This window comes from Thermobia domestica, chromosome 5 (assembly GCF_964235325.1).
Source record: "Thermobia domestica chromosome 5, izTheDome1.hap1.1, whole genome shotgun sequence".
NCBI lineage: Eukaryota > Metazoa > Arthropoda > Insecta > Zygentoma > Lepismatidae > Thermobia > Thermobia domestica.
Window position 1 is genome coordinate 290,651,919 of NC_137458.1, and position 125,012 is coordinate 290,776,930.

Below are 125,012 nucleotides of genomic sequence, written 5' to 3' on the forward strand. Positions count from 1 at the left end.
GGGACTTACCGTAGTCGGGTCAAGACTTCACTTAGGATCTGGTACGTGCCCTATGAAATTATCCATGTTTCAGAATCTCGTGGTACTTCAGCAAAAAAATTGTTTTAGAGGTAGTTTGTGAGTATTTCAAATTATATGCCCGTAGAATAACTTCCTCCATAAAAATTGTTGTGTGAGTACCGCAGGATTCTGAAACATGTATTTTTGGATAGCGCACATTTTAGTTTCTCAGTGAAGTCTTGACCAACTACGGTAGGTCCAATAGTATTGGAGCTGTGGACCTTTTAAAGTTCATTTTTTTAAATGTTTTTGTAGCCTATAACTCCGAAATGACGAATTTCTGCATGCAGGTTGGTCTATATTTTGTTTTGTATATATTTTTATGTGTTTACTTTTTGCATCTAGGAAAAACTCACATGCAGCGGTGTCGCGAAAGTTTGAAACGTACTTTGGTGTCCCCCAAAGGAAAATAGGTTGAGAAACGCCTGGTTTAAGCTAAAGGAGACGATGATGATGAGAATGAATGAAATGGTGGAATGAGTAAAGTGGGAGGAAACGGGAGAATCCCGAGAAATCCCACGCACACGATGTTTGTCGATCACAAGGCTTAATTGGCGCGAGCTGGGATCAAACCATGGACACTCAGCACCAGATATAAACGCCCTACCACTTCGCCATCGCGACCGCCTTTTTGAGATTATTAATATTTTCATTATCCCCTGATGTGGGTATACCCTGTAATATGTCTTTTGAAAACCATAACACTTTTAAAGAACGTTTTTTGACAATTTTTTGGTAACGGAAGGATATGAGTGGTTACCTAAAGGTGTAGGTAATTTGAACTGTTGCCACTGTTACTAGCCGTTGAAAGTAAACCAGACCATAACAAGAGTTGCCGATGAAAGGATACAAGACAAAACTCTTCCAAAAGAAAAGAGAACAATGTCAGAACATTGTTAGAGACATCACTTTCCCGGCACCTTCTCGAGATGAGGAATTTCATGAAGAGGCTGCTCTGCGACACTATTTACTAAAGGATGTATGTCTGATGGTACAAAAATAAAACGAAATCTTAGCTCGAGAGTAGAAGTAATTAATCAATACTGATGGGCTTTTTCCCTCTGAAAGTATGACTGGAGGAAACACTGGACAAGGCAACCTCAACTCTTTTTCATGCAGAACCCTAGTTACACCAGGTGCTAGCAACCGCGTTATTATATCATATCAAGTATTTTTTAAAAAGTAAGTCTGGGAGCTAGTGAAAAATGTAGGCTATTAACGCATTAGAAAATCAATAACGTTTTAGAAAACTTGAGAAAGGGCTGTGAAGAATATATTATGTTAGAAAGACAAACGTCATGGTGATTGAAACAAAGCGGTCAGTGTCAAATATAGAAACCAGAGAGGAGAAAATAGAACAGGTAAGTAGTTTTCGATACCTGGGTGGTATTATTAGCAACGATATGAAGTGTGAACGTGAAATAAAAGCAAGGATAGGAATAGTGAAAGAAGCCTTTACAAGGAAGAAAAGTTAATTTTCTCGATCCTTGAATACAGAGTTGAGAAAAAGATTCATAAAATGCTTCGTCTAGAGTATTGTTCTGTATGGGTCAGAAACGCAAAAATGATTAAAAATGACTGGAAGCTTTCGAAATGTGAGTGTGGAGAAAAATGGAGAGAATTAGCTGGGTCGAGGGGGAAACGAAAAGGAGGGTGTTAGAAATGGCGGGAGAGAAAGAACTATTTAGACATTGTTAAGAAGAAGAAGAGAAGCTGGTTGGGGCATTAGCTAAGAAGGAGACGACAATTTCTAGACGATATCAAAACAGAAAAATCGTACGTGAAAACGAAGAGGCTAGCAGAAGACCGTGGAGCATGGAAGTTTCTCAGTTGCGGCAAGTGACCTACCGATAATGGCACAATACCTATGATTACACTGTTCAACAAATTTTGATCGAAAGTATGTAAATTCTTTGAAATTGCGATTTTTACTTCATTTAAGCATAATATGAAAGGAAATGATAATAGAAGAATTTTCTTAGCTGAGGTTGTGAAAAAAAACGCCCTTGTACAACAGTAGCTGTATATATACAAATGTATTAATATTTATAGAACATTTAAGCAAAATCCTTGTAAAAACCTACATTTCACTTTTTTTTTTATCTATTTCACTGTGATGTGATAAGCTGGGGAGTTAAGAAGTACCCTAATCTATATATAGCTTTCTATACCCTTGTACTTCCTTTTTCAAAATTGCGCAAATACCAGTTTCACAGCGATACAGAAAATAAAGTAACCGTGGTCAAGTTAAACATTAACAATTCCGTAATAAAAATCAGTATTAACATCAAAACATGAAAAATATGTACAAATACCTTTTTGTGCAAGAACTACACTGCAATGTAGACAAAAGTTTCAAGTGATCCCTTGTACAGGATTATGTTTATTTTATTTTGAGCGTCTCCGCTTGGCTTGCCTTTTTTAGGTTACATCTGGAGCATCCCTTGCAATAGTCCAACAGTAGTCGGCCAATATGTTAGAACTCCACTTTCCCTCATATCTCTTCTCCATGGCTGCAATATCTTGATGGAAACGCTCACCATGTTCGTCAATTACTGCTCCACAATCTTCGGGAAAGAAGTCTAGATATGAATGAAGAAAGTGGAGTTTCAGAGACATATTGCAACCAAGATTTTCGTAGCACAATAACAACTTTGCTACCAGTTGTTTGTAATTTGTTGCTCGGTGTCTTCCCAAGAACTGTGAACAAACACTCTTCAAGCTTTCCCACGCAGCTTTCTCCTCACCTTGGAGAATTTCGTCGAACTTGTGATCTTTGAATAGTTGCCTAATCTGTGGCCCTATGAAAACACCCTCTTTAACTTTGGCATCACTTAATCGAGGGAATTGTCCTCTTAGGTACTTATAGGCCTCATCCTCTTGGTTCATGCTCTTAACAAAACTTTTCATAAGACCTAATTTAATATGTAGAGGGGGAAGCAAAATTCGGTTACGATCTACCAGTGGTTCGTGCTGCACATTTTTCACTCCCGGCTGAAGAGTTTCTCTGGTACTCCAATCACTTTTGCGGTAATGAGATCCACGATCTCTACTGTCCCATTCACATATAAAGCAACAATACTTTGTATACCCTAACTGCATACCTAGCAACAGTGCTATTACTTTAAGGTCACCACAAATGAGCCACTGAAAATCGTAATATTTAATGGCTTGAAGTAAACGTTTCAAGTTTTCATAAGATTCCTTCATATGAATTGCGTAACCTACAGGAATTGAAGGAAGTTCATTTCCAATATGTAAAAGCACTGCCTTTAAACTCACCTTGGACGAATCTATAAAGAGCCTCTACTCCGTAGGTTCGTAATTAATTTTAAGTGCCCTCATGAGACCATTTACATCTGTACATGCCACAAGTGTGTCTTCCATAGTAAAAAATGAAGTGAACATCTTCTCCCTATTCCGATACACTGAAATATTTACTTTTTCCTGCAATAAATTCCATTGCTTTAAGCGTGACGCTAAAATTTCGGCTTTGCTTTTCGAGAGGTCCAAGTCTCTGATTAGATCACTTAGTTCCTCTTGAGTAAGTCTATGCGGTTCACATGGAGGTTCTTCTACAACAAACATAGGGTCCTTCGAAGTACTTGATTCAGGAGCTTCAACTTCTTGATCATCATCAGAAAAAAGATCGTATTCTTTAGGTGGGTCAGGAACAGGTAGTCCTTTTCCATGTGGAACAGGGCGCATTGCAGAAGGAATGTTAGGATAGATCAAGGCCCGCTTCTTCTTCGTGGAAATTCCCTTCTTGACGGAAGGAACCATACAAAAATAACAGTCTCTGATGTGGTCGCTTGGCTCCCTCCAAATCATGGGCACTGCAAAAGGCATTGAGCGCCCCTTCCCATTAATCCAATTTCTTAGATTGCTGGCACAAGTGTTACACACAATGTGGGGTGCCCAAGATTTATCTTGGTCTCCAATTTTACAACCAAAGTAATATTGATAGGCTTTTCTTATTAGTGGTGTTATAGTCTGCTTTTGTGAGGAAAATGTCACTTCCCCACACACGTAGCAGAAGCTATCCGCACTGTTTACACAATTTCGCGGCATTTTTGTTTATTGAAATCCTCAAAATGTCACTTGAAATAGTTCCGACAACTATTTAAAAATATACATTCAAAATACCAGTATTTTTGCGTACTTGTAGTTGTATTTTTATGTCCTGCACCACACAAGCGTCACACCCAAAACGCTGATAACTGCACTAAACCTGTCTTTTCTAACAATAGCAGAACACTACTGAGATAAGGAACACAATGAAACCAAGCGTTCATATAGTTTCTCCAGTGTTGCCGGATCAGTGTAACATTTTACCCCAAACGAAGCGAATATATTTTTAAAGCGTTATTATTAGATATGCCTGTAAAACGAAAAGTAGAGCTAATATTCGAAAATAACTTTCAAATTCGTGATCAGCACCACAAAATCAATAAGAATTAGCTGATTTTGTTCAATTTACATTTTCGTTGTTGAACAGTGTTATACTAACGCATTCATCAAAGTAAGCCATTTTACTTAAATTTGGTAAATTTTGGAGTTCACTTAATACATATTGGTTAGAAAATCGGTAAATTGGATAAATACAAGTTACCGATTTTCTCATTTTTACTCAATAAAGACACAAGGTGTCAAAACAGCATAAAGGACCACTTTTAAGGAACATTTTATTATTTTTTAGATATAAAAATGATCATAAATCATAAATTACTGAAATCGAATTCCAGCATACGTAAATAATCTCGTCAACATGATCAGACCTGCCCACTGTCTTTACTGTCCGGCACTTTCATATTGATAACTTTTATATACGTATATATATATATATATATATATATATATATATATATATATATATATATATATATATATATATATATATATATATATATATTAGGGTGGTTCTTAAAAACTAACTTTTAAAATTTAACTGAGACACCTTCTTATTTTGTTCTCCTATTTAGAAAAGATCCATAAAATTTTCAGATTTTAAAAAATGTATAGGGCTCGCTACCATGTTTTGAAATGTCAACATAATCGAGTTTTAAAAAAAAATGAAATTTCTATTAAAATTAGTAGCTGCAAGCCTTGATGCAGCAAAGTTAAGTGACAAAAAAGCAGCTGTTGTTTTGACTACTACACTAAAAAGTATGGGATGCGATCCTTCCGAGTATAATGTGAACAACACTTTTATTCGCCGCCTTAGAATCAAAAGCAGAGAAAACAGAGCACAAGACTCAACGAGTGAATTTTCAGCTAGTGTGCGTTTGCTCGTTTACTGGGACTGAAAACTTTTAGAAGATATTTCAGGTAGTGAAACGGTTAATAGATTAGCAATTATTGTTTCAGGAAACGGCATTGAGCAGTTACTAGCTGTTCCAAAACTTCAATCAGGAACAGGGGAAGCAATAGCGTGTGTGTTAAAGGAGTAGTTCGAGTTAAAAACAAGTTTAATGCAATAGAAAGAGTTTTAAAAAATAAGAGACACGAATTTTTTAAAATCTTGATAGGCCGTCTCGTTCAGCTTCTATAGGCGTTTGTTTTTGATGAATCGCAAATGCTGACGTCACTTGTGGGCTAGCGAGGAATTCAACACCCTTGGGGTAGCTGATAAACCTTTAATAGTGTAGTGGGTTTAATAGATTGTTTTGGGTTCATAAGCAGTCTTGCTTTGTGTTAAATTCTTGAGGGACGTTTTTGTTAGTTGTTTTTCCTACAACATTACTATTAAAAAATAGAGAAAACAGTGATTACGTAGTATTGGGCGAAGTACTATTCCTTCCAGACATGTTTTTGGGTGGGACACTGTCTCCCAGAGCTCTGAGAGTGCCCCTCGGAGGAGACCAAATTAATACGTCTATAATACAATAATAAATAGAATAGTACCGTGTGAATATAATAGGTGCCCCTCTGAATACTAAATGTGCCCCCGGGAACATTTTTCTGAAAGAAACATTGGTGCAAAGTGGAAAACCACGTGTTAGTATAGCGCCGTGAAGTGAGGTAGAAATGCCTAACGCGTGCTATTTTTCGGTTGTGATTCTTGTGCGATTAAGCTGAGAGACATAAAGTATCTTGTTTCAGGTTTGCAAGTCGTAAGAAATCACCAGATCGATATAAATCATGGCTCAACAAAATCAATAAAAAAAATTGTGCAAAATAAAAACACTCGTGTTTGTTCCAAACATTTGAAGAGTCATGTTTACTGAAAGAAAAGCTAATGTCAAGAGACTCATTTACACCCAAACTGAGAAAGAGTGCTGTTCCAAGTATATTATTGAAAGGTTTAGAATCCGAGCCATTGAACAAGCGCCGATCTATGTCCAGTTACCAACGTAAAAATATCGTACAAGACGCAATTGACGGTTGTTGTCAAGACGAGGTATTAGAGGGTAATAGCGACGATGTCACTCATGATTCTGAAGATACTGCTTTAGAAATAAACTATACAATGTAAATTAGTGACTGAAATATACCGGCTTGTAGAAGGAATCAGTGACGATGACTGTTCCTCATGACATTGATTCATCGTTTAATTTTTCTGTATCAAATAACAATGATGATGAAACGAGTGGCGATAGGTGTTCCTCGGAGAGCGGTGCAAATAAAACAAATTTAACCAGTAAAGTACTTTTCGCATTCTGGCAAACTTTACAGATGTTATTTCATTTTTGCCACATATGCTGCGCTCCTGTACATACCTTGAAGCACAAAATTATAGGATCATCATTAAATATTCTAACAAAATGTGAAAATGAGCATACTTATGTTTGGAAATCGGAACCATGATTAAAGAAAAGGTAGTTAGGTGTAGTAACAATCTCGCCAGCCATCTATTTAACTGGTATTGGTTTCGAAATTTTAGTTCCTTCTGTAAAACGCTGAACTTATGCTATGAAGGAAAAACAACGTTTCACAATATTATAAAAACTTTTGTGCAGCCCACCATTAAATATTATTATTTTCTACATGCAGGTCACATTTCTAAGTCTTTGCAATCAGTTCTGGAAAAGGAAATCGCACTTTAGAACGTGCCACCGCACCTCTCAGAAACGAAATGCTTGACACTGTGTGTGGAAGCCTGGTCTCGGAGCTTGACCACGGATGACATCATCACAATTTTTTTTTCCTCTGTTAACCCTTATCCGGGCAAGACATTTTTGTAACGTAAACGGGCAACCGGGGCCTGTGAGGCCCAGTATATATTTTAAGTGCAGAATACACAAAATCAATGCCTATTGTCACTTACTGTTTAGACTAGTCTAGAATGTACCGGTATATATTTTTGTCAAGTAGCGAAACTTCGTGTCACGCTTTTGTAAGCCAAGCAGAATAGCAAATCCGGTCCAGACATTTTTGTAACGTAAACGGGCAACCGGGGCCTGTCAGGCCCAGTATATATTCTAAGTCCAGAACACTCAAAATTCAATGTCTGTTGCCGCATACTGTTCCGACTAAAGGTTACAATAGTCACGTGTTCAATATATAATTATGTGACAATTTGATCTAATATTTGACAGGAATTTCACTAAAGTTATACGGGGCCTCCTAGGCCCGGTTGCCCGGTTACGTCAGGAAAAGATTTTCAAATTTAAAAAAAAAAAGCATTAGCTTTACCAACTCGATATGTTCATGATTTTAACTTCGACGAAAGATAGAAGAATTCAGTATTTTATGTCTTCGAAATATGTATGGTTATTGAGAAATTTTAGAAAAATGAAGCTACTGGGCCTGGGAGGCCCCGGTTGCCCGGATAAGGGTTAACTCGCTAACGACTGAACGTATCGCAATCAAACAAACACCATTCATTTTAGAATTTTCAACTCTACAAATAATTTGTAAAAAATGCATTTCTAAGTCGAACCGCTCCTTTAATGGAACATTGAATTCCTGGAGAGTTACAGACTAAGTGAAATGTGTGTGTTTTGATACAACATCAACAAATACTGGGTTACTTAGTGGAGCATGTGTCCTTCTAGAGCAAAAGATGAAAAAAGAAATGCTTTATTTGGTTTCCGACATCAGATCCTCGAAATTATACTTGGGAAATTTGTTAGTTGTTAGTAAGTCAGTTGGAGCTTCAACAGACTATCCCGCTGTTTAGATCAGTTCAAACTTTCCGAACAAGAAGGAACAGGAATTCGTAACATTTGCTCATTTGTTCTGAAAGTTTACGTTAACAGCTGGTTTCAAGCACCATCTGCTTGTACTGCCCCCAGAAATGAGTTGCAACTTTTGAGAAATTTAACGGAATATGAAGGTATCAATGAGGAAATTTCAAAGTGTGTAATGAAAAAGCTTCTCCGACATTTCTGGTTCCTATCACAAGAGCTTGTTGTGCTTGCTTTTTTAGATAACGATGTTCCTCAGGAAACTAAATAAAAACAAAAATGTTGGATGCTTTTAAAAAAAAAGAAGACAATGACGAACCATTGAAACGCGCATGAACTAATCTTCATATCATTCTTACAAAGGACTTGCAAGATTTTGTATCTAATAACACCATGAGGGTTTTCAAAATCCTGGATCTACCATCAGAATTTTTGCAAACAGATGTAACTGCCCGGAAAGACAACCAATCCTACAAGAAGAGCAAGGCAATAGCTAGTTCACTTAAAGTTATTAATGACGTAGATTACGAGGGGTTGCGCTGATGGAAGAGTACAGCAAACTTCACACAAAAGATGAAGAACAAAAGCAGTATTTATTATTGTTAGTTAAGCAATTTAGAAGCAAGTATCCGGACTCGAAGAAATCAACTTTGATATCTTAAGATGAAGTAAAACTAACTCGATGGCATGTGGAACCAGGAGGTTCAATGCCGCGTTCACAAAAGCTCTCCATTGACGTCTATCCTTAGCCAACTGGATCCAGTTTCAACTTTCTATTTCTATTTCTGCGAGATCCATCTTAATATTGTCCTCCCATCTGCACCTAGGTCTTCCTAATGGTAGTTTTCCGATTAGTCTTCCAATCAAGACTTTGAAAGCGTTTCTACTTTCTTCAATCCTGGCTACATGACCTGTCCACCTAAGCCTCCTAGACTTGATGACCCTAACAATGTTTGGTAAACCGTATAAATTATATAGTTCCTCGTTATGAAGTATCCGCTATTCCCCATTCCCATTCCTCTTGGGTCCGAATATTCGTCTCAGAATCTTGTTCTCAAATGCTTTCAGTCTATCTTCTTCCCTCAGACTAAACGACCATGTTTCGCAACCATACAGAACAACAGGCATGAATATAGTTTTATATATTTTAAGCTTCAAATTCCTCGACAGAATTCGCGATGACAAGAGATTTTGAACTGAATAATAACATACTTTTAGTCGACATTTAATTTCTTCGTGGATATGATTTTCATCTGTTGATTATAGATATTTGAAAGTATCCACTTTATCAAAAGTATTATTCGATATTTTAAAGCATACATCATTTGCCGTATTACGATCCCGACGAACTTCCATGTATTTAGTTTTCTCTGCATTAACTTCTAAACCGATGCTCCAGTAAGCGTTTAATAAGACATCCGCATTTCTTTCTATTGTTCTCCTATCATGCCATATTAAATTTACATCATCAGATACACCATAAGCTGGTTAACACTGTTCAACTCTAGGCCCTGGTTGCAATCTTTGATTTTCCTTATAGCGCATTCCAAGACAAAGTTGAATAATAATGGCAACAACACATCTCCTTGTTTCAGGCCATTCTCGACGTGAAAACTCGTGGACAAAAATTTCCCTGCCCGGGCTTTACTTTGGGATTTATTTAAACATATCTTAATTAATCTAATTAGCTTTTTCGGTATTCTAAATTCTGTAAGAATGTTGTGCAATGTTTCTCTCCTAACCGAGTTGTAAGCCTTTCTAAAATCAATAAATAATTGATGTACCGGGATATTGTTTTCCCACTTCTTTTCGAATATTTCGCGAGTGGTAAAAAGTTGGTCGATAGTTGATCGATTTCGTCTAAATCCGCACTAATAATCTCCAATAATTTCATCTGCATATGGGGTCAATGTTGCTAATACAATGTTTGAGAGGATTTTATAGGACGCTGAAAGAAGAGAAATGACTCAATAATTATTACACTCAGTTTTATCGCCTTTCTTGTGAATTGGAATAATGATTGATTCTTTCCACTCTTGTGGCAATTCTTCCTTGTTCTAGTTAAGGAGAATGAGTTTATGTATCTTGTTCCACAATTTTTCGCCTCCAGCTAAAATTAACTCAGCCAGAATTTCGTCTACACTCGGAGATTTGTGTTTGTTTAATTTCTTTATAGCAGTTTCTACTTCTATTCGGTTTTGTTCTGAAAAATACAGTTCTGCGGTGTGTATCTCCGTTTCTCCATGCACATTAGTTTTTGGCTGAGTGTTAAGCAATTCGTCAAAGAAATCTTTCCATTTATTTAAGATGCTATCTGTATCAATGAGAACTTTTCCGTCAGCTTCCTTTAATGTGTAAGCACGAGATTGATAGCCTCTCCCTTATAGTTGATCCTCATATACATGTCCCGAATGTTTCTATTTTTACTATTATCTTCAAGTTCCTTGATTTTAGCTTTCAAAAAATCGCGTTTCTTTGTTCTAAAAGTTTTGGAATTTCTCGCCTAATGTCTAAGAAATTTCATGTAGTTATTTCATTCGGATTTTGTAACCAACGTAATTTTTCCTGTTTTCTCTTTCCGCTACTTGAATGCATTCCTGGTCGAACCATGGTTTGTTCCTTCATATTTCCACGTGTAAATTTTATTTTGCTGAAATATAAAGGGTATATCTAATTTCAATCCAAGTATCCTCAACATTAATGCACTCCGAATCTTCTGAAATGGAGAATCTATTTGACATTTCAATTTGGTATTCCTGTCTTATCTAGCTCTCTTCTAATTTGTTTAAATTAAGTCTCTCCGTTTTCAGACATTAAATATTTCCTTTATTCAACGATAATCTCTCTCTTATTATCGCTGCTACCAGGTAGGGATCAGAGTCACAATCAGCTCCTCTAAACGACCGAACATCAAGTATGCTATATTGTCTTCTTCTATCTACTAAAACATAATCGATTTGGTTATGTGTTTTTTTCCATCTGGTGAGGTCCAAGTATATTTATGAAGGTCGCGGTGTGGAAATTTGTAATCTTCACGATAAGGTTTTTGGGTGTTGCAAAGTTCACGAGTCTAAAATCGTAGTCATTACTTTCCTTATGCAAACTTTTGTTCTTTCTAATCTTTTTGAAAATATCCCCTCGTACCACCTTCGCATTAAAACTCCCTAATAGAATTTTTATATGGTATCGCGGGAATTGGTCAAATATCCGTTCCCCTTCTTCGTAAAAACTGTCTTTTATATCGTCATCCTTATTTTCAGTTGGGGCATGTACATTTAAAACAATAATATTACACCACTGACCCTTAAGAGTAATAAAAGAAAGTCTACCAGTGACAAATTTAACCCGCTTAATTGCTGGTATTATTCGTTTGTGAACGAGAAACCCTGTTCCTAATTGACGATTTTTGTTTCCTTCCCCGTAAAAGAACGTAAAATTTCCGGAATTCACAGTTCCGTTTCCTTCTCACCTAACTTCCTGAACTCCTACTACGTCCATTCTGTATTTCTCTAACTCATTCATTACGGATTTAGACGTGCCTGCCCTATAAAGACTTTTAATATTCCATGTTCCAAATCTCATGTCCATTTTCTTTTGCTGAGGTCGTGCTAAGTTATCAGTCCTGGTCCAGGGCTTCTGTGAATGTTGCTGAACAAGTGCCTTTTTTTTTTTTTTTTTTTTTACAGGATTGTGTTGTTAGCCTCACCCAAACCCCCAAGCTGGAGAACCCCTCCCTGTTGTCTGTCCGCGACTGCTTATTCTGTAGCTATATTCGCAGCTAACCTCTATATCTATAGGCCTTCTCGATCCGCAATCTGAGGATGCGCCATGCCGTGGTGACAGGAACCCACATTACACGGACTCAATTGCCTATATGATTTTATATCTATCTAGAAGAGAAAGTGAAACATAGCCTACAATATGAAGACGGCATTTCGGTAGGAGATAGAATGATTAGGTGTATATGGTTTGCAGATGATACGGAGCTTGTTGCAGAACCTAAAAAGAAAATCAATAAGATGGTAGAAGACTTAAGGAAAGGCTGTGAGGAATATAGGATGAAAATAAATGTTAGAAAGACAAAAGCCATGGTGACTGGAACGAAGCGGTCGGTATCAAATATAGAAGTAGGAGGGGAGAAAATAGAACAGGTGACTAGTTGTCGATAACTGGCTAGTATTATTATTAATGATATGAAGTGTGAACGTGAAATAAAAACAAGGACAGAATAGCGAAAGAAGCCATTAGGAGGAAGAAGAAAAGTCTATTTTGTGGGACCTTGAATAAAGACTTGAGAAAAAGATTCATAAAATGCTTGGCGTGAAGTGTTGTACTATATGGATCAGAAACATTAACATTACATAAAAATGATGAAAAACGACTGTAAGCTTTCGAAATGTGGGTGTGGAGAAGAATGGAGAGAATTATCTGGGTCGAACGGAAAACGAATGCGAGGGTGTTAGAAATGTTGGGGGGAAAGAACAATTTTAGATATTATTAAGAAGAGGAAGAGAAATTGGTTGGGACGTTGGCTAAGAAGGAACTGTATCATGAGGGACGTGCTAGAGGGTATGGTGGCAGGAAAGAGAGGGGGGGCGAAGATGACTACAATTAATGGACTTTATCAAAATATAAAAATCGTACGTGAAGAGGAAGAGGTTAGCAGAAGACTGGGAAGCGTGGAAGTTTCTCAGTGGCGACAAGTGGTCTGCCAATAATACTAGAGCTGGTTTAACCAATGTGGAGGCCCGCGGCTAGAAAAAATATGTGGCCCTGCTGACTTTGCCTAATACATTTCTGTGAGAGTACAGTAGGATAGCTAAGGGAATATATTTCATATTTTTGATCATATTTTATTTTATGATGATGATTGTATCTTTATGATTCTTTTCAGATAGCTAGTTGAGATTTTGATCAGAGTGGAGGTCCCTGTCTAGCTGGAGGCCGGGGCAATATCCGCCCTGAGCCCCTCCCTTAATCCGGACCTGCATAATACGTATGATGATGATAATGATGATGCACTTGTTCCGTATATAATATTACCCCGATAAAACCTATCAGTGTTGAGAATAATATACACTGTATATTCTCAATAAAAGATACAATCTTTAACTTTACTGCCCCCTGGTAGCTAAAGGAGATACTTAGATCAAACCTACAAGTAAAAGATCTATCTATTAAAATGCTACAATACCAATTAAAAGCGGCTGAGCTCCAACCTATAACTTTGGCTTTCAAATCTTTTATTTACGGTTATGTGTGATTTCACGTTTAAGAGACAAACATAACATTTTGAGTATGTGTATACCTTCAATAAGTTAATTAAATACATCATTTTCATAAAGTTTATGTTTTAAAATTATTATTCAAATCCTTTGTATTTTAATAAGCCTTTCTAAAATCAACACGTGAATTGTGCTTCCATCATCCGAGTTCTTTTAAACTATTTGTTGTGGAGATTTATATGTTTGTGGTCAATCCTTTCGACAATGAGATATCGGAAATTACAGGCTCTAGAAAGATAACGTTTTCACTGATCGATTGCAAATTTCATGTAGATTGTCCAGTTCTAATTGAATATTTAAAAAACATGGTCACTATTTCTTTATTACATTTTTACCCGTACATTGAAAGTGTTGAAATTAAAAAAAAAAAAAAAAAAAACGCAAACATCACATCCTACGCATTATACATTCCAACACCACATTGTTGTATATAGGGGTTGTATATGTCTCAGGCGTTTGTGTCATGGCCAAATAATAATGGAAAAGGAAGGATAACCATTTCTCCAGTCTAAGATGAACCTTTATTTTTGGAGTGTTTTGCCCAATGAACACCATATATAAGTTGCTGACATTGTAATTAATTGTGTATGTAATGTATTTGCTTATTACATACTGCATGCAAGATGAAAGAAAACACTGGTCATATATGAATTAGAAACTCCAACCGGAAGTAGGCTCAAATCTTGCAAACGGTGCGAGATATTGGGAAAAAATAATCGAAAAAAGTCTCCCCTTTATGCTACCCCTTGGATTTTTAATCAATACGTATTTCACTTGTGTCTGTAAAAGGATATGTACAGATGTTGTGAGGAATGAGATTTATGCTCATATGCGAATGATGCGCTGTGTAGAGAACGCAGGTTAAGCTAGTTATTTTTAAGTTTAGTTTTAGATCCTACTATTAGACGTCCTTTAAGCTAAACAAGATGAATGAAAAATGAAAGTGAATTATTGGGAAAGAATTGGTGAAACGGAGGAAACGGAAGAACCCCTACAAAATCCACAGACACAATGTTGTCCATCACAAGCTCACATGGCAAGAGATCGAACCAGAGATTCCTAACACCATAGGATAGCGGTCTACCACCGACGTACCGTGAGGTATTTGAAAGATTAGAGAAAAACTAGTGCAACGAGAACTAGAAGCAAATGAAAACATCTCAAATTATTGTTCAACACAAAATTACACACTTTGGAACCTAGAACATTTACTCCAGTGGTAGTCACCCCATCACTGACTCAGCAGTCTCCTTTGCGAAAACAATGCTTTGTTATGATCATAAAAGTATAACCGTGGACAAAGTAGTAGAATATTCGTAATTGATTATGAATCTTCAGATATTTAGGTTGAATATCGTTACAGCAGATAAAATCAGTGCAACAGGTTTACTTACATACACTTCTTTCCACACTTATCATTACAATCTTATGTTAGAAAAGAGTCTCTAATTAAGGAACATGTTTCTCTGTGAGTGAGGGTCAACCAGCACAAGGAAACCCAACAGAACATTGCAGGTGGTGTTTGAGGTTACGTTTGTAGTAGTGTATTTAGGCCAATCTTCTCCCGCCGACTCCTTTCAGTTTTCAAAGCTCCAGTCTTCAATTCAGTCAGTGTGTCTGCAACCGGTTCACTATGAAGTCACTCCTTGTGGTGCTCTCCGTTCTCATAGCGCTCGCATCGGCTTCACCTACCGCCAAGGTAAGCGCATACGATTTTCACTTTTCCTTTAATAACATGCAAAAGCATTAGCAATAGGTCACTTGATAACGAAAGTTATGCCGAGAAAGTGCAAGATGACATAGTACGGGACTTCTTTTAGTGAGCGCCCCAGAAATTAAATACTTTCTAAGAAATGTTTGCTCAAATATTATTTATTCTTCTGGAAGTGCATACATGTATATCTTACAATAGAAATTATATTGAATTATGAATTAAATAAACTTACGAGTCTTCCCTGAGCTCAGACCCACTATTTGGAATTTTGGTAGGTAACTTAAAAACAATCCAAAATATGAAAAACATTGAAAGTGAGTATTTAGTATATATAAAATGGTATAAAATAAACCAGTAAGCGTTTTCGAACTTTCCCTTATAGAACAGAAATTTCGGTGCACACTTTATGAAGTCCAGGCTCGGTTCTACGATATATGCAACACGCGGCAAGTTTCGAGGAGCGGGAAAATCTGTCATAACTGTATTATCTATTATATAAAAGAGAACGCACAAATCCTTTGTTAGCTCATCACGCTAATACGGCTGAACCAATTTCTTTCATTTTTGGGGGGTTATTAGGATTTGGACCCTAGATGGTTTTTATCATATCACTTTAATTTTTAATTACCAGTGTCTTGAGATAATTGACCATTCAAGTGTCCATAACGTACAAATCCTTTGTTAGTTCATCATAGGTATAAAAATAAACGTATTTATATGCAACCCGCATGACCGTGTCACTCGGCGGGTTAACATAAATGACAGGCGATATAATGTTAACATTTACTGCAATCTACTATGGTTTTTATCATATCACTTGAAAGCGAAAAAGTAAAAATTATCTAAGTAACAAAGTTTATTGCGTTCCGGGGTGACCGCAGCGAAGCGGGGCGGGTTAACATAAATGACAGGCGATATAATGTTAACATTTACTGCAATCTTCTATGGTTTTTATCATATCACTTGAAAGCGAAAAAGTAAAAATTATCTAAGTAACAACGTTTATTGCGTTCCGGGGTGACCGCAGCGAAGCGGGGTGAACGCTGCTAGTTTAAAATAAATATTTATTGTTGGAAACAGACTTCATGATGATGGTAGTTAAATTTACGAAGCTGACTTTGCATTTGAATACAACATTTATAAATCATGTTCAGGTCGCATTAGTTTTAAAGTCACATGAACAGTACTAAAAAGCAAATGGATAAAACAAATCCCAGCATGAATTGCTTGATTGTTGTCAAATACAAGAACTCAATTCTCGAACAGTAGCGAACATCTGTTTCATTTAGTTAGTTATCACAGTTTTGATATGAAAACTAGTCTTGTCTTTGTCGCAAACAAGTTCCTTATCATTGAAGGTGGAAACAAGTTTTTTTTTTTTTAATGTTTTTAACAGATGTAGAAGGAAAATCAAGAAATATTGGTAAGAGAACTAGTTGCATTGGAATTGCAAATTGATATATTGAGATTTAAGCTCGATCGATATTAAATTCCATAAAAAGGATATCATCTTTCATCTGCAGATGTATTTGCTTCATCTTTTACTAATATATATATAATAGGTTATTATTTAAAAGGAGAAAAACATACCAACGAGATTGTATTTGTGATATTTAGGCTTCTGAGTGCAAGTGCACTTTTCCTCCCCTTCGTTGTTCATAATGGGGTAGCATACTTAAAATCGCGTGGCCTTTAAGATTTGTACTTTCTGGAGAAGGGGATGGCAAATGGTGTCATGGCATGGGGAGGCAAGTTGCCTAGGGCAGGTCTTGATGACGTCATAATTATTGGTCATCCAAATTTATATATTGTACAAAAACTCCTGAAAACAGTTCATGCAATAGCATTTTGCAGATACTACTTTTCCCTCACTTTCTGAATATTTGGTATTCTTCAGTATCTTATTCAGTAATATTTTTTTTTTTTTTTTTTTTTTAAGTGAGGGTGTGCTTAGGGAAAAGTCTTAACTTTCTGGGACATAGTGGCTCAATGTTAGAGCGATTACCTCTTGTATGAAGGGTTCGTCGTTCAGCGTCTTATGCAATGGGTGGGTCGTGGGGGATCGCACGCCTCCGAAATCCCGACTTTTCTATAAATTTAGTCAATTTCAGAAATTTTACATATAATTTATTCTCATATTGAATTCGGACCCACCAAATAAACTCCAGTGTACGTACCTTTGTTTCATGTCCAGTCGTGTGAATTTATGGTGGACCACATCATTTCTCTGGGTTTGCTGGGAAGATTCTTCTGTTTCCCTCCGCGCTCTAATTTCAGAAATTCAATTCATAGTTATTTAATTTCATTAATCACCTTTATTTATTCTTTGGCCTTTAGACTATTGTAATCGTGGAACAATTTAATTTTTGAAAACTAAATTTCTGGGGTACATTCCTCAAATAAATATGACCTCTAAGCTTTTAGTTGTATGATGGTGCGGTTAGCAATCGTTTCTCATCTGCGTTACTTCATATATATATATATATATATATATATATATATATATATATATATATATATATATATATATTTAAGGCTACAATTCCAGTATTCTGCAAATTGCTTCACGATGCTAAGTCAACACTGGAAATTTTTGTGGCCCACCTCCACCACAAATTGAACCCGAAACTACGCTAATTATTGGGTTATACAAAACCTCCTTGAACAATACCTGAGTCCAACGTCAGACGCCTAACTCCTCAAGGTAGCCCAATTGGTAAAAGCTTGCTCTAGGTTTTATGTATTCTGGTTAAATTTTATCATTGGTGGTTTAGGATCGCAAGATCCTCCAAGGAAGTTGCTCACACTTGATTGTTTCAATTGAGGATTAATGCGGCATCAGCAGATCGGCTATTTGTCCTTCAACTTTGAGCAAAATTAATCCTAAAATTTTCTGTAATGTAATCCTGGAATTTCAAGGTTAGGAATTGCTAATTCATGGGTTATCTTGAGTAGACGGCAGCTAAATGGAATAATCGTATTCTGCCAACTGTGGAGGAAAGACGTGTGTACAAAACTTCATTGTGATTACTTTTATTATGTTACTCGAACTATAAATGCAATATCTAACGAATTGGTCAAGTGTTAGGTAGAAGCGCGCCCTTAACAACACGTTAGCGGAAACACGCCCATTTTTAGTGTGTTAATTTATATACAAATATATTATGAATTGAGTTCAATACAGCCCTAAATAAGTTTGGATTCTAAAATAACGCTGATTTTCATGCTTATTTCTAGAACCTACCTTGAAATGCTAATATATTCATGAGCTTCTTCGTGGCTAAGCGGTTAGCATACCCACCTTTGGCGTGGGAGAACCGGATTCGATTCCTGGTGGGAGTTCATGTGGTTCGGATTCCATGTTAATCAGTAGGTCCTGTCTCATATAGCCTCGCTGCTGAAAAGAACGTTAAAATCAATTCAGCTCAAGCTAATATGTTCCTTTCGGACATTTTAAAAAATTCTTCTGCAGTAATTGAAAGAATAACCATTAACAATTGTTCTAGTGTCAATTTCTATAAACAGTATAATCCGATCTCCATCATCCGGTTCGATATTAGGAAATAAAAAATCAAAAAGAAAAGAAAAGAAACTTATTAATATGCAAACTGTATGTATTTGTTCGGTAAAATATAATTTCCTTGAAATTCCTACTTAAAACAACGTTAAAATTTATATTTAATTGAAATTTTCTATATATTGTTTTAATTTTTTGTAGTAAAAGTGAACTTCTCTAACAGCACAATATGTGATAGGCATGTGCCATTTAGGTATCCCAGCTACTTTTTAGGTACCCGACACTTAGCACATATAATATTCGTGTGCCAAGTATGTACTTAACTACCTGCAGTTTTAGGTACTTGCTACGCCTAATTGATATTTGTAACTATGTACCACAAATATAGCATTTATATACCTGGCTAAGTTTCGCACTCTAACAGTCATTTGTTTTTACGTCGTCACTTGGGCTGCTATGTACTTGTGTTGTTAGGGTTATTTTCAAGATGCATTAAGACTATCTTTTTTACTAACCAAAAGAGATTTTTTTTTTAAATCTCACAATATAAGACAACATTTTCTTCATGATTTCCTCAAACCATAGGCGGAGCCAGGATTTTGGTAATGTGGGTGCAGGCTAGGATGGGACAACACATCCTAACATTGTTGCCAGAATGCTCTGCACTATTGAGCCTTAAGATCTCAAAAATAATCCCTAAGTTTTACTCAAAGAAAAACACGGTATGATAGCAAGTAACTTATGAGAATAAGTAACTTGGAGAAACTACTCAAATATATCCAAACATTGGAAACAAAAATTATACAAAAAAAATATTGTAGGAAATCTGAAAATCGAAGTTAATGTGGGTGAAGCTGCACCCACTGCACCCACTGTGGCACCGCCTATGCCTCAGACGGTAATCTAGAAGGTGACACCTTGGGAGGCGGGGCATACAGAATCCAGACTATAGTCGGCATATCATGAGTATACTCTAAATTTTCAAAAATATATCAATAATATATTAAATTTTTTGTCACTCAAAAACTAGGAGGCCTATGCACCCAGGCTAGATCCGACACTGTATTTCCTTAATTATTTGGATTTCTGCATATCCAGATTTCATTCATAACTCATCATCCAGATAATTGGACTTTTATTGTATAAAATTAACTGTTATATCGTTTCAATAAGAGAAGGAAGTTTCACGTCCGTATGCTCAGTTGTGTAGCCTTTACTAATATAATTTGAGTTCGTTTCTAAAGGATAAAAAAAGGAAGATAGAACCGAGATATTCTTTGTAAAATTGAGTTTATATTCATTCTTTTTATTGCTTTCTGCCAGAGCTCAGTTTTATGATTCCTACCTTTCGAACCCAAGACTACACGTTGGGTGCTTCAAGTTATAGGAAACTTCTAAGATGATTAATAGGGATATGTATATGATTTTTTCTGTAATAACACCATATTAGCACTCTACATATATTTTTAATATTTGCAAACATAATATTTACTTTTATTTCTTATTTGATGTTAAGTGAAACAAAAAGCAAAGTAGTGCTCATACACATATACAAAGACGATATTGAGTTGAGCTAATCTTAGTTCCTGTGAGTTTAAGCATGAACTTCTCTTACATTCTTGTACAGCTCACAGATGACGAGAAGAACCCTAAAACAGGGGTAGCGGGGAAAGGTCAACGACACGGTCAAGTCCATTTTCGGTTTTTGAGGCGTGGTCTATACTTAGATGTCGTCTGCTACTCCGGGTAGTTATCTGTGTGCTATTCCGTGGTGTCATTTGAAACCCCCGTGCGAAAAGTGGGCGAGCCCATGCCTACGTCACACTACTTCTGCTAGGGTTCTTCTCGTCATCTGTGAGCTGTAGTTGAGCACATGAATTGAGTTAGCCTTCTTTAAAAAGTGCACTTTACGAAATTTTGGACTAATCAATTTTGGGGTTCCAGTTTTAATCGCTTTATTCCAGCTAGCAAGCAGATAAATAAAACAATCATATCATTTTTGTAAATATTGGTGACACTGAGAAAAGAAGATCATAATTTTTGAATGAGATTATTTCCTTTTTGTTATGATTTTTGGTTTGTTATGGTTTGTTATTTTGTTATGGGTTTAGAAGTAAATGCAGAGAAAACTAAATACATGGAAGTGCGTCGGGACCGTAATACGGCAAATTGTGGAGGCGTTAAAATATTAAATAATGCTTTTGATAAAGTGGATACTTTCAAATATTTAGGATCAATATTAACAGACGAAAATCATATTCACGAAGAAATTAAATGTCGACTAAAAGCTGGGAATTCGTGTTATTATTCAGTTCAAAATCTCTTGTTGTCGCGAATTCTGTCGAAGAATTTGAAGCTTAAAATATATAAAACGATAATCATGCCTGTTGTTCTGTATGGTTGTGAAACATGGTCGCTTACTCTGAGGGAAGAACATAGACTGAAAGTATTTGAGAACAGGATCCTGAGAAGAATATTCGGACCCAAGAGGAACGAGAATGGGGAATGGCGGAAGCTTCATAACGAGGAACTACATAGTCTATACGGTTTACCCAACATTGTTAGGGTCGTCAAGTCTAGGAGGCTTAGGTGGGCAGGTCATGTAGCTAGAATGGAAGAAAGTAGAAACGCTTTCAAAGTCTTGACTGGTAGACCCATAGGAAAACGACCATTAGGAAGACCTAGGCGCAGATGGGAGGACAATATTAAGATGGATCTCGCAGAGATAGGAATACAAAGTAGAAACTGGATGCAATTAGCTAAGGATAGAAGTCAGTGGAGAGCTTTTGTGAACGCGGCACTGAACTTCCGGGTTCCATAGGCCATAGAGTTAGTTAGTTAGTTATGATTTCTTTATGAGATCATTAAGAAATGTATTAAGTGAACCTGTAATCTTGTAATCGTAGGACTTTGAGACTTAAAAAAAAGTTTGAATACTACTTAATCGCTGTTCACAAGTCTGTTTTAGAATTGAGTAGCTTCACTTTATACGCGTATGAAGTCGATTTTCGTGACAAGTTCTAGAGAACTTCCAATACGATATCGCCAACAATACTTATGAGCGGGAGACACACCAACGTGGGATCACCGGGTCCGTACCACCTTCCCCCAAAATAAAGTCTTCACTCCACCTTTACTTCTTCTTTCCGTATAAAAACAATATGGTTTCATAATGTTTTCTAAGTATATAGGTGGCAGTACTTAAAAATTACTTATCATCTTTTCGGGTGTAGAATAACTAGTGGCGTATTTAGGATTTTGTTTCGGGGGTGGCTATGCACAACACCTGAAAAAGCAATTATATTTTTTTTTCTTTTTGTGTGCCGACAAATTTTAATGAAGTTGTACATATAACAAATTTGTTTCGGGGGGTCTTGAGCCCGATAGCCACCCCCTATTGCTATAAGACACTATTTATGTAGTGTTGAATAAGTGTTATTCAAGAAACTCCCCCCCCCCCAAATTTGAACACCTCCCAACAGAAATTTCTGGGTACGCACCTGCTTATAAGGACGGATAGAACAGAATTAATATTCCAAAAAAACTAACTGCAAAAAACATCTCAAGTTCTGTAGAACGTAAACATTTCTTCAGAGACACCAGAATATGCCCCGCTTAATTTTTCTTATCCTTGTCGTATAATATTCCATATAATTTTCCAAAAGGTACCTATAAGTACTGAAAATGAGCCTGAAGTAAGTTATTGGTTTTCTAATAGGACAAATGGAAAAATTCCATTTTAAGCATTAATATTAATATTACTACACTTTCTAATTTGTATCTACACAAAAATACGTGTCTTTATTAGCCTGTGTGAATGAATGTGTTAATGTGAGATGATAATTTCAAATCGATAGAAGTGTTTCACATTCCTCTCTCCCACGATAGTATTCATGGGAAAGATTTTTTCTTCTTTCTTCAAGATTTTGCAGAGAAAGAAACACCTCTCTCTACTCGTGATTAACAAATGCATTATAGCAGCGGATTTTAAATTTTGCACTGCCATACCACCAAAGCATATTAATTATCAATACCACCATAAGTCGTACGTACCATCAACATCTTTTTGCGTACCCCCAGTAATCCCCGTACAAAATGTTTAGAAACCATACACTAGACCAAAGCAATTTATGTAACCTACGATATTTACGGGGATTTTTAGGGGAATTAACGATGCTGTTCTATACTTTCGTTAACATCACTTTCTGACACTATAGTCCTATACGTAAGTAATTCATTTTCAGTAAGTCAAGGGTATATTAATTATTATTTTGAAATCTGAATTAAACTTTACAGTAAGGAACATTTTTCGGTTTGATCCATTAACTGTGAATGTATGACGTATATGATAAAAATTTCCAGACTTGACAACTTGATATGTCGTGTATGCGCACAAGACAAAATTCGAGACGTCTCGAAAATGTATCGTTAAAGTGGTTTTGTCTCGAAAAATTGTTTTGTTTCTATTGAAGGAGTTCTATCTCGTCTCGATTCTCGTAACGAAATTTCTGTCTTGTCTGGTTTCGATTCGTGCACAACCCTAATTAATAGCTTTCTCACTTATGAAGACGTGCAACGAGTGTCCTGGCAGCATAAGATTTCAGAGAGTTAATAAGCTTTCTAGACGTAATGTAATATATTAACTTAGTGGCTTTAAAATCTCTGGAGGTTCACCGCATAATGTGGGTTCCTCTCATCACAGCATGGCACGTCCTCAAGTTCCGGATCGAAGGTCCCTTAGTATAGAGGATAGTTGTAAATATACTGAATAAACAGTCTCAGATAGACGACAAGAAGTAGTCCTCCAGCTCGGGGGTTTGACGTAAGGCTAACAACCTCATCGAGTAAGAAACAAAAGGCACTTGTTCAGAAACGTTTACAGATGCCTTGAACCAGGACTGAAAATTTGGCACGACCCCAGCAAAGTAAAATGGACATATAGATATGATATTTGGAACATGCAATATTAGAATTTTTTATAGGGTAGGCGCATTAAAATCCATATCGAATGAATTAGAAAAATATAGTTGGACCTAGTAGGAGTTTAGGAAGTTAGATGGGAAGGAAAGGGAGTAGTGAAGTCTGGAAATTTTACGTTCTTTTACGGGGAAGGAAATAAAAATCATCAATTAGGAACAGTTTTTCGTTCACGATCGAGTACTATTGACAATTAAACGGAATATTTTCAAACCAATTATAGGGAATGAACGTCTGCATAAAAAATTACAACGGCGATAGACTCGTGAACTTTGCAACATCCAAAAACATTATCGTGAAGAGTACAAGATTTCCACATCGTAATGTTCATAAATATTGCATAATTTTTCGAATAATTATATTGTCCGAATATTTTTAAAATAATTATTCTAATAGCAATTAATTTTTCGAATATTCAAAGAATTCGTTGTTCGAAAATTCGAATATTAACAGTACTATTAGCGCCAATAATGATGAGGCTCAGGATAGACTGACCACATATTCACCCAACTTAACATCATCGACTGGTCGGCTTAGTTTAAGAGCCTGGTTGATTAGGTGAAATACCATGTAAAAATATTCAATAAATATGTTATGTAATTACCACGAAAACAATGTTCATGAATGAAGAATTTTGATGGGCACAAATCTGTCCTAATAGCATATTTGAAAAAATAATAATGAAAAGCTAACAAATTAAAGCAAGGAAAAAGTAATTAAATTGACGTCGGAGAAAATAACCATTAAAATTAACATTAATTTCAAAAACTAATTGGTAATACATAAAAATGACAATTTTCACTATTAGGTCATGCTAATTGGATTAAGTTGTGATAATTGATGCAAAGTTTATAGTAGGATAAAATCAAATTAATGGGAAAATTAATAGATTATTACGCAAAAGGTGCTGTTTTCAAACAAAACTCATAATTAATAACAACAAAATTAAAATGTCATAAACTTAAGAAAAATATCAATGAAATTATGTATTTTAAAATATATATATTTTGTAATATATTTTTCTGTGCCTGTTATTTCTCATGAGGAACATAACACGAGGGCGAGGGAGACAATATACAGGGTGGCGCCGGAAAACACAAAAATCTTAATCGACGTAAAATGCACTAATCTACACAGGAAAAAGCATATTTAGATTAATTATTGAGATGCATGTAGAGAGTATGCTAATAACAATGACATTAGCTATGAAATTTACATGTCAGTTTACTTCCTGATGATGACATCGGAAAGATGTGCCCCATCTCGGCATCCACATTAAGATACGAGTATGCGATCCGTTAAGACACGAGATCGGAAATTCGCTGGAATCCTTAGTTTATTCGCCTTAAGGAACGCCAGTGAGTCCTTCTTTAACAATCAGATTCAGTTCAACGATGTTTGCAGGACATAACTATATACTTTGCTTTCGAGATGTTTCCATAGATTGATCACAGAGAAATCGCACACACAGATTTTAGGGCATCTTGGAGACCGTAGAATGTCACAATTCTTATCAAATGCTTTCACAACAAACATACGTTCCGCACAACTTAAATGCTTCAGTATTACTAAATGGTAAAGTTTAGTCAGTGTTGTCTTATCAGTCCTAAACAAATGCCCATCATACAGTGTTGCTAAGTCTAGATTCAAAGTTTCCGGATTCCCTGCGCCACCCTATATATACACAGTATAAAAAGTTACTTAGGATGTCAATTGAACATGCTTTTTGAGAAAGAAACAATTAAAATTTTTTTAATCGTCACAATTTTTTAACAATTAAAATTTAACTAGTGTAAAATTTAATCCATTACATTAAAAATTAACAAAATATTTAACGGATCAGTTTAATCGTTATTTTTTTTTTAACGGATTAATTACAAGCCTGCTTAATAGCCATGATAAACTGCAAACATGCATTGGAACTTCGTCTATTTAAATGCCAATAAAATAATGGGAAAGGCATTTTAAGAGTCCTTGATAATTTGTTGAGTCAAGAGACTGACGGTGTCATTTATTTGCTTCGAGTCAACACTCCATCATCATTCTCACCACTTTCACACACAATAAATAAGGTTGTTAAGTAATGTCATCTTTAAGTATGAGTACGTACATACATTCTTTTACTTAAGAAAGAACGTTTTTGTCAATGGGAAAGAAAATAGCACGTTAATCACTACTAGAGATGTTAACAGCGTTGAATATAATATTATGCTCCATGCTTGATTTTAGCCCATTGATTTCTTTGGAGAATTATTGTTCTTTTTATCTTTGAATGAACTAAAATTTTAATGTTTTGGTTTTATTTATTTCTTCTTTACGAGTAAATCTATTTACATACCCCTTAATTCGTTAAAATTATGTATAATATTAATATTTAATAATTTAATTTAATTTAAGAAATATTAAATTTATCTAGTACTACCCTTTGGCTGGCTAGAGACTTCGCCCCAGATCCCCACGCATTTCATCGGGCTACGGCCTTTGGTTCCGTTCTTCGCACAGAAAGGACTTTATTTCATATCCCTAACATTTAGTTCAGCAACTAAAAATAATATCTCTTACTTTTCTCTTTTACTTAAATTTGATAAGCACTCTGTTTACAGTAGACGTTTCCTTATTCAACAAATATATTTGTATATACAAAGCAGTAAACTCAGTGACAGATAATTGTAATTTACTCCAATATATTAATTTCAATATACCAAAACGATCATTGCGTAAGAATTGAGTATTTAACATAACGAGATCTCATATTACGATCCACCAGGGGTCATTCATAGTTAGAGCTTGTAAAAATTTCAGTCATTGGGTTTCATCAGATTTGGATCTTGACTTCTCTTATCCTTTCTCTGTATATTTGCGTATTCTCAAAAATAATATTTTGAACAAACATTATGAATAGAATAACAATTAAGTAAGAAGTGTTATCTCTATGAATGTTGAACCTATACTGTAGAATATTCTTCATTTATATATATATATATATATATATATATATATATATATATATATATATATATATATACAGGGTGGGCCATTTTAATTAATCCACGGAAATATCTAAAAAATGATAAAACATAGAAGAAATGTTTGAAGTACACGTTATATATTGCTAAGGGGGAAAACCAATTCCGCCAAAAGTACCCCTCCTCGCCCCCCGTAAATGGGGGTAACGGGGGGTAACTTTGAAATGTCAAATGGGAACATGGGTCGAGTAATACCTCGTTCGAAAGGTCTTGGAAAACTAAGTAACGCTGTACCAAAAGATGTTTCATATTGTGCACCAGTTTCAAAATGGCCGCCATGGTATGGTTCGGAAACTCCAGTACCCGTAGTATGAAAACGATGGAAGGTAAATGAATGGAACAAAATTGAAATACGTAAATATCATAGGATGATCCCTGTGATCCCAGTGGCCTCCCTGAAGGGGTCTTGGGAGCTAACTTCAAAATTCCAAATAGTAACATGAGTCGGGTGGTACCTCGTTCGATAAATCTTGCAAAATCAAACATCTTGCAGGAGAAAACGATTGAGGTGAAATGGCAGTGTTCCCAAAAGGCCGCTAATAGTTACTCAAAATGTAACTGTGGCCATCCGCATTAACTCAGTGCACCAATTCTCTATCCATGAAGTCTGCCTTCCAAACAGCATTGGGTAGGTCAAGCGTACGCCCGAACCGTTGTCCGGTCGGACATTGAAATTTTGAAGTTAGCCCCCAAGACCCCTTCAGGGAGGCCACTGGGATCACAGGGATCATCCTATGATATTTACGTATTTCAATTTTGTTCCATTCATTTACATTCCATCGTTTTCATACTACGGGTACTGGAGTTTCCGAACCATATCATGGCGGCCATTTTGAAACTGGTGCACAATATGAAACATCTTTTGGTACAGCGTTACTTAGTTTTCCAAGACCTTTCGAACGAGGTATTACTCGACCCATGTTCCCATTTGACATTTCAAAGTTACCCCCCGTTACCCCCATTTCCGGGGGGCGAGGAGGGGTACTTTTGGCGGAATTGGTTTTCCCCCTTAGCAATATATAACGTGTACTTCAAACATTTCTTCTATGTTTTATCATTTTTCAGATATTTCCGTGGATTAATTAAAATGGCCCACCCTGTATATACATTAATATAATTTTGTTTTTATTATTTTACTTGTAGTTTTTCCTTCTTTACATGTATATTTTTCTTTCTTTCAATATATAGATATATATGTATTTCATATGTAATTATGTGTGTATACCTATGTTCCTCTGTAAATGGAGTTTGGCTCTGTAGAGGACTATTATAAATAAACAAATAAATATCTAATCTTAAGGGATTTCGTGATATAACCATCTTATTATAAGAATTGAAAACCCCATCTTTTTTTAAAAAAATCTTTTTCTGGGGGAAATATAAAGGAACGCTGGAACACGTGTGTAATCGTATAAAATGGAAAATTTTAAAAGCCAAATTTAATGTCTCTACTCATACGGGATTTCGAGATATGGCCATCTTTAACAATTGCGACTTCCCTTTTTCTTCCGTAGTAGGGACGGTTAAATACGTCTTTAATTGTTTGAAATGAAGAGTCTAAATTTCAAGTATTATGTGTGTAATCTTAACGGATTTCGAGATATGGTCATCGTGTTATAACAATTGTAGCCTCATCGTTTTTTCTTCCTTCCAAGAGAAATATCAAAGAATACTTAAGTTAAATACCCAAGTTTAAATCTCTGCTTTTCAGAGATTAGAAATACGAACATTTTACTGTAATAATTCCCACCTCTATTTCTCCGCTATCCTTTTTCGTCGAATTAAAAAAAAAAAAAAAAAAAAAAAACTTCGTTGCTGATACCTTACATCACAAATTCTATGCACTGTCCAAATTTCAGAACCATTTCTAGCTTAAGGGGAGAGACTACTAAAAATTATACAAAAAATTTTTCTTTTGCCATTTTTTCGCGAGTGAAAGGAGGTAATGAAATGTAACTTACCACAATAATAGATAATGTTATTCTACATCCGAAAATATCAATCAAAACTATTTTCAGTGTTGTCATTCATAGAAATTACAGTGTGGGCAGAGTATAAATTACCCAAAAATCTAGGTTAAGGCAGGGACTAGAAAAATTAACTCAACGTATTTGATAACTTATCATGTTGTCTTGGTTCCTTGTTAACTACTTTTTAAATAATATTTGTTTTTAATTTGTACTGTTTATTACACAATTATTTTATTTTGTACTGTTTATAAAAAAATACATACAAATATTATTTAAAAAGCATTTAACAAGAAACCCAGACAACATGATAAGTCATCAATTAGTGATGAGCTCATCTTTCTAGTCATTGCCTTAACCTAGACTTTTGGGTAATTCTTACTCTGGCTACACTGTAATTTCTATGGAAGACAACAATGATTTTTTTTTTTTCGATTCGTATTTTCGGATGTAGAATAACATTATCTATTATTGTGGTAAGTTACATTTCATTATCTCTTTTTCATTCACGAAACACGGGCAAAAGAAAACTGGTTAGGTTTTGTATCATTTTTAGTAGTCTGTCCCCTTAAGAAATTTAGCCTGTGCGTTGATCAGTCAGTCAGGACTTCTTCATTCATACTAATAGAGGTAATGCAATTCATTTTGAAAGAGAAGTAGATATTTAACTAAACTTGAAGAAGAAACCGCAGTTAATCAAAAACAGAAAAGTAATTTCCCATATAAACCAATGGGATAAGAAGCGAAGATATTGGTTATTCTGTTAACTCTTCATTGCATATAGTCATACAGGGTGATTCAAAAGTTTTTTTGCACCCTCATGAGTTGGAAATGACTGCAGGGATGAGGATGAAATCTACGCTATTGCTATTGAGGGTAAGGGCTGATAATATCTTGTATTTATTTGAGTGTTATACCTCAAAGTAATCCTAGACTACTTAGCTAGTATCTAAGATCCTAGTCTACAGATTCTTATTGACTGACTGATCAAGGCCTAGGCCAAACTGCTTAAACTAGAATCTTGGAATTTTGACTGGATACAGGATTTATGACAAGATATCACTTAGGAAAGATTTTTTTGGAAATTCAACGGGGAACGGGGACAAATAGAGGTGGCAATTATTATAGTAAAATGTCCATATCTCCGAATAGGATAGAGACATGAAATTTTGTATATGGAATCCCCATTTGAAATAATTAGACATGTGTTTTACTTTATATATATATATATATATATATATATATATATATATATATATATATATATATATATATATATATATATATATATATATATATATGGTGTTTCAAAACAATACCGACAACGTTTAGGAGGTGATCTCGGACACCAAGATAAGACAAAAAGTATAAACCAACCTGGGTGTAGAAATCTGTCATTTCGGAATTATAGGCTGCCGAAAACGTGAAAGAAACTTTAAAGATCCATAGCTCCAGTACTATGTGACCTATCGTGGGCGGGTCCAGACTTCACTGAGGAACTAGTATGTGCCCTATCCAAAAATACATGTTTCAGAATCCTACGGTACTTCCGCAACAGTTTTAGAAAGATATTTGGTGAGTTCCTCAAATTATATGCCCGTAGCCAAACTCCTTCTATAAAGCATTTTGCTTCTTTTAAATTTTATGTGACCCTTAAGAAGCCATCGTGTGCCTATGCGGGTACCCGTACTCCAGGTTGAATAATGCTGATCTAGCCTCATCAAATTAAAACACTTTCTGTCATATTATTGTACAGTCTTGTTAAATTGAACTTGGCCACCCACATCTTTCAAAAGACCTCTAACCTTATCCATAGATAGAATTAGGTAAAACAACGGTAAATTTTCTAGTTCTGATTGAGGCCTTTAGAACAAGCCAAAATTTTAAAGCCATCCTATGTGCCTGCAAAAATATGACCATTATAGTATAGGGGATGTAGGTAATCAGAATTTTATGAGCAAAACTATACATCTAAAACATTCAAAAAATTAAACAGAAGTTTTTAAATTATAATTTTATGTCCGTTGTGGATGCAGCAAAATTTTAAACATATTCATGAACTAAAAGAGAATAAATATTTATTGCAAGGTTTTAAATGTCTAAGTAACAGCAGTAGTGAAATTATTCTTATAGGACAAAAGGAGTTCCTTAAGATATACTGCACCTTATAATCAAAATGCTGAAACTTGGTGACTAATCCTTTTCACCATTTAAATCTTGACCAAATTCTAGTCACTTTTAGTCATGAATTTCAGGAAAGTCAAATGTTTAAGTTTGATTTTTAATTTAATTAATAGTATTGTAATTTGTAGAGCCACTATTTTAAAGCAATGTTTCAGTTAAAATGATACACTTCCTATGAACAAAATGAAATGCACGTCAGAAAACGTTTATACAAGTATTTACATATTATTTCGTATAATACATTGTTAATGGATTAAAAGTGAATTAACATAATGTAAGACGTGAATAAGAATTTATTACTATCTAATTTGTTTTCAAGATGAATATGGAAGACATCTCTTATGAGCAAGATTATTATTATTTTTATGTAGGATATCAGTGCACTTCCAATTGTTTCATTACGATTTAAGTTATCTTATGCGTGAGTCTGTACTTTTCTAGACAACATTTGTTGAAAATAGAATTGGATAGAAGGTAAGTTTACTCTAGTCTTAGCTAAGTTCAAGAGATGAGACAACTAAGTTGTACCCAGTTAAAAAAAAATAGTACAAAAGGAAACATATACTCAATTTTCTTAAGTGACCATAAATTTCGAGGACGCCATCTGAATTATTCTCTAAATCTCCAATTTGTGTCTAATGAATCAACGTGGAGGCCAAGAACAAACTAATAAAAGTCCTGCACATTTCTCACTACATTTATTTATTTGTATATTATTTCACTCTTTATGTCGTAATTTTAAAATTACCTTTGATTACTTCCTTCTTTCGCAAATGTTTATTTTTTTTTAGCTTTCTTTATGACGTGTTAGCTATATGAAAAAAGTTAATATTCCTTTGTAACAAATTGAACATCGAATTAGTAACGGCTCATAATATGGATAATGTACTGAAAATATTAATGAAGTATCATATAGCAAACGAGTAATTAAATAGTCAAATAGTTTATTGTTGTTCCTGCCAAGACGAATCAAATTGGAAATCTACATAAAAGAAGATTCTAATATATATATATATAACTTTCTAATATATACCGATAGAATAAACCACTAAAAGGAAGAAAATAATAAAAGATCCAAAAAGCAGAAAATAATAGTGCTAAAAAGCAGAAAATAATAAGTGTTAAAAATTGAAAATAATAAAAGTACTAAAAAGCAGAAATTAATAAAAGTGTTAAAAGCAGCAAATAGTGAAAGTGCTCAAAAAGCAGAAAATAAAAAAATCTAAAAGCAGAAAATAATAAAAAGTTCTAAAAGGCAGAAAATAGAGGAAAGGTGGGTGAAGCAGCTGTCCTAAAGATTTTTTAAAATTTTTTCAGTCCTATAGAAACATGCTAGGAAATAAGTAAAAGTTTTATAGTGTAATTCCTTCCTTGAGCTTTAAGATATATTTAAATAAACCCGTTTTGAAGAAGCTTTACGAAGTAATTATTCATAATTTTAAGCCATACAGAAAGTGGACACACTTCCCCACAATATCTGTTACTTATGGGATATCATTCGCGGCGCCATGATCCAGTGTGAGAATTAGTGACTACAATTGACTTGTTAATTTTGGGCCTTCAAGTGCATCTTTACATCCAATAGTCATGTATTAAGACTCCATCTAATCTGAAAGACTGGCAGAAGCTATTATTATAGCAGGTTACCTGCAGTCGTAAGAAAGTTAGCTAATACTGAATACAGAGAATTCAAATAGAAGCTACCAAAACCCTACCTTTCAAAATAGTCAAATGTATTTATTTGTTAACAGAACAAAATAGCTTAATAACTCCTATATTATTTCGATCAAGAATATAGATCTAAGTCTATATGAGCATAGCTAGCATCAGTGGCGGACCTAGCCCGGGTCCGGGGGCCTAGATCCCCCAGTTTTCAGAGTGACGAAAATAAGCTATCATTTATATACAGTATTTTTGAAACTTAATAGTAAACTCATGATATACTTATCATAGTCTGGGGTTTGGCAGGCCCTCCCAGTTTTTACCTTCTAGATCCGCCACTGGCTAGCATTGCATGCATATAATAAGTGAACCGCTGTTTTAATATTAAAATATTAAAACTAATTTATTACATAACTGAGCAATATTTGGATCAATTAGAAGCGTCGGACAAGTGGCCACAGGGACAGTGAGATAGTCACTTTACCCGCCTTTGCTTCTGACCACTTAACCCGATTGCATGCCATACTGAACATCTATTTTTTCGCTCTGAACAATAAAACTTAAACACTACTGAATAATTGAAAAATTATTAGGAAGCATTATACTTGATAATAAAAATTTTATATAGTCATCAAGTTCTGTATAGTTGGGAAAAAGTCATTGTTAAACTAATACTTGCCCTTTGACCAACAATAGGTGAAAACATCTTTTTCTTCACATAAAAACAACAACAATTGAGTCTGGCTTCTTTGTTGTCTAGAACTATCGCAATTGATTGGGTCTCCTTCGATAGGTGTCAGATATATAAAAGAGAGAAAAGTGCCGATGATCACTTTACTCGCCCTGGCCACTTTATACTCCCTTCCCTCTAATAAAAGTGCTAAAAAGCAGAAAATAATAAAAGTGCTAAATAACTAGAAAATGTAATAAAAGTGTTAAAAAGCAGAAAATAATTAAAGTGCTAAATAAGTAGAAAATGTAATAAAAGTGCTAAAAAGCAAAAAATAATAAAAGTGCTAAATAAGTAGAAAATGTAATAAAAGTGTTAAAAAGTAGAAAATACAATAAAAGTGCTAAAAAGCGGATAATAATAATAGTAATAATAATAATAATAATAATAATAATAATAATAATAATAATAATAATAATAATAATAATAATAATAATAATAATAATAATAATAATGAAGCGCTTAAAAGCGGAAAACAATTTATTACTAGTATCTATATATTTTTTTAAATCGTGGCAAACCGAACAAATTAATGTCTAACATAAAATTATTTCCATAGTATTCTTACGAGGCATTAATATATTTGACTTGGTACGACTAGTAAAAAGTTATAGATAATAATAATGAATTGTTTTCTGCTTTTAAGCATTTTATTATTATTATTTTCTGGTTTTGAGCACTTTCATACTATCTACCTTTTATGTTTTTTTAAAGTAGGTTCATGTATTTTTTAACTTTGTATTAACTACGTTTTAGTGTATTTTTGAAGCCGGTTTTTTATATTTTAAAAAGTTTTATTTTCTGCTTTTTAGTGCGTTTTTGGAGTTACTTCTTTCCCCTGTATTTCTTAAAATTAACTTAAGTAGTTTATTTAGAAACCTAAAAGTAGGACACTAAAATCTTACAAAATGAGTTTTCTAGAAAAATGGAAACATTTATGTGAACAAATGTGTGACAATTAGTTATCAAAATTATTGAAATAGTTTTTACTATAGATAGGAACCTTCCATGGGAATAGCTGATTACACTAGTGGAAAGCACATCAAGATAGCCTAAAAAGTAGTAAGACTTTTGCACACGAAATGGTGTTAGTGTCCCAACTGACAGGGGTGTCATACTACTTGCGACAGTCTTATGTGCGACAGGAACTGTTAACTGTCCTATGAGCGAGCGATTCGATCTGTTAACTAGCCTATGAGTCACCAATTCGTTCATACTAAGATAACGGAAGAAAATAAGGCTCCTTCTTTAAATTGTTTCACACTAGTGATTTAGAACCTAACAAAATGTACTATAAAAATTTATGTTCCTAAAGGTCTAATTTCTTCCAGCCGTTTCGCATTTACAAGGAAGATACAGGCATTTTAATTAACAATTAAAAAATTAAACTGGTAATTTAAAGAGTTTGTTTACCTTTTGGATTGTTTACGGTGCACAGTATTGTAATTGGTGGTATTGGTTGGGAATAGCCAATGAGATGTGAGGGATCTCAAAAGCTGTCTTTTATTATTAAAATGTTTTTTTCTCATTTTATTCATAGTCTTAGGAAGTCTAAAAAGTAGATAGTTGGCGAAACTTTACACGTTTAAGTTTTTTCCAAAATAAAGATATTGATTTGCTTAGTGAGTAATTAGATCAAGTACAGAAAGCAGAGCTTTCGAAGAAATTTGAGCATAACAATTGGATTTTCAATAATTAATTACATAGTAATATACTTTCATGGATATGTTCCTGTTGTCTCGTCTCGTTAAGTCATTTGATAGGTTTTATGTCAAATCTAACGCAAAATTAAGATAAGTTTTATTTGCACTAACAGTAGAGGGAAAAGATATTTGTCGAACACTTATCACCAGTACATTTTCCATAGCAAGGTTGTTCGAACGGTAATAACGCCAGAAGCAAACATGTTTTACAAGAAGGAATCATATAATCTTTCATCATCTCACTGTAAATGAATCGGTCGCTCATAGGACAGATAAAAGTTCCTGTCGTTAATTGGACTGTCGCTTCTAGGACTAATTCACTCACAAGGTATATGCGTCATTTAACAGTTGACAGTTGAAGCTAGTATTTGTACCAAAAAAATTATCGATTTCTTACAATCAGACGTAAGATATTGTGCCGTGAATATGAGTGAACTTTGCACAAAACTGAGCTATCTATATTTTACAGTTTTATTTCGACAAAGGTGCAAATGTTGTGCAGGACTGAAAAAGAAATTTGTGCTTGTTATAAGCAAGATACGTTACCAAAAGCAACAGCCAAAAGATGGTTCATTAAACGCTTTCATTCAGAAAATTTCGATTTCGAAGATACTTCTCGCAGTAGGCGAATATTGACAGAAAAAGTCGATGATGTTCTGATAAAAAAAAAAAAAAAACTGAGCAAGACCTACATGTAGGCAGTTATAATATCGCCAATGACTTTAAACATTCATCATCAAATAGTATTAAATTATTTCGGGAAAGCTTGTTGCAAAAAAGATTTAAACATCCTTGCTTACATGCAACCTACCTTACTTTGTTGATTGGTTACATCATATTTTAGGATATTTTTCCGTAGACGTTGCAGGATTTATTTGATTTGTTAATAATTAATAAATTAATAACCTTTTTTTAAATAGTTTATAGGTAAGAACTTTCTTTGGAAGTAGCTTTTTCGATTAGTGAAAACCGCATCGCAATATGACCAATAGTTCTCGATATAATCGCAAACAATCCTACATATACACATACATACATATAGATCAAGCTGAGAACCTTTCTTTTTTTGTGAGTTACTTAATAAAGACATAACTGATCTTGTTTGTGATCAAATCACAGTAAATGGCTGAACCAGTTGAGCTGAATTTTTAGATATATTTATCAACTATGTTGAACTGGGTTTTTATCATATCAATTTCATTGAAATGCATATCCCAAGGAGGGAGCGTGGGACATAATCTACGCGTTTCGGTTTAGTTGGGGCAGTCCCAGATTTACCTGATCTTTCCTCCTGCCTCAAAGGATATTTCAACAAGGAACAAGTGCATAATTAGGAGTATATTGTAAATTATCATAGGATGCCCCTATTTCTTTAGTCTAATTATGTGGAAGCCCTGCACTTTGACCAACCTGTATTTTAGCGTTATATTTTCACTAAAAATGCGTATCCTAAGAGAAAGGAAAGAGTGTTTAAATATTTCACAAAGAATAAAGATTGCATTGTTTGAAATTAAGTTTTGAACATAACACTTTTTAGGTCGATCTGGTTTTTTTTTGTCATTTCATTTAGATTCAAATACGCATCCTAAACGGGAAATGTTATTTCAAATATAGACTTCAAACATTTTCCGTACAGCTATTTTTCCTGTGGGAAGAAAAGTTGTGTAGGAAGAAAATACATGTATTTTTTTTTTTATCATAATGTTATTTTCTACACAAAAATTTGTTATACTTTACTGATCATTCAATGCCTTGTTCTCTATCTCGTTCCATTATTTTCCTCCGTTTTTCTTCTTTTTAAATTAACATTCTAGTTACTTAGTAAGTTAGTTAGTGAGGAGCTTAACCTTTCTTTCAGCACCGAGGCTACAGATTTACAGTTTAACGTTAAATGCGAAACACACGAGCTTACACAGGGAATCAAAGAAGTGACTACTACGCCATACGATCATCATATAGTCACAAAGTAGTATTAATTTTCTCCCTTCATCATAAAGTATGCATTCGTTCATCTTTTTTTTTATTTTCTCTTCACTTCTCGCTGGCCTAGTGACTAGCACCTTGTATAACAGTTTGAGCGAATTATGATGGTTCGAATTCCACCTTAAACTGTAGCTCCACGTTTCATGTAGGATTTACTATTTAGGATTTAGCTTTTTGCGCTTTCAGCATCTATGACATCTATGACCCGTCACGTTTGAGGGATGATGTCCCTCGACGAGCACACTATCCGAGGAAAAGGAAGGAAGCGGCGTGGGACCTATATGTTAGGTACCACACTGGCATTTGCCTGGTGGAAATGAGGAAAATCCAGGAAAACCTTACTCAGGATCGATGGTCTAAAAAAGATTATTATACTTTTCGACCGAGTGGCCCCATCGAGAATCGAACCCGGGACCGCTCGCATTCCATGTAATCTAGCTGCTGAAAAGGGGATTTAAACTGCAACTAACCAATATACTTTTCACTTTATAATTTGCATAGGTGTGCGCAAGGAGGACAGAGGACCAATTTTAAACAAATTAGAAACCTTTAAATAAAATCTGGAATAACTTTGGAAACGGGTTCTAGGGATGCGCACGAGACGAGTCAAGACAGGATTTTCATGACAAAATTCGAGTCGAGACACGGCTCTTCCAATAGAAAAATATACATTTTTCGAGTCGAGACATCACTTTTACAGCACATTTTCGAGACGAGACAGCCACAAATCTTGTCTCGTGCGCATCCCTAACGGGCTCCACCTAGAGTTTCCCATCAGACTAGAAGAGAGAGAATTTTTGACAAGAGAGAGTTTTTTCAATACTTAGGTAGAAACATACTCTCCTATCATTTTCACGAACTTTCGAGACAGTACACTGTAAACTCTAAAGTCACATCTCCCGCTATCAAACCGAGATTGAGTTCCAATCCTAATCTGGAAATGTGAGGACGCTTTGATAACCTTATATTCCGTCTCATATGATATTACTGCTACTTGTTTCCCTGCTCTTCCACTTTTCACATTAAAATAGCTATTTCCTCATATTCCTATTGTCTGTTCTTTGCCTATCCCAACATGTGGATATTATACCGTTTTATCTATTTTATGATCTCTTTCTTCTTTTCTTCCAAGATCTTTCACTTCACGTTTCAAAGCTTTTAGGCTCTTTGCTTTTCATTGCCTATAGTCATCCTTGAAATAACATTAAAGCAAAAGGAAATCTTTAGGTTAACTCCCACGCTTATACTCCGCAGTCTAGATGTAACGGATGGCTCCTGAAAAAAATGAAACTAAGTAAATGTTTATGGACTAACTGATGAGGTGAGAATGTGGATGGAAATACAAGAAGATAGAGAAAACTAACGATAACTGATGTTGTCTACCGCAAATTCACCTTAGTTAGGATCGAACTAAGGAATTCTCACACTAGTAATGAGTTGAGTTGATTTTGAGTTTAACGTCCCTTTCAGCAGCGAGGCTATATGAGACGTGGACCTACTGATTAACGTGGAATCCAAACCACATGAGCTCCCGTAGGGAATCGAACCGGGGTCTCCCACGCCAAAGGCGCGTACGCTAACTGCTTAGGCACGAAGGAGCTCACACACACTAGTAATGAGTGCTCTGTTACTATAAGGCACCATGCCACCATGTAATATGTGTCCGTTTTTTTTCTTTGTTTTTCGTTAGTTGTAGTCTTGAAGTTTAACATGCGGTTGCAGCATCAAGGCTATATGAAATAAGGACTTACAGTTTTATATGAGATCCGAACTGCATGAGCTATCACAAGGGGCGCACTCACGGGAAGATCCATTGGGTCCGGATCCCCTTCTCCAAAACTTGGTAACTCAACATATATTTGTACCGTTTCTTAATAAAACTATACTTGATGAACAGAGAAATGATTCATGTAAACTGAATATTTTGATCCTACACTTCATTTGTACTCTTTCTTCCCTTATAAAAATAATCTAGTTCTCTCATTTTTTTCTATGATTATAAATGGGGTTACTTAACAATTACTTATCGATTTTTTTTAGGTGTAGAATAACACCAGTCCAGTACTACATAGACGTGATGTCTTGCGGTATTGCACTCCCTCACCAAACTTTGCACCCTTCCCAAGAAAAAATCTGAGAGCGGACCTAGCTCTCACCAGGAATCGAACCCGTGTATTCCGCGCCAAAGACGCGTATCCTAGTCACATGGCCATGAAGGAGCTATAAATATGTGTTCGATGTTCTGTTGTCTTCTAGGAATCACTCATTATCTTCCATGCAAGTGATTAGGCCAACGATGGTTTCATCAGAGTCTTGTTAACTGTTGTTTCAAGACTCCCAAGAAATATTTTCAATAAGGCATGCCATATTCACAAAATTGTCATATTTGTCATTTTCCTCTCAAATAGTTCCCTACTTAAACAAAAGCTCCCTCGTGGATACACGGTTAGCATAAAAGCGTTTGGCGCAAGAGATGTGAAAATCGATTTCCGATAGGAGCTCATGTGGTTCAGATAAGAGATGGAGTGGGTCAGTAGGTTGTGGGTCAACAGGACGTGGCCTACTACAACCCACCACCAACCGTGACCCACTCTGACCCACAAATCCACTCTGATCCGTCGACACACCATGACCCACTACTACCCACCGATCCACTCTGCTCAGTACATTGTATACAGCATCTTCTAAACAGTGGTGAATTTGTCTACATTTTACTTTCAAGGCATCAATTTTTCTTCCTTTTTCGTTTGTTTCTATTTATTTACCTGCGATGAGTATATCTAAGTGATAAAAACAGAACTTCAAGCACTTTTGGGTACTAATATTTGTAATTGTATAATTAACACTTCTGACCAGAGTATATACACTTATTTATTGAAAACTAAAATACAGTGTAACGATTTCGACAACTTAACGTTATCGTAATCAGACACTAACTGAAAGAGATATCTTCAGAACATAGAAATTTATAGTCTTCTATGAAGTTATAAATTTCTGTGCACTGGAGATATCTCTTTCAGTTAGTGTCTGATGACGATAACCTCAAGTTGCTGAAACCGTTACACTATATTTTAGTTTTCAATAAATAAGTGTATATACTATGGTCAGAAGTGTTAATTATTTGTTTAGTGAGTTCCACACTCAGAAAAATCCGTTCCCCGGACAGCGGTATATTGCACAAATATACGGAATCTTCTTGCTTACTACAAAAATCAGTATGGAGCACATGTTATCCATATGCTATATACGCACTGTCGTTAGATGTTACATCATGCCCTTGCAGGATGTCTGATATCAACAGTTTTCCGTATATAACAGGCATATACTTACGTTACATTCTTCAGCTATATGAGATATACGTCCATTTGTATGTTAGATCCTGACCGCCTATATTGTTTCATACGGAAAATACGTATAAATGGAACACTTATACGGAAAGTATTATAAAAGTGCGTTTTCAGTTATATGTTCTCTGTACGTTGTCCAAAAACTACAGGAATTACGCATGTTACCTACCTTTTCAAGTAGATACGCCACCTACAATTTTTTTCTCAGTGCAGAGTCGTGTGGCTTTCGAGAGACAGTCAAATTTTACAGTTTTTTTCCCCTTTTACGTTGACCTACTTTACCTTGATTGATCTGAGACTTTCAAATTTCATCCTGTTTTCCACTGAAAAGTACCCGTAATTCAACAAGGAAATAATAAATATAATAATTGAGCTGAGCGAAGCGAAGCTCTTATACTCGGGTTAGCCGTTTGGTTGTCCGCGAACTCCTCCTAGACCGTTTGGCCGATCTCAACCAAACTTAGCACGCTGATAGAGTATGTCGTGCTGAGTGACAACATAGGTCGAAATCAAAAATCCGATGTACCATCGAGGAATAATCACCGAAAAATGCTTCCTCCTAGACCGTTTGGCCGATCTCAACCAAACTTAGCACGCTGATAGAGTATGTCGTGCTGAGTGAGAACATAGGTCGAAATCAAAAATCCGATGTACCATCGAGGAATAATCACCGAAAAACGCTTCCTGATTACGTAGTTTAAGCTCGCTCAGCTCATTTCATTGCAATCGGGTATATACATTGCATTCCTAGTTAAATTGAAATCCATCGTACTTTCACCCATGACAAACACTTTATCATTTTATATCGTAAAAGTCAGATCCACCGGTATTGTAACAGAGCGGTGCTTGAGTGATTGACCGTAGAAATTCAAACTTAGATTAGTGAAAATGTCACAGCCTTGCGTTATTACAAGTGTAAACTCTTTAGTCAGTGGAGAGGAGGACGTGGATCATGGTTCAGAGTTTATGACGCTGAGTTTCGGTGGGTGGTGGGTCAGAGTGGGTCAGAGTGGTTCATGGTGGGCCAGAGTGGGCTACGGTGGGTCATGGGTCCAGTGGGTGATGGTTCAGAGTGGGTCATCAGTCAAGTTTTCATTGACCCACACCATCTCTGGTTCGGATTCCACGTTAATCTGTAGGCCCACATGTCATACATATTACTCAGTGCTGAAAAGTACGCTAAACTGTAAATCATGGACGAACTTTCAGAAATATTTCTTCTTTCTGCAATGAATATGAATATGAACACAAGGTTGGATTCTGAAGAAGCCGTTTGTGTTACTAACATCTTATGAGAGCTATTTTCCTAATAGGCAGTAATACTGAGAGACAGCAAGGGAGACCAAACTTAAGTGCTTAGATAGTTAAAAAAAATAGGTAAAATAATAATATTCTGTCTGAAATCTAAAGGAAAAAAAATCCTCAGGCTCCCTTCTGAAACCAATGTTATAGTATGACTTAAATAGCAAAACCAGTTGTTAACGTTTTCCAGGTATGACTTACCAATGCAAATATGTTTCGGGAAGCACGTATGACGTCATTTTTCGATACTTGGGTAACAACGTTCTAAGAATTAAGAAATGGGGAATTCCTTGTGTGGCAGAATTACTTTTCTAAAAATAATCATATTATATGATTTTTCCTCTATATAGTACGTAACATCTTTTATTTTAAATTTAATTTTATTATTTTTTTACGAAGGATTATCCTAAGTGAATAATTATTAAAAACTAATAGACTGAGAATGTAAGAATAAGCGAGAAAACGCTGGAAAAATCTAGAACACAGTGTTATCCACTACAAACACACATAGCCTGACATCTACACTACAAAAAAAAAATTGTACTTTAAATTACCAAATATCAATATAAAGTCATTTACTTTTCATTTTGTAAGTTGATATACATTTCCTTAAATTAAATTACAAAATTTGCTGTTCTTTTTACAAATTTACAGTAAATTTATAAGAAAATATACGTATTTGTATTGATAAAAATGTAATTTTACTTTATAGGTGTAAATTGATTTACATAGAGGCTTGGCAAACAGATTGCCAACGTTTTTTTTTTTTTTTTTTTTTTTTAATTTACCTATGAAGCAGTCTACCATTGAACGAATGTGTTCCTATAATTGTAATGTTGATTTGAAGCAACACGATCAATCAAAATTTTACAATATTATTAGGATTTAACGGATTTTTTTTTCCAAGGTGGTAATATATCAATCCATAGATGATGTTGATCTGAAGGAAATGATATGGATGAATACAAATACTCATGGGCAGTTTTTCGAAAAAGTCGAAGAATCCAATACTTCTGTAAAACTTAAAAATTGATCCTATACAATACCCATATGACGTATTAACCCTTTTAGGATTTCCGCTTTTTAATGTAAATTTTAGACTCTCACTTAAACAGCTACTGTTTCCTTACTATTTATCGTATAATCATGGTTCATACCTCGTTTTTTATTTTTAGGATAAAGTATACTTTCCAACGGTACCGCTTGCTTGTCCGTATTTTACACCATAAATGAAAAAACCGGGAGATTTTTCGAAATAGATTTTTTTTCAAATTTTTGCGCCCCTCTGGTCCGGGTCTGGGTACACGTAGGAATCTAGTTCTTTTTTTTTTTTAAAAAAAAAAAAAACGTTGTCTTGTACATAATACATGTGCAAAATTTCAATCTTGTATCTTGAAACTAAGGTCGGGAGAAATTGTTGAAAATCTGAAGGTGACCCTTTTTTCATATATAGAGTCATGGTTTAAACGCCGTTTTCTTCAGTATAACGAGTCCTTTCCAACGGTACTATTCGTATGTCCGTATCATTCACCTGAACCGGAAAATTCGGGAATAACTAGTTTTTTTTTTCTGGAAAATCGCCCCCTTGGAACACTTGCGCTCCTTGGTCCCAGCCTTGGTTTCACGTAATAATCTCAAAAAATTTTGGGAAATACCCAAAGATACACACAATCCGTATGCAAAGTTTCAATCTATCTTGGAAACTACAGGCGTGAAAAATTTTTGAAATTTACTATAAGAAAAAAAATCACGCACCTCCGCTCCCAATTGGCACCGCCAAGTTGAACATCCGGTTCCAAAATGCATCTAATATGTTCTTTGGTCCATCGGCCAAAGACGTTACTACGCCATGGTATAAAAATATACCATAAATCCTAAAAGGGTTAAGGTGAAACATGCTGAAGTAGGCTTTCCTTTATGGCGTAGCAAAATGACTGTACACAGCATGATAAATTAAATGAGATACAGGTTGATGAGATGAGAGGTTGATTCATTTATATTGAGCCGAATTTAAATGTGCCACTCGCCTAGGAAAGGCCGTGCTTCCACCACCGATTGAGTTCGATTTCCAGACTACCTCTACAAACTATTGCCCGGCATAGGAGTTTCTATTGCAGAAGACTGCGTTGAAGCTAAATCATGAGTATTTTATTGAGAAAGGCATGGGCGCCGATCCTGGGGGGCCGAGGTGGCCCGGGCCCCCCAAAGCTCATGTGGGCCCCCCTTATTGTATTTAAGAATATTCAAGATTTGGCATAATTTGAATGCAATTTGTCTTAAAATCCTCATATATGCCCTCTACATCTGAATGGGCCCCCCAAATTTACAGAGAAATTGGCGCCCTTGGCGAAGGGTAGCCCGTGTGTTGTAGCCGAGCAATCTGAATCGTTAGACTGACAATCGTGAGGTTCACTCATGACAAACTCAATTCAGAGGTATAATCAAGTCCTTCTGAAGAGCATGAATGTTTTTAACTAACCTCAATGTTTCTGTATTATCTTCCTGTAGAGTCATGAAGCGTATAAAAACGAGTCGGAAAAGGTTAATAAAAGTGGCAAAGTGCTGACCTCTGGTAGAAGGGATCGTAAGTTCAATCCATGAGAGTTTCTTGTGTACATGAGTTTTCTCACGGTTCTCTCCTCCGACATTCTCATTCTACCAGCTCTGTCATTATCATTCACTTTTAATAATTATCCACTTCCTTCAGCCTAAGGACATGTACGTGTGACGTAAACATTAAAAAAAAAACATTTCACAGCAATATCCCCTTTTAAAAAGATATTTCAATTTTAAAATTTTATGATCTAAAGCTTGATTTTTTTTTATCTACCAAATAGTTACTGCTTAATCTATGATAGTTACATTTCCTTTTATTAATATTTAAGCGAAAATACAAAGCCTTTTAAACAAACCTGTGACTCTCTTCGAAATATTGCAACGAAAGTATTTGCCTTTACTACAATATGCAATATTTTAAATATACTATGACGATTATTTTAACCCTCAAATGTGGGAATAAATTGGGGAATGAAACAAAACAAATGAAATCTTTCTTTGAGTTTTACGTCCCATGGTTATGCCGGTTAGGCTGAAGGAGACGGTGATTATGAGAAATGAATGCAATGGTGGAATGAAGAAAGTGGGAGGAAACGGGAGAACCCCGAGAAAACCCACGCACACGGTGTTTGTCCACCACAAAGTTCACTTGGCGGGGGCTGGGATCGAACCCGGAACACCAGAGGTGAACGCTCTACGACTGAGCCACCGCGGCCCTCAAAACAAAACAAACTTGGTTATTGTTTCATGATACGATCTATTAAGAAAATATGTATTGTTTACAATAATATTATAATACATAACAGATAAACTGTAATAGTCGTTTTAAGTGCCATATTTAGGGTCCATTTCCGGCGGGAGCTAATGTAGTTCGGATTGCACACAAAGCTGTAAATCCACGTCTCATATAGTCTCGCGGCTGAAAGGGACGCTAAACTCAAAATCATATAAAAGAAAAGAAAAAGTAGGAAATTTTGGATTATTGACGCCTCCCACGAATGCAAATACTGAGAAGGGCCATGTCTCCTAAAGATTACTTGCGCACCCCAGGATACCATTACTTGCATATTTGAAACAAAACTCATCTCTGAACGCACACTCCAATGTTATACAGAAATCGGCGCCACTGTCGCCTCCAATTCAGATGAACTTATTTATAAAGTAGTAAACATTCTAAACGAAACATTTCTGGCACCTTACGTTTAAGAATACGAACCATAGACCAAATATAAGCCAGTAACATACGAACGTTCTTGTTTTGCTCTTTGTAAAACATATTGAAATCATAAATTACAAGTTTCTATATAATCACTTCATGGCCTAATTTTGAAATGTTTCAAGGTTACCACAGTATATTAGAACCGAGAACATCTTTGTTTAAGTTCAGTGAAAGTGTAAAGAGAGTGAATCCAGTAGGTCTAATCTCTTTTGAAGTGAGCTGGTCTGTGCATCATTAACACACACGTTGATATGAGCATATATGTACACGTGAGCACACGTGAATTGCCGGGAAATATTCCATGGATAGCACCTCAAGGGTACATGTCAAGGCCATTAAATATATATATATACTTTAGCTTTAACATGGATGAGAAAAAAATGGGAGTTGGCACATAAACGAAAGAGGGGGAGAAAAGTATAGGTTTTTTGTGTGAGTCAATATTGTTGTTAAAAACTCATGTCACGTCGACGGATGTTGTATGGTTGCATGCGGTTTGCTTCCAGGAATATATATCTATAGAAGTTATACATTTATTGTTACTGCTAATGGACATCATGCTCTTATAAGACTATCTTGCATTGTTTCAAGGTTTTCCTTGTTTCAACTACACGTTATGCGCTGTTCATTTTAATTGTTTTGTACAGTCGCTCTCCAAGATTCATATTACTACTGTATATGTTCCTTTGCTATATCTTCATATCAAACACATGAATTTGAATAGATCTTTTTTCTAAAGTAAAGCAACAAACATCTATCTATTAAAATGCTACAATGCAATTAAAAGCGCTTTTTTTTTTTTTTGGTAAGTGACTAGCCGTTCCGGCTAGAACCCTGTTAGAGGGTTATGCCCTCTCTTAGGGAACCGAAGTATGAGAACAGTAGATGTGCCTGACTTTGAGAGGGTCTCAGAGTTCTTTATTAAAGCTTGTTATAGCGATCAAAGACTTAAGGACCTGTGCGGGCCTTAAAATCAGGCAGGGAAAGGGTGGCAGAGCAATTACATGATGTATAAGATGCAACTTAGTTGTCATTATATAGGTTATATGCTGTGGAGATGAAGATGGTAGATGAGGCGAGGTGCATGATCACATCACAATACGGGGAAAAGTTAGTTGACGGATTAAGTTATCTTCTCGCCTAGGGGCTACTCTAGGCATTGAAGAAGACAGAGGGAGCCCATGTTAGTTGTGAATGGATTTATTGTGCAACATAGGATGGAAAGATGAGCGGAAGATGGTCATGAATTTGATAGTCAGCAAGTAACTCCAGGTCATGCATCAGGGCCACGGGTTATGCATCAGGAGGTAGTGTGTAGTTAAAAGCGCCCAAGCTCCAACCTATAATTTTGGTTTTCAAATCTTTCATTTACGGTTGTGTGAGATTTCACGTTTAACAGAAATAAACATTTTAAGTACGAGTACCTGAAACAAATCAGTTAACTAGATCTTTTTCATAAAGTTTATGATATAAAATTATTGTTCAAAGCCTTTGTATTTTAATAAGCCTTCTGTAAAACCAATGCACGTGAATTGTGCTTCCATCTTCCGAGTTATATTAAACTATATGTTGTGGACGTTTATATGTTTGTGGTCAATCCTTTCGACAACGAGATCTCGGAAACTACAGGATCTAGAAAGATGACGTTTTCACTGATCGATTGGAAATTTTGCGTAAATTGTCCAGTTCTAATTGAATATTTAAAAAACATGTCCATTATTTCTTTATTACATTTTTAGAGTACACTGGAAGCGTTGAAATTTTTTTTTAAAAAAAGCATCATATCCTACGCATTATACATTCCAATACCACAATGTTGTATATAGGGGTTGCATATGTCTCAGGTGTTCGTTTCACGGCCAAATAATAAATGAAAAAGGAACGATAACCATTTCTCCAGTCTAAGCAGTAAGACGAATCTTTATTTTTGGAGTGTTTTGCCCAATGAACTCCATATATAACTGCCATTATAATTAATTGTGTATGTAATGTATTTGCTTATTGCATACTGCATGCAAGAAGAAAGAAAACACTGGTCTTGCGTGAATTAGAAACTCCAACCGGAAGTAGGCTCAAATTTTGCAAACGGTGCGAGATATTGAGAAAAAAATAATCGATAAAATCTCTCCTTTATGATACGCCGTGCCGATTTTTTTTTAAAGACTTCTTTCACTTGTGTCTGTAAAGGGACATGCACAGATGTGAGAAATGATAAGGATATTTATGCTCATATGCGAATGATGCGCTGTGTAGAGAGCGCAGGTTCAGCTAGTAAATATAACAAAAAGTAAAATTATTTTCCATTACTGACAAACTTTCTGCCATAGTATTGTTTTTAAAGTAGAAGATGTCTAGCACCACATCTTGTCTATTGTAGAAGATGTGCACACCGTGTTTATCCACCACTAAACCTACTTGGAGCTAGGAATGCGCACGAGACAAGATTTCTGGTTGTCTCGTCTCGAAAATGTGCTGTAAAAGTGATATCTCGACTCGAAAAATGTATATTTCTCTATTGGAAGAGCCGTGTCTGGACTCGAATTTCGTCAGGGAATTCCTGTCTCGACTCATCTCGTGCGCATCCCTACTTGGCGCGAGCTGGAAACGAACCCGGGACCAACATGATTGCTCAGGTCTACGCACATTACTTTCAATCTGTTTATAGCAATGTCTCAGCAAAATATGACGTAGATAGTTTAATTTCTAACAAGACGGAATGCAGTAGCCTGTTGGACAACTTTCAACTTGAAGAAATACAACTTCAAGAAATTGAATTGGCTATAAAGACACTTAAACCAAAAGCGTCATGTGGACCTGATGGCATTCCTCTCTATGTTGTTAAAGGCTGTATTGATATATTCAAGTATCCACACCATACTTATTCAATATGTCCATAAGAACAGGCACTTTTCCGGACAAATGGAAAGAAAGTTTAGTGTGTCCACCCAGTGCCCAAGTCTGGAAATAAAAGCGAAATACAAAACTTCAGACCTATAGCTATATTATCTCCTTTTGCCAAAATTTTTGAGAGTATTTTATATGCACGAATTCTGAATCACTTTAAACCAGCTATATCCATACATCAACATGGTTTCTTACGCAATAGATCTACTGCAACAAACCTAGCAGTTCTAACAAATTTTATAGCAACGGAGTTAGACAAAGGCGGCCAGGTAGACGTTATTTATACCGACTTCAGTAAGGCATTCGATGTCGTGGATCATGATGTTTTAGTGGCGAAATTAGCAAGCCTAAACTTTACAAAGTCGGCAATTGAATATATTGTGTCATATTTATGCAATCGGAAACAATCTGTTCTATACAAGGGTCATATCACTGAAAAGTTTGCTACTCTGGGGTTCCTCAAGGATCTCATCTGGGTCCTCTGTTATTTCTCCTACTTATTAATGATATTCCGCTTTTTATTGAAAACTCTGAGATTCTCCTATTCGCTGATGATCTCAAACTATACTCTAGAATTAATTCAATTGTTGACTGCATACAACTACAACAAGACCTACAGCAAGTTCAGACATGGTGCGATGACAACAAATTAATACCAAATGTATCTAAGTGTAAATGCTAATTATCTAAGTGTAAATCCCTTTCTTTTACTAGGAAAAGAAATCCCATCGCCTTTGACTACACTGAAAGAAACCAATTTGTCTAGGCCAAGTACTGTTAAAGATTTAGGAGTTATTTTTGATCCTGAACTAAATATCAATCAACACATAAATATGATAACAAACAGCGCACAAAGAAACTTAGGTTTAATGTACAGAATAGGGCAAGACTTTTTCAGTGAGACAACGTTAGCAACACTTTATTTTACATATGTTAGATCAAAATTAGAATATTGTTCTACTATATGGATCCCCAATAATAAAAAATACTCTCAAGAAATAGAAAGCATTCAAACGAAATTCTTGAAAATGCTTACATACAAAAAAATAAAACGAGTTTTTATCCCAAATATTTTTCCTACAATGATCTAGTAAACAATTTTAATTTTCAATCTTTAGAAAAAAGATGGATGTTGGACTTGTTATTCTTATATAAGTTATTAAATAATAAGATTGATTGTATGGAGTTGGTCTCGAAAATATCACTGCGGATTCTCACTTGCAAAACCAGAGTAGAGAATACAGGTACATTTTATTGTGCGAAAGCCAGAAGCAATATATTATTTAAATCTCCTATATGGAGGCTGTGTACGTTATATAATGACATGGTAAATAAGCTTCATAAAGTGGATATATTTAGTTTATCAGAAAACAGGTTCCGATCATATGTGAAACAAGAAATTTTCTATAGAAATAATTAAGAATTTTATGTATGTAACATTTATTGTATGTACACAACACTATAATTGGGCAGAGGGGCGTTATTTAGGGGGGTCAGGAGGGAACAATTGCTCCCCTCTCAAGAGTTTGAGGAATACATATACTTTAATTGATTGTCTATTAATATACTAGTACAAGACGTGAAAGTCTTATGTCGGTGGTGCTTTTGCCCCCCTCAAGCGAACTCTGAAATGACGCCCCTGATTCGGCATTAAGCCTGTTGTATTGTATATTAAATAAATAAATAAAAATGATTATATCACTCTACCAGTGATCCACAGCGGCTCCAAATAAAGCACTGTTTACTCTAATATCAAAATGATATCTTGTATTACGTAGGCCTACTCCTGTTTTAGGAAGTTACACTATTTTGGGGTCACTTAAGTAAAGAGTTAAGAAAAGAGATTCATTAAATGTTTCGTGTGGAGTATTGTTCTCTATAGGTCAGAAACAGACAATATATACAAAAGTGAGAAAGAAAGAAGCTTTCGAAATGTGAGAATAACAGAGAAAATTAGCTGTGTTAACCAAATTATTTATTTATTTATTTATTTATTTATTTTAACATCCTATTCATGGCCAGATTTACCACTAGGATCATTAGGTACGGGTCTAGGGGAGCGAAATGTTTAGGAAAGAACGTTGGGCAAAAATTTAATATGCAAGACGAAACCAATTGTAAAAGTTAATTAATAATAATAAACATTATTAAAATCAGTATTCTCCAATTAGTAATAGTTCCAGCGAGTCTGCTACGGTACTTCAATCATTGATATTGAATTGGAGTGAAATTTCGTACTTGCAGTGGACAGTTGCATAGAGACAGCCTGTTGTGCTAGTGAGCGGCGCTCCTTTACATGTGTGGCTCATAATACCTCTCATCATGCCAAAATTCATTAAAATTTATGTAAAAATGTTTATCAAAAATATGCAAAGAATATATTTTCTTTCTTTTTTTTAAAAAAAAAAAAGATACTCTGTCGTGTTAAAATTTTGCACGTCGGGATGAAGAACTGCAATTATCTCTCGGCATAGCAATGATAAAACATTAAATCTGGATGAAGTTTGTTTTCCGCTCGACCCAGCTAATTTTTTCCATTCTTCTCCATACCCACATTTCAAAAGCTTTCAGTCGTGTTTCATCATTTTTGCGTAAAGGAGACAGATAAGTAGTGAAAATGAATTGTGCTTAGATTGTATGTGAGACTACGTGCATCAAAGGCACATGCGCTTGTCACTAGACCAGCGGGGTGGATCTGAGTCAATTTCAAGTTGCAGAAAGGCAATGTGTAAGTGGGTAAGAATAGTAAAAAAAAAAAAAAAAAAAAAATAACAATTTTAGATGTAGCTAAAAGAAAAAAGAGAAATCTGGTTGGGACATTGGTTGAGAAGAAACAGAGGGACGCGATAGAAGCTATGATGGAAGGAAAAAGAGGGAGGAGCAAAATATGCTACAGTGATGGAGATATTAAAACTGAAAATTGCTGTGTTACGACAAAGAGTTTTGCTGAGAACTTTGGTCCCTTGAAGCTAATGTCAGAGAAATAGTTCGGATATGAAGGACAGTAATCAAGGGTCTCCGATCTTGTAGGGACTAAGAGAGCCCACCTTCGCCCCAAATTTGCTTGAAACTCCCAGGATTTGGGTGTTTTTGCTTGGATATCTGACAACGAAAGATACATACCTGAACGCCCTCCCCCAAAGTTATACTTAAATATGCGTCACTGACTGTAATATTGGCGACACGGGTTGGTGCTCGGTGTTTAGTGATGAAATAAGTCTGTCCAAATGAGTTTTCTTGAATATCGATTGCTGTGTTGAATGTAGACTAACATTGTACATCATTCTATTTTTATCACACTATTGGACCACCCTATATTTTTATTACGCATACAAATAATTCCCTAGCATTTTTCTTGATCCAATTATCTTTAAAATGTTTCAACATTCATCTCATGAAATTAGTTTTATTACTATGGTACTGCATTATCACTCCCGTAAACATAATATTAGAAAGATAAAAAAAAAAAAAAAAACACGTGCTGACATCTATTGACGATTGGAACTTATTTACATTACACCGACACGGAATTAGTTGATAGCTTAATTTTCAAGTTTTAAAACTATTTAGTAATATACTGGTATAATTGACAACACTTATGTAACATTTGAGATTAAACCCATATACTTTTTGGTATTACGTACTCTTACAATAAGAAAAACATACAAAGTATAGTCATTATTTGCTTACAATACCCGGTTTGCGTGACAGAAATACAATAACTGCAATGTCTATTTGCTCTAAATTTTTAAGAGCGTTGAACCCAGGATAACTGAATACTTATAGAAGATATTGAAGAAGTGCAGTACATCCTTAGATATACTTTATTTTTAATATTTCATTATCTTTCACTTATAAGACAATATGCCTCTCCCCTCCATTCCATAATCTTTACATACAGTGGCATATCATGAGTTTTGTTGCGGATGGGACTAATTAATTGCACTATAAAGTAGCTTATAAAACAATTGCGTTGTTCTTAATCATAATATTTTATTGATTACATTCTTCAGAAAGCAAGCCTTCCCTTTGAATATACGCCTACTTTCTTCTAGACCACAACTGCTTAAAGCAATCAGAAAAGAAACTAAAATTTACTATAAACAATCGCCTGTTCATTGAGTAAACCACAAATTTGTTGAAATTAGCGTTATTTTCTTCCTCATTTAACCTAAAGATAGTTAATGTGAATGAGATTCGTGAAAGAAACATTCTAAAATAGATTCAAGAATGTTATACACTGAAAGATGCTGTACACTCATGTCCAAAATTATTGTCGCATATCTATAAATATGTTGTTGTATGAATATAATTTGATAACGAATTTGCCTGGTATTTCTTACAATGTTAGTATGTATACAGGTATAATCGGCAAAGACATGTACGTGGCAAATTTCATGTCAAAAGAGCAGTAAATAAGAACAATGAAACGAAAATAAAAACTTTCTTGTACATCTAGCAACATTTTGTTTTACTCGTTCTAATTTTCGTATTTACAATTCTTTTCCTATGAAATTTGCCACAAATATTCATTTTCCGATTATACACATAATATTAGTAAAAGTACCCTGCAAAAACATTATCAAATTATATTCTTACAAGAAGACAGTTATAGGTATGTGACGATTATTTTGGACATGAGTGTACGTACAATTTTTTTTTTAAAAAACTACTTTATCAAAGCTAAAGTTTTCTATTATCTAGTATTGCTAACGTGACAAGAAATAAGGTTTTCTTGTCTCGTTTTATAAATTTATGTACAAAATTTTTGTCCTGATTTTTTCGTAATTTCATCTAGAAGTTATCAGAATCCTCCCGTGACATGAGAGGTCCCGGAGGGTGTGATATATCAACATTTGAACTATATTTATTATTATTGTGTAATGACTTGCGTACTTTTAGACGTTGATAAATACTCTTCATTATGTTCCTTCAATCCGTTTTATTAATTTATAGTTTTTATACTATTTATCATGTAACAGCAATTCAGTGTTTGATGTCTAAGATTTGAATGAACTAGTGTTGCTCATGTGATTCGTAATATTTCCGATCTCGTCTCGGATTCCCATCTCTAAAACGAGACGAGAGTTGATCCTCTTCCTCGTCTCGACTTTTCTTTTTAAAAGAAAGGTACTTCTCGTTCCGTTTTCAAGACGAGAATCAGACAAAACTGGAAATTTCTGTATCGTGGGCAACAAATATTACTACCTTATTTAGCAAGAGAAGTGACTTGGTTATTCTATACATATTTTTTAGGAAGCATAAAGGTAGCTTTCTGTGAAAATGTGTCTTGATTTCTGGTATTATTCTTAATTAACGACAAACGTGTAATTAATATAATAGTACAAAGGCTGAAGTAGGCAACCTTCACCTTTATTGAAATAGAACCTTTACGTATTTGTACAGTCACGAATATTAATAAATGGAGGTTGGAGACATAAGAAATAATGGCTTCAGCCTCCATTTATTAATGTTCGAGACTGTACAGTGCTTTCTCAACTCCGTGTATATAACTCGTAATATACGAACAATACTCCTTAGTTATTCAAAAATAATTCGTTATTCAATAAATTGTCCAACAGAGATAACAGAGCTACGTACCTCGCCAGTATGTATTTCATTATCTAAATTAAAGAATAATTATTACATTAACAAGCATGGTATAGTGTTTGGTTCTTGTTACAATAAAAAGCATATAGAACCTTTCTCCTAAAATATTTTCATTAAAAATTTTCAGAAAAAGAGGTATTGGAGCAAGGATGCACCCATGGGGGTGCACAGGATCCGGAACCCTCAAAACTTCCTAACTCAACATACATTTGTACAGTCCAGAAAAAAAACTGCAACATGATGTTTTTTTTTTTTTTTTTTTAGCCCATTAGAGTTCATCGTGGTTAAGCAGTTAGCGTACGTGCCTTTGGTGTGGGACACCCCTGTTAAATTCTCTGAGGGAGTTTGTGTGGTTCGGATCCCACGTTAACCTGTAGGTCCGCGTCTCATATTGGCTCGTGGCGAAAAGAGACGCTGAAACCAAATGAAATGAAATGAAATGAAATCAAATCAAATCAAACTAAATGAAATGAAATGAAATCAAATGAAATAAAATGAAATAAAATAAAATGAAATAAAATAAAATGAAATAAAATAAAATAAAATAAAATGAAATAAAATAAAATAAAATAAAATAAAATAAAATAAAATCCATTTTAGCCGATTATTTTAAACCAGAAATTTCATTTCTGTTTTCTTTGAAACGAACTACAATTTCAACGGTTTCATTTTATTTACTTTGACATTATGTTTAATTAAATGTCTCTTACTTTTTCAAAATGAATGAATAATATTATGAAAAAAGTTTAATATTTATTAACTAATGAACTTCTGTAACAAAATTTATTTTTTCAGGAAGGTAAACCATTTAAAAAGATTTGCAGAAGAAACCAGTATATTATATAATTAAAATTCATTTCATTTCAAAGAAAATAGAAAAGTAATTCCCCATATAAACCCATGACCTAAAACATAAAATAACGTTGGTATTTAACATCTTAGCAACTACTTTTATAACTTGATATTAAAATTAGTCGAGAATAACGGAGGAATTCCTTTAAAACAATGTCCCTTACTCATTTCTAATACTATGTCCGGCACCACTAATGTATTACTTATAATAAAAGGCTGTATATGCGTCTGTATTACGTGGTTTGATTATATTTATTAGACTTCCAAAGTATGTTATGAATAAGTGTCGGAAGTCTTATAGAATGTCCGTCTATCCATCTGTCGACAGACATCAGAGCAAAAGCAGTACGAGATATCGAAAGGAGTTCTCTTGAGTTCTCTTGGAATCGATTCAGCATTTCAAGAATATGTCCTGTCTCCTCAGTTAAACCTAAAGTCAAACCGAAAGTGGTAGAAATCAACCATTTCTGGTTTCAACGTTGATCACCACAAAGTGAAAACGGTAATAGACAGCAACAAGCGCTGTTTTGGAATTGATTCAAAGTCTCAAGAAATCGCTGACTTAGCACACGACGACTTAGCATGATCAAAGACACCACAATCTAGAAAAAAAACGTAGGATATATATATATAACATTATTGTTTTGTATCCTAAGGAAAACGAAGGCTTGGAAGGGGAAGAGGTAGTTTAAAATGTATCTAAAAATGAATGTTTGTATGTTGGTTACTTTGTTTGATTGTCTGGTATAGAAATCCCATAGTTGTCTGGACGTACTTCTAAATAACGATATGGAGGAAACTCTAGTATATTTAAAATTTTTCTTAAGTATTCTTGATAAGTAAGTTGGAAGGAGTTTCTTCAAAGGGGAAGACGTTCTTTAAAACTATGCCAAAAATATAGCATCACGTGGACTACTCAGGAAGACGAAACTCGGTATTTAAACTCAGTTTCGAAAAGCAATTGGCAATATGTAAAAAGAATCGAAAATGACCGAAAATAATTAGTGTCGAATCCATAGTCTTCGGATTTCCTGGGATGAATAGTGACACTTCTGATGCCGACTAAATCCAAGTTTCGCCCTCCGTCGGCGGAGTGGGAGTGAGAAAGGGTAAAAAAAATAAAATGACCAAAAAGAACGAGTTTAATATTGAGTCCATAGTCTTTAGGGACGCTATGGTGATTGGTGACAGTCCAAATGACATTGAAGCCCAATTTTACCCAAGAACTAGCATCTCAGCTGGCCCGGAATTTGACAAAAGTAGCACTGAAGGCGTTGCTCATAGTTATTTATGTTATACAATTCTACAATTCTTTACTTTTGATAGAGGCAACACCGAAAGTGTTGTTGTTCCTTATTTATTCTCCTGAGTCCTTTATTTTCAAATATTGTGCATAAACTTCATTCTTTTCATGCGAAGCCGGACACTTCTGTTAATTACATATATTTATGAATTGGGATTAGCGTTAAAACTTCTTTTGGTTTGAATGCAACAAGAGTATTCGTTCCCAGTTCAAGGCTGGATTTGTTTTGTACTATTTAAAGCTTTTCAAGTTACCATTTTCATATACAAGATTTAATTTGATGGATATATATTTATTATTGTTGTTTTCGAAAAATTTGTTACAATAAATTGTTAACTACCTTGGAATTTTGAGGATTCACAATTTCACAACGTAGATTAGATCCTTACCCCACTAAATTGGTACTTAAAAAAAAAAAAAAAAAAAAAGTATTTTTGCACATAAGGCTAAAGGAAATTAAAGTGGAATTTTATGGAAAGTATAGATTGCTCCATTACACGTAGTGCAAAAGTAAACTTATATTTCGGTGGATTTGCCCAGTGGTTCCTCCTTTAAAAAAAAAAAGTTTTGAAGGTAGGAGCTAGGGCTGGTCTACTGAGGTAGAGGTTTGCATGTTGCGCTGAATTATGTATGTTGTGGTTATTCGCAACAGTCTGCCAATAGACTTTTTTTTTTAGATTATCAAAGCAAAGCAGTAAATAGCACCCGTCTATGATAGTGTATATATATATATATGCATGTATAGATGAAAATGTTGTATATGTCGAGATATAAAGATCTTAACTACAACTGAAAGATGAGATCACAGTGGCTAAATAGTAAAGCGCTCTCACTTCTGCTGCGAAGGGTACATGATTGGATGCTGCGAAGGGTACAAGATTGGATCCCAGGTTATGTGAATTTGTGGTATGTGAGTATCGTGTCGTAGGTTATCCTGTTTCCTCACACATTCTCATTCCAACAAATTCTTTCCATAATCATTTGGTTCCATTAATAATTCGCCTTCTTGAGCCTACAGGCCATAATCGTGAAACATAAGACTGATGGATTCCATTTTTCATTTACATTTCAAGAAATACAGGATGGCCTAAAAGTAGATATACAGTACCGTACTGATCAGCTCATTACATTTTATATCATTTCTTAGTGCTATCTATCAGGTAGACTTACTTTCTTTATTGTTTGTTCTTATTTTTTTAACCTATACCTTAAGATCAGAAGAGCCGAACCAAATAAATCCATAAACTAGAATGTTATACTTGATCAATGCAGGAGTGTATACCTACATTTGGGCCATCCTGTATATATTGTAATACGTTGAACAACGGAGTTTGCTTAGTGCGGAAGTTTCTGTTAACCAATTAACCATGATGCAAGATATTTCAATAAATGGTAAACGTAACATTATAAAGGTGGATTAAGGAATAAATTGAGAATTAAGATTCGATAACTTATACCACGTACAGCAATAAACAAAGTATAAAATTTGCATATCAACTACAAACAAACAAGAGGTCCCTTGTAGCTATAATGTTAGCGTATGGGCTTCCGGCATGAGAGAGTTGGGGGGCGCGGTGGCTCAGTGGTAGAGCGTTCACCTCCGGTGCTTGGGATCCCTAGTTCGATCCCAGCTCGCGCCGTGTGGACTTGGTGGTGGACAAACACCGTGTTCGTGGGTTTTCTCGGGGTTCTCCCGTTTCCTCCCACTTTATTCATTCCACCATTTCACTCATTTCTCATTATCACCGTATTCTTTAGCCTAACCGGCATAACCGTGGGACGTGAAACTTAATGATTTATTCATTTTTTCCGGCGTGAGAGATCCGGATTCGATTCTCTGCGAGAGCTTATGTAATTCGGAACTCACGTAAAGGTGTAGCTCCGCATCTCCTATAGCGTATATGCTGAAAGATAAAGTAAACTCCAAATCAATTAATTTGCTGATGTTGAAGTAGATTCAATGTTAAATATCTACAACTTTCACGCTGACATTCCGTAAAGAGCGCCTATCAGTTAGTATGTTCAGTAAACAATAACGTTACGTTAATAAAAAGAGCATAAGTAGTTTTAAAACAAACTACCATTATATAATTGTGAACTTTCTCCCTTTGTTATGCGGGCTCTTGTATTTACTAGTTTTTGAAAAAAAAAAAAACAGAAAATGTATGTGCACTGACTACGAAGAAGAAGAAGAAAACAAATTCATTGTAAAAAGATGTCGTTAACTCATTAGAATATTGAAAGTGACGACCTAGACAGTTAATGGACACTCTCACTGTTTACGTAGATTCTTAGCAAAATGTTTAAATAATGTAGGCCTATTTCATTTGCTGGAAGAATGTAGGCCCTAAGCATATATGCTATAAACATAAAACCTTGATTTTCAGAATTCAGCGAGACTCTTGTAAAAACTGAATTCGTTATTATAATGTCTCGTTATTTTATCCCTATTGTCCAGTGTTGCAAGTGGTATTAACATTGTGTAAATGAAATTAGAATAGCACAATTGATAAGTATACTGCTGAATATCCAATTGGCTTTCTAATGTATTTTTACTGATATGATTGTACAGCGGGGGACACTTCTAAATGGTACAGCCATATGGAGATTTACGGCTAAGGTGTACCATTTAGAAGTGTCCCCCGCTGTACTGGAAGCCACTACACGTAGAAATCCACAATGATAAATATGAACCTTAGTTTCCCCCATACTCTACCAACATTAAAATAGTAAATTTTATATCCTGAGGAGAGAAACAAAAGAAACCGGACTTCGTCCTTAAAAATTACTTTATTAAGTGTTTTTTTTAATTCATTCAGTTTCCTTCAAAGTAATCTCCATCATACGAGATGCATTTCTCCAGTTCTCTTTCCCACTGTTTGTAGCATCTCTGGAACTCTTTAACTTTGTTATCGTCCAGTGCCCTATGCGAAGCTCTTTTCACAACCTCCACATCATCAAAACACTTCCTTTTTAACTTTTCTTTTTCATTCTCAGGATACAGAAAAAAAGTATTCTGCCAACTGTATTTTCTGTTGGGACATGTACGTACATCAGCGTTTCCCAACCGGTGTGCCGCGGCACACTGGTGTGCCGCGAATGGGCCGCTAGTGTGCCGCGAGGAAATCGAAACAAATTATTAATTCTATAGGAACCAAATTTCAAAACATAGGGAAAAATGTATATTTGTATTTCACATTACTATGAACCTCTACTATAAATCTACAATTTTAAGTTTCATACTGCGTTACTTTTCTGTACATTTTTAATGTTGAAAAACGTATTTATCATTGTCATGACCATTATTGTTTCTTTATTGTTGCAGACTATTTCGTAACTTGAAATTTTAACATATCATTCAATAAATTCAACAAAGCAAACATGCATACACATTACCTACATTTGTGTTTTAAAGGTACATTTGTTTACTTCTTAATTATTTAGTGATCTTCCTTTTTAGAGAAAGGTTAGATACAGTTTTCGAAAGAGAAAGTGGATTTTTAAAAACCTTAGTCCTATATTTTATTGTAATTGTTTTCTATTTTAAAATTAGAATGAAAAATAAGTACAAAGGTTTACCACGGGGGGGAAACCAGTGATCGAGCTTTCTTCTCTCTAAGGAGATCAGTAATCACAGAAAAATACTACGGTATTTTATATTTACAAATAATAATAGTAAATATATATATATGTATGTGTGTGTGTGTGTAATATGGGTGTGCCGCGAGAATTTAAGTTACACCTCTAGTGTGCCGCAAGTTGAAAAAGGTTGGGAAACGCTGACGTACATTTACAGCAATAATATGACATCACCGTCCTTTCAGAGTAATAAAAGAAAGTCTATCATTAATAAATTCAACCCGTTTAATTGCTGATATTATTCGTTTGTGAACGATTTCATGTCCATTTCACTTTGGTGAGGTTGTGCCAAGTTATCCGTCCTGGTCCGAGCTTTCTGTGGTTGTTTTTGAACAAGTGACTTTGTTTTCTTTTTCTTTTTTTTTTTTAACAGGATGATGATGTTAGCCTCACGCCAAACCTCCAAGCTGGAGGACCAGGCCTGTAGCCAGCCATAAAATGTAGGTGTGCGGTAGAAATTACGGGGAACCCGATCCAACTATATTATAGTTCATCACCATATTACTCTATAGTTCATTTCCAAGCCTACTGTGAAAATTTTAGGGGGCCAGTAAAAATATAGAGGGGGCGGCCTCCTAGACTCCCTGTCGGATAGGCCTGTGGAGGACCACCCTTTGTCGTCTGTCCGCGACTGCTTATTCAATATATTCGCAGCTAACTTCTCTATCTAGAGGCCTCCTCCTCAGTGTTCGAAGTGGCGTATTTACGATTTTGTGTCGGGGGCTTTGCTAACTTTATTCCTGCAAATGTGAAAATTCTGCAAGATATTTCATTTACTTTAAAATAATAAATAAAGTTTCTGGGACTTAAGTCCAAAGCCCCCATTACTATTAAAATAAAAATATTCAATGCACAATAAAAGAATATACATTTCTTTTAATGGGAACAATGAGCTTTGTTATTTTTTTTCGTTTTTCGTTTTTTTTTCTTTTTTAAACAAGAATTTGAAAGAGAAATTATGCATTTGTAATCTTCATTTGCGGGTCGCCATTACTGACATAAATTGTTAGATATTGTACGTTATAATTGTTCAATATGCCTGACAGCGATTTCAATGCCTTAGGGATAAAATAAACGAGTAACACTGCAAGTAGTCACTGCTTTTAATTTCCAATCCACCTACGTGGCACACGTAATCAAAAAACAAATGATTTGCTTCTTATGTAATATTATTTCCTTTCAATTTTGGTGTAACTTTTTTCATTAACGTTATCATTTTTATTTTATTTTATTTTATTTTATTTTATTTATTTATTTTTTTTTTTTTTTTGGAAGTGACATTATAGAATTAATAGTTTTATTGCATCCTCTCCTCCTCCCACTTACAGATTGCTTTCTGGCTAGAAGTAATTTCTTAGCCTGTGAGAATGTCAGTGTTGCACTCACGTTTTGAAAGTGGATGGCCTTACTTTGTGAACGAGAATAGGTGAAGGTTTGAACTACCCATACTCCTTCTTCGAGCGATTGCTTTGCCGCAGCAGTCTCTGAAATGCACTTTATACTAGGCATATAAAAACGAGAAGAATGGTAGGCAATAGCATGTTGTACACAGACGCAGAATTTGAATCTTTTTTTTTTTTTTTTTTTTTAATAAAACAGCTTCGTACAAACGATTATATTTTATATACGTAATCATCAACATCTTTCATATTCACATCTGAAATATAATGTCAGGCATATGACCATCCCCACGGAGTATTCATGCATTTATACGCTCCATACATAATTGCTTATAACTTTTCGCAGATTTCTGTCGCTATGCCTTCAATCACGCGTATAATTTCTAGCTTCAGTTCCAAAAGAGTGCGCGGTTTGTTGACAGCGGCGCAAATCTGTCTTCAAGATTGGAGGGGACGGGTGAGACCGTTCCGGATTTTTTTAAAGCGATGTTCAAAATATTTATGAAGTTAAAAAGCAATGCTGCATAGGATCAGGGGAGCAGAGTTGTCTTCAACACTGAGAGGGGGCCAGATTTGAGGCTTATTCTGGGGGGGGGAGACATCAATTTCATCTCACTTTCCTTTGAGGCAAACGGACACAAAATCATCACATTTCTCTCCAAAAAACACATTTCTAATTGGATTATAAGGGGACAGTCCTCCCAGTTCCAAGATTGGAGGGGACATGTCACCCTCATCCCTCGGCAGGCAGTGTTTGTTGGTGTACACCTAAGATGTCACGGGAGGCACGGTGGCTCAGTGGTAGAACGCTTACCTCTGGTGCTTGGGGTCCCTGATTCGATCGCCGACCAAGTAAGTTTATAGTGGACAAAATCGTGTCCGTGCGTTTTCTCGAGGTACTCCCGTTTCCTCCCACTGTATCATTCCACCAATTCTTCCATCATCATTTATTTACCTTAACCATCGTCTTCCTTGGCCTAAAAGGTATGGTCGATTAAATTAAACTGAAAGATTTCATTTCAATTTACCTGATATTTCACAAGCATCCATAAGAAGAAATCGCAGGGTGTATTATCACATTATCGTTTGCTCTTTCATCACTTTGGTAAAAATGTCTTCACAATATGTTGCTTAGTCGGAAACTGCTCCATGACTGAAAACCACAACAATCGAGTCAAAAAATTGAAGCCACAATTATCGAAGCAGGGTTGTTTACCTCAGAGACTGGAATAATCGATTTTCATCTTTAAAATTATCGTATATTCGTTACGCGCGTGATAATTATAGAAACAAGTATAGTATTTTTAATAATAACAATAATATATAAACTTATCTAGTAATCTTGAGTTTATAACTCCAATTCCGCGTTACTGTTCTCGCCATTTAAAAAAAAAAAAAAAAGTCCTTATGAACATTACTCTGAACAACAACACTTTCCACCTCTCGTAAACGTAATTGAATCTAAATTATCAATACAGGGATGGAAATGTTGCTCTCTTTTTCATTTGGACAAATCTTATATGTTCAAAAGTAGACAATATGAACTCTTTCGTCTGCTTAGCAAGGCATATTTCGTCTCAAAAGATGTTCTGAACGTGATATTTCGTCTCGGAAATGCATATATTTCTATTGGAAAGCTCTGTTTCTTTTCCTATCTTATAGTAAAAATTGTCTTGTCTCGTCTCGTGGGCAAACAAACTATTCGGCAATCGTGATCCGTCTTTAAGCTAAAGAATACGAATATATGGAAGAGAAAGTTGGGAAAAATGGGGAACTGAGAAAAAAAAAACAGCATTACTATTGTGGACTGGGATGAAATCAGACTTCTTCTCACCAGAAGTGAGCACTCTACTCAGGGGTAAAAGTAGCTCTGAAAAGGTAGGGGGATGCATAACGTCACGCCGTCCCCCTTGTCTGTCTTTGCCCATTGTAATTTTCTTAGAAAGTGTCGGGACGCCACAGATATTTTCTGGAAGTGAGGGGATGGCGTTCCCCGCGTTCCCCCGTACTTTTACCCCTGACTCTACTACTAAACCACAATAGATTCCCCACTTAAAGAAACAATGTAACAAAACCATTACTGTGAAAAATAACTGAGGTAATGTCTATTACCTATTTTCTTGTATTTTGCTATCAAGTGCAAACTACAGCCTATATTGAGTCTATCTATCATGCCCTGATAACGTCATACATCAGCCATGTCATCATAACTGCTTTCATTGCAATATTTTCCAACCTAAATTGTTCTGAGAATATTAGATTATGATTGCATAAAAGGAAGTATTATGTAATTGAATGTATTTTGCTTATGGCTATTTTATACTCACAACTTACAGGTGTTTGTTTGTATTTCGTTTATATATATACACGAATACCTCCATCATCGCGGTTATTGTTGTCACGAAAAATACCGCAATAATCGGGATAAGTAATGTCTATAAAATGGATGATCATTGCCAAGGTTATGTCAAGTTAATAATTAGATTTTATATAGAGTGGCTCAAAGATTGTATCAAGAGATGGCGCTGTAAACACTAACTATTGGGCAGCTTTGCTCTCATTTTTTATTAAATTTTTACTATTTACAATTCATTACTTTGAACAATTTTATTATTTGTTACAATTTTCATATACTATATTTCATTTTCAATATGTTCATTCGCCGCTTATCCTTCTGTATTATTACATTAATAGTGTGATAAACAATTTTATTTGAAACAGGCAAATTCGGCCATCTTGGCTTGTGCCATTTTAGTACATATTCTTATTTCAAACAATTTATAATTAAAACAAATATAGTGACGTAGTCCACAGGGCTCTAAGGCCGGGACTTCCTTTATAAATCTCCCGTAAGGGAGGAAACTGAAACTGAAAAAAGATTGTATCCACTGTTTAATTGTGAATATCTCCCAAATGGTTTGAAGGAAACATCTCATTTTGGGGTAGTGTTATAGTTTGTGTTACTACATTGCAATGCGATGAACAACATATTAATTTATGTGTCCGAAGTGTTGGCTGTTATCATCGATACACCAGAAATACGAACTACCGACTACCATCTGTCAAATTCGATGTCTACATAGGAAAGTTAAATGGCTACTCGTAGGTCAGGCAATATACGAAGCTTTTATCCATAATCAACGTTCTTGACGTAACCCCATAAGTAAAAGTCTAGAGGAGTGACATCATTTCGTCGTTGTCCATTATGTTCTGAAACAAAATCACAGTACTCCAATCTACGATCTGGGTTATTCTTGTTTCTTGCGTGCAGCAGTCTTGGAATGTAGATCTTTCATTTTGCAACCCTCAAAATTCGACGACTCGCATTGGATGAAGGACTTGTTGCTGTCACAGATCATCCAAAACGTTTTTTGTGCACATCGTAACACAACCATCGGCTTCGAATTCCTCTCGAATTTGGGCAATTGTTAAACTTTTCTCGGTCCTCATCCTATCCTTGCTCTATTGTATTTGTGGAACCGCCTAACTTCGTTACGGTAAATGGACTAGAACATGCCTTCCGGTAGAACACTCAGATAGACTAAGGATTTCAAGAGCATTCGCACTTCAAGGCACACACTGCGTTTCTTTGATATCCTAATATATTTTGTAGTTTTCCATAATATCTTGTAGAAGTTCGGGGTAGGGGTGTTGAAACCCAATAAGGTGGATTCCAAATGCAGACAGGTAGGGGGTGTCAGGGTAATGTCACAGATATCCATTATACTGAAATATAATCCAGATACAAAGTTATGAGACAAGTATTTGTTTGTTTCGCAGAAAAAAATATATATATATATATATTGGGCCGACTTGAGCTGCTTCAAAGTTCGAGGTTCATTCTGTCACAAGTTTTGGCGCCAAAAATTGTAAATGGCTGCTTCTCAGGAAGTGTGAAAGACAGCACTGCCGAACTCACGACATAAACGTGGAAACGTTTCTGGCTGTTATTTATGATGACTGCTGGTGGGTTGCAGAATCAACTGCAATTTACTTCGAGGCACAGGAGATACATGTAAATTTTATGCTGCCACGTGAACCTGCAAAGGTCTATAAATTCCCTGATAGCATTCAGCAACATGAACATTAGTGCGTGATACATTTGCAAAATATTCTTCAAGTTCTTCCTCCACCACATCCCTTGGACAATATGGAAGACTTCAAGCTATCTGTGATACTGAAACAGCCAGTATAGAAGAAGCTTTCATACACAGAACACACATATGAAATACAGGTACTGCTAGTTCACATTGCCTATCTTGCATATCAAATGTGAAGATCGCGTTTTCAGCTTGTAAATGTGCTTATGCAAATCGTTTGTAAAACTGAAACCAGGAATATACACCCTATGTAATTTATAGATGTGCAACTTGAGGTATTGCTGTAACTATCCTGCAAATTATACAATTTTTGAGGGTGGCATTTTCGAGATTTTGCGGGCCCAAAAGGCGGCTATTTTTTGTATTTATATTAATAGCACATCCCAAACACTGCATATGACATTTATTGTATATGCATTTGCAAGGCCTTTCCATTACCTTTCAAAAACAAAACACCCGACTGAAATATCTTTCATAGTTCCTGAGAAACAGCCATTTACAATTTTTGGCGTCAAAACTTGTAACAAAATGAACCTCGAACTTTGAAGCAGCTTAAGTCGGCTCAATATATTTTTTCTGCGAAGCAACCAAATACGTGTATCATAACTTTCTATCTAGATTATTATATTTCACTATAATGGATATCTGTGACATCACTCTGACAGATTTTCTAAACTCTGCCTGAGTTGAAATGAACAGGGCCATAATTTCATTTACGTATGTCTCTGGCATTTAGTGTCAATATGAAGTGAAAATCTGAGTGATGTTGGTACTGAAAATGTTGGTGTTGATTTGGTGCAATTAAACTGCCAATCACACTTAAAATAGTTCAAAGACATATTACTGTACAAATGAGAGTAATTCACCGAAATATGTTACTGTATGCATGATACGTCACTATGCTTCAAAAGTATCACCAAATGATGTAATATCTAGTCGGGATTATGATTTATTCCGAACAAATTGTCCAATTGAAATATAGTTTTAATACAGTTACCCTTTGTATTTTTAATGAATTTAAAATGGTCAATTTGTACCATTATTTATTTAAAAGAACATATACAACGTGTATATCAATTCTTGCTGTACAAATAAAAAACGTAAGTAATCAGAACTTAAGAAGTGCCGTTTAGATTATACACTTGGAAAAAGTATAGTGAAGAGTGTGCGGTTTTTTTTTTTTTTTTTTTTTTTTTTTTTTTTTAAAGAATGGAATCCCTTTCGCGTCAGTTGGTTGCTAAGAGTGACATTTGAAGCCGTGACTTATGAGAAATTTTCACATTGCGAAGCGTTCAGCCGAAAGTAATCAAACACAATGCATTTTCCTTATTAATATGTAAGAGCACTTTCACCGCTGGATAATCCCAAGTCACGTGTCGATGTGTGATAACTGGGTCAAACTCTCACTGAGTCGCTGTTAAGACTTATTAATGACTGACTTGCTTCCAGTAAATGAATGCAATTCGCATCACGAAATTTTACTTTCTTCCCAATAAACTTCTTACTTGGCCAGATTTTCATTAAAAAGAAAAAAAAAAACTGTGAAGGTTAACGGTTGCGCTTTTGAAATTCGAACAAATCCGTAGGGATTTAGGATTTACATTTCTAGGCTCTCGGCATCTAAGGCCATTTAGCCCGTCACGTTTTGAGGGATGACGTCCCTCGGCGAGCACACTATCCGGGGAAAGGGAAGGAAGAAAGGATTGGGGGAGGAAGGAAGCAGCCTGGGACTTATTAGTTAGGTACCACTCCGGCATTTGCCTGGTGTAAATAAGGAAAACCCAGGAAAACCTCATACAGGGTGGCTGGCCTGAAAAAGCGTTTTACACTTTTTCGACCGGATGCCCCCACTGGGAATCGAACCCGGGACCCTCGAACAAATCCGTATTCAACTATTCGTATTAGAAAGAAATGGTCATTTGAACATTTTAGCAACATATTCGTCGAATATTTGCTATTAGAATATTCGAATTCAACATACTCTTCAAATATTTGTCACTCGAGTATTCGATTTGCTGCTTCTAAATAGAAATATTTGTTTCTTATGCGAGTTTTCGAACAATATATTTTATGAGTATCTTTTATTTCCATATTCAAACAAGAGGGGCGCGGTGGCTCAGTAGCAAGGGTGGAATTTTAACTCGATGTTTCTGTGTTCGTGTCCCTGTCGAGCCTAGTAGTCCTGAAAAGTGATGAAAGTAGAAAAATAAGTCAGGAAGTTTTTTTTAAAAAAAAAAAAAAGTGGTAGAGCGTTCACTTCTGGTGCATGGGGCTCTTGGTTCTATCCCAGCTCGCGCCAAGTGAGCTTTGTACTGGACAAACACCGTATGGGTGGGTTTTCTCGGGGTTCTCCCACTTTCTTCATTCCACCATTTCATTCATTTCTCATCATTACTGTCTTCTTTAGCCTAGCCGGCATAACCGTTGGACGTAAAACTTCAAGATTTCATTTTTTTTTAAAAAAATATTCGAACAGAAATGTTCTTAGATTATTTGAATAACATATTACTTGAATATTTCCTAATCAAGCATTTGTATGCGGCATATCCATTATTATTTTAATTTCGTTATTTTGAACTTGTTAATTATTCGCATTTTCGGAAAAGTAAATAAGTAAAAACAGTAAGTAATATTTGGAAAGTAAAAATAACCTCCCCTTATGTCGTTGATGCACATGGATTATAAACTACCAACAATTACGTTGATTTACAGTTTATTATTGACAAAAAAATTGAAACTTTAACGCATCTGCTAACTATAGTTGAGTTAGTTTTCAACCGCCTTATGCAGAGTCGTTTCGACGTATGATTAGCATCATACTAAAACACTGACTACTGCAGGAGACATATGTTAGTCGAACTCTTTAGTATGGCACTAATCGCGTTTGAAAACGACTCTGCATAAGGCCAAATGTGTTTAAGGTAGACATGAGGACGGTATACGAAGTCTTACCTTGGCGCTTACACCCGACAAAAGAAGCAAGCTTCGCCACTGATTCATGAACTATATCTTCAAAAAATTTGGAGAGGGAATTTGAAACTTCGGAATGGGAGGAACTTCACTCTTAATATGTCTGGAATAAGCAGTACCTAAAGTAAATAACACATTAAAAAAAAAAATCGTTAATTTTCATTACTTTTTCGTTTCATTTGAAAGTGGGAGTGGTTTGTTATGAAGGATTTCGAAATAAAAGAAATATAAACAGGAACAAATGTACAGGATAACCTTCTACAAATAATCACAACAACGTATTTAAACTATATGATTACTCCATTTTGTTTACAATTACGTAAGGACATCATCATTAGACGAAAAAGTATCAAGGTCATCAACTAACGTCGGATTTACGCAATGCGTAAATCAAACAGTTTTATTCTAAACTGCTTGTCTTCTTTGCATCACTTAAAATACCAGTATCTAATACACAAGGCTTGACATATTTCTGGTTTCTTTGTTTCTTTCTTTTTTTTCATATCTTAATGCTCAATGGATTACATTTGTCGGAAGAGGACAGAGACCTTGAGAGAAAACCATAATGAAATCAACTCTGTAATGAACAAGTTTGTATGCGTATATTATTATCTATAATGCAGACATCGTTTTAACAACGAAGTGGGTAGTATTGCAAGAATGTTTATTAAATGGTTTAGCTACCAACTTACATTAAACTTTCGGCAACCAGTTTTATTAAAATAACTATTAGAAATGTCCGTTCCTCGCACGGACGAAGACGAAATTATGCAACCTGCAACATAGTAGAGTGCTTCTAAGATAGTCTATACTTTTTGAACCTCCAGGTTGTATGGTTTTCAATCCCCCCCCCCGCGATTAGATTTTGTGAAAATCTATGAACAAAATTTGATGGCTCTAGGCAGGGGTGCACCCACCGAGGGGGACCACCGGGTCCGGACCTCCCACTTAGAGATGCGCACGAGACAAGATATGTGGCTGTCTCGTCTCGAAAATGTGCTGTAAAAGTGATGTCTCGACTCGAAAAATGTATATTTTTCTATTGGAAGAGCCGTGTCTCGACTCAAATTTTGTTAGGAAAATCTTGTCTTGACTCGTCTCGTGCGCATCCTTACTCCCCCTGAAAAGAACTTCATAAGTCTACTAACATTTGAGCACCTTAACCCAACTGTAGTTGTTTAACACAGAAATTATTGATGTAGCCTAAATATTTGATTTTACTCCTCATCTGTACTCTTCCTTTTTCTTATAAAATTAATCTAGTTCTGTTAGATTTTCCGAGAATATTGGGCCTAGGTGGCAGTAATTATCAATACTAGAATATTGAGTCTAGGTAGCAGTAATTAACAATATTGGGCCTAGGTGGCAGTAATTAACAATATTGGGCCTAGGTGGCAGTAATTATCAATACTAGAATATTGGGTCTAGGTGGCAGTAATTAACAATATTGGGCCTAGGTGGCAGTAATTAACAATACTAGAATATTGGGCCTAGGTGGCAGTAATTAACAGTTATTTAAGTCTTTTCGGGCACAGAATAGTACAGGTTTAACACTACATAGACGTATTGGTCCCCACCTCCGACAAAACTTCGGACCCTTCCCAACAAAGATATTCTGTGCGCGCGCCTGTGCGAAAATTCTATGCGAAAATCTTATAACACATTATTTTATATATTGGTAAGGATACATACATACGTTATTTTATATATTGGTAAGGATTAACAAAAAGTATCCAAAAAAAATGAAAAATGGGAAGGGGATAATTGATAAAGTCCTGGAAGATACTAAATGAAATAAAATAAAATTAAATTAAATAAATAAAATTAAATATAAAAACCGGGATATATTTTGTTGCAAAGAATCATATCGGTTCAATAAATCAGGTATTTTTCAATGTTATCTATTTGAAAAAAAGGTAAAAGCTATTAAATATATTATTTATACTTTATGGCTATGATTTTATTGTATAAAACAAATATTAACTTCAAACATATGGTGGTGTTAAATATTTTATAATATTTTATCAAGTTAAGAGTTTGTTCTAAAATAATAATATATTTGCAGATGTATAATTTTAGATTATATTCAATGAATAATATGATAAAATATAGAATCCGCCACCATTTGCATTAGTTTGTTTACTAACTTATATCAATTCAAAATATATTATTCCCACTGATTACATTTAATATTTACATGATTAAATTATCATGTTGATTAAATTATTAGCAAAATTAAAATTAATATTAAATTGATTTGATTGAATAATGTTGAATAATTAGTTTTAGTATTGTTGCAGTGATTATCATTTATTGTTCAAGATAAATTGATGATATATTTTGATGTATCGTTTGCACTTTAGATATTTTTTCTTTAATCTTGATTATTATTGCACATGAAACATATTTAAGTAAGTTTTGAAGCAATTAAATTATTAAAACAACTACCTTTATAAAAAAAACATGTACAGAATTAAAAAAAAAACAACCTCCTATTCACACATACGCCATCTTCTTCCCTCCCACATGATAACTTGAACGCAAGCGAATATTTGAATTCTATTTTTAGTAATCGATAGCTAGAGCGATTATCTCGACCAATTCCGTTAATGAAATCCATCCGTTAACATCTTCACTCGAGTAACGGCGACTTTAACGGTGTCTATCCGTATCCCAGTCATTCATAAATGCACGTTTTACGTCGCACTAATATGCAACCTTCAAAACATTCAAGAGTGACGGATTGCATACACATCTAGGCGACAATATTTAGATATTTTTAATCCTTATTATAAACAGAAGTCTATTTATTCATAAATGCGCTTCGAGTGTTTACTGTCTTCTCTGTCCTCTTTATTGTCTTCAGCACGGTTTAAGCATGTTCCGGTGTTTCATTTTCACAATAGGGTCTACTAAGGAACTTGTTATTTTTGAGGAACGGTCATAGCAAGCAAATGAACATCGATGATATCCTTGAAAGGCACACATATTTTCATACTTGTCCTAGACTATATGTATTAATCAGATGCATCGTAATCGGGGAAGTGCTACACTTTTGTTTGTGAGAACTGCAACACAAAAACAGACACGTGCGAGTGAAAAAAATATATCATAGATTCGGTGCGTGAGTACAGAAATGATTAGAATATCAAATGTTTGCATCACAGAACTCTGGTAAATCTCATTTCTTCTTTACATTTTCCGCAGGGTTTTACTGTCTCTTCGGGAGACATTTTTGTCGATTGTTCATGAGATTATATATATATTCTTTGCTGAGAAAATAGGATTTATTAATTAGAAGAAAAAAACTGATGAATACCTATATGTATAAAGTATTATGCAAAATAAAAAAAATTGAACACTGAAAGAAAACTGGTAAATGTGTAATTCCTTAAAGTTATACAGAAAATGGCGCCGCTGTTCCACAGACACAGCCCTTACAAGGGAACATCTTATATTGATAGTAGCATTGCTGAATCAAACAATGCGTAATCGATAGAAGAGTGAAGAAAAGTGAGAAATCCAAAGTTTTACGGGCCGACACCCAGAAACACAGGAGATACAGAGGGAAGAATAATTTAGAATCATGTGAAGATAGCAATGCAAAAGATACACTGACACAGAAAGAACTTCAAAATGATTAAAGTAATCAAAATGACACTTACACAACAGTATAGTAAGCAAACATTATACCCACAAACATGCTCAATAACATCATATGTAATGCAGTATATCCAACTGAGCACAAAATGTAGATTTGTTAAATGGTACAGAACACAAATTATAACATCTAGCAAATCTAATTATGAGTAGAACCATACCTGTAAAGTCTTGATGTGCAGTGTTGCTAACGATTGAGGATAGGCTTGTATGAATTCCTGAGGCCACAAACAAGAATATAATCACTGAAGTACGAAAATAAGTCACGAAGCAAAATGTCGAAGCAGTTTTGCCCAAGTTGAAAATCAGAATATTATCAAACACAGCACACAAAACTGAAATGATGCATGCGCTTGGGTTGGCAATTAATTAGGAGGCTCACATTTCTGATGCACGTCATATTGTATCACCTCACACGTTATTGGTTTTGTTATAATTTGCATTGTGTGCTTCATTACATATGATGTTATTCAGCATGTCTGTGAGTACAATGTTTGTTTATTATACTGTTGTGTAAATATTTTGATTACTTGAAACATTTTGAAATTCTTTCTGTGTCAGTGTATTTTTTGCATTGCTATCTTCATATAACTCTAAATCCTTCTTTTCTCTGTATCTTCTGTGTTTCTGAGTGTCGGCCCGTAAAACTTTGGATTTCTCACTTTTCTTCACTCCACTATCGATTGTGCATTGTTTGATTCGGCAATACTACTATCAATATAAGATGTTCCCTTGTTAGACCTTTATTAATCCCTTAAGGGAAGCAATTTTTACTTTTACTTTCCTTACTATTATCTTGATATCGGGACTTGACACTCGTAAATCTGCTTATTACTGTATCACGTAAAACGAAAAATAATTAACTCACGCGATTCCATCATGAAGTTTTACATTTAGCCTTCACGGCTTATTTTATAAAAAAACAAAAGATATTCAAGTGAGAAAATTTTGCTATTCAGCATGGTTAAGGAGAAATCGCTGAAGCATTTTATCTCCACAATTATAATTTAAGTAAAAGCTTAATTGAAAACCGTCACCTTCTTATCACACGTGAAAATGAAAGATTGTTATCACTTAATAAATTACCCCATTAGACTAGAATGCACTGTTCGTACATCATTGACAACATAATACAATAGGCAATTAACTGCCGAGAGATGCAACAAACAATGAATAAACCATAAGAGAAAAACAAGCTGATTCACCTTTGATTTTTTTTTAAATGTCATATAAAATGATGCCAAGGTTATTCGTATTTTCCGCAAGGCCTTCAAACACCATACTGAGTCGAATTGTATCTTGTCTGTCCATTAAGCGAAACAAAGACAATTCTTGTAAAGATCTTTACGTTTATGGAAAACACAATCTTTGTATCGCAAAACATCAGGACTCAAGTTCGTAAAAACTGTCTGTTTTTGGATTAATACATACGAGTATACCATGTCTGAGTTCACTATTACGTTATTGTAGCCAAAACCGCCTTTTCATTTTGTTACGGCTACGATACGGAATTACGAATTCAACAAATTGTTATTACTGCGTTTACAATCGGCATTTGTTCGCGTTTGAGAACTACTGTACAAACAGTGCTCAAATCATTTCCACTTTCTTTCAAAGAAAATGACGTGACAGTGACCTCATTCCGTATCGTTTTCCGTCAACGCAACGTCAAATTTGCGACTTAGTTCGGCATAGCAATTATAAATCTTTTTGTATCTTTTGCAATACGATGTAATCCGCGAATTTTGCTAAGAACTTTCTAAAATGAGGTCTCTGTTTAGTAAATTAAATTTTAGTAAACACTATCTTTTCTCATCCTCCAATCATAACAGTGGTAAAACAGTAGGCTAGCTAAAAACCAACGTTGGACTTATATTATAAATGACCGTTTTATCCAGTATTTCCAACCCACGCCCTTCGAAGGAAATATATAACTACGTACTATGAGAATTGCGAGGTTGACACTGTTGGATAAATGGCAACAAATTGTCGGTTGTCCAACATACACTTCAGAAACTACGTTGGGCCAATATATTTTCCAACTTTATTTTTGCAGTTATCATTTTCCAATTATGCTGACATGTAGCCTACATAGAGCCTATGTAAGGTACTGCTGCGGAAATTGGTCTATTTCTTCTCAAGAAATTGTGGTGTTAGGGAGGGAAAAAGTAGCATGTACAGTACTGGCCACACTTCTCACTAACACTTTTTTCAATTATGGATGGGTCAGGAAATTTCCTTACTTCAGATGACAACAAAACTACGAAGTTCAAACCATATAAAGTCATATATAATTCACATTTATTTTCATGTTACGTTTTGTTATCTTTCGTACATTTAATCTCGTATTTATTGTTAAAAAAAATGCTTATTTATAGAAAACTAGTTATTTCGCTCAAACATTTGAAACCGTCCACATCATACTACGGATTACAACTATGCTTAACTGAATGCCCTAATTGTTTACTTTTTTAAAAGTTTTTCCACCAATCACCCCAAACTCCATACCATATTTATGCAATATTCAAGGTCTTCGTTATAGAGGTAAGCACTAGGTAGGCAAATGATAGAGCAAGTAGCGATATTCATTAGCACCAGGCAGGCAAATGATAGCGCAAGTAGCGGTATTCATTAGAACCAGTCAGGCAAATGAAAGCGCAAGTAGCGGTATTCATTATCACCAGGCAGGCAAATGATAGCGCAAGTAGCAATATTCATTAGCACCAGGCAGGCAAATGATAGCGCAAGTAGTGATATTCATTAGCACCACGCTGGCAAATGATAGCACAGGTAACGATGTTCATTAGCACCAGGCAGGCAAATGATAGAGCAAGTAGTGATATTCATTAGCACCAGGCAGCTAATGATAGCGCAAGTAGCGATATTCATTAGCACCAGGCAGGCAAATGATAGCGCAAGTAGCAATATTCATTAGCACCAGGCAGGGGAATAATAGCGTAGGTAGCGGTATTCATTAATACCAGGGAGGCATATGAAAGCGCAGGTAGTTATATTCATTAGCAGCAGGCAGGCTAATGATAGCGTAGGCACAGACGGAGACGTCTTTCGTTTATTATTAGGATTTAGACAGAACCAAATATCTCATTATAGTGCGTATAGAGCAGCGTAAACCAGAAACGTTATAGGTTTGACATGTAACACATTTCTTTATAACTCACCGGAAATAAATAATATCGAAAGTATGGCATGCTTGACCCATTCATTGTATCGTAAGTTATATAAAATGAAACATATTTCTTTGGAACCTATTAGAAACAATACCGGAAGTACGTCATGCTTAGCCCATGCATAGCTGAAATAAATAGTTGGTGAGAATTGTGGTCAGTTAAACTCGTTTAGAACATTGTTGTTTGCCCATGAACATTTTAGAAACGCTTATTTAGTCATTGAAAAGAAAGAATTAATTGCCCATGAAAATTTTAGAAACGTTTATTTAGTCATTGAAAAGAAAGAATTGTTTGCCCATGAAAATTTTAGAAACGTTTATTTAGTCATTGAAAAGAAAGAATTGTTTGCCCATGAAAATTTTAGAAACGTTTATTTAGTCATTGAAAAGAAAGAATTGTTTGCCCATGAAAATTTTAGAAACGTTTATTTAGTCATTGAAAAGAAAGAATTGTTTGCCCATGAAAATTTTAGAAACGCTTAGTCATTGAAAAGAAAGAAATATTAAAGTTTAAATACAAACTTTTGCACTGTATTATCTTTTGCCACAAAGTATGCAATAAGCCTAACAAATTGTTTACTTTTATTTAATTATGTAAGAGAAACTTTAATAATGCTTTGTTTTATTTTCAGAATAAACGATGCCGAGATACACCAACAGCCTCAAAAAATATACAGAAAGTAATCAACGAATGTCAAGATGAAATCAAATTGGCCATTTTACAAGGTAATATAGCTTGCGTTTACAAGATAATACAAATTTATGTTAAATTAGATGATATAGACCTAACCTAGCAATCTATAGTTCACATAATTAGATAATCGTATTTTACGAACACTTTTATAATTCAAATAAACAGCAAACAATAATTCAAATGAACAAAATTTAAAAGAAAAATCCTTGTTGAAATCTAAGTTTATTTTATAATAAAGGAACCCAAATAAATTCTCAGGAAGTATCTTAGGGTGTTCTCTCAGGGTCCAACTGAACATTATAAATGGCAAGGTTTGTCATTTGTTGCACCATCGAAAAACTTTTGTAGGACCCTTTGATGCGCTTTCTGACATTTTTCCATCTCAATTTTTGTTTCATCCTTCTATCTTAAGCCATATGTGATTTATAAGCAATGGACGGATTGGGCAGACTACTAAATATTTTTCAAAAGCTAACAAGTTCTCTTTTGCAAGATTTTCGTAAATCAAAAGAGATAATGAAATGTAACTTACCTCAATAATAGATAATGTTATTCTACACCCGAAAATACGAATCGGAAGAATTTTCAATGTTGCCATCCACAGAAATTACAGTGTGACCAGAATTTGAATTACCAAAAAATTTAGGTTATGGCAGGGACTAGAAAAATGAACTCAACGGCAACTGATGACTTATCATGCTGTCTGTGTTCCTTGTTAACTATTTTTAAATAACATTTGTATTTATTTTGTAATAAAGAGTACAAAATAAATATTTTTTAATAAACAGTAGAATTAAAATGTAAATATTATTTAAAAAGTAATTAACAAGGAACACAGACAGAATGATAAGTCATCAGTTGCCGTTGAGTTCATTTTCCTAGTCCCTGCCATAACCTAAATTTTTTGGTAATTCAAATTCTGGTCACACTGTAATTTCTGTGGATGGCAACACTGACATTTTTTCCGATTCGTATTTTCGGGTGTAGAATAACATTATCTTATCTATTATTGAGGTAAATTACATTTCATTATCTTTTTTCATTTACGAAAAACTGCCAAAGAAAAATGTTAGCTTTTGAAAAATATTTAGTAGTCTGCCCCTTTAACTGGCTCACGCGGTGTACATGTCCTGCATAACTATATAATATTTGAAAACACTGTAGTAGGGATAGATTTATTGTTGTTATATTCATTATCTTGGAAGAATTCTCCTTTAAATCAATTCATAAATTTAGATGATAAACTGCGCTAAAACGAAGATCATCTCAAAATTCACATTAGCTCCCATCAAGTATCGAATCCGGATTTACCGCGCCGAAGGCGAATACGATTTACATGAGACAAGAACTAGTTCTAGTGAGTCGGAATCACTGTCTTGTTATATTTAGATCCCTGGCATGGAAGACGGGTGATTTTCAGCTTTTGTTAGAAAATGATCTAGACTCATCATTCTTCCCTTCTCTGTATAGTTCCTTATAACAGGCCAAATAATTTTAAATATCACCGGAAAGTGCCACTTCTATAGGTGTTTGAACCATTTGATTTTTTAAAAAGAAGGAAAATGCGTAATATGAGATTATGTATAACGAGGAATACCTGTATACTAAAAAGTGATTATGCTCATGTTAAATCGAAGCTCTTAGGCTGGCCATACATTGAACGGAAGCAGGACAGCCTTGCCGAAGCAGAGGGAGGCAAGAGAGTTGAGTTGAGTTTAGTTCAGCGTCCCTTTCAGCAGCGAGGCTATATGAGACGTGGATCTACTGATTAACGTGAAATCCAAACCACATGAACTCCCGCCGGGAATCGAATCCAGGTCTCCCACGCCAAAGGCGCGTACGGAGGCAAGAGGGAATGCGGGCAGAGAAGCCTGAGTGCATTCACGCGTGACTCAATCACAACGTTGGAGAGACACCAATCTAGTTCAGGCATACCAAGCTCACTATCTTAAGTGGATTAAAGAGTCATCAAGGGTACATTTGGCAGGGCCTCAAGAAAAAAGCCATTATCATACTTGGTTATGTATTTAAAAAGTAAATACATAAAATCTTACCTAATAGGGTATTCTAGTTCTTTAAAATTTGAGTATAAAGGAATCCAGGTAATAGATGGATACCTGACCTTCTTTCCCTGAATCTGGAAAAAAGAAGTCTTGACTGACTGACTCATTGATCAACGCCGAGGCCAAACTGCTGAAGCTAGAAACTAGAAATGTGAGCAGGGCATAGGATTTGTAATGTAAAGTCCCACTAAGGAAGCATTTTTTTTTTTTCAAAATTCGACTAAGGGGCGGAAAGAGGGGTGGCAACTATTATCTTAAAATGTCCATATCTCGGAATCTCTGAAGGTTAGAGACATGAAATTTGATATATGGACTGTACACATGAAAGAACCCCGCCACTGGCCGATGCCAAGCCCGTGCTGAGAAAGGGGGAGAGACCACCTCTGGCTCTCCACTGAGAAGCATGCATTGTGGCTGCTTGGCGCTGGAGGTGGAGATTGGGACGTCTCTCTGTACTTTGTGTCGACCAGTTCACTTATACCGACAATCGTGCAGGGGGACAACATATTCCTACTGGTGGAGGCGAGGCTTGGCTATACTCCTAAATGGGCGACTAACTTGTGCCATTGGAACCGGGCGAATGACCTCATCACGTTCTCAGTAATGTAGGTGGCTTTTACTGGAGCCCCTACCGGCGAGGGTGAGGCTACAGCTATCCCCCGAAATGGACAACTAAGCCGTGCCCTAGGGTCCGGAGGTAAGGCTACGTCGTATCCCAAGATGTTTGAAAGAGTGTGTAGTTGGCGTATCCAAAGTGTGGGCGGATCCAACGCCCTACCGGGAGGATGATGTAGGTACTGCCCTCAAAGAGCGTGTAGTGGATGCTCTTGGGTCCAGGATGGGATACTTAGTATCCTAACGCACATTCGTACCTCAGGAACGCTGAGGAAGTGGGTCACTTGCTCAGGTCGCTCCCTTTGCTGGGCAAGAGAACTACGACCCTACCAGGGGAGCCACCGTTCCGAAATGGCCATTGTCTTTAAAGGGAGACAGTCTACATCAGCCATTGGGTCTGGTAATGTACGGTGTATCTCTACTGCAATTCATCATCATAGGTATTCTGCCCTTACTGGCAGGTCACTTGCCGCAGCTAAGAAACTTCTATGCTCCACGGTCCTCCGCTAACCTCTTCGTCCTCACGTATGATCTTTCTGTTTTTATATCATCCATTAATTGTAGTCTACTTCGCCCTCTCCCTCTCTTACCCGCCACCATACCCTCTAGGACGTTCCTCATAACACAATTTATTCTTAGGTGATGTTCCAACTAGTTTCTCTTCCTCTTCTTAACAATATCTAAAAGTGTTCTATTCTCCCCCACCATTTCTAACATTCTCTCATTCGTTTTCCTCTCCACTCAACTATTTTTTCCATTCTTCTCCACACCCACATTTTGAAGGCTTCCAGTCGTTTTTCATCACTTTTACGTAATGTCCACGTTTCCGCCCCATACAGTACAAAACTCCACATGAAGCATTTTATGAGTCTTTTACTCAACTCTTTATTTAAGGTCCCACAAAACAGACTTTTCTTCCTCCTAAGGGCTCCTTTCGCCATTCCTATCTTTGTTTTTATTTCACGTTCGCGCTTAATGTCATTACTAAGAATGCTACCCAGATATCGAAAGCTAATTACTTGTTCTATTTTCTCCCCTCCCACTTTTATATTTGACACAGACCATGGCTTTTGTCTTTCTAACATTTATTTTCATCCCATATTCTTCGAAGCTCATCTTAAGATTTTCTAACATTTTATTGATTTCCTTTTCAGATTCTGCAATATATCGTCTGCAAATCTTATGCATCTATTCATTCTAACTCCTACCGAAATGCCGTCATCATCATATAAACTCTTCTAGATATATATTTAATAGTGTTGGTGAGAGGCTGCATCCTTGTCCAATCCCCCTTCCAATTACATTCTCTTCCATCTGTTCTTCTCCTATCCTTACTTGTTGGTTCAGGTATAAGTTTCTTATGAGTCTTCGATCTTTCGATTCCAACCCTATCTTCTTTAGAACTCCCAACAACAATTCCCAATTCACGCGGTCAAAAGCCTTTTCTAGATCAATAAACACAACATACACCTCTTTCTCTTTTTCTATACATCTTTCATCGAACTCCCTTAATAATCCAATAGCATCTCTTGTGCCCTTACCTCGTCTAAACCTTAACTGCTCCTCCTCAACTTCTTCATTTGTTCTTCCATATAACCTTATGTTCAGTGTCGGAGCAAAATTTTAGCTGCATGTGATATGAGACTAATAGTTCTGTAATCTTCACATCTCTTTGGGTTCGATTTCTTAGCCATCGATATCATGATCGTCTTCAGGAAGTCTCTTGGCCACTCTCCTGTTTCATGTATTTCAGTGCATAGTCGCAACAATTCTTTCTTTCCCTTGTCTCCCATATTTTTAATGAATTCGATTGGTATATTATCTTTCCCGGTTGTCTTTCCATTCCTAATCTCGGATATAACCTTTTCAAACTCATCAAGAAGAATATTAAATCCTTCATCATCCTCGTCTATCATCATCATCGCCTTTATCATCATTTTTACATCATTTTTACTTCAACATTTAGGCTACATGGTCCTCAATGCATGGTCCTTCCCTACTCTGATATAAGTCTTCAATGTATTCTTTCCATCTTCCTTTGATCTCATTTCTCTCGCTGACTACCTTCCCATTCTTATTTTCTACTGCCATAGTAATACCCCCTTGTTTCCTCCGAAATTCCATAGATTTCACATCCTTGTACATTTCTCATATTTCCCAAATGGCACAGAAAGTTACACAAATGGTACAGAAAGTTAAATTCATTATTTAAGTTTCTGTACATCTTTCTGCCCTCTTCTGTATCAACCTGTTTCTACGTCTTCCTTTCCCTCATTTTCTGTAACATCTGCTCTGTTACCCACGGTTTCATAGAGTATTGTGTTCGAGGTAACATACTGCTTCTGCAGCTTGCTGTAAGCAAAGTTTAATCTGTTCCCATCGTGCGTTACTACCTGCGCCTATTCTTTACTCGTTTGAATATTTTTCTCCGAATTTTTCAACGAAAAGATTTCTTATTTCCTCGTTCTTCAACTTTTGTAGTCAACACTTTATTGACTACTTTTCTTCTGTCTGCATTTTTCAGTTGAATATCTACTTCGGCCAGCACAAGATTATGATCAGAGAAAATATCAGCCCCCGGAAGAGCCTTCATGTTCTTTAAGCTATTCCGGTACCTGTCCTGAATCATAACATAGTCTATCTGATATCTTCCGCCGTCTATTGGTGATTTCCATGTATATCTTTTTCTCTTGTGCTGATTGAACCAAGTGTTCCCAATTACTAGTGAATTATATCTACAGAAATTCACTAGTCCCTCTCCTCTTTCATTTCTTGCGCCTAAACCTTATTTGCCTACGATACTACCTTCCTGTTTTTATCCCACCACTGCATTGAAATCTCCATTACAATTACGGATGCACCCCTCTTCTCTCTATCTATAATTTATTCTATTTTCTCATGATTTTCCTCTACTTCTTCTGTTGCATGCGAAGTCCTCGGTGCATATGTCTGTATCACCACTAGATCCTTCGTTTTCCCTTTAAGTCTTAACATCATAACTCTATCATCAATAAATTGTACTTTCAGTACCTTCTCCTTTAAGCGCTTTCCAAGAATTATTCCTACGCCATTATGACCGCCCTTTTCATTACCTGACTAAAACATTCTATATTCTTCACTGTTCAACATCCCATTACCCTCCCATGTAATTTCACAAACTCCTACCAAATCTGGGTTATTTTGTTTAATTTTTCTTTAAGATTTTATAATTTTCCTCCCTGTAACATAGTGCGTACGTTCCATGTCCCTGTCCTAAACGTTTTGCTCTTCCCTGTTTTTCTTTCTTCCCCCTATTATTACTTTCTTGTCCAATAATCCTTCCCAAGCCATCCCCCTCCCGAAGCCGTAATTAGAGGAAGTGAATTCAGTTGCCCCGGGTCGGGTAGTTTTGTGCACGAATTCACGACCGTACCAGAGGAGCCGCCGCTCCTAAATGGTAATTGTCTTTAAAGGGTACATCAGCTGTTGAGTCTGGTAATGTACGGTATACTTATATCGTAATTAGAGGTAGTACCGTATTGTTTGGTCGGGCCTTCACGGGGAGACACGATTCCCAATTGACAATGTCTGCCTTGACCTTGAACAGTCGGTCTGCATCAGTCATTGGCTCTGGTAATGTACGGTGCACCTCTACCATAATTAGAGGAAGTCCAGTATCGTTTGGGCGATCCTACCGGGAGGGGAGTGTCGGATTACTGTCTGTTGAGGGACTGAACGGAAGTGGGGAAGCAGCCAATTCCAGGAATCTTGGTAACGGTTCCGATCCCGCCTAAGGGAGAAATCTCTGTAGGATATGGGCTGGCACCAAACTAAAATGGCGACTTAACATGTACCGTTGGATCTGGGATGAGATACCAGAGTATCTCGACGTGTGCGTTGTACCTCTACACGACAAGGCGGTTGCCAGTTGCACAATAGAGGTAGGCAGGGCCGAGATTGAACAAGTCCCCTTGGCCATGCCTGGGGCTCCCGGATTTGAGTTGGACTCAGCCGGTTATACCGTGAGATTCGGTAGCATAGGGAGCTAATCCCAGGAATCTGGGTAACGGTAAGCGTGAGAGGAAGGAGAGCTTGTCTTGAAACGTTCGGGCACCATACCTGCAGACTATGGCAGTACTGGCTAGGTAGCAGTCCGCCTCCGCTAGTAGGTAACTGGTAGGTGGAGCTTAGGCTCTGCGGTGCAGTGGACGTATACCACTCCCTCAGAGAATGGGGGTTATACGCTAAGACGTCAAGGTTAGGAGACAAATCTCAAGGTTAAGTCAAGGTTAGGGTGCACTTGTGCACGAGGACTAAGGTCCAGATCGAGGAAAACGGGTCGGTTGCATCAGATGGAAGTCTGTACGGGCTCGGGCCGGACTCGAGCCTACAAAGGACATATTACTTTGGGCCCGACCCGGGCTCGGGGTGTAAATTTTTAAATATACAACCATATTTCTCGGACCTTTTCGGGCCTAACTTTGTAAATATAGTGTATAACAATACATCACCGTTCATTTTGGACCGTTCTTTATAGAAAACTTTTGAAACACAACTGCAAAATTAAATAATCAATTGCTGTAAAAATAGAATTTTGCGTTAATTATTAAGTTTCTCTAATTCGGGCTTCTTTCGGGCTCATTCGATTATCACACGAGCTCGGGCCTGGCTCCGGCCTAAATGCTAAAAGAAATTTCGGACTCGGGTCGGGCCTCACATTATAAATTCACGGGCAGGGCCGGGCCCGGGCTAAAAATTCCAGCCCGTGCAGACCTTTAGCATCAGAGCGGAACCGACCCATCAAAAAGACCGAGCGGCTACAGCATGTCTTGCCAACGTGCGATAAGGCGTGGAAGTAGACCACTAGCTCTAATGTATACATGAAAGATAAACATTGAAATAGCTGATGGTGTCTATTGTTGCTGTTGTTATTAATTGATTTCTCCGACAAATGACACTCATACTCCTAACAGTGACACACATAGTTTAAGAATAGTGACGCAGGTGCTACTTGTAATATGCATGTATTATCTATCATAAAAGTACGGAAGACTATATAGCGTCCTCCTTACTTTCTTCAGATTCATATATATTGAACTCGTACTTGCCTAACAGTACTCTTTCATAACCGCTTAACATAAGATCCCATGTCATGTCGTGCATTTCGTTTTAACTGGAAATTATTATCCCGAGAATATTCGTGCAACGAATGTTCTCGATATAATTTAAAGTTTCGGACTATTACGTTGCGTTATACAGGCTAAATATGAAGCTAAGTGCATACATAGATGTCTCCTAGATGATGCTAGCATCCAATTAATCAATATTAGCTAGTGTATAACAGTAGAGGTTATTCTCGTTCACGAAACTATGATACCAATAATAGCACATCTAAAATATGTCCAAAATCTACTTAGCTAGTTTTTAGTCCTTAAAAATAATACCATTTCTAGTGTCTCTTTATTAACTCTAGCAATAAACTCAGGTTTATATCTACTAACATTGTACGCATTTGGTACACTTCATACATCTTATCATTACGAGTGACTACTGACAATCATAAGTTTGAGATAAAGTTCAGTGTCTTTGAAAGTGTGAGAAAATGAACAAAAGTGGACCTGTTCGGAAGATTGTTCTCAACACCTCCAGGATTTCCTTTTACGGAAAATTGCGGTATTCAAGTACAAATTCATATTGTCTACTGCAGAACGTATATATAGCCTACTCGAGATTTTAAAGTTGTTCAAAAAAAAATTGAGCTTGAGCTTTCTCATGCCTAATTTCGAATAAAGTTATAAAACGGCATAAGATATGTTGTTAACTTAACTTTAGTTCTATTTATATCAATATTTTTTTTTAAAAAGCAACACCAAACAAAATATTTACGTACTTTTGTATTGAACGAATATACTCGGGGTTTTAAAATGGGCTATCTTTAATTGCCCATATTGTACCTAACATTTGAGTGTTTTTTTAAAAAAATGTAATTATTGACATACTTTCTCGTATAACTCTCTCTCTCTCTCTCTCTATATATATATATATATATATATATATATATATATATATATATATATATATATATATATAATTTGAACCGACTTTCCAGCAAAAAAAAAATGCATGTTAAGCGGCTTCTATGATCAACTACTTTCCTAATTAGTAATTAGTGATGATTTCACGGGGTGGGGGATTTTTCCTTCGAAGGTGCAAAATTCTCACTTGAGGTAAATCTTCGATTGCGCTTAACAACTGTTAACATTACTTTCGCAGTACAACTTTAAGCCCTGTGTTTTGAAATCCCCCGCCCCGAAGAAATCATCATTGATCGCCAATCATATTTCTTTGGCATGACGTAACTTTTCAGATGAGTTTTAATTGTACAAAACGAGAAAGACTATGCTATGCATAATATAAAAGTAACTTTAAAAGAACTTTTGTAAAACTAATGATCCGTGTTAAATTTTAAAATGTATTTCTATTTGTAGAAGCCCTGCAAAGTATCCAGGAAGCTGTGAGGTCTACGAGGACGCGAAGAGATTTATTCAACGACGAAGAGAAGAAAATTGCCGGGGTAAATATTTTGCATCTGATTACTAAATCCTAAAATATTTTGAAGTTAATTTCGCACTTACAGTTCCTTTATTAGTATAACTTTTGAAATGCATAATCGCTCTTTGAGAACTTAGTTTATATTTTAATAGCGCTTACATTAGCAGACTTATACAATGTTCGGAATCACATTTGCTGTATACTTATCGAATTATCTAGCTCCTTCACTCTTAGCAGTACCGGTATAAATTAAAAGTTCTTTTTATTTTAATACTACTTCAATCGGACAATTTGAACGTTATACGATAAGTTATAAGCTATTACACCATCAGGTCAATATAAAGTGCTGTATTCAGCTATGTACACAGGAATGTATATTCGAGGTGGGTTCAGAGTTTTGTTTTTTTGGGGGGAATCCAAATTCATTATGAAGATAAATCCTATTAAAATTTGTAAACACCATCCTTAAGATTGAACTAAATTTATATAGATATATAGATATATACAGTATAATATGTGCAATGGTGCTATTCTAATTTTTAACAACCGGTTATATATAACAGAATTTCGAGGGGTCCGGATCCCCAATACCCACTCCCTGAGTGTATCCCTGACTGTCTTAGTTTATTAGGATTACACAGTGAGACTAGTAAGATTGTACTGTTACTCCATACGTCCGTTACTCCACGCTGATAACTTTTGAACGAAAGCTAATTTTTGTATTCTGTTTTCTGCGATAGGCAGCTAGCGTGATTACCTCGGCCAACTTCGTAAATGTAACCAATCCATTAACATTTTCCTTTTTAAATTTATTATTATTATTATTATTATTATTATTATTATTATTATTATTATTATTATTATTATTATTATTATTATTATTATTATTATTATTATTATTATACAAAAATTCCGGATTGACTTGAACGCTCCATGTACCAATCTATAAGATAAATATGGAGACATTTACGCATATACAATCAAGAACTGTAGAAGCCACTGAAGTTTTCTACAATGGAAATATAACAATTCAATGTAAAGACAATGAAACTTATTTTAATATATAAAATAAAGTCATATTACTCGTAAACCTCCAATAAGCATTCAGTTACTAATCCAATTAAATAACTTTCAAAAAAATTGTATTATTATGGGAGCAATCGTTAACTATTAAGTTCTGGTGTAATAAGTTTTGAATTATGTTGACGTTGTATTTAATTTTACATGGTTGCGAAAATACAATTTAGGAACTGTGGGAAATATCTATGACAGCGTTTCCCAACCGGTGTTCCGTGAATGGGCCACTGGTGTGCCGCAAGGAATCGAAACAAAATTATTAACTTTATAGCAATCAAATTGCAAAACGTAAGGGAAAATGTACATTTGTGTTTCACATTACTATGAAACTCTACTATGAATCTACAATTTTAAGTTACATACCGGGTTACTATTCTGTATATTTCTAATGTTGAAAAAAGTATTTGGTATTATTGTTATGACCATTATTGATTCTTTATTGTTGCAGACTTTCGTAACTTGAAAATTTAAAATATCATTCAATCTTTTCGACAAATTACCTACATTTGTGTTTTAAAAGTAAAAGAGATTTGTTTATTCGTTTGTTATTTAGTGATTTTCCTTCTTACAGAAGGTTGGATCCAGTTTTTAAAAAGAAAGCGTATTTTTAAAAACCTGAATCCAATATTTCATTGCAATTGTTTTCTATTTCTAAATTAAAATGAAAAATAAGCATAATGATTTACCACGGGGAAAAAACAATGATCGAGCTTTCTTCTCTGTAAGAAAGAGATCAATAATTACAGAAAAATACCACTGTGTTTTATATTTACAAATAATAATATCAATAAGTGTGCCGCGAGAATCCAAGTAACAACCGTAGTGTGCCGCAAGTTGAAAAAGGTTGGGAAACGCTGATCTATGATAATATGAAAGAAGTTTCTCTATCACATATCATTAAATTAAAGAGTCACTTACGTAGGCGACATGAACTGAGATCTGTGTCCTATACTTCACTTGTAAGTGGTATAAATAAATAAATGAATAGATAAACATGTACGAAATTCAAGATGAATGTAGTAGGTTGGAAACACTAGAGTACTACTGAATGTCGAGGTATACGTATATTAAAGAATGTCTACATACGAACTAAAGAATCAGAAATATATAGGAGCTAATTCCATATACGAGTTAATTTTGAAACTCCCTCGTTCGTGCAATGTAGTCTTTCTTTCATAAGTTTTTGACGTTGATTATTGATCGGGCCGAGTCAATTCTTCTGTAGCCCCGTGCCTGCACCCAATAACCTACAATTCTGAAAAATAAAAGACAAACAACTTTATAACAAGTGTAAGGGCAAAAGACTTTTAGATTTAAGTCTGCACATTATATATATATATATATATATATATATATATATATATATATATATATATATATATATATATATATATATATATTACCATTAATTACTCGCTTCGCTGGTTTCAATTAAGAAAAAATAATAATATGTTTCGTTAGTCAGTCACTTTTTACTATTACTAAAGCGCTCCTTGATATTGGTAAATTTGATTATATATATGCCCTCCCACAATTTTTGCTGGGCTGAATTTGGATTTAAATGGCATCAGAAGTGTCACTGTTCATCTCAACAACCTCAAAAACTCTAGATTCGACACTAATATAGGTCATTTTTGATCATTTGTAAATGTCTTTCCCCTCCTTTAAGTTACATCGTCCAAGTGATATGACAAAAATCATCTCATGTTTGAACTTAATCTAGGTTGAAAATTTGACCGAGATCGGTCCGGTGGTTCAAGAGTTGTTAAGTTTTATTTATTTTTATATATCTCTCCCTCCTACCTCCTCCCCTAAGTTCTATCGTCAAAGTGAATAGATAAATACCATCCCAGGCCCGAACCTCATCTATGTTGAAAATTTGATCGAGATCGGTCAGGTGGTTCAAGAGTGAAGTCACATAGACAGTCACTTTCAACTTTATTTTTTTTTACATATATCTCCCCCTCCCCTCCCCTACGTTCCACCGTCAAGGTTAAATGATAAAAATTATCCCAAACCCGAACGTCATCTATGTTGAAAATTTGATCGAGATCGGTTGGGTGGTTCAAGAGTTATTAAGTTTTATTTTTATATATATTTGTCCCCTCCCCTCCCCTTCCTCTAAGGTTTACCATCAAAGTAATATAATAAAAACCACCCCAGGTCCGAACTTCATCCATATTGAAAATTTGATTAAGATCGGTCCTGTGGTTAAAGCGTGATGAAGTCACAAAGGCGGTCACTTTTATTTTTATTCTTTTTACATATATACCTCCCCCTCCCCTAGATTCCACCATAAAAGTGAAATAACGAAAACATTTCAGACCCGAACCATACTCATGTTGAAAGTTTGGTCAAGATAGGTCTGGTAGCTCGAGTTATTAAGTTTAATTTATGTTTATAAATTTCTCCCCTCCCCTTCCCCCTCTTCTAAGTTCTACCGTTAAAGTGATATAATAAAAACCACCTCAGGTCCGAACCTCATGTATGTTGAATTTTTTTAAGATCGGTCGGTCGGTTTAAGCATGATGAAGTCACAAAGACAGTCACTTTTATTTTTACTTTTTTTTTTTTTTTTTTTTTTTACATATATCTCCCCTCCCACTTTTTCGTTGCACTGTAAAAGTGAAATGAAGAAAACATCCCAGGCCCGACCCTTATCTATGTTGAAAGTTTGATCGAGATCGGTCGAGTGGTTCAAGAGTTATTAAGTTTTATTTATTTTTTCTATGTCCCCCTCCTCGAAGTTGTACCGTCAAAGTAAATTGCTAAAAACACTTCCAGGCCAGAACCGCATCTACGTTGAAAATTTGATCGAGATCGGTCGGTCGGTTCAAGAGATTAAGACTCACAAACATAGTCACTTTCAATTTTATTATATATATGGGAGAGGGAGAGAGAGAGATGGAGAAGAAGAAAAAGAAAGTAAACATGATTTATTTGCTTGTATTATAATTATTATCTTGTAGGAGGTTTTGATGAGACTGAGATTTATCTGTCATTTCCCATCATCGTCATTAATCATTTTTATAACTATTTACGTTAATAGTACTATATAATAACACAATTATTTATAACTCAGTGATATAGGTGACTGGAACCTACGTTTGTACCTGAGGATATATATGAAAAAAACTCACTGAGGTTAAGGAGGAAAGAAAAAGGAATTTTGAGGACGACCCGCTCGGGAGAGTAATACTCCCGGAAGTACGTTTTTTTCGCGCGCTACTCTAGCCAGCTGTTTTACGCGCTATCCTAGTCAGTTGTTTTAAGTTGGTCACAAAACCTATATCATTTAGTACAAGGGGAACAAAACGAGACTTATATCATGGAGTACAAGGGCAACAAAACGAGCCCTGCTGGGCTTCTAACCCGTTCCTACTACTACTAGTACTTATCTGAACAAAAGTAAGTGAATTACATTTTTGAGTATTATTTTCATTTAAAAAGTGTTATAAAAATGTAAAAAAATACTAAAAAAACTTTCTTCGGGCCGGGTTTGAACTCACGCCAAAAGAGATTTTCGTTACTAGCATATAGCGCTAGCCCACTCGGCCACGAGGACCAACAACCACAATCGTCTGAATTCTGCTATTTGAATGCAACGTGGCAAGACATAGATAACGCCAACCAATCAGAAGTGTGTTTTCCGTTCCTACTTCCGGGAGCATTACTCTCCTGAGCTAGTCCTTTTTGAGGAATGTGTTTAATTCTAGGAGACCTCAGTCGAGTTCGGAACAAGATGGAGTCAAATTTTGAAGACGTGTTTCGAACTCTAATTTAGTGCAAACGTTCCATTTAATATACGTTCTTTTTCGGATTTATTTTAAACTACTTTTCTTTACAATGTTGTACCCGGTGTTAACATAGCTATTACTACTTTTGATTATTCATTATCATTCAGTATATGTGGGTTCGCAGATATTTCCGCGCCATTTTGGTTGCAGCTTGTGCTGTAACTAATAAATGTTATTTAGTAAAACATTATTTAATATAATTATCATCTTTCAAGCGAAACTAGAGCAATAGTCGACTTGACCTAAGTACTGCGACATTAATATTAATAACCACATTTCTATTTGAGAATAGAATAGAATAGAATAGAATAGAGAATAAGTTTCGTTTTTGAAGATGGTTGAGTGTTTAATACATACGTAAAGATTATGTTACATATTATTACATAGTGCGAAGTGTCAACGAAAGTGCAGTACAAACATAAACTAATATTATGACTTGTGTATAGCCCGCTCCCCCCAGTTCTTTGTCACCGGAACTGGAAGAGTCACTACTACTACTACTACTACTACTACTACTACTACTACTATTATTATTATTATTATTATTATTATTATTATTATTACTACTACTACTACTACTACTACTACTAGTATTGCTACTAACTACCACTACCACCACTACTACTACTACTACTACCACCACCAGCAATACTACTACTGCTACTACTACTAATACTACTACTTATACTAAAACCTCCTTACCACAAGATTGACATCTTAAATCTTTATAACATGCGATTCCGATTCATTATGAACTAATATGAATCGTTAGAATCACTATGATTCGTTAAAAATCACAGGGGGGAGCGGGCTATACTCAATCCAATATTATTATTGTCTTTTGTGCTTAATTACATCAAGTTATACTATTATATAGTATAAACTTTTATCATAATTTAAGTACATACCCTGTCAGTTCTGGAACTTTCCAGTGTAATTGGTGAGAACGTTCTTACATTATTTCTTATTTAATAATAGTGCTCATTTACATTTTAATTGTGTAGTGATTAGTGCAGTGTTCATTTTAATATTGTTTTTCGTAAATAGACGATGCATGCTAAGAATTTCAACACCTGGTATTGAAAAATATGGAAGATCAGGTATTAACCAAAATGGCAGAAAATCAAAGTATAGAAACTATGAATAGGGACAACAGGGTTCCATATTCGGAACAAAATCAAGGTAACATTGAAGTAGGAGAATCCTCTGTAAATACAAATGTAGATCTTCATACTCAAAAATCTAAGAACAAGGGTACCTATTATATAAACAATAATACGCATCAGATAGAAAAAGTAAAATAAAAGACTCATCATCTTGCATCTTATTATGTATTTCTAAAACAAAACAAAAGACATTGGTCGAAAACACATTATGAGCATAGGTAGGAAACTATTCTTTGTAGAAATTCCAGGAATAGAAAAAATAGACAGCATAGGCAGAAATTTGTTAAAAGTTCAATTTCGTTCAGGGGAAGAAGCAAATAATTTTCTAGATCATAATATTTTAAATCAACAAAATTGAGAGGCATTCATCCCATATGACGTGATATATTCAACTGGTAGATCCAGAGGGGTAGATCCAGAAATAGAAATTAGTGATTTGTTAAATGACATATTAAATGTGATGTAACTGTAACGTCAGCACGTAGAATTTACAGGAGAACTGATAAATCTGAGTTACAACCCATATCTACAGTAATTTTAACCTTCGATTCACAATCACTCCCAATAGATGTAAAACTTTACTACATGAAACGAACTGTATACACATACATTCGTACAATACGTCAATGCGTAGATGTCTGCAACAAATTTGAGCACAGGAGGGGCATCTGCCGCCTTAAAAAGTCTTTGTATAAAATGTGAAGGAAACCACATGCAGGAGACGTGTACCAATCCCTTACATTGTATAAATTGTGGAAACGAACATGCGGCGAATTTTCCTCACTGTCCAGAGAGAATTCGTCAGAAGAAAATAATGGAACTAATGGCAAAGGAAAGACTTTCCTTCAATGAAGCAAATAACATACTAGGAATGAAAAATCAACAAGTAACAAACATCACACAACCTCTAGGCAGGAATGCACCTCGCTCATCCCCTTTCCAAACTAATTTTAATTTCACTTCGCTTAACAAGCTATATTCATCAGTTGTGTCTTTTGAAGATATGACACCGCTAGTAATACCACAACAAGAGATTTTTTATATTCCCCCTGAAAAAAGAAGACGAAACCAAACATTTCAAAGTAACAAATTTAATTATTAAATCGATTAAATTTAATATTTTTGAAATTATTTTTGAAACAAAATTATCAGGAAATGTAGCCTACATGTTGCGCAAACGACAAACAATAAAAATGGCACATTTATTAAATAAATTTATGAAACAAGAAAAATAACTAAGTTTTGAAAATTTAATATTAAATCGATTAAATTGTTTTTTAGAATATCATCAATTTTTTCCATACAATATTACAGGATTCAGAAAAAAAAAACAGTCAACATACGATGCTTTGGCACTAACAACTTCAGACATGTAAAACTTTTATCACAAGGAATGTAATGTTAGTAACTTCTTTTGACATAAAAGGAGCATATGACAATGTAATTTTGGACATATTAATCGAAAAAATGGCAAATCTAAGTATTCCAGGAAAAATTATAAGAATTGTACATAACACTCTCATAAATCGAAGGATATACATAAAGATAAATAATACCTACACGGAACCTCGAGAATCATGATTAGGACTACTACAGGGAAGCAAATTAAGTCCAGTACGGTACTTTTTAATATCTATATTCTTGACAATCAATATAAAATGGAAGGACAGTGCAATAATGTTATTTGCTGATGATGTACTTCTGAGCACTACTGCTTCATCTATCGAAAAAGGAATAAATATTGTAGAACACAATTTAAAAGTGCTGGTTACCTGGATGCATAATAATGGATTTGAACTGAACTGGAGTAAAACTAAATACATGATTTTTTTCACGAAAAAAAATAATGTAAAACATTACTTATCATACAATAATATAAAACTACAACCTGAACCATATATTAAATATCTAGGTATAGATTTAGATAAGAAACTTAATTGGAATCAACACATGCAATATAAGGAATTCGGAAAAACATGTACAACATCTAAGAAGGTTATCTGCAAAAAAGTGGGGCATCAACCCGTTCACTTTAGTCAAAATATTAAAACAAGCCAAGCAAAACTTTTATATGGTAGCTTATTTTTCAACAAAAGCAATAAACATTATAATAAACTAGAACAAATATTATATAATATAGCTAAAATTATTTTTTCACAGCCAGCATATTGCCCGAAAACAGCCTTATTAAATGAATCCAAATGCATCCCAATACAATTGGAAATGTCAAAGATAGCTAACATGTTTATTATAAACAGTTTTAGCAAAGCAAATTCAACTATAACTATTAAATTACAAAAAATAACCATGTTATTAGGAAACAAGAAAACTCCATATACGAAAAACAAACCATGGATTGTGGAAACTTACATTAAATTACATAAATATTATCAATATATCCATAAATTGCCTTGTATCGCTTGTTATGTATGGGGATATTCAGTAAAATGTTACAAATAGAAGCATTGATTTCACCATACATCAATATTAAGAACATAGGTTTGCAAAAACAAATCTACCAAAACATCTGGCAGCATAACATAGAAAAATATGCTCAGGACCACTCTTTAATCTTTACAGATGCATCTAAATATCGCAATACCAATGTTGGAGCAGCAATCTATATAGCTGAGGGGGATATTACTATCAAATACCAATTACCAAAAAACATGACTATTTTTGATGGTGAAGCATTCGCAATAAGACTTTTTATACATCAAAAAACAGGAAATAAAAAAAAGCAATCATATGCACAGATTCTTTGAGTGTAATTACTGCTCTTTCAACCACACATTGGAATAACGAAGTCTCGTGGATAATACTTAATATTAAATATCTTTATTCTACTATCATAAACAAAACTACTCAATAATACTTCGATTTATGCAGGTGCATGTCAACATAAAAAATAGTGATATCATTGATTGCGCTGCTAAGAGTGCATGTACAGAAGGAAACAAAATCTTAGTAAAACTCAATCCCCAAAAATTTTATTCAGAGATATCCAGAATAATACAAATCGATCTAAATGGATGGAGAAACCATCAAACAGACCTTCCAGGAAAATTATATTGGAATATTTATTCTAATAAAAATGAAAAAGAACAGATTTTTAAAACATGGGACAGGAGAGAGATTATTACATATTATAGATTAATCTTTGGAATTGCATTAAGTCCATACAAATTATATCAAATAAAAATAGGAAACATATCATTGCTGGTGCGACAAAGGAGTTGGCACAGTTAATTACATAATATTTGAATGTGACTTATATCAAGACCTAAGGAAGAATTTACTCAAACAACTAGTTAAAATTCATGGGTACACTCCGTTATCATAAAAATACACTTTGGCTACTCATAATTGGACTTCGATAAAACTTACCATTCAATTTCTGATAGCTACTGGCATCAATTTATATATATAAAAAATTAGAAGAAAAAATCAAGAAAAATATTATCATACATAAAATTCTCCTGAGAAGAATGAAGCAGCTATAACATGACATGTTTATATTTAAATACAGACCACAAAATAATATTCAAGAAGCTATATGACCCAGAAAGTTACAATCATCTAAAAAAAAAAAAAAAAATAGACAAAGCTACCACTGAAATAATGGGATTACTACACAAAATATAACATGGAAAAAAAAACTTTATTCAATCTATATAGCTTCCAACATTTAACCAGCAAATTTGTTAGAGTAATACATTAACTTACGAAATATTCAATAATTAACATTAGAAGCATAGATAGGTGGAAAAACCTGGTGCAAAATCATCACTGATCATAGTGAAGAAGACAAGACAAGACCTCCCTTAGATAATAGCATATCCTAAGTATGATTTCTCGTTTAGTTCATTACAACAAACAACTATAAACAGGTGCGTGTGTGATTATGAATAGAAATGTATCACACCTTTTTAATAGTTATTTTACTGTTTATAATCTTTTAATTAGCTCATAAGTATTTTTATAAACTCGTTAATAACTTAATATACAAATACTTGAACTGTGAAGAAAGAATTCAAAACAGAAACGCATTCAAATAGGGATGGAGAGTGCCGTCATTACGAAAAATGCATTATAATAATAATAATAGTATAAATGTAAAGGATAAAGTTCTTTGGATTTGTAGTCCGCACCTGTATAAGATGTTGGAAATAAATATCTAACACTAATTTACCCTTAATTATATACTATGATACGTGTTAATTACATATGAACTACAGTAATTATTCTGCGAACTCGTGACCATGATGTCATTTTATGCACCCCAGTAAGTTATTAGTGAGTAAATTTTCGAGTAAACTTTGCAATATATGCTCCAACTGCGCATCGATAAGTAAGACCGCTTTAAAAGGGTATAGTATAATAGGATAGGATAGAGTACGACCGGGTTGGCTTAGAGCTAGGGTAGTTTAGACAAAATTTTTAAAAAATTATTCGGGTGTAATTTCTTGTTTCTGTGTAAGGATACCACTTGGAGCGACAGTTGAAAAGTTTATCTGAATTTTCTTCCAATATATATACAGATGGTGATCAGAAAAATGGAAACACCTGAACGAAATTGCAACTTACCAGATTAATATGGTGTCGGGCCACCTTTCGCCTTCAGAACAACCTTGATGCGACGTGGGATGGAGGTATAGAGGTCGTGAATGGTAGCAAGTGGAATTTTACACCATTCCTTGTGCAGGGCATCGGCCAGTTCTGTGAGAGAGGATGGAGGTGGAATCGTCGCCGGAGTCGTGTTTCCAAGACGGACCACAGATGTTCAATTATGTTGAGATCTGGGGATTGGGCGGACTAGGGGAGGTGTTGAACTTCATCCCGATGTTCCTCAAACCACGCTGCAGCAACGCCAGCTGTGTGAATGGGTGCATTATCATCCTGGAAGATGGCGTCATTGTCCGGGAACAACATCCGGACCATAGGATGCAAGTGCTCTCCTAAAATTGCGACATAATCGTTGCCAGTGATTCGTCCGCTAAGTGTGACCAATGAAAACCATGATATGGCGGCCCACAGCATCACCGAGCCGCCGCCATGTTTCACAGTTGGGCGGAGACACTGCAGATCATAAACACGGTCCATGGTTGGGAATAGGGTGAAGGGTGACTCATCCGACCATATGGCACGTTTCCAGTCCTCAACGGTCCAAGTTGCATAGTCGCGGCACCATTTGCGGCGTGCGAAAGCGTTATGGTCCCTGATGAGTGGTGTGGCCCGTGCAACACGACCCCGTAAGTTCATGTCATGTAATTCGCGGCGGACTGTGATTGTCGAAACAGGGTGGGGGAGGTGCTGATTGAGTTCCTCCGTCACTTGCTCCGCAGTGGCACGACGGTTCTGTGTGACAATGCGCTTTAATACCCGGCGTGCCCTGTCACTCATGATTTTCTTCCGCCCACTGTTCCGCTTCCCCGATGTGGTTTTCCCGTGTGTTGTATAGGCCATCATCACCTTCGACACTGTCTCACGCGACACACCTAACACAATAGCAACTGCCGTCAAACTCACTCCACATAACCGCACACCAACAATTTGCCCTCTTTGAAACTCTGAGAGGTCTCCCATTTTACACTACCTCCGTCTGCTGCAGCCACTGGACACTGCGCCTGACGTAGTATGGAGACCGACCTAACACACCACCACCAGCGGACCGGCGCTGCGGGCGCCACGACACCACTGCCAACCCATACATCTGACGTGTTGCCAACTACAGGTGTTTCCATTTTTCTGATCACCATCTGTATATATATATATATATATATATATATATATATATATATATATATATATATATATATATATATATATATTATATATAAGGTTTTTCTTCCAACCTTCAGGATTTTCCAAGTTATTAAGTTGTTTTGTGGTTAGTTTTCAAGTTACTAGTATATGTTAAGCTACCATCAGTAGGCCTACATGATATTCAGGATTTAAGATATCATCATAATTTACGTAGGATCTTTATAAATGTCAAGTATTTTAAGAATGTACTTCATTAATATAGCGTATATGTATTATTTATTTATTTATTTCTTCTTCTGCTTCTGTTTCAGTGTTTGCTGCAATGTGTATACAGAAAAGTTCAAGCTGTAAGTACTCCATTTTCGTCTTTCTACAAAATATTATGTTCCTTTCTTCAAAATGTACTAGGATATAGTATACGTAAGACCGTCTGAGTTCCAGAAGAAGCTGGACGCTCATACTTTTAGGGATTATTCATTGAGTATCTACAAACTTAGAAAGGGGGTAACAAACCCACTTTCATTTACTTATCCACTGATACGAAAATAGAAAGAACGTACCTATTTGCCCTTGTACTTTATATGCTATAGCGCATTACATTATATGCAACAAGGGTTTTGGTCTGCATCATGATATAAATTTAAAAATATTTAACATTTTTCGAATCGAAATCAACAAAATTTATTCTAGAAAGTAAAAATAGAATGTTAAGCACTTATAATGAAGACAACGCAGTGATTTAATTTGGTAACGTATAAATATATAATATGAAGTATCCTCGCGCACGGAAGACAGGGGGTTCTCATGTATACTATTACCATGTACTATATTAAGGAGATGGAATTTTATTCTTAATGTTCGTTTATAACACTAATATTTTCCTATTACTAGTCCTGCACTGCATGTTGTTTAAGCCAAGGATGTTATAAATAGAGGATCTGCCCATATGTATCTTCATCCTATTAAATCGATGAAGCTAAAAAACAACCGAGCATCGACACGTCTGATTGGCTACTCTCGTTTCTGCCATCGTCTGATTGGATACTTTCGTTTCCGCCATGATTGTTGGCTCAAAACATTGCGATCCTATTGGGCGGAGTGGGCAGAGTAGGGGTGGCGAAACTATGACGGATGGCTTCAAGATTTTGTTGTAAGGACAGATCCTCTATTTCATAAGATCCTTGGTTTAAGCCTTCTTTTCGCCGTTGTTGACCTTGCTTAGAAGTTACATACGCATATTTTTCCTATACCTTAAGCTACTTGGTTGTCGAAGCATGGACAATTAAAATGTTTCTCCTCTTCTGCTAGACGCAATATACGGTTTGTTCCATGTCTGTTTGATTATTGAGTTAACATAGAAAATGAATTTCGGAAATATTGAGTATTTCATATGATTTATTATTATATTTATATTAAGAAAACATACTTTCTACTATCTCTAGGCCTACTATCCTTATATCGAAATAAATAACTGTTGTTAATATGCACAATGTAGCTAGGGATGGGCACTAGACGAGTCGAGACAGGATTTTCTTGACAAAATTAGAGTCGAGACACGACTCTTCCAACAGAAAAATATACATTTTTCGAGTCGAGACATCACTTTTACAGCACATTTTCGAGACGCGACAGCCACAAATCTTGTTTCGTGCTCATCCCTAAATGTAGCCATTTGACAAGTTTATAAGAATTGTTTTTTTTTTTTTAATTCGGAAACTAATAAATCACCCTTATTTTGAGATTTCTGTTGCAGATTGTTTTATTTCTCTTTAATTAATAGATCATGGATTGCTCCAGGAGTTAAATTGATATTAGCAAAAATAATTTGTATAGCAATTTATTTGTGTGACATTATTGATTTCAGAATCTTGGAAAGAAGATGTTTCAAATTTTAATAAATATCGTAAGGTGTAATTTAAAAGTGACACAAATAGAGACCAACAACTTTTCAGGAGAGTTGATTGAAGATTGGTTCTAGTACAAAGTAATATAGATGGACGAATAACACATTTATTTTCTGGAGGAGGGAGGATGTATACGTGATCTGCAATGTTTTTATACAAAACTCTCCTGTTCTTTATACCCTTTAGAACCACTTCCAATACTATATGTCAATAAGATTCATTATTTAGTTGAGTCACTTTTCTATTTAAACTGCATCACTGATAAGCATACGTGCTCATACAGAATACATGATACATTTTCAGTATGTAATAAACGTATAATAAGTAACTGATTCCACAACGTAAGGAACCTCGTTCAATACCGCATTTACAAAAGCTCTCCGTTGACTTCTATTCTTAGCCAGCTGGATTCAGTTTCTACTTTGTACAATACCCTATTTCTACAAGATCCATTTTAATATTGTTCTCATCTGTGCCTAGATCGTACTAATTGTCCTTCTCCGATTCAAATTCCAGTTTAAATTTTGAACTGATGCTTCACAACCTAAAGTGTGTGACAAATATGTCTTAGATGATGGAGCACTTCTTTATCACATTCAATGATCTACAGCTGGAACCTATTTATGTATCTGCCAACAGTACAGGCAGTACTTTTTTTCTGTTTTTGCAAATATGGAAGGTCCAATCAGAGTATATTAGTATTTGATGGCTACAGTGACCAGTCTTCCATTAGAGATCATAAACATCAACGGTGCTCTGCTAAAGACACGTCAGCCAACGTAAAAGTTACTGAAGACCCGAAAATCCAGAGAAACCAAAATGCTTTCATCGCAAATCCAAACAACAAAGGACAGTTCATTTTCATACTCTGCAAGCCTCTTTCAGACGATGGCCACAAGATGATTCAAGCTTCTGATAACGCGGATACAGAAATCGTTCCAGCTTCACTTCAGATACTTTTAGAAGGTCATAAAGTGGCCGTAGTTGCTGATGATACAGATATTCTCATTATGCTACTTTATCATCTAAAATCAGAAATGGGTAATGTCTGCTTCATATCTGGAACTAGACGGAAAGGTTCAACTAAACATATTAGTGTGCGCCACGGGGGAACCCCGAAAAACCCACGAACACGATGTTTGTCCACCACAAAGTCCACACGGCGCGAGCTGGGATCGAACCAGGGACCCCAATCACCAGAGGTAAACGCTCTACCACTGAGCCACCGCACCCCCCTGCTACACAATGAGTCTGTTAAACTAAAGAATTGTATTTATTCCATCTATACTGTTTCCAAAGAAATAAATTTTATATTTAATGTTAGTAGGTCTAATATTTGATATCTTTCTCAATTCGATTATGGTAGTCCTCCCTACTGGTCTTTGGTGCACGTAGTTCCGGGTTCGATTCCCAGTGAGAGACCACAAGGATAATTTCAGAATTATTCACTTCCATTAACGGCCATCTTCTTTAGCCTAAAGGGATAATTGTGAGACGTTAAACTTTAGAAAAAACGTTCTGGATTATGGGAATTGCTAAATGCATTGTGAAATTAGCATAAATATAAACTCAAATTTCATACTGCTTTGAAACGGGTATACCATCATCATTTTGTTCAAATGATTTCGAAATAAGCATTTACTTGAAATTATAACTAATATTACTAGTAATACTATTATTAGTACTACTATTATTAATAATTATGATAATATAAATTATTTCAGGTGGACTCTTACGGCTATCCTGAACGAAATGGCCTTGTGAGGTTGTACACAGATGGCGTCCAGGACAGCGAGTATTACGAAGCCACTGCCCAAGCTGTTTATTCGTGTTTGTCAAAAACTCAACAAAATTTGATAGGACGGCAAAATGGTGAGATATTTATTTTTTCCCCTTGTATTATGTATTATTTAACTTCTCAAACATGGCTTTAAATAGGATTATGATGTATTCGTGCAGTAACTAAAATTTCAAAGTATATCTTAAGATAGAAAGCCATACTGAAAACAGGAAATTTGGTAGCAAGTGAGTTTTACTGTTTATGAAAATTGTAACACACCAATAATATACATGTGAATGTGAAGTTTATACGACGGTTTTAATACATGCAACCCAGGCTATACAAAAATCATTACAATTTTAGAACTGTACAACAACCCATAACCTTGATAAATCAGTATGAAACTTCCACACGCAGCAATCCGATCCTCGATACGTCATGGAATAGCATGAAACATGGGTTGGATGTATTCCTAAGGATTCATCTTCGATGTCACATGCGTACGTGTTGAAAACAAATCGATTTTGTTTGTTGCACGATGGTAAGGAACAAGATATTGCAGACATATTTAATGGGCTACCTTACCTGTTAGGTGACCGCACAGGCCAGGGAAGCAAAGATACACGTCGTTCATTGAAGAAGGCTTGCACGTGGGATGCATGTGGTCGGACACTATCCCGCTGATATTTGGCATCTAAGAGATATCTGAACGATGGGTATGACCTTCGTCTCTAGAACTTGTCTGATGTAGCAATCACTGGTGAGATTTCGTGTTGTACCTAATGGCATCTCGCATTGTCGCTAATAATGTTTGGCCGCTACGAAGCTGTCAGATTGTGTTCATCACGATAAGGACTAGTGCATATACAACTAATATTATAAGATAATTATTCTGAACCGATCAGAAACAAGACACGAAACTTAGCATGTGTTAGAAGGTATCCATGCTCCAGTTGTAACCTGAGATGTTTTTGGCTTCTGGAACATAGACAACCACCTAACAGCATAAGCGTTTCAGTCCAGCGTTCAGCCGTTGATGCATGCGAGACCACACCCGCTCCAGCGTCAGTCTAATATTGTGGATGACGAAGTACGATCACGTTCATGTGGACAAAATGCTTTTCATCCTATAATGTGATCACATCGCTTGGTCAACTCCCTACTATTCTCTTCTGCCCATTGCTTCTATACGCGCATCGCTGTCACGACGCCATACCCTGTACACCTACTACTTTCACGATACAAAAATCAGTCTTCCCGTAGGCTAACCATGCGGCCTACGAATCATATATTTGTGTTGCCTCCCTTTGACGTTGTCAAGGCATGGTGATACTTCCTCGTGTTTCCTATTCGTTGGTCCACGCTCCATTACTTGAGATATGAAATATGAAAAGATATTCAAGGTGTTCCCTCGGAAAATATGCGTAACAAACTTCGGCCCGAACACCACCACCCTCTAACGGATGAAACTCTACCATTGCTTAGGGAAAAGAAGTGAATGACCTCAGCTATGTTGTCAATTTGTCATTCAATCATTTGGTCTTGGCGAGTGAAGATCGTAGGCTACTTAAGAGTGGCTAACAAGACAGAGCACAGCGAAGTCCGTGAAATAATTCATTGTGGCAACGATTCCGCATCTAACAAATGAAAAATCTCGACCGCAGCAACTTGTCCCTCTTATTTCGAGGGAAATACAGGAAAATACACAACGATAGCGGCACCAGAAGGGACACAGTTGAAACAGAAAGGCTCTAGCACGTAGAACCCGTGTACTGTCCTTCCCACCGCCTCTGTTCCTACAACCACTTGCTGCATTCGTGGAAGGGAGGTCCAAGATTCGGTAAAATAAATAAAAATAAACGTCCTCGTGGCCACTACGTGAACAACATAGGATTATTCCTTTACGGTTTTCGATTGTCAATCTCAGATACAGCCCATTATAGATTTTGGATAACGGAAAAACTCCCCGAAGGAAGATTATACTAAAGGAGAAATCCATTCCGAACAAGAACTGTCATGGGATTATTGTTATTGTGAAGATTTGCAGGTCATTGTAAGTGAGTGCAATTACGCACAATTTGTCCAGAACACTAAAACAAGAAGTTATCTCTGTTTCAATGACAGTCTGATGTTGTTTCCTACTTTTACCAACATAAATTAAGGGAACAGTCTCAAAATTAGACTTTGTCAAACATTTCGAGATGCAACACAGCAGCAGTAGTTCCTACAGGAAGCTCCTACGAACCAACATCAGTTGACGCTGTCCGCCGTCATTTTTGTGTATATGTGGTATACTAATATCTTGTCCTTTTGCATCCATCAGATATACGAGGCTCATCCAGAAAGTAAGTTTTTTCTGGGGTGGTAAACATAAAGACGACACAGTGACCTTGAAACACTTGAAATGAAATGAAATGAAATCTTTAAGTTTTACGTCCCACGGTTATGCCGATTAGGCTAAAGTAGAAATGGTGAGATGAGTGATGATGAGAAATGAATGAAATGGTGGAATGAAGAAAGTGGGAGGAAACGGGAGAATCTCGAGAAAACCCACGAGCATCGGTGTTTGTCCACCACAAAGTTCACACGGCGCGAGCTGGGATAGGACTAGGGACCTCAAGCACCGTAGGTGAACGCTCTACCATTGAGCCACCGCACTCCCTCAACCTTGAAACACTTATTGCTACAGACACAGCACAGTTACCTCGAAACATTTATTGCTACAGATACTTTTCAATACAAATCACCACCAGAATTCAGATACTTGTCATACCGTGGGATCAACTTTTGTATTGTGATGTAAGTCAGCCGCCACCTGCGATAGAACCGGTGGACGAGGGTCACTACGAAAGTTTTGAGATGTGAAATAACTTACATACTTAAAATCAATTTAACACTTACATTTTCTCAAAGTATTCACCATTACACTGTACACACTTTTGCGTCCTCGAAAACCGCTTTTGGAAGCAGTGTAGCCAGTCTTTTTCTTCAAGTGTTGAAAGTTCATTCTCGTAAGCCACTATAGCTTCTTCAGGGCCAGGTCAGGGCTATACGGCGGTTGAGTCATAAGTTTGACCTCCGTAGATTCTAAAAACTGAATTGTGATGGCCGTTCCTGCGGACGCGTTGTCATGATGAAGCAGGATCTTACGCAATCCAGTTCTTGGACGCCGTTCCCGAATCTTCTGGAACACTTTTGTTAGGCAAACAGTGGTATACCACTGAGCCGTAACAGTCCTTTGTTCTTCAAGTGGAACAGTTGCAACATGGCCAGATTTGGAGAAGAAAGTTGCGACCATCTTCTTCCCCACACTTTGCGGTCGCTTCACTTGCATGGGTGGATTTTCATCTGGAAAGATCCAAACTGTAGACTGGCGTTTATTTTCAGGGTCAAAATGATAGATCCAAGTCTCATCACCAATAACAATGTCAGAGACGCGTCGAGAATTGCCTCCATCAAATCTTGCAAGCATTTCTTCACACCATTCCACACGAATGCGCTTCTGCTGTTGAGTCAAAGTGTGAGGCACCCAACGAGATGAAACCTTCCTGAGCCGAAGATGATCATGAAGAATTTTTGTTACAGCTGGCGATCCAATGTTCACTGTAGAATCAATGTCCTTGAAAGTTGTTCGAGGATTTTCTCGAATCATTTGTTCCACAGCGGTTGCCGGACGTCCAGCTCTCTCTTCATCTTTAAGCAATGTCCGGCCTCTTCTGAATTCACCAAACCACCGAAAAATTGTAGCACGGGAAGGAGCAAAGTCCCCAAATGCCCCCTGCAAACGGTCAAGGCTTTGTGTCTCGTTGAAACCACTTTTGAAATCGTAAAGGATTATTGCCCGAAAATGTTCCCTTTCGAGCTCCATTCTAGACAGCCGAATACTGCTCACATCAACAAACAAGTGAAGGCGATACGGCCACGCCGATAAGCGAGGAGAGTTGAAGCTTGCTCCGCTTCTTCGCTCTGGATACCACTACCGAACGCAATTGTTGGAATTCAAATACTGTGCAACAACAATGCGTATCTCAAAACTTTCGTAGTGACCCTCGTATGCCATCCGTTTGAAATTATTCACCATTATTAAAACATTTTCGGACAAGCATCTATTGTGGTATAAGAAGACACAAATCGGAATACAAAAGTTGATCGTATGTTATGACAAAGTCTGAATTCCGGTGGTGAATGTACTGAAAAGTAGTTAGTTTCACCTGTGCTGTATCTGTAGCAACAAAGGTTTCAAAGTCATTGTGTCTTCTTTTTCTGACCGCACCTCATACAATAATTCTGATAATACACAACATGCTATCTTAATCATTCTGTTCAATTGAGAAAAAAGTAAGAATACTGTTATGTTTTATGTTAATTGTATATGGCAAAATTTTAATTGATTTTTTTTTAATTTCAGAACCAGCGTTAGCATGCCATGTATCATATGATGTTTTCGAATGCGTTAGTGAAAAAGTGGCTCAGGTTTGTACATTTTGTTTCAATTACCTTAATATAAATATGTTAGAAATGTACTTTCAATAATTAACATTAGTTCTTTTATATTACACGTGTATATTGTCATGTCCAACACACATAAACGATGTTCCGTGGGCATGGGCGCCCGAAGGGGAGAGCAGGGTAAGGCCCGGGTCCCCCCTCTGGCTCACGAAAATGTAAACGTAATTTAACAAACCACGTATATTAAATACCAGACGTAATATATCACCATGGAGATGCCCCTCCCTAGAAAATTTTCTTCGGGCGCCCCTGTCTGTGGGATGATGAATCCAGAACAGAGCCACGCAAAAATAATAAGAGAGAAAACAAATAAATCGATTTTTTTAAAAAAAATATTTTCTCAATCAGCTTATAATATTTTGTAATTATTATAGTGACCTTTTAAAATGAACATCCATTAGTTTTTTTTCATAAGACATATAGGCCTATAGTAAGATAAATTGAATATTGAAAAATAAATACAGGGTGCGTGAGTGAATCGAACCATTTTAAAAATGTTATTAAGAAAAAATGAAGAAACTAATTTGGGTATAACAAATTGGAATACAAACTAGACAAGAAAGCAGTCCTTATTTAAGCTACCAAACAGAAAAAAGTGTTGCACAAAAAACAAACAAAAATTATTATTATTATTATTATTATTATTATTATTATTATTATTATTATTATCAGTGCAGTGCCGTGGAAAATCAGCGCCCGGGGCGAGAGTATACGACGGCGCCATTATACATATATTCCAAGTAATTTTTCCTATCTTTTTCCTTTTTCCTCCCGAATTTTGGGCCCTGCCGCTCGCCCTCCCCACGGCACGGTACTGATTATTATTATTAAGATACAGTTTCTTTGAGCCTGTATGTCAATTCCAGAGCTGAAACTGAAGCGTCTTATTCAGGAAGATGTTCATGAATTTTTGGTTTTGGGCACAACTCTGTTTTCTTTATTTTGTACAATACTATTTTCTGTTTGCTGACGTAGATTCACAAATAATCAAATGATTTTATGTTTAGTATATACCAACTTCTTACACCCAAATAAATTTTTATCATTTCCTCTTAATGTTTTTTTTAAAATCTCTCGAATCTCTGTCGCAACATATACAGGTTGTCCGGAATGGGACTGACGATTTTTAAAAAGTATAGTTTTAATATGGTCAGAGATACAGGAGAAAAATAGCAAGCATTTTAAAGGAGTACTCAAAAAGTTTATTTGGTCTTACTTACAAGTCATTCTAACTGAGTGTAACTCCATGTGAGCTCCATTTGAAACTCTTACAATATCTAGCCTGAACTCAATCTCTCTCCACGTATTCTGTAACATCTAAGTGGTTACTGAAGCAATCGCATTCCCAATACGGTTCTTCAGTTCATCAAGGTTACGCACCTTTTCACCAGAGTACACAAGTTCTTTCACATACCCCCACAGGAAGAAGTCCAGGGAGGTAAGGCGCATCGGCGCAAATCTGTCTTCAACATTCTGGGGGACGGGTAAGACCGTTCCCATATATTATATATATATATATATATATATATATATATATATATATATATATATATATATATATATATATATATATATATATATATATAATTAAGCGATGGCGATGTTCAAAATATTTATAAAGTTGAAAAACAGTGCTGTGAAGGATCAGGGGAGCAGAATTGTCTTCAGTGGCGTATTTAGGAGGCTATCGGGATCAAGCTATCCCCGAAATAAATTTGTTAGTTTTTCGCATTCCACGTACAAAAATAATCCTTCTTACCATTTCTAAGAATGTCATTAATTTTCCATTTTCTTATGCTCTTTGTTCAGATATAATACTGAATTTGTCAAATTTCATTCCATGTAAGAACTGCGTCCTTTTGTTCTTTATTTCGTTCTTTCTACTTTTCTGTTTCTTTTTCTTGGCGTTACTTTCTTTGGTTCCGTGTATCGTACTTTATCAACCGTTGTCAGTTGTGATTCAAGTCGGCCGTCATCAGTAACACCAAAACAAAGAGGAGTTGATAAGCGAAACAGGTGTTCCATACCAACTTGCGCGGATATCAACATGAAAGGACTTTAGATATTATAACAAAGGAAAAATTATATCGTTTAGTTATTTTTAAAAGAAGGAAATGTTTGAATTAAAGAAAATCAAAATGGGGGAATAATTAGCCCGGGAAATTAGGAAGGCCAAGAGGATGCTTCCTTTTTCTTGTATGAATAGAATAAAGGGTTAGATTCACTCCTAAATTTCTGTATTATATCATATAGGATTTATGGGACTGCAATGCATAAATTAAAATATATTTAATTCTCAGACTCAGGTGGGCAATTGCCCACTTCCTTCCTTGTGTTGGGCATAGCCCCTCGGAACAAAATCCTAAATACGCCATTGCTTGTCGTCAACATTGGGAGGTGGTCAGATTTGAGGTTTATTCTAGAGAAGGGAGATGAAACTCATATTACGGTAGATGAATCTGATCAACTGTTGTAGAGTATATTATATATTAGGCGATGTAGATGAAGTAGTAGTACATATCAGTATTACAAATCACTCCCGTGAACACATTCTGCAATCTGAATACATGCATATTTATAATTGGTATGTTTCTAATTAGGCATCCACAAAGATCCACCATAAAATTGTTTTATAATAATAAAAATAATGACTTCCCCAAAACTATGAAGAAAGAATATCAATTACGTATGACGCAACAATGCTCTTTGAGCAAAATGATGTTAATCTCAATAACATTACAGGAATCGTTACAGAAATCTGACGCATGTCATATACTCTTTAACAGATGTAACCTTAAGATTATGGAGGAAAAAATCCAGCAATTGAATTCTTTTCTTTGCTTACGAAGGATCCTCTCTGAAAAGAAAAATTGGTACACGCGAAAATACGTATTAACAAACCATAGTTCGAACTAGCAGAGAAAACAGGCAAAATTACGTTGGCTACAAAATCCGAATAACTACACAAAATTTCGTAGACATTAGGCGAGAAACTTCTAAAACTTTTAGAACAAAGAAACGCGATTTTTTGAAAGCTAAAATTAAGGAACTTAAAGGTAATAGTAAAAATAAAAACGATCGGGACATGTATAAAGGGATCAACGAATTTCTCGTGCTTATGTTAAATAAAGCTGATGGAACAATTCACACTGATACAGATAGCATTTTAAATAGATGGAAAGATTTCTTTGACGATTTGCTTAACACGCAGCCAAAAACTAATGTGCGTCGAGAAAGGGAAATACACACTGCAGAACTGTATATTCCAGAACCCAATCGAATGGAAGTAGAAATCGCTATAAATAAATTAAAGAAACACAAATCTCCGGGTGTAAACGAAATTCCGGCTGAGTTAATTTTACCTGGAGGCGAAAAATTGTGGAACAAGATACACAAACTCATTCTCCTTATCTACGACAAGGAAGAATTGCCACAAGAGTAGAAAGAATCAATCATTGTTCCAATCCACAAGAAAGGCGACAAAACTGACTGTAATAATTATCGAGGGATCTCTCTTCTGTCAACATCCTATAAAATCCTATCAAACATTCTATTTGCAAGATTGCCCCCATACGCAGATGAAATTATTGGAGATTATCAGTGTAGATTTAGACGAAATTGATAAACTATGGACTAAATATTTACCATTCGCCAAATACTTGAAAAGATGTGGGAATACAGTAGCCCGGTACATCAACTATTTATTGATTTTAGAAAGGATTACGACTCGGTTAGGAGAGTAATATTGTACATCGTTCTTACAGAATTTGGAATACCTAAAAAGCTAATTAGATCAATTAAAACATGTTTAAATGAATCCCAAAGTAAAGTCCGGGTGGGAATTTTTTTTTTTACACGAGCTTTCACGTCGAGAATGACCTGAAACAAGGAAATGCGTTGTCGCCATTATTATTCAACTTTGTCCTGGAATACGCTATAAGGAAAATCAAAGATAGCAACCAGGGCCTAGAGCTGAACAGTGTTCACCAGGTTATGCGTAGGCTGATGATGTAAATTTAATAGGGGATGATAGGAGAACAATAGAAAGAAATGTAGAGGTCGTATTAAACGCTTGCAGGGACAAGGGTTTAGAAGTAAATGCAGAGAAAACTAAATATATGGCAGTGCGTCGGGACCATAATACGGCAAATTATGAATGCGTTAAAATATTAAATAATACTTTTGATAAAGAGGATACTTTCAAATATTTAGGATCAATATTAACAGACGAAAATCATATTCACGAAGAAATTAAATGTCGACTAAAAACAGGGAATTCGTGTTATTATTCAGTTCAAAATCTCTTGTCGTCGCCAATTCTGTCGAGGAATTTGAAGATTAAAATATATAAAACGAAAATCATATATGTAGTTCTGTATGGTTTCGAAACATGATCACTTTCTCTGAGGGAAGAACAGTATTGTAGGACTAGGCTGAAAATATTTGAGAACAAGATGCTCAGACGAATGTTCGGACCCAAGAGGAACGGGAATGAGGAATGACGGAAACTTCATAACGAGGAACTAGCTAAATTATACGGCTTACCAAACATTGTTATGGTCATCAAGTCTAGGAGGCTTAGGTGGGCAGGACATATAGCCATGATGGAGGAAAGTGGGAACGCTTTCAAAGTGTTAGCGGTAAGACCAATCGGAAAACGACCATTAGAAAGACCCAGGCGCAGATGGGAAGACAATATTAAGATGGATCTCGCAAAAATAGGAATACAAAGTAGAAACTGGATAGAAGTCAGTGGAGAGTTTTTATGAACGCGGCATTTAACCTCTGGGTTCCATAGGCTATAGAGTTAGTTAGCTAACGAAGCATGAGTAGATGCCTAGGCTGATACTACAAATAGATTAAATGCACATTTACTGAAAAGATGGGTTCTACTGACATTGGATAGTCTATGTTCTCTTCGTGTGCTGGGGCCTAGGGCAGAGGAGGAGATAAGATTTCATATCAGGTTACGTCACACACAGTCGCACGCCTTCATTTTCATTAAAAATGTAAAAGCCAAGAGAAACAAATTTCATCTCACTTTCCTTTGTGGCAGTCGGATACAAATGATCACACTTATCTGCAAAAAGCACTTTTCAAATCGGATTCTTGGGAGAGCCTCCAGTTCCAATGTTGGGGGGGACGTCTTCCCATTTCGCCGGAATGTGTGCCCGTACCTACAGGTGAGACAACTTTTCAGCATGAGGAGAGGGGCATACCCTCCTGACATTTATTGCAATTTGTGCCCAAGTAGCGGAAATGGAATTAATACATATTGGTGAGACTACTAAACGCACTACAGCACGAAGTTCAGTTTGAAATACTACAGAATACGATTCTTTTTAAAAAGCCAAGAGAAATCAATTTCATCTCACATTCCTTTGTGGCAGTCGGACATAAATCCTAACACTTATCCCAAAAAGCACTTTTTAAGTCAGATTATTGGAGGGGACAGTCCCCCCCAGGTCCAACATTGGGGGGGACATGTCCCCCTCGTCCCCCCGGGATTTGCGCCAGTGGTAAGGCGTAGAGGCCACCTAATTGGCCCATTACGGCCTATCCAACGGCCAGGAAATTCAGTAGCAAGGTAATCCCTCACTTGAGGCTCCAATGTGGCGGGGTACCATCCAATTGGAATATCACTTGAGGTTGCAAATGTTGTAATTGGGGAAGTACAAAGTGTTGAAGCATGTCTAAGAACACTTTTCCTGTTATGGTTTGCTCTATGAAAAAGAAGGGGTCTATAACTGCATTATGTATTAAAGCTCACCAAACATTCAATTTGGGACTGTCTCTAGAATGCTCTATGTATGCATGCGGATTCTCAAATCCCCGTATCCCTACATTGTGTCTGTTAACACAGCCAGACAAGTGTAAAATTGCCTCATCAGAGAAAACAACGTTCAATAGGAAATTATGGTCACAATCAAACCTGTCCAGAATTTCAGTAGCAAATGCTGCTCTCTGTGGCTTATCATTGGGCTTAATTTCTTGCAACAATTGCACTTTATACGCGCGCAAACGTAATCGTTTGTGTACCACATCGTGCACTATTGACTTTGGAATTGGCTTGCTCGGGCTACGTGAGAAACACTTTCTTATTGCTTCCACATTTTCTTCTGACACACGCAATTTACTATCGCTGTGTTGTTTCACTACATTCCTCGTTGATAAAAATTGATCCTTCCATGCCTGGATACTGTTGCGTGAAGGAGGATCCTTGTGGTAAACACGTCGAAAGTTTCGTTGAACTTGAACACAACACTTTTTGTCTCTGCAAACCATCACACGCATTGCGCCTTTTCGACTGCCGACGCCATTTCTGTTTATCGGCGATACTAGCGCCGTCATCGGTAGTTGTTCAAGTATGAAAATTTGCTGAACAAAACTTTTTGAGTTTTCCTTCAATATGATTGTTTTTTTTTTTTTCGTATCTCGGACCATATTAAAACTATACACTTTTAAAAACCGTCAGTCCCATTCCGAACACCCTGTAATTTAAATAAGTGCAAAATTTTGTCTAACAGCACAAACAGTAAACCCAACACTGGGAAACAGAAGGCTAACCAATCAATAACATTGCAACTGGCCGCTTTGCCGAGCATTTGTCAGTGAATTCAATTTAAGACTCGTTGTAGGAAACAATGAAGTCCCCAAAACAATAGTTACTATAACAGTAGAGACAAAAGGTAGTAAATTATGGCCAAGGTTCACAAAATAGAAAACACTATTGCTTAGAAATAGAATCTAGCATATAAATAAGTAAGAAAATCTAACTAAGGCATAAGTGTATTTAAACAATAAAATAAGTGAAACAATTTCAAGGTAGCACTTACATTGTTCTCTACAGCGAGTCTTCAATTATCAATAATACACCTACGAAACAAGTTTTTTTTTTTTTTTTAATTAGCTTAGGTAGGGACTATCAATGTGCTACTAGAATTGTTGAATATGAAATAGTTACGATGAAGTAATAATTTTAAAACAATTAGTTTTCTAAATAAGAATGAATAGAATACATTACATCTATCTAAATATATTTTCCCTTTTTCTTTCAGTATTGTGAAACTCCATAAATTATCCATCCAATTGTTTGTATGCATTTCACAAGTAAGTATTCTTCTGCAATACATTTTAATAATATTATTCATAACACTGATCTTTCTTTCATATACAGCTGACACTAATCAGGTATATCAGCACAAACATGTTTTCACCCTTACTGCCTCATGCCATTCAAATACTTATGAATCCTCGCTTCACACTGCTGGTGAAATGGCCATATTTAGCATTGTGTAAATAGAATATGTGCGAGTCGAAACATCAATCGCTTCATGAAAATCAAACTGCGTGAGACGTTCCGAACAGAGTTGCCAACCTCAGAGAACAAAATCATTCATTTTCATCTTTAAAATCATTGTATATTATAAAATATATATATCGTATATTAGTTACGCACGTGGTAATTCTAGAATCAAATATAATGCTACTTATAATAGCATAGTCTTGAACTCGAAATCGGTGTAACTGTATTAACCATTGTTTAAAAATCCTTATTACTCTGAAGAACAATCTTTCCATCCCTTTGCAAACGTAATTGAATTTAATGAATGGATGCAGGGTTGCCATTTGTCAATTCTCAAATCGTTATTGGTTTATTTTAGCGGGAATGACTGTTAAAAACCTCACTGTATGTTTTATAATTATTTAATGAACATCTACAATTTATTAGCATATTTAAACACTGCAAAAAAGTGTGCGTTCTAAAGTTACCATATATTCACCTATTATCGCAAAGACGTTATCGTATGTAGCATCAAGGCTTAAATTATCGTATATCACGATAAAATATCGTACGGTTGGCAAGCCTGGTTCCGAACATGTGAGCTGTCTGAGGTCAGAACGAACTAATTAAATTCTCGTGCTGATGGAAATTCGTCCTTATGAAAATAAGGACAATTTGATACAAATTCTGCCAAAACAAATATTATCTATATATATAAATTTGGTTTGCTTTTGTTATTTTATACCTACATAAAACACGAAAACGAATAATAATGATTACACTCAATGATACTGTTACACTGCTTGACAATTGCTAAGGAATAACGGATTTCTGTCACGTAGCATTCCAGGCAGCAGACCAATTATAGTCAAAGGCAATGCAGAGGATGTAGTTGAGCAGGACCTGTTATCTGTATAAAAGATGGTGCACGAAAGCTCGATATTCAGTCGAAGATGCATGCAGTGAGGTGTTTATGTGAATAGCGCCGTAGGTGGTGGAATTCAGTTCTGTGAAATTCAGTGTGGTGAGGGAATAATTAAGTTCAAAATGGCTTCAAGACAGCATTTGATTGCGTACAATCGTGGACGTGCACTTGAACGGCTGGAAACTGGTCAAAATGCACTATTGTGGTGACAGCAATCGGAGTGTCAAAAAGTGGCATCTTGCGATTGAAAAAAGCCGCAAAAGATTGAAATGCGATACAACAGCATGCCGGTAGTCATCGAAGGAAGATCACACCTCAAGTCGATCGATATGTATTTCTAGTTGCGAAAAGGGTCAATGTTCCGTTAAGGGGGTCCAGTGCCTTTGACACCATTTCTTTCTATTGATTTTCGTTTGATTACATAATATAACGTTATGTTAGGTTAGGTCAGGTCAGGTCAGGTCAGGTTATGTTAGGTTAGGTTAGCTTAGGTCAGGTTAGCTTAAGGGGGTCCAGTGTAGTTTTGGACCCCCTTAACGGAACATAGACCGCGAAAAGGAACAGACAGCGCACTTCGCGTCAGATAGCTCCAGACCTTGCAACTGCTACCGGTACACACGTATCTGTCAGAACCATTTCGCGGCGCTTAAATCTGATTGATTTGTATGTACGGAAGTCTGTTCAATGAATCACACTTCAACCATGCCGTTGTCGCAAATGATTGCTTTAGTGTGAGGAACACGTTGTTGGGGATCAGCAATCCAGGCTGATGTTCTCCAATGAATCCCGTTTCATTGTAACAAGTGATTTTGGCCAGCAGTTACTGTGCAGAGAGCGGGGAACACGTTGTGCACAACAGAATGTTCATGAATGTGATCGCTGTGGCTAAGGCCTGATAGTGTGAACAGGCATTATGCACAATGGCAGAACCCCGCTTCACATCTTTAAACGAGGTAGCGTGACATAGCAGCGGTATTGCACAGAGATTCTTTTGAATCATGTTCGTCGTTTTCGAGCTGCGGTAAGTCCACACTTTCTATTTATGAATGACAATGCGCGGCCATACAGGACTGCTGAAGTATCAGACATACTTGAAGTGAAGATATTGCACGTATGCAATGGTCTGCTTACTTTCCGGATCTTAATCCTCTTGAACATGCATGGGATGTCCTTGGCAGACGCGTTTCTCAACGAATTCTCTCTTCCCAAACCGTGCAAGAACTGACAAACCTTGCGAGAGGAATATGACAGTATCCATTAAAAACCTTTCACTAGTTTCGTGGACAGCATAAATAACAGAGCAGAATGCGCAATAGTGTCCGCGGAGGTCATACATCTTACTGAGGTACTCATGTCTGTGTCCTTCTGGCAGGAAGATCCATTTTGCGGAACTGTTTGGACATACTTCAAAGAGCACCTTTTTGCCTTTTCGTTATCTTATTTTTCCCATATTGCACAATCTGTACCATTTTCCATTAGAATAGTTGCACACTGTCTCTACTGCGTATGTACTGCTTTTCATTTTTTCCCTTAATGTCTATTCTGAATTATTATTCCGAAAAATGACACTGTCCCTTAGCATTTGTCAAGCAGCGTATTGTTATCATTTGAGCTATCTGAAACCAAAATGCGTTGACTACATTTTCGCCGATTTCTGAATTTAACCCTCGCACTACCAATGGGGGAGTACTTTGTGCCCACAACAACTCCTCTAACCGTTTCTTTAAAATTGTAAAAAAAAAAAAAGAGTAAAGGAAAAATATCTTATTGCTCAACTTTTTTTTTGCTAAAACGTATACCTTATGATGGTGCAAATTGAACCTTAGTGTGTGTCATAAATTTGCTATTTTAAGTTGGTGAGCAGAAAGTAGCCTTCTCCGTTGGTAGGAGCTGTGATTGAAATTTAGAAGTGTCACTCCTAGATGGCAGTATAATAAACAGCTGTTAGTCTTATTCCGTGTGCTGTTCACTTCAGTCTCTGTAGATTTTTGTGAAAATTTTTAATTCGTTTCTTTTGCGAGATGTATTTAATCTTAACAGGTGGGTACAAACTGACGCCTCTTGGTAGTCCGCGTTACAAAAAATAGCTAAGTAGTGCGAGGGTTAAGTACGATATAATTTGCGTATATTTCATATCGAAGCTTACGATATAACAAACTAAGTGTAGAAATTGACGCAACAGTCACGTGAAGTCCATTTTTCAAGAACAGCAGTTCGTGCGAAGTACTCGCTGTTTTCATAAAGGCCAATTTCCCACAGCACGAAGAGAAAGTTAGTTCCGTTTGGATTGACCTCAAGTTATACATTGTATTCAAAAATACACCGTTATTCCCTTGAGAACACGCACGACCACCTCGAGTAGCCACATAAGAAGCTATTCGAGAAGACAGCCGTACAGATAGTGAATATCTGTCTGGGGCAATTACGTACGCAGGATTTTGTCAAGGGTAAATTCAAGCTCCCGAGTTCATTATTACTTCAAGTGTTTGTGTACCTAAATGATTATTTTAGGATAACATTTTGCTCAAGGGAGTTAAGACCGGGAACTGCATACGCCACTGGTCTGGTGTTTTCCACGCTTGCTGTATATCTTGGTGTAACTGGAAGATAGTGTTCTTAACGGTGAAAGATATCTGTAGCATCTTTGTACTTTAGCCTTCTTTTGTTTTCTTTGAAATCAACCGGAATTTTAATGGCTTGATTTTGTTTATTTCTTCATCAAAACTATTTAAATGTCCCTCATCCATGAAAATCTATTTGAATGTTACTGACTTTATGAAAATTATTTAAATGTCCCTGACTTTTTGAAAATCTATTTAAATGTCCCTCACTCCATGAAAATCTATTTAAATGTCCCTGAATTCATGAAAATCTATTTAAATGTCCCTGACTTCATAAAAATCTATTTAAATTTCCCTGACTTCATGAAAATCTACTTAAATGTCCCTGGCTTCATGAAAATCTATTTAAGTGTCCCTGGTTTCATGAAAATCTATTTAAATGACCGTGACTTCATGAAAATCAATTCCATTATATATATATATATATATATATATATATATATATATATATATATATATATATATATATATATATATATATATATATTATGACCTGCAGGGTCTGTTCCTTACCTGGTCCCATTCGGGATAAGCTAATTCATATACCCTTCTGAGTTCGAGTCTTGTTCGATACGCCTTACCTGCGGTGGATTTTAGCAGTTGATGGAAAGAGGACATTCGCCGGACAGCTGACAACACTAAAATAAAACATGCGCAAACCTCCAAGCAGGATCTCGAACCAATGCGACACTCAATTGAGGTTGCGACTTCGGGCGCCCACCGTCCTCACCACGCCTGCTGACATCAATAAAATAATCACAAGTAGTTAGATGGAAAATCCACCATTTCAGTAGTGATTTGCGTAGAGCACACAGTAAAGGTGATTGCAAACCAAACATGTACAATATGTAACTTTTATTCAATTAACACAAGTTATGTGTAATACTTACGTATACAATATTATTACATATTATTGTATAATTTACTCAACGTACACTAGCACATCATAAGCCCATAACGATTTTCATGCGCAAATATTACGAAGAAATAATAGTGAATTATTGATTTCTTTCTTTCTTAAAGAAAATAATGGACTGTGAATGCCGGCTAAAACTTTTAAATTATACGATGCACAAACACTTACACACGCTACTTATTCACACTAAATTTCGTTGCACTGGAAATTGATGGTTTTGGGGGGGGGGGTGTCACGTAGTTATTTCCATTGGTGAAATTTTTCGTAGATATTTGTAGTCTGATCAATGATCATAATTTAGGCTCCGTTTTAGTTCTTCTTTCTCAACTGAATATATATTTTGCTATTTATTCCTTAGGGTTTCATGTTCACAAATCATTGGCTTTTGGCGTCGTGAATGTCAAGTGCTGTTTTCATAGATTTTTTTGGTTTTGCACAAATATTACATTTACCTATTTACTTTGACATTACTTTGTTTGATACCTAATTGGATTTACAATCCTTTAGTAGATGATGGAAGAAACCTTAGATTCTTAGTGAACACGACTTATGCAGAACAATTCAGCCAGCAGCCATTTTCGAGCACACCCGCGCCTTCTTACTGAGCGTCAGTAAGCTTGCGCTACTCATAACAAAGAAATATTTTAAAAATATCAATAGTAAATGTTTTTTTATAAGAAATATACATGTCGAAAGGTGCTAAATGAGTTCACCATTAAGGCGAAATAATTGAAATGTTAAAAACAATAAAAGTGAGTCTCGATGATGTTTGAATTCGACGAACTATGTTTTGCATCATTTTGACCACGTTGCACCTCTTTTGTTCGGTGAACAGGAAACGCAAGTCACTACTCACAGGGCTTCCAACTCATGGAAAAGGATAAAACTAGAACACAGTTTGCGTCGACGAACAGTACATGGAGCCTCATTCCAATTCAGCCAACAGTAACTGGGAAATTTAAAATGGAATGGGAGTGAGGGGGGGCTACACGCTCACAATATATATATATATATATATATATATATATATATATATATAACATTAATATTTAACAATCAAATTTAAGTAATATTAATCTACATTTAACGCAAATTAATTTTGAAAAAACAAACAAAAAACGCTTAACGAGACTTGAAAAATGGACTGAAAATCAAAATGGTGTAAGTGCCCAGCACCGTTAAGTTCGTTGCCACTTTTGAATATTATTACCTAATTAATTTAATTGAGTATAACGTATTACAACAAATATCTCTTCTTTCTTTTTCAGATGAGTTGCAGATTCATTGACTGTCTACATCCAGAAATAAATGTTATATAACGGACGTTCCAGCATAGGTTCTTTGGACGTAGGCCCTGTTTGGAACAAAAGATGTGTTTTATCCTGTTTAGAGGATTAATTTTGTGAATCAAATATGTACAATCATAGTGTACCACGCATTCTATTTGTAACAATTAATTTTATTTTATAAATAAATGTATTTAATTTAAATATTAAAACAGAACATAATTATTTGAAATACAAATATTTTGCTTCGTATCAAAACCAATTACACAAAATTTAGGGGTACGCGTCCATGCTTACCAGCCAAACACGCCAATGGACAAAATCCACGACAATATTCTTCTTTTGGAGCGTGAAATTCACGAATGGACAAAAACCACAGAACTCTTTGTAATATGGCACAGATATTAGGTAAGAATGCAATGTGAATATGAAAACATTTTATTATTTTGAACTCACCATAATATCTTCATCTGTCGAACTATAAAACGTCTTTAGTGATACATAATAATTTAAGAAAAAACTAGGAGAACCAACAGAACACGTAATACAAGAGAAAATAAGATAATTAAAAAAGATTGTAACCAACCACTGAAGACCTGAAGTTTGACATGAAAAAGAAAATTAAGGTATATTTAAGACCATTTTGTTGTCATTAAAATGTCACGGCATTTGGATAGCCTAGGTGTTTAAGAAGAAAACAGTTTGAAAATATGTATCACTTCAGCATCTTCGTATTTGTGCAAGTGGTCGCATCGTCCTCTGGCATGCGATGTTTCATATGCATTCTGTGTTTACTGAGCACCCGTGCGTTTATGTATGGTTAGCAAAGCATGTAGAAAATTACAAATACTCCTGCCTTGATTGGATACGAGTGAACAGCATGCATATTTTGACTGTCTTCCAGATGTGCACTTGCTATAAATTTGCAAATTATTGAAAATCCCGCAAGTGTGGCATGAGTAGAGTTCCCACAGTTTTGGAAAGAAAGAAAAAGGACATCCATTTACATTAAATTCACAGTTACGCACTTACTTCTTTTTGGAATATCAACATTAATTAAATAACAGGTCAAGTCAACACTCACCAAACGTGACCAACAGTGAGACTATCTCTAATATTTGACGGGTATCACTCTTAAGACGCTCGTCGTAGATTCGCTACATAGAAGATTATTGTTCAACCTGGGACTCTATACAAGTGGGAAGCATTCTTTCCTTGCTTTCCACGCGTACAGTTACGAAAGTATTGTTCAGTTGACAAAATTCTTTTTTTAATAACTCAACAACAAATTAACCTATTACAATACCGATTTTGGCAAGTTATCAAATTATAAGTATCCTATGAATAACAACAAGAAGATTCAAATTAATTCATTTGTTCCCGAGTTATTGGCAAAAGAAAATTCGTCAACTGTCAAATACCTTCTTTTCCGTGTGTACATTTAACAGGTTATCGAAATACAGTACGAGAACATGAAAATAAAAGTTTAATTATTGTTCGCTTGCCAAGTTCTTTATGAAATATCTCTTTAACTATTATTCAAAGAATTACCAATGGAACTATTCTGGAACGTATCTTCCATGAATTTACAAGGAAAATGAGCTCAAGGTTGGAATATTGTATTTACGGATATTTTTAAAAAATAGTTTCTTTGTATTCAATGTTCTAAAATCATAATGGGTATTGGGAATAATAGTTATCATGAAATACTAGGTATTAATGCGGCGTGTTTTATGAAAAAATGCAAGTTCAACAAAATTAGGTCAAGTTAACAGGATTTACCGTACTGTCTGTGGAAATCAAAGTTTAAATATTGTCCATCTATACAGAGTGTTTCAAAACAACGCCGACAATATTTGGAAAGTGATTTCTGACACCAAGATAAGAAAAAAAGTATAGACCAACCGGGGTTTACAAATGCTTCCTTTCGGAGTTACAGGCTGCCGAAAACATGAAAAAATGAACTTTAAAGGTCCATACCTCCAATACTGAGACCTACCGTAGTCGGGTCAAGACTTCAATTAGGAACTACTATTTGCTGTCAAAATATCCATGTTTCAGAATCCTGCGGTACTTCTGCAACAATTTTTATAAAGATACTTGGTGAATACTTCCAAACTCCCTCTACAAAAATTGTTGCGGAAATACCTTAGGATTCTGAAACATGGATTATTTGATAGGGCACGTATTTTTTCCTAATTGGACTACGATAGGTCCTATATATAAAAAACATGCACGTCGATTTAATTCATGCACAAAGTCACTCACTCTTCGTCTACAAGTTCGAAATATTTCCAAAAGTTCAAATAGATATTCGAAGCTACAGCGAAGGATTGAACTCAGGTCTGATCTATTACACGAACTTGGTTAGACATATCTATTTACCACCACTGCTATTTAAAATTCAAGTGGCAAATAAAAATCGACTCCTTTAATCGTTCAATGCTTTAGTTTTCAAACATACAATAAGCCATTTCAGAAGGTACAGTATGTGATCAAAAGTATCCGGACACCTGGTTGAAAATGACTTACAAGTTCGTGGCGCCCTCCATTGGTACTGCTGGAATTCAATATGGTGTTGGCCCACCCTTAGCCTTGATAACAGCTTCCACTCTCGCAGGCATACTTTCAATCAGGTGCTGGAAGGTTTCTTGGGAAATGGCAGCTTATTCTTCACGGAGTGCTGAACTGAGGAGAGGTATCGATGTAGATCGGTGAGGCCTGGCACGAAGTCGGCGTTCCAAAACATCCCAAAGGTGTTCTATAGGATCAAGTCAGGACTCTGTGCAGGCCAGTCCACTACAGGGATGTTATGGTCGTGTAACCACTCCACCACAGGCCGTGCAGTATGAACAGGTGCTCGATCGTGTTGCAATCGCCATCCCCGAATCGCTCTTCAATAGTGGGAAACAAGAAGGTACTTAAAACATCAATGTAGGCCTGCGCTGTGAGAGTGCCACGCAAAACAACAAGGGGTGCAAGCCCCCTCCAAGAAAAAAACAATCACACCATACCACCACCACCTCCGAATTTTACTGTTGGCACTACACACGCTGATAGATGACGTTCACCGGGCATTCGCCATACCCACACCCTGCATGGGATCGCCACATTGTGTACTGTGATTCGTCACTCCACACAACCTTTTTCCACTGTTCAGTCGTCCAATGTTTACGCTTCTTACACCAATCGTTTGGCACTTCCCTGTGTGATGAGTGGCTTATGAGCAACCACTCGACCATGAAATCCAAGTTTTCTCACCTCACGCCTAATTGTCATAGTACTTGGAGTGGATCCTGATGCAGTTTGGAATTCCTATGTAATGGTCTGGATAGATGTCTGCCTATTACACTTTACGACCCTCTTCAATTGTCGGCGGTCTCTGTTAGTCAACAGACGAGGTCGGCCTGTATGCTTTTGTGCTGTACGTGTCCCTTCACGTTTCCACTTCACTATCACATCAGACACAAGTGACCTAGGGATGTTTAGGAGTGTGGAAAACTCGCATACAGACTTCTGACACAAGTGACACCCAATCACCTGACCACGTTCGAAGTCCGTGAGTTCCGCAGAGCGCCCCATTCTGCTTTCTCACGATGTCTAATGACTACTGAGGTCGCTGATAATGAGTACCTGGCAGTAGGTGGCAGCAAAATACACCTAATATGAAAAACGTGTTTTTGAGGGTGTCCGGATACTTTTGATCTCACAGTGTATGTCGGATTGCCAACAAGTAATGGATATTGAATACGCAACATATACTAAAATTCATGTTAAAGTTTTTCTAACCATGTGGAAAAATATAGCAATACTACAATATCAATGGAAAGTGGCAACATCTGCTAGCGTCAAGGAAACCTAATTATCACAAGTAGCTTCTCTTGTATATGCGAGAATGGTTTAATAAGTAACTTGGTTTGATATTAAAGGAAACAAATTGAGTTTTGTAACGTACTTTATTTTTCGACATTGTGTCCTCGAAGTTCAATGTACTTGTCCCAACGTTTCTTTAGCTTCGCAGTTCTTTCACGGAAATTTGTTTCTTTGAGGCTTTCGAAATACTAGTTTATTTTCTGTCTGACCTCTTCATTTGACTCAATTTTTCGTCCTGCCGTGTAGCTTTTAAGTTTCGGGAATAGATGAGAACTGCAAAGGAGATAGATGTAGTGAATAGGTAGGATCCGGAAGCAGTTCAAATTACAGCTCGGCCAATTTTTGGTCTGCGACACGTCTTTTTCTCTGCTCTGAAGTGAATAAACGCGGCAAGATTTCTCAAGTGCAAATTCATTATGCAAAATGAAGCGAATTCGCTCAGTTGAGATGCTTGTGACATGCTAATTAGCGTACTTTCATTTGTCTGTCAACTAAAACCAAATCATGGATTTTAGCAATGATTTTGGGCGTTACAGCCGATTTCGGGGATCTAGGTCCTGTATCTTCAATGCTTGTTTTAACATGCTTAAATTCATTTACAAAAAGTCGAACAGATTCATAGGAAGGACATGAGTCTTCCAATGTAGCTAAAATCTTCTCATGAATTCGCTGCTTTCCCTTCCGGAAAAAAAAAATGAATCCAACAACGCATTCCAATTTTGTCCATTTCTTATTGTTACACGAAGCACTTCTGTTTAGGCAACCGTCAACCAACGAACTAGTGTCAGAATGACTTGAGACCACAGAATATTTTATTTATGAAAAGGGAACTTAATGAGTACACACACATATCACGTAAGTGTCATCTATTAGTATACGAAATCAGTTACTTATCAAACCACCCTAATAAAGTTGAAACACAAAGGAATCACAAATAAACATTAAAAATATACTTATCAGAAAATTGTGAAAAATAGTACTAAAAAGTATACTGAAAGCTCTTTCCCTAAATGCTTTATCAGAGATTCCAATATGGCATCCACTTGGACGCATCACAACTACTCAGCTCTTTCTTCCTACCTCTCTTCTTTCTGTTTGATGAAGCATTTAGGAAAAATGTTTGCTTTGTACTTCCTTCTTTTCTTTCTTTTTTGTACTGCGTGATATTTCAGTTTCACTGTTCTCTAATGTACATATATGTAGTGTATTTTTTTTTAAAAACTCAAAGTCGAGGGGCCGCGGTGGCTCAGTGGTAGAGCGTTCACTTCTGGTGCTTGGGGTCCCGGGTTCGATCCCAGCCCCTGCCAAGTGAACTTTGTGGTGGACAAACACCGTGTGCGTGAGTTTTCTCGGGGTTCTCCCGTTTCCTCCCACTTTCTTCATTCCACCATTTCATTCATCACTCATCATCACAGTCTCCTTTAGCCTAACCGGCATAACCGTGGGACGTAAAACTCAAAGATTTCATTTCATTTTTTAAACTCAAAGTCCAAGTTAACCATCTCTCCCTTCCCTCTCAATGAAATATTTGATCTTGCCTGCCTCCCAAGCGACATATCGAAACTATCACAAACCCTACTTTCACATAACAGTTCCTTCTTGACAAAATGAAAGGATTCAGCGAAATATTATTGCAATTCACAGAAAAAAATTAATAACTCCTATAAATTATTACTGTAAAGTATAAAAATACGATGATCATCTTTCTCTCAAGGGTTATTTTTTTGTTCTTTTATTCGTTTCACGTATTTACCTTGGATGTATGAATATGAGTTTTCCAAAAGCAGTTGTCTAAGCATCTGCGTATCGAGGAGTAAATAAAACTCTTTCTTTATAAATCGATAACTTACAGCAGCAGTAAAAATTTACATTAAAAAAAAAAAAGTTACTTTTATTTACAATGTTATTCGTTTTATGAATACAGGGTTCACACAAACTTTGGTACTGATTTCCCTGAATTTCCATGACTAAATAAATTTTCAATGGTCCACAGCACTAACCACTATCATTTATGGTTACATTTAGAGAAAAATCATTTTCTTAACTTGCACGAACTTCATAACTGTCAAACACCCTCTTCCTTTTATTTTTAAAATACAGCATGAGCTGACTTTCTTACTCTAAACACCTACGAGAAACTAAGCCAAGTAAATCTGAAACGATCTACTTCAGATACCGGAAGTGGCTAAACCGACAGACGATAATTAAAACTGCAATATGGTAATTTTTGGTTCAAAATCATTGTACACAAGATTGTACACAAGAAAATTAATCAAATTTTTCAGATATTTTTATTCTTCTCTTCGAAAAATGTGTATGTATGTTTCAATATCGTATGAAGGACAATGGAGATTCCTTTGAATAAATGCATCGATTATTTCTTGTAAGTACTCAAATATGGAAGAAAGACAAATTTCATTTGTCTTGAATGTTTACCATTCTTTTTCAGCACCAGGGCTGTATGAGACGTGGACCTACAGCTTAACGTGGGATCCGAATCACATGAGTTCCCAACGGGAATCACTTAAAATGTCTACTTCCGATATGTTTTGAAAGTTAAAAACACCGTAATTGAGTATAATACTTTCGACTTGGTTACGAGAACACTTTATATTTTACCTACAGAATCTCACAATAATTCTCTTTATGTTTGAAGAGGTGAATGGTTTTATACACCCTGTAAACACATATAACAGTAACAAGTAGGACATATTCTGCATACGACGTGAGTTCAAAAAGTATCAAACCTTTAGTTGCCAAAAATACATTTACTGATTTGGAAATCCGAAACACTAATACCCTTCAAGGTAGTCTCGCTGGAAATGCACACATTTCTCCCAGCGCTCCCGCCATTATTTGAAACATTTCTGGAACGCAGATCAACAGTGCCGTCGCATTCCGCATTATTTCTTCTCCTGACTCAAATCGGGTCTCTTTTAGTGGCATTTTCAGCTTGGAAAATAACCAGAAGTCACACGGAGCCATGTCGGGTGGAGTAGGGAGCCTGACGGCACACAGAAATGTTGTGTTTGACGATGAAAGCCTGAATTAAATTTTGCGGACACACTCCTTACACCCAAATTCTCGTTTAAAATTGAATGTACCGATCCGATTGAATGGTTTCCGTTTGGGTATCGCTAAGGTTTTGGCAAAATTTGGTGCAATATCGCTGCTCAAGTTTTTCTTTCATTTTACGAAAAATTGAAATACGATGACCG

General features: G+C 35.8%; 1 protein-coding gene across 1 annotated transcript; it reads left to right on the forward strand.

Annotated features, from left to right (window-relative positions):
* Positions 1 to 15,016: 15,016 nt before the first annotated feature.
* Obp73a (Odorant-binding protein 73a) lies at positions 15,017 to 118,138 on the forward strand. Its single transcript, XM_081760217.1, has 8 exons — positions 15,017 to 15,173; positions 75,619 to 75,712; positions 84,826 to 84,911; positions 97,007 to 97,042; positions 100,324 to 100,471; positions 104,788 to 104,852; positions 111,947 to 111,998; positions 117,904 to 118,138. Exons 1-7 carry the CDS (start codon positions 15,108 to 15,110, stop codon positions 111,962 to 111,964), a joined length of 513 nt encoding a protein of 170 aa, XP_081616343.1. The 5' UTR covers positions 15,017 to 15,107; the 3' UTR covers positions 111,965 to 111,998; positions 117,904 to 118,138.
* The last annotated feature ends 6,874 nt before the right edge of the window (positions 118,139 to 125,012 follow it).

Bases quoted from the DNA above. Each gene is read 5' to 3' on its own strand.
- Obp73a (XM_081760217.1), top strand. From the start codon at position 15,108: ATGAAGTCACTCCTTGTGGTGCTCTCCGTTCTCATAGCGCTCGCATCG. The intron at 15,174-75,618 runs GTAAGCGCATAC...TTTTATTTTCAG, and splicing joins CGGCTTCACCTACCGCCAAG to AATAAACGATGCCGAGATAC. The intron at 75,713-84,825 runs GTAATATAGCTT...TTCTATTTGTAG, and splicing joins CAAATTGGCCATTTTACAAG to AAGCCCTGCAAAGTATCCAG.